The sequence below is a fragment of the Macaca fascicularis genome, chromosome 8, assembly GCF_037993035.2.
Source record: "Macaca fascicularis isolate 582-1 chromosome 8, T2T-MFA8v1.1".
Taxonomy (NCBI): Eukaryota; Metazoa; Chordata; class Mammalia; order Primates; family Cercopithecidae; genus Macaca; species Macaca fascicularis.
In genome coordinates this window covers 103,582,698-103,726,876 of record NC_088382.1, presented here as the reverse complement: position 1 = coordinate 103,726,876, position 144,179 = coordinate 103,582,698, and the positions used below count along the sequence as shown (strand labels likewise).

The 144,179-nt window shown below is 43.5% G+C and overlaps 1 long non-coding RNA gene and 2 pseudogenes across 1 annotated transcript; 2 read left to right on the top strand and 1 right to left on the bottom strand.

The window, feature by feature from the left end:
* Positions 1 to 70,964: 70,964 nt before the first annotated feature.
* On the bottom strand, positions 70,965 to 130,601 carry LOC141407435 (uncharacterized). The gene is made up of 2 exons (XR_012416512.1): positions 130,535 to 130,601; positions 70,965 to 71,712 (listed from the first exon to the last, which is right to left on the bottom strand). It is a non-coding gene; the product is annotated as an uncharacterized lncRNA (long non-coding RNA).
* Positions 111,453 to 112,332, top strand: LOC107130707 (large ribosomal subunit protein eL34-like; annotated as a pseudogene).
* LOC123575241 (proteasome subunit alpha type-2-like) lies at positions 126,326 to 129,995 on the top strand (annotated as a pseudogene).
* Positions 130,602 to 144,179: the final 13,578 nt, after the last annotated feature.

Below are 144,179 nucleotides of genomic sequence, written 5' to 3'. Positions count from 1 at the left end.
GGAGGGTAGGAGCCTGACTTTGATAAGCCTATTAGCAGACACAGCTGGCCTGATTGCATTTATGTTGACCAATTCTCTACCCTTTTTTGGGTTTTTTGTTTGTTTGTTTTTGGTAAATTTTTCACCTCCCTCAAGGTGCTGAGCCCCTACTTGCTCCTTCTCCCTGCTCCCTCATTCTCCCTTTAAAACACCCAGTCACCCCTCTGCAAATCTGAATGGAGCTGGGTTCTTCCCCCACTGCAGTAGTTTTTAAATAAAATCTCTTGTTACTGCCTTTAACTAATGTCCAGCTCTGTCTGTCGTTGGCAGGCCCCAGCTGTCCCAGAAATCAATTCCTAGCTGAGTGCCCAGAGACCTAAGGGAAGTGATCTTAGACCTTCCAGTTCCAAACCTGCCAGCCAGCCCCGCCCAAAGAACCACTCAACCAGTAATAAATATTTGAGAAATAATAAAACTGTTTGAATCCACTAAATTTTGGGGTAGGCTATTACATAGCAGGAGCTAATAGGATTTCGAAATTATGTTTTTTTTTTTCCTGTAAAGTCAGGTTATAGAGCAAGCTAAATTTGAGACTCCATTCCACTCGTTACGATTCTAATAACCCAACTAAAAGCGTGCAAATTAAATTGACTAGGGGAGTTGGATTGCCTAGCAAAATGCAGGGCAGATGGATTTTTTAAATCGTTAAGCTACACTCTGGGTTAAAACAGTCAAGCTTACCAGGGAAAATAAACATCTACCCTCCAGACGAAACAGCCTGGTAGCAGGCTGAGCACTCCAGGTGGCTTAGTCCATTTGGGCTGCTATAACAAAATGCCACAAGCAGGTAGCTTATAAACAACAGAAATTTTTTTCTCACAGTTCTGAAGGCTGGGAAGTCCAAGATGAAGGCTCCAGTAGACTCAGCGTCTGGTGAGAGCTTGCCTCCTGGTACATAGTCGGCACCTTCTCACCGTGTCCTCACACGGTGAGAGAGTGAGAAAGCAACCTGGGGCCTGTTATAAGGGCACCAATCCCATTCACGGGGCTCTACCCTGGTGGCCTAATTACCTCTCAAAAGGCCCCACCTCCTAGTTACCATCGCCTTGGGCATTAGGATTCCCACATATAAATTTGGGAGGGACACAAATATTCAGACCATAGTAGTGCCTATCTATTCTATTCAACTATCTTAACATTTCTGGACGATTCTTAGAGTTATAACACACTAATGTGTTGCAATCAGTCGCAAGATGGAAAGATGGTCTATAGTAATTATAACTAATTACTATCAGCTTGTTACCAGTGTGTGCTAGTATTGCCAATAAGTAACTTAAAAATTAGCGTGGTCTCCAGGTTCTCCCAGGTGAATGGCTATCTAGCTCCCTTTCATTTGAAAGTGCTTTCAGGAGTGGGTAAGAAGAACGGAGCTGCAGAGAAGGCAACAGGACTTGCGTGTTGCTGCATAGGAGTAATTTGTTTCACATGACATAGAAAAAGATTCAGAACTTTGGTACGATTTGATTGATTGCCATGTCTGCCAACAATGAGTCAAAAAGCATTGCCTTGCTACTCCCTAGCTTTGTGCTAATCAATACCTGAGCATGTTTGTCATTTTCTACTAGGCTGCGTATCAGTCTTATTCCTTCACAATGTCCACATTTTACTGTAGCTGAGAGGGCCTTAATTATTTCATTTTTAAGCAAAATTTACAAATACAGTAAATTAGCTCCATTTTAAGTTTCATAAAGATTCTTGAAATGTTTGCTCATATCTGGCTCAGCTAAAAAGATGTCATGGGACTGGATGACCAGTTGGAAGTGAGAGAAGGTGATGGGTGATGGATGGAAATGTCTGAACTGCTCTGAAGTTCTAAGTAGGCTTTTGTGAGGGAAATACCTTTACTTATGACCTGGAAGATCAGTATACTGATGTAATTTATGAAATAAACCAAATTAGAAACTGTTTAAATAAAACTAAAGAAGTAAGAATCTTGGACAAAAGCCAAAAATGATTTCCACTTCAGGAAAGATGTGAACCGCAATCTATAAGGCACACTGATCTGAAATGCTGACTCTGTAGATGGGAAATCCCCCAGAAATTGGCAAGGACAGGAGAATATTAATACATTTATGCATTGGCATTAAATGCACAGTTTGTAAACTTGCTTTCTGTTTAGAAAGATTCTTTATGGCATTACTAGAATGTTCACTGCCTTCAAAATGGATAGTTACCTTTGTATAGTGTCATTTTTCATGATTATGCTACTCTCTATGTATTACAAAGGCTATTAATGTGTCATACATTTATTGAGCACCTGCTGTTTTCCAGCAACTGTGCTGAGTGGGAGAACAATTGAAAGGTAATTGTCATGCAGTATAACAAGCGCTAAAATAGAGATAGGTAAAAACTTCCATGGGAGGGAAAAATGCTTTGTATTCATTTTATCCTAATTTCTTACAAATATGTGATCCTATAAAGCAATTGTTATTCCATTTTATAGTGAAGGAAATTGAGGCACAAAAAAGCTGATATTACATCACTAACATTAGAGTCCCACCATCATCATCATTTACACTTACTGAGCACTTACTAAATGCTTGGGCTTGATACTCATTTTCTCATTTAATGTTCACAGTTACACCCAAGGTTGAAAGAGGTTCATTCATTCAGCATTGAGCACCTATTGTTTCCTAGGTAGGGGGATACAAGGATGAATAAGCTTTAGTCCCTGCCTTTAAAGAATGTTTAACCTAATTTATAAATTACTTGTACAAGACACTGGCACTAGTAAAGGCTGAGCTGGGATTTAAATACAGGTCTATCTGGCTTTAGTACTAGTGGTCCATCCCACAGTCACTGACACTCATTCACTCACTTGCTGTGTGAGGTTCCAGGCCAGATAGCCAGGTGACATAGCCAGGAAGTCACCAGGGGATCAAACAGCTGGGAAGTGACCCCAGATCTCCTATATTAGTCCAGTGTCCTTCCTATACCACTGCAGCCTTTATGACCCCAAATTGGGCTAACCTCATGGAAAACACTGGGTGGGGTTGGGATGTGGTCTTATCTGGCTCTGAGGCCCCACTCAAAAATGGCAACCATTTGCCAGTCGCATTCCCTCCTCACTGCTGGAGACAGGCATCCACTGCATCCCTCATCCTTTGCTTCTTTTTCCTGGGCTGCCTGCACAACGCCAGGGATTTAGTGTAGGCTTTTCTTATTTATTCTTGTCTCCTTGAGGTTTTGCTTATGTGTACTTTTTAGTTTCCAAAGTGCTGAAAGATATACTGTCTTTTTTTTAAAATTCCGGGCAGCTCACTGCAGAGCTACTCACACAAACAACACATTTTATTAAAAAAAGAGATTGCTACAGATGTAGCAACATGCACTCTAATTTAGAGTTGTCCTTGTCACACTGTTGAAGCCACTGGTCTTGACCTCCGGGATTTGTCTTGCTTAATGAAGGTTGCAGCAAACATTATTTTTGCCTGGATTTTTACATTTTTAGAAGAAGGTTCAGGATTGTTTAAATACAGTTTCAATCTATTTAATTGAGTAAGCATTTTAAAATTTGTTGAAGTGTAACCATCAATAATGGAATCTCCTAGGTTAGAGGCTGAGAGGATGGCAGGAATAAATTAGGCAGTCTTTGTCCTCTGGGGTACTCTGATTTAATTGAAAGAGGTTTTTTTTTTTTTTTGGAGTAGTGATTGAGAGCAGGGTTTGGTAAACTTTTTTGCAGAATCAGATAGTAAACACTTTTGGATTTGTGGGCCATGAGGTCTGTCACAACTACCTAAGTCTGCTTTTTTAGCCTAAGAGCAGCCATAGATGATAGCAAAAAAAAAAAAAAAAAAAAAATGGGCATGGTTATATTTCTATAAAACTTTATTTACAAAAACAAGCAGTGGGCCAGATTTGCCCATGGGCCATAGTTGGCTGCCCCCTGTTTACAGCTACCTCTCTACCATCAGACTGCCTATTTTACCACCCTGGCTCTGCCTCTCACTGTGGGACTTTGGGAAATCCACTGAATCCCTTCAAGTCTCAGATTTCACATCTATAAAGTGAGGAAGGAATACTGGTTTCCTTGTGGGGTTGTTCTAAGATTGAATGAGAAAGGGCTTACTTAGGGCAGTGGCTGGCTCCTGGGAAGAACTCAGTAATGTTAACCATTACTCCTAAGCCAAGAGCCCAATCGGAAGCCTCTCTCTGGTGTGGACACATAGTAGGGATGACAGCTATAGAGGCAGAGAAAGATAAACAATAAATTAAACAATAAAGCATTGTAAACAAATTATCTTTCAAGAGGAGGACTTAGGCAAGGCCCAGTTGAAGAGGGCTATCAAGACCAGATAGCCTTTTGAGGCTTTCTCCCGCCCACCAGACAAATGTGGTGAGCTTTTGCTCTGTTCCCATCATGTCTTGCACAAGCCTCAGTTAGGATGTTTGGAGGTCCCCCTAAGGTGACTAATGGTTAACATCTGTCCCTACTCCATTCGGAACCCCAGTGGCATTCTTTTCTTCTGGGATCCCAGGACCCACAGAGCTGGGCCATGTCAGGTGATTTGTAAGTGTTTAGGATTTGGTATAGATAAAGAAACAGCTCTGCTGTCGCAACCCTAAGCTCTACAAAGCCAGTCCAGTTTAGAGGAAGTTTCGGAAGGACTTCCAGAAATGTTGCTAACATCATCCTCCTCCTTTTCACTGCAGTTCCTGATTTAAGTCTTCAACATTCTCTGAACGTCTGTTGCTTTTCTTTCTGAGAGTCAAGGACTAATCCCTGTAATGTGTACAAGATGTTCTTGAATAACCAATTGTCCTCTGATTATTAAATGCATAATCTTTTACTCACAGAAATAAAAAAGTTATAACTCCAGAGTTGGACAATCTATGCTTGGCAATTCTATGGTGGATGGAGTCCACGCCTCTGTGCAGAGACCCAGACAAACAAAGCTTCGGCCAGCCAGACAGCAAGCCCCACTCCATCACACTCGCACTAGGCACCCTCCAATGCCTTTCTGGCAGAGTGTGGATTGGGAATGCCAAATCGGGACACAGCTGACAACCACCTCAGTTCTAAACAGGCACCGATCAATGGATCCTGGCACCTGGTTCATCTCCTATTTGAATTGCTTTTGAATGCCCAGGGTAGGGAAAGCCAATAAACCCTGCAACATAATGTGCTATTGGCCTTGGCCAAATGCACTTCAGCTGTCTGCCTCTTTGTTATGGTGAGTCATTCCAGACGGAGGGAGGAGGGAGAAGGGAAAGTGGCCTCCTAACAAAGAGGGCAGAGGAACTGGGGCCCTCACATCTTAGTTCTTTGTGCAACCTGGGCATATTTGTTTACTTCTGACTGTGCCACAGAATCAGAAATGTAGCAGAAGGGAAGAATGAAGGTCTGGAAGAGGAAGAACAAAACTTTTATGTACCAGTCCATGGGACAGCATAGTGCTACATGCTGATATCCATGAGCACACTCAATCCTCACGAGAAGCCTGAGGCTTTCCCATTAGGGCACTTTATTGCAAATCCTAGATGGATGGCAAGGATGGCAATTACCAAGCGTTAACCTCCAAAACCTCCCAAAGGTTCTGTTACTGGTTCACGCTGGCCCCCAGAGCAGCCAGCACTTGCTAGAGTGGCTTTTATTAAACTCAGCATTTTCTCTTTTGCCACAGGAACTTGACACATACTAGTTTCTGTACCTGGAACTCTTCTTTCCCTGACTCCTCTTCCCCCAGACTTTTCTCTAGAAAACTCAATTATCTTAGTTACAAGCTGTATTCCTTCTCTTCAGACTTCTTATCTCAGCTCATAATTACATGTTTATTAGTAGTAACCTGTTCATGTAATGAGCATGTTATCCCCGTCCTTGGCACAGTTCCTACCTCCAGAGCCAGAATACTAGGATTTACATCCTATCACCAATACCTACCAGCAGTATGGCTTTGAGCAAATCACTAGATCTCTCTAAGCCTCTATAAAATGTGGCTTAGAATAGTGTCAACTTCGTACAATTGTTGGGAGGATTAAATGAATGAACACATATTCTAAATCCCTTAGCACAGTGCCTGGCCCTTAACTGATGTTCCATATATGCTAGTTATCATTATTATGGAAGATACTCCATAAACATCTTCTGAGGTACTCATGTTGCTGCTTCTCCTTGGTTTTGACACTTGCTTGGATTTCTGCCTTCACAGATATAGTTGAGACCTTGATTTTAATTGCTCCTGACTTAGTGATTTTGACGAACTGGTTTTGCTGTCAGATTGATTCATGTCTGTCTGATTTTTCTCTTCAATCCTGGACCCTGTTGACAGCCCCAAAGCTAACTTGGAGATCACTAGCCCTGGGTCTAGTCCAGCCTATGACCACTGCTCCAGAAGGGAGAGAAAGGTGACAGTGATGAGGCAGAGTTGGACCCATCCAGCTCTGATCTGGTGACATCGCCAGCTGCAGGCTGCAAGTGAGCTTTTTAGTTCTGCTCCAACTTACAAATAATTGCATAGCCCATCCCCCTCTGAAATGTCCCCACACTATATTGTGTGTCCTTCTAGAAAAACTTTTGCCAAATATGCAACTTACATAAAAATGTACATCATACATCCCTTTGTACACTAATGATATACACATTGTCTCGCACAAGGACATGACTCTTAATAAAGCTGTATCTTTGTCTCATTTTTAAAAGATGAATCAAGACTGAAGGAGAAACAAAGACATTCTAAATACCACTTGTCAACCTGTGCTGATTCCTCTAATATTATTGATAGATGACTCATTTTTCCCAAGATAATACAATCCTGTTATTTCAGAAAAGGTCATCATTTTTAAACCAAACGAAATCTTTGGTCTTAAACAGGGATTGAATAGCACATGTACATAGTAGGCACCAAATGTTAGCCACTGTAACTGCCATTATCATTATTAGTGTATTTTAGAAGGGAAGGCTTCCCAGGAAGAGCTGATAACTTCTTCTGTGCCACCACTGTTTCTGTTTCCTCTCTCTGTCCATGAGATGGTTTGCTCTTCTGTCATAGGATAACACAGAACAAAGTCCTCACCAGATGCTGGTGCCATGTTCCTGGGCTTTCCACCCTCTAGAACTGGGAGCCAAATAAACTTCTATTCCAGGCAGGCATGGTGGCTCATGCCTGTAATCCCAGCACTTTGGGAGGCCAAGGCGGGCAGATCACTTAAGGTCAGGAGTTCAAGACCAGCCTGGCCAACATGGTGAACCCCATCTCTACTAAAAATACAAAAATTAGCCAGTTGTGGTGGTGGGCACCTGTAATCCCAGATACTCAGAAGGATGATGCAGGAGAATCGCTTGAACCTGGGAGGCAGAGGTTGCAATGAGCTGAGATGGTGCCACTTCACTATAGCCTGGGCAACAGAGTAAGAATCTGTCTCAAAACAAACAAACCATTTCTATTCCTTATAAATTATTCAATCTGTGGTATTCTGCTGGAGTAGCAGAAAATGGACTAAGACAACTCTCAATCCCCTTGTAAACATACAGCTTCCATTCTTAAATATAAACAGGCAGTCAAGGATCACCAGACTTGAGGAAAGCAAAGGCATAGAACCCAGAAAATAGGGAACCCAACACTGGAAAGAGATGAACCAAATAACCAGGATAATGGAAATAAGTTCTAAGACAACAGCTCTGCAGCAGACCAAGAAAGAAACCAGAGGATATGGAGCTGGAGGACAGAGGATGTCTTCAAGGAAAAAGTGCAACTAACAGGTTACCTGAAGTATTTGACTACACTGAGGGGAACTTTATAGTTTTGTAAATGAAGCTCTTATAAATTAATGATAAGTACATACAAAACTAAGGAAATAAAAAATAGTGCAATCATTAACTCCAGGAAAAAACAAAAATGTATACAGGAAAGGAGATAAAAGAAATAATGCTTGTATAGTCATAAAAATGTAAGCACAAACTAGTATTAGCCAAAACTTGGGATATAAATATAATTGAAAGACAACAGATAGGGGAAATTGAGATGGCAGAGAAGTGTAATAAAAGTTATCTTCCAGAGTATGAAGCTAATAGATAATGTCTATACAACTGAGACAAAAGAGAGCAAGAAATATCTGTAAAAACATATTACTTAGACTATACCAAAGTTTCTCAAAAAATTAAAAATTGAATGAGCATGTGATTAAGCAATTCCACTTCTGGGTACATATCCAAAAAAAATTAGGAAAAGGATTTTGAAGAGATATTTTCACACACATGTTCATTGCAGCATTATCTACAATAACAAAAAGGTAGAAGTGGCCAGGTGTGGTGGCTCATGCCTGTAATCCCAGCACTTTGGGAGGCCAAGGCAGGCGGATCACTTGAGGTCAGGAGTTCAAGACCAGCCTGGCCAACATGGCAAAACCCCATCTCTACCAAAAAATGCAAATACTCTGGGCATAGGGGTGTATGCCTGTAATCCCAGTTACTCAGGAGGCTGAGGTGGAGAATCTAAGGTGAGCTTGAACCTGGGAGGCAGAGGTTGCAGTGAGCCGAGATCACGCCACTGCACTCCAGCACGGGCAACAGAGCAAGACCCTGTCATAAAAAAAAATAAAAAATAAAAAGTAAAAAACCAGAAGCAACCAAAATGTCCATCAATGAATGAATGGATAAAGAAAATGTGTGTGTGGGTAAATATACATATATACAGAGAAAGTGTGTATGTGGTGTGGTGTGTGTGTGTAAATATACATATACATATATAGAGTGTGTGTGTGGTGGGGTGTGTGTGTGTGTGTATAATGCAGTCTTGAAAAAGAAGGAAATCGGCCAGGCACCGTGGCTCATGCCTATAATCCCAGCAATTTGGGAGTCCGAGGCAGGCGGATCATGAGGTCAGGAGATCAAGACCATTCTGGTTAACATGGTGAAACCCCATCTCTACTAAAAATACAAAACAAAAAAAAAACAAAAAAAAAAATTAGCCGGGCATGGTGGCGGGCACCTGTGGTCCCAGCTACTCAGGAGGCTGAGGCAGGAGAATGGCGTAAACCCGGAGGCAGAGCTTGCAGTGAGCCGAGATGGTGCCACTGCACTCCAGCCTGGGCAGACTCCATCTCAAAAAAAAAAAAAAAAAAAAAGAAAGAAGGAAATCCTGCCACATGCTACAACGTGGATGAAAGTGGAGGACAAGTTCACATATGCTAAGTGATATAAGCCAGTCACAAAAAGAGAAAGAGAAATACTACTTGGTTTGTGGTTGCCAGGGGTTGAGGGAGGGGAAACGGAGAGTTGTTGTTCAATGGTTATAGAGTCTCAGTTCTGCAAGTTGAAAAAGTTCTAGAGGTCTATTGCACAACAGTGTAAATATAGTTAACACTACTAAACTGTACACTTATAAATGTACACTTATATGTACACTTATATGTACACTTATGGTTAAGAGGGTAATTTTTATGTGTTTTTACATTTTAAAAATGTATTAAACTGTACAGTTAAAATATGAGACATTTATTGTATGTAAGTGATATCTTCATAAATTTGAAAAGGGCAAAAAGAAAGCATATTGTTTAGAGAAAACACTAGAAAAAAACACTTCCTTAAAGAGTTCATCTCTGGTGATGTGGGGGGTGAAACAAGAGCTACTCTTTCACATTACAAATCTTTGAATATTAAATCATATTCATGTGCTACTCAGAAAAAATAAACATCAAATGAAAACAATCCATTCAAGGACATGAGAAAACACCAAAGTTTCCATAGAAAAATGGGTCAAGATTATGATTGCAAGAAAGAAACACAAAGAGCTAATGAAAATGAGAAAAAAGTGGTCAAATAAATTAGTAACTAAAGCAATCCAACATAGCATTTTTCCTGTCAACTAGCAAATGTGGATAGAAATCAGTATCATTCAATGATGGCATGGATGGAATGAGATGAACAGTCCCACACGTTGATGTAAACCTTCAAGAGAGTAATTTGGGAATGTGTATTAGGAACCTTCAAGATATTCATACCTATTTCACCCAATGGTTCTATGTCAGGAAAAAGATTACATTTTTAAAATGACGTACAAAAGCATCCATCACTGTACTATCATTTCCAATGTTTTATTATGAAAACTTTCAAACATACAAAGAAGTTGAAAGAAAAGTACCATGAACTCCCATATACCATCCACCTATATTCAATTATTGATAACATTCTGCTATATTTGAAAGTAAGTTGTTGGTCGGACGTGGTGGCTCATGCCTGTAATCCCAGCACTTTGGGAGGTGAAGGCAGGCAGATCATGAGGTCAGGAGATTGACACCATCCTGGTTAACACGGTGAAACCCCGTCTCTACTAAAAAATACAAAAACGTAGCCAGGCGTGGTGGCGGGAGCCTGTGGTCCCAGTACTTGGGAGGCTGAGGCAGGAGAATGGCGTGAACCCAGGAACTGGAGCTTGCAGTGAGCCGAGATCGCACCACTATACTCCAGCCTGGGTGACAGAGCGAGACTCTGTCTCAAAAAAAAAAAAAAAGAAAGTAAGTAAGTTGTCAGCATCATGACACTTCATCCCCAATATCTTCCATGCCGGCACTATTTATCATAGCAAATTTTTAGAAAGAAGCTAACGTGTAACAGCAAAGGTGTGTTATATATATAGGTCACAGCATAATTATGCAGACATTAAAATAATGTCCATGATGCATTTTAATTACCTTGGAAATGCTCATAGTATATTGTTAAATAAATAATGCAAAAGTCAAGTTGTACAACTTCGACAACACCAATAGTTAAGAGTAGTTATGTCAGCGCGGCGTGGTGGCTCACGCCTGTAATCCCAACACTTTGGGAGGCCAAGACGGGCAGATCACAAGGTCAGGAGATCGAGACCATCCTGGCTAACACGGTGAAACCCCGTCTCTACTAAAATAAATACAAGAAAAATAGCCGGGCATGGTGGTGGGCACCTGTAGTCACAGCTACTCGGGAAGCTGAGGCAGGAGAATGGCGTGAACCCGGGAGGTGGAGCTTGCAGTGGGCCGAGATGGCACCACAACACTCCAGCCTGGGCGACAGAGCGAGACTCTGTCTCAAAATAAATAAATAAATAAATAAATAAATAAATAAATAAATAAGAGTGGTTATGTCTGGGTATTGAGATTATAGGTTATTTTACTTTTTTTTTCAGTACAGAGTATGGAGTGCAAATTTTTACTTTTAATATTACAATTTTTTAGTTTTTAGCCAAAACAAATACCAAAAATTCCCAATTAACATTTTAAGTTCCCAATTAACATTTTTTAAAAAGTTTTCCTGAGAAGTGATTTGTTCATTCAACAAATATTACCTAGTGGGTTCTTTCCCATGAGATGCAATGCCATTCTTTAACCCCATTACTAATACCATTTCTAAGAGTATAGAGTTTCAGTTTTGCAAGCTGAAAAAGTTCTAGAGAGCTGTTGCACAACAACGTGAACATCATTAACACTGTGGAACAGTATTGTTGGAGTGTTTCCTGCAGAGCCTGATGCAATATTCTGCACACACAACTGCTTAAGAATAAGGTTCAGGCACCTGGTGTTCTGTTTGCTGCAAGTTCTTGCTCTCTCACTTTTGTCCTGGAGCTGCTCTAACTTGTGAGGCTGCTCAGTACCTAATATAACATAAGGCTTGTTCTACCTCAGTGGCAGGCCAGTTTGGTGCTTTGGGATAACTCTATTTTTTTCTTTTTGGAGACCGGGTCTCACTGTGTCACCGAGGCTGCTGGAGTGCAATGGCATGATCACAGCTCACTCCTGGCAAGAGAACCTCCTGCCTCAGCCTCCCAGTAGATGAAACTACAGGTGTGAGCCACTGTGCCTGACCTGAGATCACTTTCAAAAGCAGAAAATGGACATAGGATTGCAACCCTCACACATCCTCTATGGTTCAGCCTCCTTCGCAGCATCTTCATGAAGGAGCAGACATAAAATCAGGCTGGAAGATCAGACACTATTTAGAAGAGAGCAGATTTATGTAAAGGTTTCTCATAATTAACCTATTTTGAAACATTGACGTCAGGTTGGAATAAGTACTTCTTGTGACAAAATTGGAGAAATAATTACCCTGCAGCTCCCCAGTCAATAGCACTATGGAAACCAAACCAGTAACCTGCTCTGGTAGCCCGTGACTACTGTGAACTTATTTTAAAAAGGCATAATTTTACACACACACACACACACACACACACACACATACACACACACACACACACAAATCTTGTTTAAGGCAGGACAATAATAAAATAAAATTTATTAATGTTTTCATATGACTTTTCTCCCCAAGTGCTTAATATAATTTTTTTTCCTGAAATCCAGGGTACAGAGACCAGATCCCAACTATTCAGAATTAAATACCTCCAACTTTGAATATTACCTCTTTGTGATGAAATAGAGAAAAGAGCAAAAGTAGAACTTCGACCTTCATACAGTCATGAAAAGCAAAACAAAAACCATTAATAGAGTGTTCTTACTAGTGCCTTTTATTATAGCCTACCTGCCTGCCTGCTCCCAGATACAAACTGGCCCCCAGCCCCTAGAAAGCTTGAGTGCCCCAGAAGTGGTCAGCCCTGCACTGTGGACTAGATGTAGGTCCCTAGTTGGTGCCTTCAAACTGTCTTCCACTCCGATTGCCTTTTACCTCTAGAGTAATTTAGAAATAGATGATGTTTTGCTATGGAAAGTTCTGCTTCTGGAGACAGGCCCAAACTTTGGATTTGGAGAAATTTTACATCTGTTGCTTAATAATTCCCAACACACATCACAAAACCCCCAAAATCTGGGCACTTTAGTTCACCCCACCAAAAATAAATAAATAAATTTTAAAAAAAATTAAAAAGGCAGTTATTTCCCACAGTAAGCCGAAAGGGAGAACTGTAGTCCCTGCGGGGGCAGGATAGACATTTTTCTCCTCTTCTTACCCAGAAGGAAGCCTTTCCTCTCACTCTAGTCCTTCCTTACTCCGCAGGAGCTGCTGACCTGGCTGCTCAGATTCTAGGGCATTCATTTGGGGTCCTGTTCACCAGGGGGCAAGGCTACTAGGAGTTAGTGGCTCTCTCATCTTCTGCATGTGGCAGTGAACAGATTCGGGGCAGATGTGCCAGCTTCTTTTCTCCCCTGAGGACTCCCCTGTAAACCTCTGGCCTCAGCCACTCACCCCAGTCCTCTTCACTGTCATTTTGCACACAGCAGCAGTCCTCCAAATTTAATGAACGTGCAAACCACAAGAAGGGCTTGTTAAAGCACAGACCACGGCACCCTAGCCAGACTGTCTGATTCAGCAGGTCAGGGTGGGAGCTAAGAATCTGCATTTCCAACAAGTTCCCAGGTGATGCTGTAGCTCATGGTCCAGGGGCCGCCTTTTGAGAACCACTGGCCTAGAGTTTCAGACCCCATCCCAGTTTATGATAAAGCAGTACATTGCTTTCTTATACAAATTGGGTGTCCCTGGCTGGGCGCGGTGGCTCACGCCTATAATCCCAACACTTTGGGAGGCTGGGGCAGGTGGATCACCTGAGGTCAGGAGTTCGAGACAAGCCTGGCCAACTTGGTGAAACCCATCTCTACTAAAAATACAAAAATTATCTGGACGTAGTAGCGGGTGCCTGTAATCCCAGCTACTCGGGAGACTGAGGCAGGAGAATTGCTTGAACCCGGGAGGCGGTGAGCTGAGATCACGCCATTGCACTCCTGTCTGGGAGACAAGAGCGAAACTCCATCTCAGGAAAAAAAAAAAAAAAAAAAAAAAAGGGTGTCCCTGGGACTGTAGATGAATACTTTCAAAACTTCACTCTGACGCCTAAGAAGAGTAATAAAATTATTAATTATCCTAGAAATAGATCATGGGTTTTACGAGGTAATAAGAAGAAACTCAAAAGAGTTTTAGCCTGGAGAGGAAGAGGCCTGAGAATCTCAAGGAGGACTCACCACGTGTCCTCCATGAGGCCTCAGAGGCAGGGAGAGAAGGCTCGGCAGACACCAGGAAGTATCTTTGAGCTGCGATGGCAATGAAATAAACCCTCTAAGGAAGGCTGTGGAAATCCTGTCCCCAAAGGCCTTTAAATGTAGGATCAATGATCATTTCACTTGGTTGGCTTGAATCTGGGTTAAAAAACACATAACTGGAACAATCATGATTGATTTGACCCTCACTCTCTTCCAGAAACTATGCTAAATGCTATATATTATTTTACTTTATTCTCACAACAACTCCACGAAGTTGCTGCTAATATTATCCTCATTGTACAAATGAGACTAAGACCACAAAGGCCTCTTGCTCATGTACCTGGGAAGTAGCAGAACTTAAATCCAAATCCATATCTGTATGATTCCCCATCCCAATTTCAAGTAATGCATGAAGCTATAATTAGGTATGGGCATTATGTATTTTCAGATTAAAGAGTCATACTTGGCCCGGTGGGGCTCATGCCTGTAATCCCAGCACTTTGGGAGCCAAGGCGGGGAGATCACTTGAGGTCAAGAGTTCGAGACCAGCCTGGCCAACATGGTAAAACCACATCTCTATTAAAAATACAAAAATTAGCTGCACATGGTGGCACGTGCCTGTAATCCCAGATACTCGGGAGGCTGAGGCAGGAGAATCATTTGAACCTGAAAGGCAGAGGTTGCAGTGGGCTGGGGTCATGCCACTGCACTCCAGCCTAGGTGACAGAGTGAAACTCCATCTCAAAAATAAATAAATAAATAAATAAATGTCATTCTTGTCCCAGGAGGTTGAGAGGAAGAAAGATCCTTGTAATTGAATGAAAGACACATGATCAATATGTTTTGGCAGGTTGTGGGGGAGGGAGGTGGGGCAAGGAGCATCAGGAGCATGAAGGCACTGGCCAGCCAGTGGGGAGCTGGGGGACCTGAGGAGGATGACCCCAAAGAGGGTGGAGAGAATGGAAACAGAGTGTATAGCATTTACAAAAATCCTATACTCACAGCATGCATTTCAAAACCTGTTTCTTCTTTATTCTCCATCACAACAAATGGCACCACTAGCTACCAGTCTCCTGAGCAGAGAACCTGGGAGTCACCTTCCTGTTCTTCTTGCCCACACTCTAATAGAAAACAAGTTCCATGGAGGTAGGGATGGCCCATGTTATATTCCCAGGGCGGGGGTCAGTCCCTGCTTAAACCCTGTCAAGTCCTTATGGCTCTCAGAATAAAGTTAGTGCTCCTTGGGCAGTTCACAGGTCCTCGTGGCCCTCCTCCTGTCCAGCCTTCTCTTCCTTCTCTCTATAGCCTTCTGCTCCACCCCCTGAAACCATTCCTTTCTGCTCTCAATGCCCCACATGTGGGCTGGAGCCTGTTACTGCCTGGAATATCACAGTTACCTGACCCAAACCCATTCCTCAACCAACCATCACTTATTATTCTTCAGGACGCAACTTAGATGTCACCTTCTCCAGAAAATTTTCTTAGCTCCTACTCTAATTGGAAACCTCCAGGCCCCTCTTCTGTGTTTCTGTATCTGCCTACGCCCTTCTCATTAGAGCACTCATCATTTTTCATAGCTTCTTCTTGAGGCTGACTTTGTCTCTATCCTCAGAACATAATACCTGGAGAGAAAGAGGCCTGAGAATCTCAAGGAAGATGCCTAGGTATTTGTTGAGCTGACTTAAAATGTCAGGTATCAAACTGTTCTCAACATTTCCATGTCACGTAGCTCATAAACCAGGGCTGAGTGGCATGCAGACAGGACAAGGCCGGCTTCATTTCACGAGCATGTGTTGAGCATCTGCTTCAAGAGTGGGCATGAGTTAGGTACAGAAGGATCCTTTCCAACAGGGAGCTCCTGTTCCAGTGGGGAGGATGGGGAGGACAAGCCACACACACAGCTGGAAATCCTCACAGGACAGATCAGCTCTGAAGGGCCTATTCCCTCCTGCAGGGAATTCCTCCTCCTGGGGCCAGGAAGTGGAGCTTGTGCCACCCTAATGCCTGCATTCCACCAGGGCATGGGGAGGGAAGAAGGTGGGCTGTGAAACTTGGCCTCAGAGAACACGGAGGACTCTTCACTTTCACCACCACAGCATTTCACACTCTCACCCTCACCTTGAGCTGAGCTGTGAGTTCTGCCTCTGGCTCAGTACCTTCAAGACATCTCAGGGCCTTTCTTTCAGTCCCTTAACAATGGCCATTAAAGGCGAGCAAGGAAAAGCTCTGTCCAGCCATCTGCAACTAAAGAAAATGCCCTGAGGCCCTTTAGCTTCAAGTCTGACCTAATAGAGATCTTAGTATTTCTCAGGCTCAGAAAGAACAGGCGTCTCAAATCTGGCAAGAGATCCGAATTGGTGTACAAACACATCTGAATTTAAAGAAAAAGGTCACCCTATTTGTTTATTGATATTTGTATAGCGCAGGGTCTAGGCATTCAGCTTCCGGCTGCCTTTCCTGGGATGGGGGCAGAGCTCGGAGGAGAGAAACACCTCCTATGAAGGAGACTGAATCTGAGGTCTGAGGCAGCTGCTCTTTCAAATGCACGGCGGGCACTGAGCTCTGCCTTCCAGCCAGGTTCTGTGTTGGGCACTCAAGGACAAGGATCCATTCTGATGTGCTTTCACCAGACAGTGTGCAATGATGTGTGTCGCAGCATGGTTTTTTGTAACAAAAGTCTGTAGAAAATTTAAATTTAAATGTCCATGGCTAACAGGCCACTTAGATAAATTATGGAACCCCCATAATATGGCATATCAGGCAGCTGTTTAAAAGAATGTGCTCGGCCGGACACAGTGACTCATGCCTGTCATCCCAGCACTTTGGGAGGCGGAGGTGGACGGATCACTTGAGGTCAGGGGTTCAAGACCAGCCTGGCCAACATAGTGAAACCCTGTCTCTACTAAAAATACAAAACGTTAGCCAGGCGTGGTGCATGCACCTGTCATCCCAGCTACTCGGGAGGCTGAGGCAGGAGAACCGCTTGAACCTGGGAGGCAGAGGTTGCGGTGAGCTGAGGTCACCCCACTGCACTCCAGCCTGGGTGACAGAGCGAGACTCCGTCTCAAAAAAAAAAAAAAAATGTGCTAATATGAAATGATCTCTAAGATATGTTGTGAGAAAAAGAAGATATAGAACAGTGTTTATAGCTTCTATTAGCATTAGAAAAAGGGGGATTGCTGGGTGCGGTGGCTCATGCCTGTAATCCCAACACTTTGGGAGGTTGAGGCAGGCGGATCACTTAAGGCCAGGAGTTTGAGACCAGCCTGGCCAACATGGTGAAACCTTGTCTCTACTAAAAATGCAAAAATTAGCTGGGCATGGTGGCATACACTTGTAATCCCAGCTACTTGGGAGGCTGAGGCAGAAGAATCTCTCAAACTTGGGAGGCAGAGGTTGCAGTGAGCCAAGATCACGCCACTGCACTCCAGCCTGGGTAACGTAGCCTCCAAAAGAAAAAGGGGGTGGGGGGATCTATTTGTCTGTCTATTGTTGACAGAAAAACCAAACTCTGCAAAAATAGTTTTAAGAGGTTTATTCTGAGCCAATCAATGTTCATGGCTGGGGAAAAAAACTCAAGAAGCCCTGAGTAAGTGGTCTCCAGGAGGCTGGATTACAGTTTAGTTTTATACATTTCAGAGAGGCAGGAGTTACAGGCAAAGACAGAAAGCAATACGTGGAAGGTATACACTGGTGTGACCTGAAAAGGTGGGGTGTCTTGAAGCATGGGCTTGTAGGTTAAAGGTGGATTCGGAGATTTTTAATTTGCAATTGGTTAGAGGAGTAAGGCTGTGTCTAAAACTTGGAGTCACGAGAAAGGAATGCTTGAGTTAAGATAAGGATGCAGTGTCAGTGGCAGCCACAATAAAATGACATATTTAGCAAGATGGATGGCCTGCAGGCCTGACTCAGCCCTTGCCTTGAATAGTCCTAGGTCTTGTTTATGATTTGGTAGCTCATTGCCACAAGAGTCTGTTTTGTCAGTCTTATTATCTCTCTTTTAACATGAATGCTGGTCAGTTGTGTCTAAACCCTAAAGCGGACGGGGCATGATGAGGTTCATCCGACCTCTCTTCCCATCATGGCCGGGAACTCAACCTTTAAGGTTTCTCCCTGGGGTCCCCTTGGCCAAGAGGGGGTCCGTTCAGTCAGTTGCAGGGGCCGTAAAATTTTATTTTTATTTTACACTATCTATCCATCCACATACACACACAAACAAAAGTGGCCTTTTTTTTTTTTTTTTTTTTTTTGAGACAGAGTCTCGCTCTGTTGCCAGGCTGGAGTGCAGTGGTGCAATCTCGGCTCACTGCAATCTTCACCTCCCGTGCTCAAGTGATTCTCCTGCCTCAGGCTCCCAAGTAGCTGGGATTACAGGCGTGCACCACCACACCCAGCTAATTTTTGTATTTTTAGTAGAGACGGGGTCTCACCATGTTGGCCAGGATGGTCTCCATCTCTTGACCTTGTGATCTGCCCGCCTCAGCCTCCCAAAGTGCTAGGATTACAGGTGTGAGCCACTGTGCCCAGCACAAAAGTGGTATTAAATGCTTATTGGCTTAGTGTTGATGCTCTGGGCAGGAAACTGGAGAATCTAAGTGAGAAGAAGACTTAACCTTTATTGCATATATTCTAATTATGCCTGACTTTAAAAAAAAATCTTTAAAATAATGTTCCGTTTTGAATTAAAAGGCATAACATAAGAAGGGTTTGGGACTCATAATTACTGTTGCACACCCTGCTAGGCACTTGGTGGGCATTATCTCATTACCCTGCACAGCAACCAAATAACGGGTGAAGGAAGACACGAACAGAGCTGTGAGAGCCAACTCGGGCCAAGTTAGTGTCAGGCCCAGGGTGTTCAGATCTGAGTGAGCTCCAGTTTTTTGAGCAAGACAGGAAAGTAAGGACAGGAATGCGGTGCTTGGTGAAGCATGCCATGATCTGAAGACGAGGGCGTGGCTGTTCAGGGAGCACATCACAGGGCACCGAGGATATTTCCTCCGACATCCTGAGCCTGGAAAGTCGAGGAGCATCAGCAGGGGAAGTGGGGGGAAGTGCAGGGGGAGCAGGAACTACTGGGACAGAGCAGCAAAGGCCAAGGAATAGAGGCCAGGGAAAATGGCTCCCCAGAGGGGCAAGTGCAGGTGTGATGGAGGGTGGAGGAGGCTGTGGACAAGCCTGTTCCACACGACAGCATCCTGCAAGTCCAGCTAAGGACCCAGCTCCGCGCCAAGGCTTCGAGGAGCCACCGCAGGATCTGAACAGAGGAGGAGGGTGTGTGCTCACTCCTCAACATCATCACTGTGTTTTCTTCCTTTAGCACTTGCTACTGTCTAAAACATTGTTTGTAGTTTCTTTGTTTATTGTCTTCCTCAACTACTACACAATCTCTTAGAAAGGAAGGACCACCCTGATCTTGTCTGCTACACCATCCCTGTGCCTAGAGCAATGGCTGGCATTTGCAGGCTCTCAGTGTTAAATCAATAAGTGGATATTGATTGAAGATTTGACATGGGCCCTGCCTTCCAGGATGGGAAGAAGACAGCATGCTGGTAGCTTCCGCCTGCCTCTCTGGATCCATTTTCCCATCTCCCGCGATATGCCACTGGAAGATGGACTTGTAGGAGCTGCGCCCAGCGGCTCCCTTGTGCTCTGGCTTCTGGGAGGGTCTGGCCAATGGGCAGCACTGGCAGGAGATGGGAGGAGATGGGAGAGGTCTTTTTGCGTTCTGTATTCCGGTATCTTGCCATCTGGGATGCTGGGGTTCCTTTCTTATGCAAACCAACCAATCCAGAGTCCATCCTCCCGACTGCCTTCAGTGCTGCCCATTGGCCGGACCCTCCCAGAAGCCAGAGCACAAGAGAGCCACTGGGCGCAGCTCCTACAAGCCCATCTTCCAGCAGGACATCAGTGGAGACGGGGGAGTGGATCCAGAGAGGCAAGGGGAAGACATTCCCTGCTGTCTTCTTTCCATCCTGGGAGGCAGGGCCCGGGTCTGGTGTTTGATGCTCTGGGTCACCTCTCTCTGCCCTCATCACCCCAAAGCCAGGTACCTAGGGATAGCCCTGCACTCCAAAGCCCTCTGAAATTATAAACGAGCCAGTCCTAAGTCTGCTTCCCCTGCCTTGCCTGTTGCTTCCTGAGGAAACCAAAATAAAGGCTCTTGCCCAGACCATGTTTTCTTCTTGCTAATTTTGCCTCCTGACCAACCAGGTGCTTCCCCAGGTGGCCCCGTAGGTGGCCTCCCTGTGGCATGCCATGTTTCCTGTTGCTAGAGAATTGTGGATGTCAAAACTACTTCCTTCATGACAGTTGTTTCACGTCTTCCTGTCTTACCCTGATTTAAACAATTTCTGGTAACCTTAAGACAGGGCACTGTGAGGTCGGGGCATCTATTCCCTGGATGCCCCATCCAGGCAGCTTCCTTCACTACTACTTCCTGTGTTTGCCTTACACCTCACCCACTTCTGGGTAAAGAGTTCCTTTATTAAACCTCTCAAATGATCCTACTAGTGTGTGCCATCTGCTTCCTGCCAGGACCCCAATTGGTACAGACAGAAATATAAATCATTGTAACGCGGTGCCCAGTGCGTACCTAACAGTTACTGAATGAAGATAGAATGAAATGCATCCAATAAGAGGAGCAAAAGAGCTGAGAAAACAAAGGGGGCAGAAACCAGTTGTGTTGGGATTGGGGAAGCTTTGAGGCAGGATTTGGCGTTTGCATTGGGCCAGGAGGGATGAAGAAAGTTTCAGCAGACAAGGATTGGAGATGGAGAAGTATATTCCAGACAGAGAAACCAACTCAGAGTACTGATGGCAGGAAAAGGCAGGGTTTGTGTGCAGAACAGTAAGAAGTCCAGTTTGGCAGAAGGAGAGCATTTGAAAAAGACAACACTTGATGAAGAAGCTTGAAAGACGGCTTGGGAGCAAACCATTCACTGGGGGAGGTCAAGCCAAGCCAAGGAATTTGACTTTGTTGCCATTTTGCAAATGTATGGCAATTGGTGGGGGCACCCAAGGGGTTTTAAGCAGAGGTAACATAGTTGGATCTGGCGTTTCGATGACAAATTGAGCAGGGAGCAGGGGCAGTTGGAGGGAATTCTGCAGGTGGGGAGACCAGCCAGGAGGAAGAATAATGGCATTAATCCACCCAAAAGTACCCCAGCTGGCCAGTAAGCACAGATTGGTAAAGCGTTTGGGTTTAGGAGTCAGGCAGACCAGGTTTGAATTTTGGCTCTGCCACTTACTGTGTAACCTTGGATATATTAATTTACCTTTTTTATTTCTGTTTCTTTGGGTCAAAATGAGGGTAATAATAGGCTACCCTCAAAGCTGTTGTGAGGATTAAACAAGATGCACACGGAAACTGTTTACCACATTGTCACATACTGAGTATGCTGAAGGTGTTAGCTCTTATTGTTGTGTATATTCCAGCCACATCTTTAATAGCATTCTACCATATACCACCAACGTGTCTATGAAGCAAGTTCTTCTCTGTGGGCGTATGTTGTCCTGCTGTTAGCACACTGAGCACATCACATATCCCTGACAAGTCCTTAGAACTGCCTCCCCGAATCACTGCCTATGGGCAACAAGAAACATAAACATTAGGTCAGAGCTAAACACCAAATACTTCACATGGGTTTAGGGAATGAATGAATTAACTGAAATAGCTGAGAAGAGATTAAATACAGAACTCTTGAGGGGGGAAAAAACGTGCTGCAAGAACAGGCAGAGTTGTATTGCTGTGTTGCTGCTTTTTTGTGATCTTGGTGGTAAGTCAAGTCCCAGAGGAAAGGAAGAAAAAGGCTCAAATTCTTAGACAGATAATCTTGTCTTCATTACCCTCAGCAAAACAGATATTACTGAGACTGAAGTGATACAGCATTGCTGTAGAATCTGTGACTGAGACATTACATTGAAATAACACCCTAAAGGACAGCAAAAGAGAAAGCTAGTATCCTCCTTTGGACTCCTGTCCCCCAGCCACCCGAGTCCTCTTCCTAGAAGCAAGCAGTGTTAGCAATTGCCTATGAATCTTTTTAAAGACATCCTGTACATAATCCAACAAAAAAACTTTGACCCCTTTTTTATACAAACAGTAGTATACCAAGTACATTGTTTTGAGTTTTATTATTTAACGGTGTATCCTGACAATCATTATAAAATGAATACATGAAAGCTTCCTTATTCCTTGTACAGTTGCACAGTGTTCTGCCATATGCCTGTACCATGATTTAATGAATCTCCTATTGATGGACATTTAGGTTGTTCCTAGACTTTTGTTATCACAGCATGCTATAATAAGTATCTTTATACCCATAACATCTCCCACCTGTAGAGACAGCATTTTTACTGTGTATTAGCATTAGTCTTTTGGGAGTGCGGGTCATAGACACTGAGAATCTGTGGAAGTGATGCCCCTACAGCAGATGCTGTTGGTGCCCTCCCAGATCCCCTTTACCAGGCAAATGCATACAACCCCCAGCTGCTGGGAGTGTGGGCTGCCCATGACTCACAGCTGCCCCCTTCCAGAGCACCACTGTGATAGTGTGATATCATAAGAAATATATATTTGGTTTCTGTCCCTGATACCTGGCACACAGCTCCTGAAACCCTTGTATGTGATAGGGGCACTATGAGAATCTTTTGTTCTAATATTTGGTCTTTGACCCCGGTTTCTGACATAGAGCTTCTAAGACCTTTGTAATTTCCTGAGTGATAGAGGAATCTAACCAAGGGCTCCTAAATCCCTTGGAATTTTCTGGGTGATGGTACATCTTTTGTTCTAACTAGGCGACTTGGATGGGCTCCTGGATAGTGTCAGCATGGGGCCGGTTACTGGGGAACCAACTGTGAAATTACAGGGTTGGAACTTGCTGGGAAGGAGAAAGGGGGTAAAGATTGAGCTGGTCATCAATGGACAGTGATTTCATCAATCATGCCTGTGTACTGAAGCCTCCATAAAAACACAAATGGACTGGGTTTGGGGAGCTTCTGGGTAGCTGAACACGTACGTGGAGGTTCCTGGAGGGTGGTGCACCAGGAGAGGGCATGGAAGTTCAGCGCCCCTCCCCCATACCCTGCCCTGTGCATCTCTTCATCCGGCTGGTCATCTGTGCCCTTTGTAATATCCTTTATAATAAATGGGCAAACATAAATTCAGTGTTTCCCTGTTTTATGAGCTTCTCTAGCAAAATAATTGAACCCGAGGAGGGGGTCGTGGGAACCCTGATTCACAGCAGTTCAGTTAGAAGCACAGATCATAGCCTGGGACTTGTGATTGGCATCTGAAACTGGGGACATCTTCCGGGACTTGTAGGACTGAGCCCTCACCCTGTGGGATCTGATGCTTCCTCTAGGTAAACACCATCAGAATTGAAGTGAATTAAAAAGATACCCAGTTGATGTCTGCTGGAGAATTGGTTGGTCTGTCTGTATGAGTGGGAGGGTGTCGTTGGGGGAGGAAGATCCCCTCCCATATTTTGGTGACCAGAGGTGAAGTGCATGGACTGTGTAAGAGAAGAAAAAGTGTCTCTCTTACAGCCACTTTACAAGAAGTTGGTCAACAGCCCCCACTGACACAGGAGTATAAAAGCCGGGCCAGTGCTCAAGTCAATCCCTACTGCAGAAACCGTGGAGCTGGAGCTGGGTCTCCGCTGAGACCGGACATCTGCTGAGACCACACATCTGCTGAGACCACATCCTCTTTTGGTTCATTCCCCTGCTTGCTCCTGCTCTCCCGAATCCCTGTTTCCTGAGATCACTCTCCACTGCACATAAATTCTCATTTTATGCTCCACCTCAAGGGTATTTGACCAAAGAAAGTCTTTGTTTTCAAGAAACAAAAATTTAAAAATACACACAGGTACCCAGGAAAACTTTACAGATAATTTCAGAGAGTTCAACAGCCTTCTGAGCTCCAGATTGAGGAACTTCATATAGAATAACATGTGGTTCTACTATTAAACATCCTGAAGTATCCCTAGTCTCACAAACAGAAATGCCACCTCATGTGTGGGATTACATTATATTCAACCATTTCTTCTCTACTTCAATTTCTCTATTTCCTTTTCCATGAAAGATGTCAACCTGATTAATTTCCTTTAGAGCTTCATATATCTAAATCAATAGCTGGACTGTCCACAATCCATGAGTAAGAAGTGGAAATTTTTACTCCTAAAGAGACTCTAGTTCCCAAATGCACTTGCCCAGAATAAAGAATTTTAACTCTTGGGAAACGGTGGAAATGAGAAATCTTTCTATGTTGCTCAAATGTCCTGATATCCTTTTGGGGAGAAATACGAGGAATATATTCTCAATATTTTGAGGTTAAATGCTCCCGATTTCCTTAGAGGTTTATAGAATTCTGGGGACACATTCTGCTGGAGTTTGCCAATTTCTGTTAACCAGTTTTTAAAAGTTAAAGGAAGACCTCTTTCTTAATAATTGGTAAACACAAATGCTGCAGATGCTGCCAGTCGAGTTTAATGAATCAAATAAATAGATCATTAAGAATGCCTTTACTTTTACTAACTGTGGCATAATAAATATATATTTGGCCTTTATCCCTGGTTCCTGTCACAGAGCTCCTGTAACCCTTGGGATTTCTTGAGTAATAGGAGTATCTTTTGTTATTTATAATGAACCCCTTTCAACCTGAATTTATGCCAATAAAGTGACTCTCAGTGAGCCTCTAGATATGGGGGCTAGTCACCAGAGGAACCAGCCCTGTAATTAGAGGGTTGGAACATTCAGTCCTATCTCCCGACCCCTGGGAGGGCTGCAGACTGAGTTCAGTCACCAATGGCCAATAATTGAATCAATCATGTCTATAACGAAGTCTTCACTAAAACTCCTAAACCACTGGGTTTGGAGAGATTCCTGGTTGGTGAACATATGAAGGTGCTGGAAGGAAGTTTCTGGAGAGGGCAAGGAAGTTTCCTCCCCCAGGCCCAACACCTTGTCCTATGCATCACCTCAATTTGGCTGTTCTGAGTTGTATCCTTCGTAATAAATCAGTAATAGTAAGGAAAGTGCTTTCTTGAGTTCCATGAGTCATTCTAGCAAATTACCTGTCCTGAGGTGGGGTCGTGGCAACCCCTGAATTTGTAGTCAGTCAGGCAGCAAGGTGGGTAGCTTGGGCACCACCTTTGTGGCTGTGTCTCAAGAAAGGGCAGACTTGTGGGACTGAACTCTTAACCTGTGGGGCCAGACACTAACTTCAGGAGACAGTGTCAGAATTGAACTGAATTGTTGGGCATCCAGTTGGTGTTTGAGAAATGGGGAATTGATGTAGAAAAGACACCCCATATATGGTGTCAGAAAGAATCTGAAATTAATCCCAAATGGTATCTAAATACAGCAGCCCACATTTCCAAAGGCGATTATCAGGTCCTTATTTTTCAGTGCTATCACATGTGGGGAGAAGTGACGGATAAGAGGTGGAATAATAAGAACAGCATTAGTAGCAGAGGTTATTTACTGAGCACCTGATATTGGCATTGTGCTAATCAGTTTTCATGAATTATCTGATTTAAATCCTCAAAACAACATCATTAGGTGGGGCTTACATATGAGGAAAATGAGGTACCAGAAGGTGTTCTTTCAACTTCAGTGATAAATATGTTTATCCTATCAGGAATCTCCAAACGTTTCCTGATGAAAAGCACACGGAAGTCTTATGATTGCCCACAGTAGAGATGGGCAGAGGGAAAGAGAAGTCAGAAGTAAAGGGAGATGGGGTAGGAAAGACCTGCTGAAAATTTAAGCTACCCATAAATAAGCTGTTGGTGATGCTTCCATCACCCTGACCACGAAGAGGGCTTCAGGGTGGCGATGGCTGACTAGAGGGTCCTCCAGGCCTGTTGAATGGTGCTTGTGGGATTTCTTTCCTTCTTCCTCTTTTTTTTTTTCCCTTTAAGACAGAGTCTTGCTGTGTTGTCCAGGCTGGAGTGCAGAGGTGAGATCTCAGCTCATTGCAACCTCCGCCTCCCAGGTTCAAGCAGTTCTCCTGCCTCAGCCTCCCCAGTAGCTGGGATTACAGGTGCTCGCCACCACACCTGGCTAATTTTTGTATTTTTGGTAGAAACAGGGTTTCACCATGTTGGCCAGGCTGGTCTCGAATTCCTGACCTCAGGTGATCCGCCTGTCTTGGCCTCCCAAAGTGCTGGGATTACAAGCAAGAGCCACCATGCCCGGCCTCTTATGGGATTTCTGAGATATGAATTAACCACAGTTCTCTCCCTTCTGGCCTCCATATTCTCTATCCATTGAGAAATAATTTCCACTTTTTTGATAGCAAAGCTGAATTGGAGAGCATAATTTGGAACCTCAGACAAAATATTGGTCCTCCCCAATTCCCCCAACTTGCATGGGAAGTAAGATGGGAAATCAGGCCTGGCCCCACAACTTGTGAGTAAAAGAGATTGAGACATAGGTAGGGGCAGAAAGAGAGCAACTTGCATGCATGCAAGGGCATTTTACTCATTATCCTTGCCCAACAGAGAACGTGAGCATGCAGGGACCAGTAAATGTCAAACTACAGTCATCTCAGCAATCAGATAAATCACTCTCCCCATAGGAGAAGGGATTGAGAGGTTGGGAGAGGGACTAAAAATGTTATTCTAGAACTGTTTCCTCTGGGAGTAGAATGGATGTTCCCTCCTCGCTATAAAGATGTGAGAAGACAGGTTCTTTCTCAACCTCCACGTCACCTCGACCTCCTACAGGAACCTCTGCCATAAAGCCCCACTTACTCCATTTTAATTTGCTTCCCTCTAAGGGATGCTACATATCACAGAAATAGCAAGATCCAGACTCAGATAGAAATAGGTAAAACAAAAACAGAAGTATAAAGAAACAAAATGCTTCAGGCACATTCTCTACCACTGATGAAAGAATAAACACTCCCAGCATGATATGACACTAGATGGGATTCTTGCCTACTTTACTTTTTCTCTGGATTTTAAACATTTCAACCTTAAAAAGCATTTTCATAATGCTCTACTCTCACTATCATGGATCCTGTAGGAAAGGGGTCTAAATGGCAAAATATATATATATATATATATTTGGGTTATGCCTGGAACACAGTTGTTCTACTCAAATTTGGTAAAACTCCCCAATCCATGCTGAGATTTTCCTAGGCAGAAATTGAGAGGCAATTTGCATGATCTTTCACATGTTTGTAAAAAGCATATAAAACAAAGCAAAGAAGTGCATTACTTCCTGAAACTAAAATTTAACCCATTGGGGGCGAGTTTGGGGGAAATCTGAATGTTATTCCTCAAATGGGGACATATGAAAATTGAATGTAAAAAACCCATAGAACATATAGCCCTTTGGGGATGGTGAAAATATTTTACATAGAAGAAAATCTAGATGACCTTGGGTATGGAGATGACCTTTTAAGATACAACACCAAATGTATGATCCATGAAAAAAAATGGACAAGATGAAATGTATTAAAATTAAAAACTATCTTCTCTGTGAAAGACACCATAAAGAGAATGAGGAGGCAAGCTACAGACTGGTAGAAAATATCTGCAAAAGACATATCTCATGAGGGACTGTGTACAACATATACAAAGAAGTTTTAAAACGTAATAATATTAATAAATCACCCCATTAAAACATGGGCAAAAGACCTGAACAGACACCTCATCAAAGAAGATATATTAAAATATACTCAACATGATATGTCATTAGGAAAATGCAAATTAAAGCAGCAATCAGATACCACTATACCATTAGGATGGCCAAAATTCCAGAATACTGACAGCACCAAAAGGACATGAAACAACAGGAACTCTCATTCACTGCTGGTGAGAATGCAAAATGGTATGGCTATGCTGGAAGTTAGTTTGACAGTTTCTTACAAAATGAAACATCCTCTTACCAGGTAATCTAGCAACTGTGCTCCTTCCTATTTACACAAGTGAACTAAAAACGTATGTCCACACAAAAACCTACACAAGGATGTTTATAGCAGGTTTATTCATTACCATTAAAACTTGGAAGCAACCAAGATGGCCTTTAGTATGTGAATGATGTGGAAACAGGAAACCAACCAAATGAGAAAAGCAAAGGCTATTGTATTAGTCAGAATTCTCCAGAAAAACTGAACCAATAGGATATACATACATAAAAAGAGAGAGAGAGAGATACATAAAAAGAGATTTTATTATGAGGGATTGGCTCATGCAATTGTGGAGGCTGAGAAGCCCCATCATCTGCCATGTGCAAGCTGGAGGCCTAGGAAAGTCAGTGGTGTAGTTTCAGTCCAAACTCGAAGGCCTGAGAACCAGGGGAGCCAATGGCGTAAGCCCCAATCTGAGTCCTAACGCCTGGGAACCCTAGAGGTCATGGTAGAAGTCTTGGTCCAAGTATGAAGGTCTGGAACCAGGAGCATTGATGTCCCAGGGGAGGAGAATATGGATGCTCCAGATCAGAGAGAGCAAATTCGCCCTTCCGCCACCTTTTGTTCTATTTAGGCCCTCAATGGTTTGGATGATGAACACCTGCATTGGGGAGGATGATCTTCTTCGCTCAGTCGCCAGTTCAAATGCTTATTTCTTCCAGAAGCACCCTCTCAGGTTACCCAGAAATAATGTTTTTCCAGCAATCTGGATGTCTCTTAGCCCAGTCAAGTTGACATATACAATCAACCACCATAGCTATTTATTCTGAACTTGCTATAGCAAGGGAATCCACCACTGCTGCTTGAATTTTGGAAGAGACTCAAAGGCAGAAAGAAGAGTGGGGAAGCTTGGTAGTGGAGAAAAGGGAAGGCTTCGGGTGTGCCCTGATGGGAGGCTGTTGGAGTTAGGAAGCTACAGGTAGGCTAGCTAGAAGCAGGACATCATATGTGATGGTTAGGGGTGAATATTTGGCTTTCTCTAGTTGAAGTTGGAAGAGGGGACAAAAGTTAGGGAAGCCGTCAGTTATTAATCAAGTTCTGGCCATTTGGGGCTGATTGTTACAGAGATTATTATTTAGCTTCCTGAATTGTCACTAGAGATAACAATCTCACTTCCTGCAAGTTGGACTTCTGTCAGGCTGGCTTTCTGGGTTGCTTATTACAAATAAGAGGTTAGTCTCCCAGGCAGATTGCTGCAGATTGTGGGTTAAAGTTCTAGTTTTATATATGGTCTGGCCATTGTCCATTTGCATATTCAGTCTCTCAACAAATAAACGATGTGACATCGAAACAATGGTATATAATTCGGTGCTAGAAAGAAATGTGCTATCAAGCCATAAAAAAAAGAAGGCAACTTAAATGCATATTACTCAGTGAAAGATGCTAATCTGAAAAGGCTGCATAATGCATGCTTCCAACTATATGACATTCTGGAAAAGTGAAAGCTATGGAGACAGTAAAAAGATCAGTGGCTGCCAGAGGTTAGGGAGGAAGAAGGGATGAATAGGCAGAGGTCTGGAGGATTTTTAGGGCAGTGAAACTATTCTGTATGCTAGTGTAATAGATACACGTCATCACTTATGCAAACCCATGGGGTGTATAACACCAACAGTGAACCCTAATGTGAATGCTGGACTCTGGGTGATCATGATGTGTCAATGTCAGTTCATTGATTCTAACAAGTGTGCCATGGTGATGGGGATGTGTGATGGAGGCAGGGTGTATATGGGAATTCTTTGTACTTCCTGCTCAATTTTACTGAGAACCTGAAACTACTCTAAAAGTAGTCAATTTAAAAGGAAAAACAGTTTTAGAACTAGATAGTGTGCATGGTTGCATAACATTGCAAATATACTAAATGCTAACATAACAAATTACATATTTTAAAATGGTTAATATCATGTGACTTCTGCTCCCATTTTTAAGAAAATGGGCATATACTAAAGAAAAAAAAAAAAAAAAGAAAAAACCACATAGTGATCATGCTAGCTTCTGACCGACCACCCTGGTTCATTATTGCTGGGACTCAGATGAGACCAGGCCTTCTTAGAAAGTGTGACCTGGCCTGCCAGGAAAGGTGAGGCCCCACCTGGGAAGGGATCCATGCCTAAGTGGGGAGAAGGAAGGCAGATTTGGTCCAGTGGTCATGAGGAGGGTGATTGAAAGAATGAATCAGTTTCTGATGCCCATATCTCCCAGGTGTAACTGAGTGTCTCTTTGTCTTCTTGGCCTAACTCTTGGCCTTTGTCGCCCCGGCCTTGAGTCACTGTGCCCTGACAGCAGGATGTCCTGTATGCTCCCAGATAGTGCCAGAGTCCAAGAGACGGGGCTGCTTGCACAGCATGGTGGGTGCCTCTCACTACTTACACCAAACCCTGCCCTGGCTTGTCCTCCCTATACGTCCTGCCAGTCCACTACCCAAGGCAGTCCACTACCCACTACCCTGCCAGTTCACTTCCCAGGGCAGGTTCACAAAGCTTTGCCAAAGGCTTTGGTAAGAATGGAATGACACCACTCAACAAGCAATGCAGCTGGGCACCAGGCCTCACCTTCCTGAAGTCCCGGGGCAAATCTACCCAAGTCAGGTTCCCAGCGGAGGCCTCCCTCTGAACCTAGTCCATCACTATGCTGTTGGTTCTCTTCCTTCAGAACATATGGCAGTGCTTCTCAAAGGGAGGTCCCCAAACCATCAGCATCAGAAATTTCTTTAAATGTGGATGTGCAGATCCTTCCCCAGGGCTACTGAATCAGAATCTCTGAGGTGGGAGCATTTTAACGGGCATTTTCATTAATTTCTCAGGTGACAGATGTTTCCCCACCGTCAGGGGCTGCAGGGGCTGCACTGTGAGGACCACTTGGGCTCTATCTCCAGCCCTCCTCTTCACAGCCTTCTCACTGCAGGGTAGGTGGGTAGCACCAGGCATCAAAGGGGCCCAAGAATTGTTTTCCAGGCACATTTCAGTGTCAAAACACAAGCTCCTTGTGTCAAAATCCCTTTTAAGAAGCTTTGCGTTGTAGAATGTCTTTTGAGCAGGTCGTCAAGGAAGACGTTTGTATCCCTAAGGAGTTGTCATCCTCATTTTTGCTTTAATTGCAATTTTGTGAAACATGACATTTTGGGTACATCTTAACATAACTTAGTCCATTGCATCCCAGGAGATACTCTTGTGAATTTGTCCTCTCAAAAATGTATCATAGGAAGGAAGGAAGAGGCAGGGGAGGCAGGCTGCAGAGCTGCAGGCTCCCCCACTCCCTGGCCCACTCCTTAGATGCAGCTCTGTTAGACTTGGGCTCAAGGTCAACTTGGCTTTCAAGGTTTACGGTGTTACCTGAACTTTTTCCATGGTCACTCTCTGTATCTCCTTCCCTCATGTTCCTTCCCCAGGTTTTACTATAGAGTAAAATGGTAATAACACAAAAGGTAATAACACAAAAGAGAGACCAAAAAGAGGATTTTATACATTGGCTTGAGCTCATGTTACCCATGGTTTGGAATTGTTACCTAGTTACCAAAAGATTCTGGCTCAGATGCCAAGAAAATTCGTTTGACACTAAAAACTTAAAAATGCCAGATGCAATCCAGTGTTTAGACAGGCCTGGCAGATGAAACATCCCAGAGTTGGGAAATGGTACAAGAACAAAACCCACTCAAAATCCACAGGCCTCTGCATTTATGCTTTTTCCCCAACCCTACTTTTTTTCCATCATCACTTAATGGCCTATAGATTGGCAACCCATCTGTGTTCTGCCAAACATTCCTTCATCTGTCATTAACGATTAATTGTGTCTTTACCGGCGGCAGCTTTACAGTTCTATAAAACCAAAAAATAAAAATCTCTGGGCCCTGCTTTAATAAAGGAGGAAGGGGGAATCAAGATCTAGTCTCTCTGCTTTTCTACGTATAGAAAAGCCTAGATAGGAAAACATGGCCGTTTGTGAATACATATTTATTTATATGTCTCCCCTGCTGAACCTGTGTTAACCACAGAGCAAAGTCTGACCCAGAAAGTCTGGGGTGAGTCCGAGAATGTGCATTTCCAACAAGTTCCCGGGTGATGCTGCTGGCCTGGAAACTCCACTTGGAGAACCACTGGTCAAAGCCATGATTCTCTCAACCCTAGCTGCACATGAGAAGCACTGGTGGTGCTTTTGAAAACTTAACGTCTGGGCCCATCTCAGAAGAATAGGTCATTTCGAAGTCACGTGAGCACTTTTGACTCTCTCTAGGTCTGTGCTTGTCAATTTTGGCTGCACATTTGATTACCTGGGGGAGATTTTAAAATCCTGATAGCGGCAGGGCGCGGTGGCTCAAGCCTGTAATCCCAGCACTTTGGGAGGCCGAGACGGGCAGATCACGAGGTCAGCAGATCGAGACCATCCTGGCTAACCCGGTGAAACCCCGTCTCTACTAAAAAATACAAAAAACTAGCCAGGCGAGGTGGCGGGCGCCTGTAGTCCCAGCTACTCGGGAGGCTGAGGCAGGAGAATGGCGTAAACCCGGGAGGCGGAGCTTGCAGTGAGCTGAGATCCGGCCACTGCACTCCAGCCTGGGCGACAGAGCGAGACTCCGTCTCAAAACAAAATAATAATAAAATAAAATAAAATAAAATCCTGATAGCCAGGCTTCCCCACCTCAATCGTATTCTCAGACATCAGTAGTTTTCAAAGCTCCCCAGGTGATGCAAATAGGCAGCTGGCCGCATGGAGAACTGGAATTCCGGACCTTTATCCCTGAGCAGCTGCCACAGCTCAGTGTGTGGGCTTCAGAGTCACCCGAGCAACCTCAGGAACAGTTTCCTTTCTGTTAAGTGGGTTTTGAAATAGGGGCTCTAAACCCACTTATGTTGAAGCTGGACAGTTTGGGTGGCATTTTAACATTCACACCAGCACAGAGGATCATTACCAACTCATTGGAGATCAGGCAAGCAACCGCTGTGCAGCCTGCCTCTTGCTCCTCCCTTCCTCTAGAGGTGGGAGCAGAGGGTGACATTTTAAATAGAGTCGACTGTAAAGCCTCACTGGGAGGGTGACATTTGAGGGACACGGGACAAGATGTGGAGAAGCATGTTGGTAATGATTAATACAAGGTTAATCTGGCCCCACCTGGCGTGACTGCAAGCTGAGAGAGGAGGAGCAGACCCCTAAATGTCCCAAGAAGAACCTAGGGAGAAAGGTCTGGGAAGGCCTGCTGGGATGCTCAGGAGAGCTGGGGCATTCGGGGGCCTGGGGTGCTTCAGGACAAGTCAGGAGGGGACTCATTAGGGATCCAGGGAAGCTTGGAAAACACTACTTGGCTGAGGTCTGGTTGCTAAGTGTGGCTTTTTTGATGAATGACCCAAAAGGACACACTTTCGGCCAGGCGCGGTGGCTCACGCCTATAATCCCAGCACTTTGGGAGGCCAAGGCGGATGGATCACCTGGGGTCAGGAGTTCGAGACCAGCCTGGCCAACATGATGAAACCCTGTCTCTACTAAAAATACAAAAATTAGCCAGGCGTGGTGGCGGGTACCTGTAATCCCAGCTACTTTGGGGGCTGAGGAAGGAGAATCATTTAAACCTGGGACGCAGAGGTTGCAGTGAGCCAAGATCGCACCATTGCACTCCAGCCTGGGCAACAGGAGCAAAACTCCGTCAAAAAAAAAAAAAAAAAAAAAAAAGACACACCTCTTCAAAATGGGTGGTTCAGACTATGCCACTTTAGGGAAGAATTCTTGACCACATGGCCTTTAAACCTGAAAGAGACATGAAAGATCATCTGGTGTTCTTTTCAAACTGTTTCACAGAGCTCTGGGGCTCCCACAGTTTCTTTAGGGGATCCGGTAGGAGACAAAGTGGGAGGCAAGAACTGTGGTGGAGCCCAGGAGTGGCTTGGGGGGACTTTAACACCCCATGGCAGAAAGTCTGGTGAGCAGTGTACTTGCTTTGCAGCACTGAGGCAATAGACAGCACAGGGTGCCTGCTCACTCTGGCCAGGTACTCTTCTAAGCACTTTGCATGTTTGAGTCCATGTAATACTCAGCAACTCTTTGAGATAATTCTATGGCTTATTACTATTAATAATAAGGAAAGACGCCAAGAGAGGCCAAAAACTAGTCTCAGACCACAGAGCTGTAAGTGGCTCTGCTGGGACTCACACTCTGGCAGCCTGGTTCCAGACGCCATGCTCCACCACCACGCTGTGCCCGATCTGTACTGCTGTGCCTACTGTACCGTCCCAGTAGCAGTCTGTAAGCCTTCTAGCATCCTCTTGGCCACACAAGAAAGGCTCAAGGCTTCCCCACCTACAGTTCAACCAGAGTTCGTCCAAGTTTACCCCAGCATGGCACAGCCCCTTCTTTTTTATCTCCAAGTGTCTGCCACCGTCTGTGCCATGACAGCTGAGTGGTGTGTCTCCTGATTCCATATGGTGGGGCAGGCAGAGCAATGCAATTCCTTCTCCTCTGGAGCTCTTCCAAACAGTAACTGGTACCAGCAGCCTGTGCCTTTCCCAGGCAGGCAGCCAGCCTCACAAGTTTCCCCTAGGCCAATCAGGCAGAACCACAGTCTAGGGACTCTCTGCCAAAATGCCAAAGGGCCAGGTAAGTCGCAGAGTGGATAAGAGGCAGGACAAAACCTGGCCGTCTCTCTAGCTCAGGTGTTCTCCTGGACTTGGCCACAGAAGGCCCTTCCAACTCCTCTGTCTGCAAAGAGAAGGCCCCAGCCCCCAGGGTGTCCACCTCCCTCCCCACCTCAGTTTCTCTCCAGAAGAGAACTGCCCCCTCTTCACCCTCTTCAAATCTTACTCTGGGCCTTACTGCCCCACTTCCCTGACTTTCCATCTTCTGTAAATGGGGAGGATGAGGTTCTAACCCTTGGTTCTACTCACTGGCCCTCAGCCTGCTTTGGATGCTCTGAGGTTCTTCTGGGAGTTTGCAGGGAGAGCTGTGGGGGCACTAAGCCCACTCAGCTGCACTGGGCACCCCTGTTGCAGTTCAGCCTCCTAGTAGAAAGAGACATTTTGAGGAGGAGGCTGGGGAGTAACCTCGGCAAAAACACTTTGCTAGTTTCTATTGGAAACCATGCAGCTTTGTATCTAAGGATGCCATTTCTCCTCTTAGCAGACCTTGCACCATTTGGAATAACCTTTATCTCTAAGTCTGACTGAGGGCCTTGCCCCTTGGAACCCACTGGGCCCCACAATTACGGTGCTTCTCTGCCTACCCTGAGGCTGTCTGCCTTGCAGGTCTTCACCTGCACTCACTGTAAATGGACCTTCATTTCTATCCGGGAGGAGTGGCGCTAGATTCTGTACTTAAACTTTTAAAAAATATTCCAATATTCTTGATTTAGGTGGGGATGGCACACGTTTTTCATATAGACATACATTTATAGGCATTCCAGGTAAATTTTGGATTTAAAAAAGAAACTCATGCTTGGTGGTAGGGCAGGAGAGTGGGGGTGGGCGAAATTCTGAAAACAGATATTGAGTCTTTGTACTTCGTTTTATATTTGAGGAAACTCAGCCCAAGGAGATGAGATGTCTCTAACAGGGTTACTGAGCTCTCCTTTCACAAAAGAAGAATAAGCCTCACGTTTCCCGTGAAGCAGTTTTTACAAAGAATGGAGCTGCAGCTCCTTCTAGAATAATGTGTAGAGTAACGCGTGGGGTCCCAGCCTGTATTTTGTCCCCCTTGAGCACCTCTCTCACTGGCCCTTTATTTTGCAATAACTTAGATGGAAAGTGTGGCAATGTATGATTGAATGTTATTATTTCAAGGCTAGAACACGTCTGTGCTCAATCCTTCTCCTTGCTGGGCTGTTTCAAGGCCTGCGCCCCGGGTGTCTGCATTCCTCAAGGCTAAATCTGATCCCCGGGAATGTAGCTGTTTTTCTTCCTAGGTTCTGGGCAGTTTGCTTAAGATAAGGAGATGGCAAATAGGCTGAATTTGGAGTTATTAAAGGAAAGATTGGAAACACAATTGCACAGTCTATACCTGTACTGGCACAGATGACGTCATCCCTGGAGAGGGGACTTCAGGCATAGGGAGGAGACTGTCTCCAGACAGCACCTGGTTACTACCATTATAAAGAGAAATTCAGCCAGGCACAGTGGCTCACACCACTTTGGGAGGCCAAAGCAGGAGGTTTGCTTGAGACCAGGAGTCTGAGACCAGCCTGGGCAATGTAGCAAGATCCCATCTCTACAAAAACATTTTAAAAAATTAGCCGGGCATGGTAGTTTGCACCCGTTGTCCCCAGTACTGAGGAGGTTGAGGTGGGAGGATCACTTGAACCCAGGAGTTTGAGGCTGCAGTGAGCCATGTTAATGGCACTGTACTCCAGCCTGGGTGACAGAGGGAGACCCTGTCTCAAATACACAAATAAATAAATAATAAGAGAAATCACCCTTCATTTGTTTTCTTTCCTCCTCTGGGAATGTCCCTATATGACTAATTCTTACCCCAGGGCTGCTGTGAGATTGGAGTGGAGCAGAGTGAGAAGCAAGAAACGATAGTGGCTAAGAGGTCAAATTCTGAGTCAAAAACCACCTCCAATCCTGACTGACCTTGTGCTGTCAGATCTCCATTTTCTCATCTTTATATGGGGTGAGAACAGCATCTCCCTCATATCATGATTATGACAATTCAGTCAGATAATGCGACACTTTTGGAAGAAGTTGTCTGTAGTCTGTTTCATTTCCTTGTCTTGTTGTGTCTCCTTGGCCCTCATCAGCTGGTCACTAATGATCTGCACATGGCAAACCCTCCATGACAATGATTCTATGTGGCCTGTCTGCAATGCTCAACACAGCCACGGGCCCTCTCCTCTCCCGGCCTCTGCGACAGCACCTTGCCTTCCTCCCCCTTCCTCCTTGGCCTTTGATGGCTCCTCATGCTCTCTCTCAGGGCTGCGCGCTTCCTTCCCTCCCTCGCATCCTCCCCCAGGGTGATTCTGTCCAGTCCCAGGGCTTCAGGTGCCATCTGGAAGCCAATGATGCCCAAATCTGTATCACCAGCCTTGACCTTCTCCAGGAATTTCACACTGAGGTATCCAACTTCCTATTGGACATTGCCACTTAGGTGCCTAATGGTCATTCCATACTTCATAAGGCCAGAAAAATACCCTGAATTCTTACTCCCCACCCCTCACTCAAAAGAACCTGCTTCTTGGTCTTGCTTCTAGGAGTTATCTTCAGTTGTTCTTTCCTTTGCAGCCTCCTTCCGCTCACCTCCTGCCACTTTCATCTAATCCATGAGCCTGTCCTGCCAACCACATCTTAAACACTTGCCTTGGATCCACCCATCTCTCTCCATCTCCACTGGGACCACCCCAATCTACGCCCCTTTATCTTGTTCCTGGGCTGCACTAACCTCCCTGCTTCTCTTCCTGCCCCCCCTGCAATCATGTTCCTTACCCTGGCAGGATCGTGTCCTTCCATTGTCTCCCTCATCCATTCCACTGCAGCCATACTGACCCTCTTACTCTTCCTCACACTTGCTAAACTCATTCTCGCTTTAGAGCCTTTGCTTGAGAGATCTGCTACACTCTTTGCTCTGACAGGTTGGCTGCTTCTTATCAAGGTCTCAGCTTGTGTCAATTTCTCAGAGAGGCTGTCTCAAACCATCCAAAGTCACCATTGGGCTGTTTGCTGTTTCATCATGTTTGCCAGTTCTCATCTACTGCGTAGCATTTATCAAAATAAGATGGTTTTCTCATTTTTTTTAAGTTGTGTATTTATCACCACTAGAGCATGAGCTTCTTAAGAATAGGTGCCAAGGAAACAATGGGGGCTGATAGCCATGTATTTATTCATTTACTGTAGACATATTTATTGAGCACCTACTAGATGCCAGGTACTGAGTGCACCTCTGAGGATGCAGAGGTAAATGAGCTGGAGCTGCATCCTGAAGGTCCTCACAGCGTGGTAGGAGAGGCAGCCCATGAACAGACGTCTTAATCAGCTTGGGGTGCTGTAGCAAAAATACCATAGACTGGGTGGTTTAAACAACAGAAATTAGTTTTCTTGGGGTTCTCGAGGCTGGAAGTCCAAGGTCAGAGTGCCTATATCGTCAGGTTCTGGTGAGGGTCCTCTTCCTGTCTTGCAGACAGCTGCCTTCTTGCTATGTCCTCATAAGGCAGAGAGAGAGAGTGAGCTCACTAGCGTCTCTTCTTATAAGGACTAATCCCCTAGGACCAGGGGTCCACCCTCAACTTCATCTAAACCTCATCACCTTCCAAAGGCCCCATCTCCAAAGACCATCACAATGGGGGTTAAGGCTTCACATATGAATATGTGGGTATACAAATCAATCCATAGTAACAGACTAATAGGTAAATGGATGAGAAGTGGATGGTCTTAACTCTGGGGAGCGAATCAGCAACTCCAGGTGACCTAACAGAGAGGATGGTACCTGAACAAGAGGTCTTGAAGCATGCATAGGAGCTTACCAGGTAGTCAGAGATGAGATAGGAGAAGAATATTCCTGGTGGATGGAATATGTGAGGGGAAATAGAGGTTGGAAATAGCATAATCTTCCTCAAAATGCCAGGTCCCACCATCACCAAAACATGGGTGTGAACTTCCTATGCCTGTGTCATGCCTACTCACCCCCTCTGCCATGCCAGCATCCCACACTTTGGTGAAATATTTTCTGCTACAAGACTAAAGTCACTAGGATTTGAAGCAAGAGGAACTTTTAGTGTACCTTATTTACTTTACAGATAAGCAAAATTCAACTCAGAGAATCAACAGTGAGTTTCCCGAAGCTGTACTGTTTCCTTATAGCAGAACCAGGCTCAGGCCCCAGACGTCTGACTCTCAGGCAAGTGTTCCTTCCAACATATCATAATGGGTGTTCAGCACATCTCATGTTTATTCCAATATTGCAACTACAGAGAAATGGTGATAGCGGAGATAAGCAGTGTTTAATTTTCCCCAGTCCCTGCAATCTCTAAGGCAGTTTTCTTATAAGACATATTTAGTTGAAGTTACCTCTTATTCAAGAGGAACAAACTATTCACTTATCAAAAACATCCTAGTTATCTGTTTGTAATCTGCTTTCTATACTCACTTTCTAGAACAGATTCAAGGAGCAAGAAAATAAGAGTTGACTGTGATTTGTAAGCTATGTAAATGCTATTTCATAATAATGATGACTTTGATATTTATATTATGTCATTGGTACCTGTGATAGTCACGGTGTGGAGCAGCTCAGCCTAGCCCACAGCAGTGGGCAGTTGTTGCTGACCTAGAAAAAACTGAAGAGTAGAAGCACAAAATTCTCTCTCCCTAAATGCCCTCCATTAATGGATAAGCCAAGAGTGATGGAAATAGAGGAGGGTACAGGGAAGGTGACAGAGGCTTTGGAGGAAGGGACACTTAGAAAGTACTTTTTTTTTTTTTTTTTTTGAGATGGAGTCTCCCTCTGTCACCCAGGCTGGAGTGCAGTGGTGCAATCTCAGCTTGCTGCAACCTCTGCCTCCTGGGTTCAAGCAATTCTCCTGCCTCAGCCACCTGAGTAGCTGGGACTACAAGCATGCATCACCACGCCTAGCTAATTTTGTATTTTTAGTAGAGATGGGGTTTCACCATGTTGGCCAGGCTGGTCTCGAACTCCTGGCCTAAGGTGATCCACCCGCCTCAGCCTCCCAAAGTGCTAGAATTACAGTTGTGAGCCACCACGCCCAACAGGATAGTACTTATAAATCTCCCCACCACAGACAGGAAGCTCAGAAGTGTGACATGTTGCCAGGACCCTTGGTCAAGTGACAGAAACCCAAAGCAAGCTAGTTAAAGAAAAAGGGGAGAACTTATTGGTCTACATCACTGTAAAAATCCAAAAGGATTTCCAACTTCAGCCACACGTGGATAGAGACCCAGGTGAAGTGGTTGGGGTTCCAGCTCTCCTCTCAGGTAGGCGGCTTCCAGGAGCCCAGGAGCCACACTTCACCGGATTAGCTACACACCAGCAGAAAACTCCCTAGGATAACCCTGTTTGGTCTGGCTGGGGTCAGTCCCCAACCCTGAGCTGATCACGTGACAGGTGGGACAGGGACAGTAGTAGGCCCAGAGCTCCATGAAATGGGTCTTCTGCGGGGAAGAGGGGCTCTGCTAATTTAAGAAGAAGGAAAGGATGGTGGGCAGGCTAAAACGAAAGACATCCACCCCCATTAGTGAAAGACTGAGTTGTATCTACTTTGGAGGTTTCCAGCAGAAGTGACTCCACACTGCACCAGCCTCCAGGGCGTTCTCAAATTCTCCTTCCCTGGGGTCACTAGGATTGCATTGAAAGTGCATACTAACATATTTTTAATATTGGAAAGGAAAATGTGTAATTTAGAAACTCTTAACCCTACTCCCCTCCCCTCCCCCAACACACTCAAAGTTAGAAAGCAAAGGGCACACACAGTTTTAAATTATTTGCCACTTTAGATCATCCACACCATGGCTGCATTTCTTTAGCTGGGATGATGGGGAGCTGGATGTAATCTCTGTCGAGGGAGAAACACAGACACCCAGGCAAAATACCTTTCCTGTTAATAAGGTGATGGGCTCCAAAGCAGAGGAATTCTATGAAGTGACATGGTCCATGACTCCCAGTGACTCACAGTCCTCCCTGCATACAAATTCCTTCCTGATGCCAGTGGGAGGTTTCTGTGGGTGATTGAATTAATTGGTGTGCGTTACCATGTTATGCCACATCACTTCTTGCTAAGATTTACTTTTTTTTTTTTTTTAAGTCTCAGTGCAGGCTCCTAAACTTTTTTTTTTTTTTTTTTTTTTGAGACAGAGTCTCGCACTGTCACTAGGCTGGAGTGCAGTGGTGCGATATCGGCTCACTGCAAACTCCACCTCCTGGGTTCAAGTGATTCTCCTGCCTCAGTCTCCCAAGTAGCTGGGACTACAGGTGCCTGCTACCACGCCTGGCTAATTTTTTGTATTTTTAGTGGAGATGGGGTTTCACCGTGTTAGCCAGGATGGTCTCGATCTCCTGACCTCATGCTCCACCTGCCTCGGTCTCCCAAAGTGCTGGGATTACAGGCCTGAGCCACCGTGCCTGGCAGGCTCCTAAACTTTTAAATTGACAACAGGCAACACCTTTAATACAGACATGGTAAGAAAAAGAAAATATGAAGGTTACGAAGGCTGAATGCCATTCTCTTCTCTAAAATGAGACACAGAGGGTACGGCAGGAAGGAACCACTTCTCCCTGGTATGACAGGCCCGCTCGTTCTGTCCAAAGGGCCTCCACCCACACTCCTTCCTCTCAGAGGTGATGGGTGAAGATGCCTTAGACATGTTTGCCATCTGCCAGCGCCGTTCGAGGCTCCCTCTCCTTGGACCCTAGAGTACAAGGTTGCACTCCAGGCTGTCACCAGCAGCTGGGAGCATGCTCACCAAATCGGGCATTTTCAGATATCTGTGTGTCTGCCCTAGGAAATAAGAGATTGTGGCAAAGATCATTCACCCACTCCCAGCAGGCTGTGTGGTCAGCTCATTGTCTCACCCAGGGGGAGGTCAGAGACCAACAAAGAGCACAGACACTTTGAAAGAGGACACGTGACTCCCTGTAGCCAAGGCATTCTGAAAACGTTCATTCCTTTCATCTCCAGCTGTTTTTTATTCACCAGACCACATTACCTTAGCTCTACTTTGCTGACCAAGGAGTCGGAGGCAAAGACCATGCTATTGGTGGTTAACAGCACACTGCTCCACAGCAGGATCTTCTGAGAATCAGCTCAAGTGCTGAAACAGCCACGGGAACGACTCAAATTTCAGCAAAACACACAGGCACATGCTGTCCTCAGCAGAGTGGATTTGCATCTACTGTGTGAAGCCCCAGATGTGAATTCCTACATTTTATTTTGAATTTTTCTAAAGAACAGAAGCAATATGGAAAAACAGATTAAGACACTAATTCCTGCAAGGTTTTTATTCTTCTACTTTGTCACTCTTTTCCCAGCACCACGGGATCAATGACTGATCACATAGCAGCAAGTTAGATTTGGGGATGAGACTGGGAGGAGAGGCTACTCAAGGTCGCCAGCCTCCCTTGCATCACATCGGTCCTTCCCTTGCTCCTGTCCTACTCGCGGAAAACTTGTTCCCCATCTTTCCTAGTAAGAGCCTCTAACCGGCTCTCGACATTCCTTTCCATATCCTGAGGACCTTGTCCCATCTATTGTCAACAGCAACGGCTACAGCTTATTCATGGTCTGCTATAGGTTTGCCACACTGCTAACCATGTTATTACAGGTTTTCTCTTCTAAATGCTAATGCTCAAACTATCCCACTGTGACGGTGTTATTACTCCCATTTCATTGATGCAAAAACAGGCACAGGAAGGCAAGGTACCTCTCTCTAGGTCTCTCAACTAGTATATGGCAGCGGGTGTTGTGGGGGGTGGGGTTCTGCCTGACCCCCAGTTCTCTGCTCTGCATTTATTCACATATTCACTGGCACTGGTGGCAGGAAAGCCCATCTTTTGACCGCTGGCAGACATGTTTCTCCTAGGTGAATGGGGAATCCCAAAGCCAGGAAAGGCTCATGGTGGTCACGTGTGAGATGGTGACCAAGTGTGATGGAAAAGGCCTGGGTCTTTGTGCCCAGGGTTCTACCTCAGAGGGCTAACAGGCCATCTGCACTGACCTCGAAGGCCCCCTGTGGGATCTATCCCAATGTCATCCATCTCCCTGCCCAGCCTCTCCCTTGCATGGCAGCTGCACTCACAAGCTCACTTGCATTCCACTCACAGCACTCAGAGATGCTCTGGCTGCACATTCTCATGCATACTCGTTTATTTACTTTCTGATTTTCTTTCTTTAATTTTTGAGGCAGAGTCTTGATCTGTCACCCAGGCTGGAGTGCAGTGGTGCAATCTGCAACCCCCATCTCCCAGGTTCAAGTGCTTCTCCTGCCTCAGCCTTCTGAGTAGCTGGGATTACAGGTGTGTGCCACCAAGCCCAGCTAATTTTGTATTTTTAGTAGAGACAGGATTTCACCATATTGGCCAGGCTGGTCTCAAACTCTTGACCTCAATTGATCTGCCCGCCTTGGCCTCTCATAGTGCTAGGATTACAGGTGTGAGCCACTGCGCCTGGCTAACCTTTTGATTTTCATTGCTTAAAACTGTAACAACAGAACATTTCACATAGGGTGGAAAATAACAGTATCCAACCAGAGGCAGTTGTGGTGTGATGAAAGAGCACTAGGCTGTGGTCAGACCACTTGTATTCCTATCCTAGCCCCACCACTTACTGGCTGTGCTGTGTGACCTTGGACAGGTCACTAAACTTCTCTGAGCCTTGGTGTCCTTTTCTATAAAGTGTGGCATTAATATGATGATGAAGGTGATATTAGTAACACGTTTAGTACTATGCTGAATAAATGGTGCCTCATGATCAATAGTGTCATTGTTATTTCCCACTTAGTAAAGGAATAGAATTGTTGGAGGTGGGCAGCAGGACGAAGTGGCCCTTTCCACTGATTGGTCTTGAGAGCAAACATGTTGGTCCTGATAGAAACAAATTAGCTGCAACAAGCTACTACAAACTTCTTTCTAATTATTCAAAAAATAATTTTGGTATTTTTTGAATTAATTTTGCTGGGAGCAATGCTTTACGACTGTAATCCCAATAATTTGGGAAGCCAAGGTGGGAGGATTGCTTGAGTCCAGGAGTTCGAGACAAACCTGGGCAACATAAGGAGAGCCTGTCTCTACAAAACGTAAACGAAATTAGCTGGGAATGGTGGCGCATGCCTGTGGTCCTAGTTACTCATGAATCTGAGGTGGGAGAATCACTTGAACCCAAGAGTTCGAGGCTGCAGTGAGCCACGATGGCACTACTGCACTCCAGCTTGGGTAACAGAGTGAGACCCTGTCTCAAAAAGAAAAAAGGAAAGGAAAGGAGAGGAGAGGGGAGGGGAGGATCCTGACCACGAGCCTCACCACTCCGCATTCCTCTGCAAGTGAAACTGCTGGGTCCGTCTCACCTTGTCCCCCTGCTCTGGCCTGTCAGCCTCCTCCTTGCCTTCCCCACTGCTCTCTGGTGCCAGGAGAGCCTGAGAAGCAGCAGGTGAAAGCCTAGTCTCCCATGCAGCCTCTTCCATTTGCTCCCACCGCCCCTCACTTTTGCTACTTACTAAATTGCAGGCTGGTGAACCCCTCACCTGTGGCAGGCGTGCTGTGGGAAAAACTCAGGCCAGTTGCTGCCCTGGGGGAGCCCAGCCGCAGGAGAAGGGGAAAATGCTGATGGCACAACTACTTTAATTTGCAAGAGGAAAGTCAAGCGCTTCTTGAATTCTCCTGGTGACCCTGAGGTGGGGGGTGAGAAGAGCAGTCCTGGGTGGACTGTGGCCTGGCAGCTACCATCATTGCCCTCTTCACCCACAGGGTCATCAAGGCTACCACGGAGTGGCTGCTTCATCAGTGAAGACCACACAGGGAGAAGATCTCATCAGAGGGGACCTGGCTCTTTCAGTGATCAAAACATGCTCCTAAACATGGATAACATCATGAAAAGATGCCACCTTCCTGATTCGGGCCATATCTGCATTCCTTATCGCCATGGTTTGAAAGTGTCCCTCCAAAATTCAGGTGTTGCGATAGGATTAAGAGGTGGGGCCTTTAAGAGGTGATTAGGGCATGAGGCCTACTCCCTCCTTGATGGGATTAAGGCCCTTTTAAAAGAGGCTTCTTGCAGCATTTAGGCAGCTTGCCTTCTGCCTTCTGTGAAGGTATTGTGTAGCTGAGGAAGCTTGGGCATGTTAGCTAACTTCTGTATAACCTCTCTGTGCCCGAGCTTTCTTATTTATTTTTTTTAGATGGGGTCTCACTCTGTTGCCGAGGCTGGAGTGCAGTGGTGCGATCATGGCTTACTGCGACCTCCACCTCCCTGGCTCAAGTGATCCTCCCACTCAGCCTCTCCAGTAGCTGGGACCCCAGGTGTGTGCCACCATGTCTGGCTATTTCTTTATAGTTTTGTAGAGATGGGGTGTCACCATGTTGCCCAGGCTGGTCTCGAACTCCTGAGCTCAAGTGATCCTCCTGCCTCAGCCTCCCAAAGTGCTGGACCACCACACCCGGCACATATTTAAATGGGAATTGGCTAGGAAGGGTGGCTCACACCGGTAATCCCAGCGCTTTGAGAGGTTGAGGTAGGGAAGGATGACTTGAGGCCAGGAGTTTAAGGCCAGCCTGGGCAACAATGCAAGACCCCATCTCTACAAAACATAAACAATTAGCCAGGTGTGGTGGCTAATTTTTAGTCTGAGCTACTCAGGAGGCTGAAGCAGGAGGATCACTAGAGCTCAGGAGTTCGAGGCTGCAGTGAGGTATAATGACACCACTGCACTCCAGCCTTGGCAAGAGACTGAGACCCCATCTCTAAATAAATTTTTTTTCAAGTGGGAATTATAATAGTGCCTCCCTCAAAGGCCAGATATTTTCTAATATTCATTTTAAAATGTATACTATTAATATATAAAGTGTTTATCCAAATGTCACCTAAAATGATCTTATAAAATACCAGTTGTCTTCATGCTATATTTGAGATACACTGATACTACATAAAATAAAGAGAAGGAAGGAAGTGTGCTCAGCACAAGCCCCGCTGCCCTGACCCCCGCATCACACACATACCCACCCAACCCACAGAGGAAGGTAGCATTATAATCATGTGACCCGCCAACATGTTGAGGTCGAGTGGCCTGACACAAGGTGGGGAACAGAGGAGAAACCTGTGCTGTGCCAAAGCCCCAGGGGTTTTCCAAGGTGTATGCAGACCTCTGTCTATCCCAGGCCATCAGGCCCTTTGTGAATGAATTCACAATGACCCTGCCAGAAGTTTAGGCCAAGGATTCCCCTTTGGATAAAATAGATTCTGAGAAATCATTGTATTTCCCTAAATACAAGTCTGTGTTTTTACCCAAAGTCCCATCAAATCTTAAAAACCCTTGGTCAAGCTTTTAAAGCCTTGCCAATATTATAAAGATGAGACTTTTATCAGGCTTCTATTAATAAAACCCTAAGCATGAAGAATAAAGGGAAATCTGGACTCCTGGTCACAGGGGAAAAATACATTGTAGCTTCCAAATACTAAAGGTATCAAATGTCATATTGCTACAAGTCAGAATTTAATATTTTTTCACCTTCCTACCACTTTTTTCACCTTCCTACATGTCCATATGTGTAAATTAAGATATATATTTTTGAGAGCTATTGAAAATACTTTTGAGAAGTTTTGTGCTATTTTTGAAAAACGTCTGAAGCAAAGTAATGCGGGGACATTTGGATAAAAGAATGACAAGAGCATCCCTGAAAACTGAGGAAGGTGGAGCACGACTCCCCTCAGCCCTCTGAGCACTCCCACAGGTCCAGCGAGTTCTTTAGTAGAATGTTAAGTTCAGATGATTAAGCAGGGATGGGATCTGAGCTAAATCAGAGACTGAAGGCCAAGGTCTGCACTTTCTAATTCTGTCTCTGCTGGTAACTCCGTGCAGGGCGCTGTGTGCTACCTCATAGGAAAACGGAAATAAAGATTTTACTGAGCTCATTATAAAGTGGCTTTAAATAATAAAAATATTTATTACAGAGAGATGATACATATATAGCTATACACATGGAGAGATTTTAAACACGTGATTTTAGCATTAAAAGAGACTTTAGTTTGATCATGTTGCTTTGAACAGACGAAGAAACTGGGGAACTGAAAGGCCAAGTGATTTGCCTAAGGTCACACAGTAAATTAGTGCTGGATTGGGGATCAGGAAATAGGCCTCCTGATATGATTCCAGGTGCTTGCGTGCTAGTACATGGGTGACAATGTAATGGCATAGTGAAGACAGTAGTTGAGTCTGCAGACAGAAAATAAGTAGATGTGGTTGAAGAGTTCTTATAAATTCTTCTTATAGAAAGTAGGGACAGATAATTTTTTCTTTTCTTTATTTGATAAGGATAGAATGGAAAGGAAATTGGTATAGTTTTGAAAGTTCAGGTGATAGTAAAAATAATAATTGATATTAAATATTATATTAGTAATAATAATAGCAGTTAATAAGATGCATTAAATATCATGTGCCAGGCCGGGCGCGGTGGCTCAAGCCTGTAATCCCAGCACTTTGGGAGGCCGAGGCGGGCGGATCACAAGGTCAGGAGATCGAGACCACAGTGAAACCCCGTCTCTACTAAAAATACAAAAAATTAGCCGGGCGCGGTGGCGGGCGCCTGTAGTCCCAGCTACTCAGGAGGCTGAGGCAGGAGAATGGCGGGAACCCGGGAGGCGGAGCTTGCAGTGAGCCGAGATCGCGCCACTGCACTCCAGCCTGGGCAACAGCGTGAGACTCCGTCTCAAAAAAAAAAAAAAAAAAAAAAAAATCATGTGCCAGGCACTATGCTTATTAGCCTCATGTTATCCTCATCACATCTCTACGATATTGAGAATATTCTTAGCATCATTTTAGCAAAGAGAAAACTGAGTTTGATGAAAAATTTCCAATTAGATGGCCTCCATGTGGTTGGTTGCATGAGCCAATTCTGCTGCCTCACTTTGGGCATTAACAGATGGAGCCCACCCTAAGAGTTGAAGGCCAGGCGACTTAAAACCTTAAAACTCATGGGAGAGAGATCTGAAGGAATCCTTGTGAATCTTTCTTACTAAGTTAACATATATATAAACTCACTTAATTCTTTCGGCAACCATAAGACCTAATTACTAAAGTTTCATTAGTTCCATTTTATAGATGTGGAAACTGAGCAAACAGAGATCAAGTAATCTGACGGAGGTGGAGCCAGGATTCAATCCTAGTTTTCTTTACTTCGGAGTTCATGCTGTAAACCACCATGCTCAGCTTTCTCCCGATCCTCCATTTTGTCATCTGTAAGACGTGGATTATAACACAAATAATGTTTGGAAGAGGATGATACCTCATGATGCCAGGTAGATGAAGGCACTTTACAGACTGTTAGCTACTAAAAGGACACTATTTTTGTGAAGATGAGAAGAGAAGCTTTGTTTGAAACCATAGAATTTAGAACTTAAGAGTTTTCCTAGTAACGTTTACTAATTTTTCTTTTTTAATTCTGGAAGCTAAAATTCTAGATGCCTCCTTGCCGTCTTCCTTCTGCATACATTACTAAAATATGCATGAAACCTCAAGATGCAAATTGAGCTTTCTAATGAAAACCATCACCAGTTAAAACACTTGGTAAGACTGATGAGGAGAGTTAAAAATCCAAATAGCAAGCTGGCTCCCAAAGGAGTATTCCTGTTGACTTGGGATTCTGAAAGAAAATAATTAAAGCAAGGCCCTTGTAAGGTTCCCACCAAGATTTATGGACAGAAACTTAAATATCTCAGCTATTCTGCCTCTGTTTAATTGCTCCACTGTCAGTGACCTCCACAGTGGAAAATCTGAGTCGCGGGCAGCCAGGGAGGGATGTGAGCACTCACAGCAGCCAGGAGATGCAGCAGAGGAAGTGGGAGACCTTCCCCCCGCAGAGGCGCTGCTGCACTCACAGTAATAGCTCAGGAGCTGAAGTAAGAGGTCAAGGTGGGAAGGAAGGAGATCCAACTGCCCATAAATATTCTTAATACGTTGTATGTCCCTATGCACATTGCTTTAAATTAGTATTTCTTGTCTCCATCTTGACCACAGGTTGTTCCCCACAAACAGATTATGTACTCAGACACACATGGTCAACTTTCCAAAACAGAACAGCTTGCCGAAAAAAAACTCTGGGATGTTTGTTGCTTAAAACAGCATTTATTTCTTAGGACAAGTTCTAATCAAAGCCAGCCGCGACTTGATGTCTTATAACCACCAGAGTGAAACATTTCCAAATCTAGTCTAGAGGACATTCCAACAGTAGAAAACAGAAAGGCTTCCACTCCAACCCAGACTGTCACAGCACAAGTAGTATGTTTTAATTTAGAGAACTGGCCTTAAGCTTGGCTAGTGTCAAGTGCTTTCTATTTTTTCCAAAATTCTGTTTTTCCATTAAAAAAAAATTTGTTCTAGATAGTGCTTACATGGTAATGAATATAAAAAACCAATTGTATGCTGACTTTCCACAAGGGGATATGAAAACAAGGGCACAGGGACACCGCTCACTACCCTTTGGAAATTATTTATCGATGTACTGAAATCTATGTATTTATGACATCAACATACTGAAATCTATGCATCTGGGACCATGCGGACATACACACCAGTGCTCACTCACAGCTGAATGCATCCAAGGCTGAGATCTTTATTGTGTGGGAAAAGAAGACAAATGGAACACTTAGGTCAACTCCTCACAGTCTTCTTCCAGAAGTCAGCCTCTTCAGCTGTGGCCAAGTGGTACGTATTTATTAGTCGGTACAAAAGTATTTGCGGTTTTTCCATTACTTTTAATGGCAAAAACCGCAATTTAATTGCACCAACCTAGTAAGTGGTAGCCCTCATTCCATTCATGGAGCTGTAGTTCAAAAAGGTCATTGACTTTCTTTGTGAGTCAGTTGGCAGAGAGTCACGGGGGTGCAAACAAGCACATTGGTAAAAGGAGCACACATAAAAAAATGGATAGTGAACAATTATACTCCTAGATACATACTCAAAAGAATTGAAAGCCAGGACTCAAATACAAACTTGCACACAAATGTTCACAGCAGCACTATTCACAATAGCCAAAAGGTGGAAACAAGTCAAATTTCTGCCAACTAATGAATAGGTAAACAAAATGTGGTATGTCTATACAGTGGAATATTACTCAGCCTTCAAAAGGAATGACATTGGGTTGGGTGTGGTGGCTCATGCCTGTAATCCCAGCACTTTGGGAGGCCAAGGTGGGTGGATCACCTGAGGTCAGGAGTTCGAGACCAGCCTGGCCAACATGGTGAAATCTTGTCTCCACTAAAAATACAAAAAATTAGCCAGGTGTGGTGGTGGATGCCTGTAATCTCAGCTACTCAGGAGGCTGTGGCAGGAGAATCACTTGAACCCGGGAGGCAGAGGTTGCAGTGAGCCGAGATCGTGCCATTGCACTCCAGACTAGATGACAGAACAAAACTCCATCTCAAAAAAAGGAATGACATTCTGATACATGCCACAACATGGATGAACCCTGAAAACATTATGCTTTGTGAACGAATCCAGACACATGTTGTATGATTCTATTTATATGAAACACCCAGAATGGGTAAATCCATAGAGACAGAGAGCAGATTAGAGGTTACCAGGGCCTGAGGAAGGGGTAGGGGAATGGCAAGTGATGGCTAAGTGAATACAAGATTTCCTTGCAGGGTAAGCAACATGTTTTGGAACTAGATAGAGGTGGTGGTTACACAATAAAGCAAATGTACTAAATGCCACTGAATTACACACTTTAACTTTAATTAATTTTATGTTATATGAATTTTACCTCAATAAAAAGGGAAGAAGCAAATAGCCAGGGAAGGAGATGCAGACCTTAACAGAGAGGAGGAAACTTGGCTGATTACTCTCTCTCCTCTGTCTCTAGCCCCAGCGCCTTCTTTGCTTCCTCTCACCAAAGATTCTGCTGATTTGGGTAGCTAAGGGTATGGAGCACTGTCTGGAAGTTGAGAAATCTCCATGTGACCCACTCATTCAGCCTAGCAGTTACCTTCTAGCCCCTGGCCCATACGCCACCTAGGGCCAACATCCAATGACAGCTTGTTCTCTGTGTCCCGGATTTCTTCACAATCTTTGCCCTGAACCATTCCACGTCAGGCTACCTTGCACCCCACTCCCCGCTGTGACAGTGACCTCAGAGCTTTGCCTCGTGGCCTCTTACCTCAACCTGCACCCCAGCCTTGCACTCACCCTTCATACCTGATCATTGAATCGGCTCCTGGGCTCCTCAGCTCCTGCCCATCTCAGGTGGGGTTTGCCATTACCCATTAGATGGGAGCTGGGAAAACCCCTAAGATACTGCTTTTACCTGAGAGCCTCATGTCCAGACCCACTCATCCAGTGTGCCTCATTCAACAACTTCCAAGGGACCAGTGATTTAAAGGGCATGGTAGGATTTAAAGCCTTCTTCTTGGAGCCAGAAGATTTTGACCTGTATATAGATGGGTTTTCTAAAACAAGAAAGCATTTTTAGATTCAAGATAATGAAATTAGGTTGCTGTCTTAGCCTGGGTTCTTGGGGAAGCAGAGCCTGAGACAAATGCCTACATGTAGTGGTTTATTTGGGAAATGAAGCCAGGGAGGGGTGAGGAAGAGCCAAGTGGAACTAGGAACTGGGCAAGAGGGAAAGCCAATGCCAGGATGCATTCTCAGGCTGGCCCCTGCTACAGGGGAGTGGCGTCTGATCTGATCAGAACTCTCTGAGGAGCATCGTACAGTGAGTCTCAAGCTGGCCCCTGCCACAGGGGAGTGGTGCCTGATCTGATGAGAACTCTCTGAGGAGCATCACACAGTGAGTCTCAGATCTTCCAGACCCCATTTCTAAAGAGAGAAGCATTTGTCCATTGACTCCTGTGCCCTTTTCATCAAGAGTGTTGTCCCCATAGTCCCTATTTCTGGGCTTTACATGCAAAAGTGCCCAGCAGGCTCCTGTGGGCAGCTCACCTCCCCTGACATCAGAGGAGCCCCAGTCAGGACAAGAGAGGTGCTCTTGCAGTGGCAATCTACATCAAACCCTGTCTGGAATCTGTTTCAGCAGCAGCAGCGGGAGCAAGAAGTGAGGTCAGGGGCCCTGTGTCACCACATACCAGGTGTGTCTGCCACAAGGGTATTATGAAAGTGTTGAGCTTAAGGAAATGAACACGTAAAATGCTCACCACAACTTCTTCTGTGAATGACTTACATATGCCAGCCACTGTGTCTGCCATTCCTCTTTACCCACTGACCAGTAAACTGTCACCAAATGAGTGGTGCCTTAAACCTCCATTCAATCCTTAATCATGGATTGTGCGGGGCAGTATTCTAGGGGCCGGAGCACATAGCAGTGAATAAGATCACAATGTCCTTGCTCCTAAGAGTTCATATTCCAGTGGATAGAAGCAGACAATATAAAACAGAAGCAGGAAAATATCAGATGGAGGAAGTGCAGGAAACTAAAATAGGGTGATGGGATGGGGACTGAATGGGAACAGCTTATCCTCTTACCTTGAAAGGTTAGACAGGTGGGTGTTTGGCTTCTGGTTCCTGTCTCTAATAGTTCTGTGACTCAGTCACATTTTCTTTAAAATCCATTTCAATTGCTTAGTCAGACACAATTGTACAATTTTAAGGTCTCACATTTTAAAAACCACATCATGATTCATATAATCATATGACACATACTAGTGATTAATGGAGTTTCTTAGGCAAAATAGGATTTAGTTATTGAGTCATTCTCAATTCATTGCTCCCCCTTATATCTCTCTCTTTTGCTCTCTTACACACACACACTCACACACACACACACACACACACTCATATGCAATCCAGGTTAATTCTACTTCCTACTATTTCTCAAATCCACTCTCCCCTCAAGAAGGTCTGCTCCATCCCCACAGTGTGTGTGGTCCAGGCCTCTTGTTCAGCCTGTCAGCAGCTTCCTGATGAACTGTCCCAGTTCTGCTTTGCTCCAAAGCCTCATCTTCCGGTGTTTAGAAAAACCTTCCTCTTCATCATTTTCACCCACTCGTCCTAATTCTGTCCTCTAGAGATTCAACTAATAAGTCTAGACCTGTTACCACACAACTACCCTCCCAGTGATTGAATAGACTCTTCTTGGTCTCCCCTGCAGCCTGCACTGCCCCAGTTCCTTGCCTTTTTCATGTATCGTGGTCTCCAGACCCTTCTTCATCCTGGTAACCTTAATCTGAATATAGTTAGATTTATTGTTTTTAAAAATATATTCAAAACTAACCACAGGGCCTGGCACAGTGACTCATGCCTGTAATCCCAGCATTTTGAGAGGCCCAGGTGGGTGGGTGGCTTGAACTCAGGAGTTCAAGACCAGCCTGGGCAATATGGTGAAAGCCCATCTCGACAAAAAATACAAAAAAAAAAAAAAAAAAAAGTGTAGCTGGGCATGGTGGCATGCATCTGTAGTCCCAGCTATTCAGGAGGTTGAGGTGAAAGGATTGCTAAAGCCCAGGAGGCAGAGGTTGCAGTGAGCTGAGATCGTGTTACTGCCCTGCAGCCTGGGTGACAGAGCAAGACTCTGTCTAAAAAAAAACGAACAAATAAAACAAAACAAAAACCCTAAACGCAGTATTTCAAGTGTGATCTGAACAAAGCACAGTGACGCTATTTCTTTCTTTGAAATAACTTTTTAAAAATACATTTTAAGGCCGGGCCTGGCAGCTCACGCCTGTAATCCCAGCACTTTGGGAGGTTGAGGCAGGCGGATCACAAGGTCAGGAGTTCGAGACCAGCCTGCCAACATAGTGAAACCTCGTCTCTACTAAAAATACAAAAATTAGTAGGGCATGGTGGCACACACCTATAGTCCCAGCTACTCAGGAGGCTGAGGTAGGAGAATAACTTGAAGCTGGGAGGCAGAGGTTGTGGTGAGCTAGGATCACACCACTGTACTTCAGCCTGGGCAACAGAGCGAGATTCTGTCATAAAAAAAAAAAAATTAAGACTGCAATTCTATGAGTTTTTAAAATAAATACACCTGTATAACCACCAACCCAATCAAGAGACAGAATATTTCCATCACCCCAGAAAGTTTCCTTATGCCCTTTCCAGTCTGAACCCACACCAACAGCAATCACTCTTCTGATTTCTCTTTCCATAGTTTAGTCTTGCTTATTCCAGAATATCATCTAGGTAGAGTCATAAAGCACTCAGTCTTTTGTGACTGGCTTCTTTCACTCAATGTGTTTTTAAGATTCATCTGTGTTGTTGCGTGTATCAGTAGGCTGTTTCTTTCTATGGCTGAATGAGATTCCATTGCATGTATACCACAGTTTGTTTTCAGTTTGGGGCTATTGTGAATAAAGCTAGTATAAATAAGTTGTTTTATAAACTTTTGTTATCATTAATCTTTTTAAAATAATTTTTGATTTTTAATTATTGTGGGTACCTATTAATAGTAACTGTGTGTGTGTGTGTGTGTGTATATATATATTTGGGGTACATGAGATGTTTTTATACAGGCGTGCAATGCATAATAGTCACAGCATGGAAAATGGGATATCCACCCCCTCAAGCATGTATCTTTTGTGTTAGAAACAATCCAATTATACTCCTTTAGATATTTTTAAATGTACAATTGAATTATTATTGACTATAGGCTCCCTGTTGTGCTATCAAATACTAGGCCTTATTCATTCATTATAACTTTTTTTTTTTGTACCAATTACAATCCCCAACTTCTTCCGCTCCAACTACACCCACGACCCCTCCCAGCCTCTGGTTACCATCCTTCTACTCTCTATTGTTAATCTTGAATAAATATTTTGAAGTGGAATTTCTGTATCATAACAGAAAAAAAATGTTTAACATTTACAAGAAATTGACAAATAATTTTCCAAAATGGCTGTGCCAGTAACATAGGAGAGTTCCAGTTGCCTCACGTCTTTGCCAAACTTTAGTATTATCGAATCCTAGACATTTTCTTAATCTTATTCATTTTCATGGGCATGAAGTGGTGTTTCATTGTAGTTTTAATTTGTCTTGTCTTCATTCAGTGAAGCTGAGTCTCTCATGTGCTTATTAGCCTTTTATATATCTTCTTTCGTAAAATTCCTGTTAAGTCTCTTGCCATTTATTTCATTGGGTTGCTTGCCCTTTTTGAATTTTATTTTTATTTTTTGAGACAGTCTTGCTCTGTCACCCAAGCTGGAGTGCAGTGGTGCGATCTTGGCTCACTGCAACCTCCACCTCCCAGGTTCCAGCGATTCTCCTGCCTCAGCCTCCCTAGTAGCTGGGATTACAGGCACGTGTCACCATACCCGACTAATTTTGTATTTTTAGTAGAGATGGGGTTTCACCATGTTGGCCAGGTTGGCCTCCAGCTAATGACCTCGTGATCCACCTGCCTCAGCCTCCCAAAGTGCTGGAATTACAGGCGTGAGCCACTGCGCCCGGCCTGCCTGTCTTTTTATTATTGAATTATAGGAGTTCTCTGTATTACCTCAATAAAAGTTTTTTTTTTTTTATCAGATATATATATTGTGAAGAGCTCATTCAGGTGTGGTTCGCTTTTTATTTTCCTAATAGTGTCTTTTGATGAGCACAAATGCTTGATCTTGATTAAGTCCAATTTTTTCTTTTATGCTTAGTGCTTTTTTTTTTGGCCCTAAGATTTGTCTAAGCAATCTTTGCCTAAAATAGAATCACAAAAGTTTTTCTAGTCCTAAGTTTTCTTCTAGAAGCTTATGTTTGTAGCTTTTATATTCAGGGCTATGACAGATCTTAGTTTTTGTATGTGGCGTAAAATAAAGGTTGAGATTTGTTGAAGTTTTTCTCCCATTAGTTATTTTAGCACCCTTTGCATAAAAGGCTTTCTTTTCCCCATTAACTTACCTTGCTTGTTAATATTTTTCTATTTCCCACTATGTGGGGAGCTTCTCCAGACACATGTCTCTCACCATCACCATTTAAAAATGTTTCATAGGCCGGGCGCGGTGGCTCATGCCTGTAATCCCAGCACTTTGGGAGGCCAAGGAGGGCAGATCACCTGAGGTCAGGAGTTTGAGGCCAGCCTGGCCAACATGGTGAAACCCTGTCTCTACTAAAAATACAAAAATTAGGTGGGTGTGGTGGTGCACACCTGTAATCCCAGCTACTCAGGAGGCTGAGGCAGGAGTATCACTTGAACCTGGGAAGCACTAGAATCTGGGAAGCGGAGGCTGCAGTGAGTTGAGATTACCCCACTGCGCTCCAGCCTGGGCAACAGAGTGAGACTCCGTCTCAAAACAAACAAACAAAAAAAAGTTTCATACACATTCAGTTTATATGCCCTTTAGCCTTTACTGACTGAATACTCTGTGTTGAGTACTGACTAAGAGTATTAGTGGGTACCTAGAACTCTTGTCCCGGAATAGTTTTCATCTGTTAGTGGAAGCCAACATATAAGCTAATGATTTCTATATACAAAATGATTTCACATGATGGGACAGGACTTTAAAAGGGTTTGTGGAACTATAGGAGAAGGCATGTGACAAGGAGGCAGCGTGTGATAGTGACTAGAGACCATTGGCTTTGGACTTAGGCAGACCTAGTTTAAAATCCAGGCTTAAACATAACCTAGCTGCTAAGGCAGACCTTGAGCAAGCTACTCAAGCTTTCAGAGGCTCTATTTCCTCAGGGTTGTTAAAGTGCTGCATGACACAAAGTACGGAATTATTACATTTGCCTGAACTCAGTTAAGTGCTCAATAAATGGTTGCTATTTTTATCCCATGGGACTCAGGGAGGACACCCTGAAGGAGGTGGCTCTTCAGCTGAGCTCTGAAGAATGTTGAAAGTTGGCCAGATGAAGAAATGATGGAAGAGCGTTTCAGGCTGGAGTACTAGAAAGAACAGAGCTACAGCAGCATCAATCAGCACAGTACAGATGGGAATATTGCTAAAGTTTAAAGTATAAAGAGGTGACTGGCCAAAGAGATGAGGTGGCGCCAGGTCATAGAGAGCTTTATAAGCCATGCTAAGGTGCTTGAGTAGTATTTTCGTTCAATCCACCTGTGAGCAGTTAGGGGCAGTGTCAGCTCCCTCATCTTTCCTCTAGGCTCTAAGTCAGCTGCAGTCAACAATAGACTCACCTGTAGGCTCAAATATGAAGCCACCTGTAGGCTCAGATATGAAGCTCCCCCAGTCAACAGATGAACCTGGGATGATACACTCCATTGCAAAGCCTTGGGCACCCTGTAATGTAGGATGAGAGCCATGAGTCCTCCCAGGAGTCCCAGTTGAAGCCTGACACCCACTCCTAATTCAACAGCATAGCCCCCCTTAAGAGCAGAGCCCACCTTGTGCTTTGTGCTGTAGCTGTATTTAGATGGCTCTTCCCAGTACTCTTCCCAGATGGAGAGCCTGCCCCCTCCCCATCTGTCCTCTTATTGAAGAATTCCTACCAGATAGGGACAGATGTCCTTCAACTCTGCTGCCTTTCAGCTGCTTGTTTGCATTTTAAGCATTTGCTACATATTAGGCCTCTTGCTAAATGCCTGACATCTGTTATCTCAATTACTTTAAGCCTCCCAGCAACCTCACAAATAGATGTTATTGTTTCAATTCACAGATGAGAAAAATGACTGTCAAAAATATTAAATAACTTGTCTAGAGTTGCATAGACAATAAATTGCAGGTCTAAATTGAGTCATCATCTTAACACTTATCATTGCCTCCTGGTTCCTAAGTAGCCACTGAGGAAGGGCTCGCCCTGCATCCCTGCTCCACTGGCCTGATGGGACCTCTCAGTCCTGGTCACTCTGTACTCCTCAGGCACACCTTAGGCTGCCCTTCTGGGACTGCCTTCTCTGCTAAGTCACTTAGCAGGTGCTGGGCCTGGGCAGCACCCCTGGTTCATCCTACTCTGTGTTGACTCCATGGCATTGCTATCCTAGCCTACCTTCAGCCTGAACTGAATGTTTTATTAGCCCCATTTCACAAACTAATAACCAAGGTTCAGAGAGGGCAAGAATATATAACAGCAAATCACAGCATAAAGCCTCAAACCTAGATCCCCTGTCTCTGAGACCAGCAACATCTCATATACTATATTGCTTTTCTGGATAGTAACTTGCCTGTCCAGGAGGCATTCCAACAGAAGTGGGAGAACAATCTGATAGAAAAGTTATACGAGCCCCTCCAAACTCTGAGTTTATAATTCTCCCTAGTAACTAAGAATATAAGACCAAACTATATAAAAAAAAAGAAAACAATGTTGAAAGAACCATATTACTAACAACATAACTCATAGCTTGTCTACTTTTAAAAATACTTTTTAACGCCTGGTCTATATTTGTTTCTAAGTTTGTCCACTTTTCATTATTGTCTTATCAAGAAAAGAAAGAACAGTAGAAGGATGAGTGGACAAGGCATGGACTCAGCATTAAATAACCCAAAACAAAAATAAATGTAAAGAAAACATGGAACCCTGATTCCTATTTGCACAGGCAAGGATTGTGCGGCCGAGTCAACATCTATTCCCCTTATATGATCAGGATGAAAGCCCATCTCCAAAATGAGATCATTTTGGAAAAGTAGTATAACCATGTGAGGCATTACAGAACCACAAAACATGGGTTTGCCAGGAGTGAACCAGAGATAGAACCTGACATTTGCTGTTTTGCCCACTTTGCTGAGTTTATAAAGCAAAAATCAAAATCAAGCCTTTCTTCCACATCTTGTCATCTGTTTCTGTGAGTGTGTCAGCAGAGTTCCAGAGTTCCAGGGCATCGTTCTGTTTTGACAGCTTTTCAGCTGTGCCCCATGTATAGGAAAGCTAAAGTGGTGTGCAGTGGTGTTCAGTGTAGTGAGGTATTTAGAAGCTGAAAGTGCTGCTAGGCTCCAGTGCCTCCTGGAATGATGTGTATAACTCAGCAGCTCTTAATGGGGTATGTCATAGATTTCAGCTGCTCCAGCCTTTGACTGGGATCACATGAGCTCTTATGAGTTTAACCATGAGTCATGAGCATGAGACTGTTAAACGGCCAAACTGAGACCTTCATCCAAACTGATAAATTCTATAAAACTGTCTCTGCCATAGTTGCAGAAGGTTGTTTTGTACAAGGCATTCATGGGCATTTTGCAAAAGTCATCGGCAGTGACATGGTAGAAGAGACATATCCCCAGTACTTCCTGCATTACTCATGTTTATATAATAACAAAAACAAGTGGAAATAACCAGAAACATAGAAACACAGTTGATGAAAGAGAAAGCAATTAGCCTTTATTTATCTACTCCCCAATCATTTCTTGATCACTTGCTATGTGCCATGTACTTCTACTTGCTGAAGATACAGAAATGATACACATACAGAAATGATACACATACAGAAATGATACACATACAGAAATGATACACATACAGAAATCATACACATACAGAAATGATACACATACAGAAATGATACACATACAGAAATCATACACATACAGAAATCATACACATACAGAAATGATACACATACAGAAATGATAAACACACTCCCTTCCTTCAAGGGAGCTCATATTTAATGGCAGAAATAGACATAACTGCAAATACTTGGGATCCTGTTGTGATTATGCAGAAGGCACTTTGGGAGTGGAGAGGAAGAATGGATTCGCTGGAGACTGAGGGTGGGCATCACAGATGAGGCTCCATTTGAACTGGGTCTTGAAGGGAATATCGGAGGTTGTTAGACAGAAGGGTTAGGGTGGGATTCCAGATAGAGAAATTCCACATGCAAAGACTGAGAAGAATGGAGAGTTTGGAAAATGGCAAGTCAATTAATACACTCAAGTACCTAAGTGTTGAACCACTGCAGTGAGAACAACAAAAAACCCTTTGCAAATCATATACATATATTCTAATGCTAAAGCTATCAGTCCAAACTGTATCCAGGTGGAGCAGCAGGAATCATGGAAATGGGGACAGACTATAGCATGACACACGATTCTAGTAACTCTGGACTAAAGGTTTGTCTTAAATCTTAGTGGGAAATGACCAGGTGTCAATATTAGAATCACAGTATATACCATCCTACACCCCATGACCTACCATGTGTAAATAGGTAAACAGTTATGCTGCATATATTAATTCCAAAGTGCAGGTTCAGTTGTTCTCAGCAAACCCTTTTCTTATGCCTATAATGGCCTGAAGTAAACAATGCCTTTCAAATAGTGGTAAGGACAGGTACAAGAAATGGGTGGAGCCTACTGATATTTGCCCAGTGGGTAGAGGGGTCTTTATAGAATGGTGTCTGCCAAAGATCTGGCACACAGTAAGTACTCGATAAATGGTACCTCAATAGGGACAAAGGGTCATAAAACATAACAAGTGGAAACTCACAGAGTAGCCCAGAGAGGCAGTTGGTTTGAACTTGTTTTGAGTAAGCAAAAGTCAATTAAGAAACACTGAAAATACAGATCTGAACATGCACATTAGAGGCCAAAATTATACTATCTGTTGGGCGGCAGACCCCTCAGCTGAGAAATTAAATAAAAATTAGCACAGGGACATCGAAAACCCTAGAAATAACAGAACGGCCTGAAAATAACAAGGGATTCAAAGGCAGTGCAAACAAATACTTCTATAACTTCTACCCCCCTAAACATTTAATTGAAGAAAACTTTAAGAAAAATAAGGTGGCTCCACCTGCAAATTCTTAATGGCTTCTTTAATGCTTAAATCTCGGTTTTTGAACTGACTCACCTGTCAAATTGAAATATAATTTGGGCTGGGCGTGGTGGCTCACGCCTGTAATCCCAGCATTTTGGGAGGCCGAGACGGGTGGATCACGAGGTCAGGAGATCGAGACCATCCTGGCTAACATGGTGAAACCCCATCTCTACTAAAAATACAAAAATTAGCCAGGCGTGGTGGTGGGTGCCTGTAGTCCCAGCTACTCAGGAGGCTGAGGCAGGAGAATGGTGTGAACCCGGGAGGCGGAGCTTGCAGTGAGTGGAGATTGTGCCACTGCACTCCAGCCTGGGCGACAGAGCAAGACTCTGTCTCAAAAAAAAAAAAAAGAAAAAAGAAAAAAGAAATATAATTTGAGACTTGGTGCAGTGGCTCATGCTTGTAATCCCAGCACTTTGGGAGGCCAAGGCAGGTGGATCATCTGAGCTCAGGAGTTCGAGACCAGTCTGGGCAGCATGGCAAAACCCCATCTCTACCAAAAATACAAAAAGTGAGCCAGGTGTGGTGGCACGTGCCTATGGCCCCAACTACATGGAAAGCTGAGGTGGGAGGATTGCTTGAGCCTGGGAGGTGGAGGTTGCAGTAAGCCAAAATCATGGCATGGTACTGTACTCCAGCCTGGGCAAGAGAGTGAGAGCCCGTCTCAAAAACAGAAATATAATTTTATACCAATCTCATTAAAATCTACTCAATCTAGTCAAAACTAGTCCTTTAAAAGTTATCTTGGAAAAGGCAAAGAGGTGGAAAATGACAAAGTAGTTGAGTTAAAACAGACATCCCATTTTACTCTGTTCATTAAAGCAACTCTGAAATTGTTATAAACAATTTCATTTATTCATATTTCAACTGGTGCTTTCATTTTGTTTAGGAGTAGACTTCATATCCATTTACTCTGTTGGTAAGATATGTCAAAACTCCAGCAAAAACTAAAAAAAAAAAAAATTCTTGGTCTCTCACTGTTTCATTAGAACAACACCCCAAAAGGGGTTTATATAGTTTATTTTTGCCTATAGAATGTTGAACTCTTTAGAAATGACTGCCAAACTCTAGCAGATTGAAGGATCGGACAATGATGCTGAAGCAGGAACCCCAAATTTCTGTATGTCCATCTGGAACTCTTTTAGGATAGTAGTTCCTGAACTTGAGGGTTTAGGGATAAATAAAATTAAAAACATATTGAAAGAGTTATATATGGTTGCCATCTTCTTATTTGCTAGATAAGGAGATTGAAAATAGATATCTACCATTAACATAATCTCATTTTTAAAAGGACACTTTGAAATCAAAATACTAATAAATAACATAATATCAGAAAAAAAGGATTGTCCTAGATTTTGTGTATAAGTATCTTTATGAAAAAATACATTACAGCACCCTTCTTTTCCCCATTTTGCCATTAACCAGTAAAGTACTGATGATGGTTTCAGATTTAGTGCTCTCCAGCTTGGGGATGCGGGGCATGTGTCCTCTTAACTCTAATTTGGAAGCAGAGGCTGCAGAACTCTAAAATCCACACTCATTTAGATACACTTTCAGCCTTAACACGGCCAGACTACACCCCATGACCTATCGTTATAACTAGGCTGACCATGAAACTATTGGAATTTTGAGGGTTCCTTGTGGTTTTCATAGTGCTTACATATGTATTCTCTCATTCAATCTAAAAATCAGAAACTAGAACAAAACCCCTTCTTCAGGGAGAAGGTGTTATGTCGATTCTTATCTCATAGATGAAGAAACTAAAATTCAGAGCAGTCATTCATTTATTTGGTCATATATTCAACAAATATTTATGCAATGTCTTCAGGCCCTGCAGCACTGTGCTAACTCCACTGATGTCAAGATGAATAAAAAGCTGTCCGTATTCTTGACTTACTCAGATTACATGCATAGTTAGTGGCAGAGCTGGGACTCGAGCCCAGGTATTTTGATTGCAGATATTGTGCTTCTCTACCAAGCCTGAGCTGCCTGGGATATCTGTCCCTTCACTGTGAGCCGCACTGTCTGCCACAGACAGTCTTCCTGATTCCCAGCCTTAGACAGATTGAACTCCACATTTGTTCAACATGCATTGAGGGTGGCTAAGCCCTGGAATAGCACAGAGGGTGTGGATGGGAAAAGGGGAAGAAGGCCACTAGAGGCAGTATCCCAGCCAGCAAAACAAAAACCCTGTAGCCAAACTGGGAAGTTCAAAGATGAGGTGTTATGATTTGAATATGAATATGCTACATGCCCTTAACCCCAACATGCCAAGCGGCTTATCAAAATACTCATTCCAAACATACGATGCTCTCCCCTGGAGAGATCTGATACGTAACATTTTCTCTAACCTCTTATATTCCAGTAATACCTAAAATTAGCATCCTGGCTGGGTGTGGTGGCTCACGCCTGTAATCCCAGCACTCTGGGAGACTGAAGTGGGAGGCTTGCTTGAGACCAGGAGTTCAAGACCAACCTGAGCAATAAAGCAAGGCCCTGTCTCTATAAAAAATGTTTAAAATATTAGCCAGGTGCAGTGGGCATGCCTGTAGTTCCAGCTACTGGGGAGGCTGAGGTGGGAGGATCGCTTGAGCCCAGGAGTTTGAGGCTACAGTGAGACATGATTGCACCACTGCACTCCTCTGGGTGACAGAGCAAGACTCTGTCTCAAAAAAAATAAAAGAGAGAGAGAGAGAAACGAGTAAGTTTAGCATCCTGGTTGCCCTCACCTTACTCTTCTGCTGCGCTTGCTTCTTGTTTGAAACAGCCTTTGTTCAGTCCTTTGCCAAAACATATTCTCATCATGCACCACCCAAGTCAAAGCCTGTTCTCTCCAAGGAGACTGCATTGATGCATCCAGAACATTTCACCTTCCCAGCTCAATCTCAGCGAGTCTCAGCATCTGGAATTCATGTAATTCAAGGATTATACCTAGCCTGCCACATACTGATCACTAGTATGTGATCAGACCTATGGGTGTCCTGGTCACATGGTTGTTATAATTTTGAATATCACCCTTACATATATTGGTATGCAGTTATTTGCATTTGTAAAATATTTGTAGATACTCATGTTTCATATGTCTGCCAGACTGAGACATGTTAGAAGTCAGAGGCTATTTACAAATAGATACAGATATCTGTAATGTGTCTGGTGCAATGCCAATGATGGATCATTTTGTGTGGTGTATTTGTTTATGAGTTATGGAGTTAAGAGGAAAAGATAAACATTAGCCTTTACTCTTCACTTTATTCTGTAATATACTTGGTTTAATGGGATGTTTAAACTCTTTTATTCTTTCTGAAAACAGAAAATAATTGGTGTCATATACGAATATATTAATGAGAAGCTATTGAGTCCACCTTGAAAAGTACCAGTTCAACAGAAAACATTTGAAAAATCTGTTGCCATCTTCATGCCGTGTGGCCTTTCTATGCATGTAAGTGCTTGTTGAAAAACACCTGGAAGGTGAGAGCTGCTCTAAGATGCACTGGACCTTCTTTCAGTAACGGTACAAGCCTCTCTGTGAGGAAACAGTAAAATACTTTTATAACTCATCGCATTGTGGCCTCCACAACTTTATCAGGGGCAATGAGAGAAAATACTTGCTCCTGATCCATCACAAGGCATAGGAGTACCATTGAAAGTCTTGCAGAATGCCAATCATATTGACTTGGTAATCAAGAACATGTGACTCAAGGCGATGTGAGCTCCCACGTAAGTTCCTAGACTTCACCTTAATGGATACTGAATAGGTACACTCTCAAGATAGCTCTAACTCATGTGAAATCTGCAGCTGTCATCTTCAAAAATGCTTTGCACAGGCCAGGCATGGTGGCTTATGTCTGGAATCCCAGCACTTTGGGAAGCCAAGATGAGAGGATCACTGGAGGCCAGGAGTTTGAAACCAGCCTGGCCAAGACAGTGAAACCCCATCTCTACTAAAAATAGAAAAAATTAGCTGGGCATGGTGGTGCACATCTGTAATCTCAGCTACTCAGATGGCTGAGGCATGAGAATCATCTGAACCCAGGAGGCAGAGGTTGCAGTGAGCCAAGATCACACCATTGCACTCCAGCCTGGGCAACAGAGTGAGACTCTGTCTCAAAAAAAAAAAAAAAAAATGCGGCCGGGCACAGTGGCTCATGCCTGTAATCCCAGCACTTTGGGAGGTAGAGGCAGGTGGATCTCAAGGTCAGGACTTCGAGACCAGTCCGGCCAACATAGTGAAACCCCATCTCTACTAAAAATACAAAAAATTAGCCAGGTGTAATCCCAGCTACTCAGGAGGCTGAGGCAGGAGAATTGCATGAATTCGGGAGGCAGAGGTTACAGTGAGCTGAGATCATGCCGCTGCACTCCAGCCTGGGCAACAGAATGAGAACGAGACTCTGTCTCAAAAAACAAACAAACAACAACAACAACAACAAAATGCTTTGCGCAATCAACAAATATTTGTTGAATAAAATTGAAGAAATTAATGAATTAATTAAACTCTTTGCAGCCCAGGAGTTGCTACCGTTCTCATTTACATACATCAAATTTAAATGACAATTAGATTGATCTAATCTTAGCACTGGTTCTTGGGAGAGAGACCTATGGTGTGTGCTTGGGTCCTGCAGATTGTCAGTAACCTGTGCTTCTCTTTAAGCCTTTTCACTTTGCATATTTCAAAACGGAATAAAAGTCCATGAGTATATGAATTCCAGGAAGCAATTTAATTTGAAGAAACATATTCTCTGAAACAACCATTCTGAAAAGAGCACCAACTCAGATTCTTGGGTGACAGTCATATTCAATTGCTTATTCAGTCCTTCCATCCTCTGTTAATTCCTTTACTCTTTCCCAGTTGAATAATAGTAAGTAGAAGGTGAGATATCAAAATCCTCTCTCCTCCCCACCAAAATAACAGGAATCCAAAATAATGGCACTCCAAGGGCCACATAATAAACTTGGTTCCTTGTCTACCTTCCAAAGAAGGAAGTAAATGCTCCTTGCAGGGAGAGAGGTTGGAAGAGACGTGGGATCCTGGCTGAAACCCTATGTCTCCTAGGGAATCTTCCAGGGATGGCTGAAATTAGGCATAGAGGCAGCTGGTGTCAGGCAGCTCCGTTCAACACTTTGAGAACTACATTTTTGCAGCTTGCGAGGACAGGAGAGAGATACCAGATGTGGGAGATAGGTGCAGAGAGTGAGTGAAAGGGCATTGCAACTGAACCTGACCTTCCCACTTGTTCCAAAAGATGAGAAAGCCCCATTGCTGCAGAGATTTGTTTACACTAACAAGCTCTTATTTCAAAATGTAATTACCCACGGGATAATTACACTTACAGGACTAGACATACACATTAAACTCAATTAAGTCTCCTGCCATCAGAGGCATTATTTTGGGGCAAGGGGGAAAAAAGACACACCTTCCAGTTAAAGAGGGATGAAAAAGAAAATGATCTTGGACAGTATTTCCCAAATCTGCTGCATAAGGATCATCAGCAAAGCTTGTGAAAAGCAGATTCCCTATCCCTTTTCCCCACCTCCCCACTCCCTATCCCTTCTCTCCATTCTGATTCAGAAAAGGCTGGAGTAAGGGCCAGGAATGAATAATTTTAAGTGTCCTGTGTCATACAATGCTGCCAGACCAGGGGTGAGCTTTGAGGGAGCACCTAAGAGGCTGGTTTGTTGACCTGACTGAGCTTCACAGTCTGACTCTCAGCTTGATGAATACTGAACTTGATGTTGCACCAGAACTAATCAGGGCTGATTCACTTACAAAGTTTGCAAGAAATGTATACATAAATCAGAATGCCAGTTTACTAATTACAGAATGAGGTAGTCCTTCCCAGAGATCAAAATGCTCATGTCTGCCATGCAGAAAACCTAGACAACCAAATTTTTAGTTAGATAGTTGCCTGCTGCTGATCTGTGAAATCAGATCAAAGCGATGCTCCCAAAGGCATTTTCATTCAGACTGCAGAGAAGTGCAGTGAGTAATCTTTGTACAGTATGCCCTAGAATAGATAGCCTTAACCTTGGCCAGACCTGGAGAAACATTGCCAAATTCCTCCCCTCAGATTTTTTTCCAGAGTCTATAAAGACAACCACTCTTTTTGTTGAGTTTATTTTCCTTTCAAATAGAATACAATACGTTTTACTGAATTTCACTTTCTTAGTTGAAATCACATTCCATTCGTGCATCCTGGTCACCTATATGACACTTAATTTGTCCATATCCTCACCAATATCTTAGTGACTCCTTCGATGGTAAAACTTATTCTCTATCCCTCTGCTCTGATTTGATGCTCAACCTGATGGATATGTACAATAAAAATATCTTAAGTATCAAAGAAATAATAAAGTGTGAGTGCTTCGAAGAAATTAAATTAGAATAAGGGTGACTTGAGATGGGAGTTGTTCAAGGAAGCCTTCTCTGAAGATGTGACATTTGAGCCAAGAGCTAGAATCTTATAATTGTATTCTCAAAGCATATTTATTTCCAAGGTCATACAGTGCCTGTATCTCCATTATGAATACTAATGTTGCTTAACTAAAGAATTCAGTATATGGTTTTGTAAGTTTTGTTATGAACAATTAATGGGAAAAAAATACTCACCTAGATAATTTGAAAACTTTTCCATTACTAAACACAAAAAATATTGGATAAAATGAGAAATATTTATAAACTTATCATTTTTGAAAAAGATATATTTTTAATAAAAAAAAAAGGAACTCACAATAAAGTCAGAGAAATCCCCAGGTAGCAAAAAATAATGAGGGAAATGAAAACCAGTGAGGTCAACATGAGAGCTGAAACTTTAGCTGCTGCAGGAAAGAGGCTTAGACACTAATCCTTGCGTGGGAATAGGAAATAAAGCCTTAGGCCCTAGAGACAGGAAATTAGAACTAAAACCACAACATGAAGGCAAGATGAGGCAGAGTGGAATTTAAAACAAACAAACAAGCAAACATGCCCACCATCTTTAGGAGTTTAAATATATATATATATATTTCTGTGAAGATTTACAGCCATGAAACTATCTGGTATTCAAATTCATGGCATGGGCATAGTCTAGGAAACTTCAGGTTGAGAGGATGGTATAAATGTGGTGCTTAGCTGCTAATGTTTCTGGAGTAGCAAATACAAAGCCTCTCTTGAAGAACATCCCCTTAACATGGTCTCTGTAGGGATTTCCAAAGATTAAGTTCTAATGAAGGCAAGTTCACAATCTAAAATTATAAAACATACAAAGAAATAATATGATGAAAAAGGGTCAGCAAACAGTTCCTGTACAGAAGGCAGAATTTGAATGTTAAACACTAAAATTTTCGAATAAAAATGATTTTAAAAGCATCTAAAGGATTAAATACATAAAATAAGGACTTAAGAAAAAAAATCACAAGAGTCTCTTAAAAAAGATCAGACATGCTTTGAAAATAGAAACTTTTAGAAAATAGAACTTTTAGAAAATAGAACTTTTAGAAATAAAAAATACAGTGATAAAAGCTAAAACTCAATGAAGGGGAATATATTTGTAAATAATATCTGATTTACAGACTTATATGCAGAATATATAAAGAACTCTCTAACTCAACAGTAAGAAAGCAATCTGATTAGAAAATAGAGAAAAGATGTAATCAGACACTTCTCCAAAGAAGATAAAGGGATGTTTATCTTCTGTGAGTATATGAAAAGCGATGTTTAGGTGAAATGTGAAAAAGTGTTCAATATCACTAGCCATTAGGGAAAAATTCAAATTAAAACCACTATAAGATACACTACACAGCTATTACAACAGCTAAAAAAAAAAAAAAAAAAGCAACAATAACAAAAACAAAACAGAACAACAACAACAAAACACTGACACCAGTTGAGCATTCCTGATCCAAAATTCCAAAGTCTGAAATGCTCCAAAATTCAAAATTTTTTGAGTGCCAACATGATGCTCAAATAAAATGCTCATTGGAGTATTTCATACTTTGGATTTTCGGATTAGGGATGTTGAACCAGTAAGTATAATGCAAATGCTCTAAAATGTGAAAAAAAAAAAAAAACCCCACAATCTGAAACAGTTCTGATTTCCAACATTTCAGATAAGGGATACTCAGCTTGTAATGCTAACTGTTGACAAGGATCCAGAGATACTAGATCTCTCATACATTGTTGTTAAGAATGTAAAATGGTAAAATCATTCTGGAATCATTCTGGAAATCAGCCTTCCTGGAAGTTTCTTTAAAAAATAAATGTACAATTACTATATGGCCCAGCAATCACACTCCTGGGAATTAGAAGTAACAACTTTTGTTCACACAAAACCCTGAACATGAATGTTTATAGCAGCTTTATTTGTAATAGCCAAAAACTAGAAACAACGTACATGTCCTTCAATAGGTGAATGATTAAGAAGCTTCTGAAACACTCAAACAATGGAACACTGCTCAGCAATACAAAGAAATAAACCATTGATATACACTGCAATTTGAAAGGTCTTAAGGGCATTATGCTGAGTGAAAAAAGCCAGTCTCAAAGGGCTACATGCACTGTACAGTTTCATTTACATAAAACTCTTGAAGTTATAAAATTGTAGACAGGGAGTGGTTTTCAGGATAAGTGGTTTTCAGGGATAAGGGAAGGGGAAGGAGGGTGTGATTATAAAAGGCAGCATGAAAGACTTCTTTTGTGATGATGGAGCAATTCTGTATGTTAATTTTGGTGATGGTGGTTACATGAATCTGTTGTGATAAAACTTAATCACAAGTATATACAAAGACATTAAAAATGCGAGTATATGAAAATACTGTGAAATCTGAGTGAAATCTGTAATGTAGTTAGTGGTATTGTTCCAATCAATTTCCTGGCTTCAATAATTCAATAATGCACTATAATTGATAGGTTACCAATGGGGGAAGCTAGATGATATGATATGGGAGGTCTATGAAATACTTTTGCAATTTATTGTGATTCTATAAAAGTGATTTCAAAATTTAAAAACATATATAATACACACACATGCATGTACACACACAGAGATATAATATATATACATATATATAGCAGATACATGTGTGTGTGTATGTGTGTGTATATATATATATCTGCTGTTAACCTGTCCATTGAGATATATAGGTATATATCTCAATGTCCAATCCTTCTCAAACAAAAAAAGAAAAAAGAAAAAAATTACAAAATTAATAAAAGACATGAATCTGCAGATTCAAGAAGCATAACCATTTGCAAACAGGATAAATAAAAATATATCCACTCATAGACCTATTATAATGAAACTGCAGAATATTAAGAAAAGAGTGATCTGGCTGGACGCAGTGGCTCACATGTTTAATCCCAGTGCTTTGGGAGGCCAAGGTGGGAGAAGCATTTCAGGCCAGGAGCTTGATATCAGCCTGAGCAACAGAATGAGGCCCCATCTCCACATTTGTTTTTTAATTAGCCAGGCATGGAGACACAGGAAAATTGTTTGAGCCCAGGGGTTCAAGGTTATAGTGAGCTATGATTGCACCACTGCACTCCAGCCTGGGTGATAGAGCAAGAACCTATCTCTTAAAAACAGAGAAAGAGAGAGATCTTAAAAGTAACTGGTATGGCTAGTTTTATCTGTTGCTAACCACAATTCACAATTTTCTTTTCACTGAAAAACCAATTGCCTGGTGTTTCTCTGATACTTACATTTGAAATCTGCCATCCAAATACACTGCTACCTAAGAATGTCTAGAGTTTATTACTTTGAGAAAAAACTTTAAACACCCTGCATTGTCTAAATTTTTGTGCAATCTTGGTAAAAAGAGCTGACTAAATATGACAGGTGCATGATTCTGGCTGGCCAAGAATTTAGTAAACAAACTGTAAGTCTGCCTTAGTTTCACTCAATTTGTTTTTGCTGCTATAAACTGTGAGTAAATCAAACCTACCATTTCTCCCAACCTAGTCTGTGTTAGTGGTTCTTCCTTGGCATGATAACAGCTCAGTGCAAACACCCTTCAGTTAGTTTGTTGAGTGCCAGAGGGTACAGGGTTAGCCCCATGCATCTCTTCCACCTGGGCTACCAGCAATTGAACTGGAAAAACCAAACTGAGACAGTGAAGGATAATTCAGCCCTTCTTCTTCCCTGTGCCCCCACCCCCCACCCTTCCTTCCTTTTCCTTTTCCTTTTTTTTCCTTTCTTTATCTCCTACACCTAGTGGGCATGACTTTTCAGGGTATCAGGCAATTTCAGTTAAAATAACCCTGTAATGATTTACAATATACAGTAATGGGATAAGAATGAAAAGTTCTGTTTTGGACACTTCTGGAAATCTTAAATCTCTGAGCCTTGTTTGTACCTATCTCTAAAATGATGTAGAACTAAAAACCTATCACATTGCTTATCTCAGAAGAAATAGAGTGTTATAGCCCTACACTTCACAAATGTATGTCAATCTAAGCTGTAAGGAGAAGGAATTTTTCCATTCATTTATGTATTTTTCTGTAAATGCTTTGTCAAAAAATTAAAAGACAATCCTTGAGGACTAATTGGGGTGATGTGGAAGGATTATCCAACTCTTCCTGCTTGAATTCTTGGATTCATCACGTCAAGTGGTATTTCCTCCAGAGTTGTACAAAAGTGGCACACATATGCAGCAGGTTCCTAAAGAAAAGGAGTGTGAAACAAATCTACTTCCAAGCACATTTACTCACACTTGGGATTTCTACAACTGTCTCCCATTGGATACCCTCTCATTCTGTGTCCAGAGTTGATTCCTTCCAGTGGGTTCGTGGTCTCACTGACTTCAAGAATGGAGCTGCGGACCTCCGCTGTGAGTGTTACAGCTCTTAAAGACAGCACGGACCCAAAGAGTGAGCAGCAGCAAGATTTACTGTTAAGAGCAAAAACACAAACCTTCCACAGCACAGAAGGGGACCCAATCGGGTTACCACTGTTGGCTGGGGTGGCCAGCTTTTATTCCCTTGTTCGTCCCCACCCATGTCCTGCTGATTGGTCCATTTTACAGAGTGCTGATTGGTCCATTTTACAGAGCACTGATTGGTCCATTTTACAAACCTCTAGCTAGCTACAGAGCACTGACTGGTGCGTTTTTACAGAGCACTCCATTTTACAAACTTCTAGCTAGCTACAGAGCACTGATTGGTGTACTTTTACAGAACACTGATTGGTGCATTTTACAAACCTCTTGTAAGACGAGTAAGTTCTCCAAGTCCCCACTGGACCCAGGAAGTCCAGCTGGCTTCACTTCTCAATTCCTCACATTGCCCATGGATCTGACTGACTTTGGCAAATATATTTCTATAAGCAGCAGTTAGAAAGAAGCAGATTATAAACTTCATGGTTCTAGGTGTGTGGATAACCAGAATGAATTATTCAAGGAGGAAGACTGTGTCTTGGTTTTGCATGTCAAGATCCTTATATGCACATGGATGGAAAGGGTTCCCAGGCTGTCATCTTAGATCTGGAATAGAGCTTCTGCTCTGCTCCCCGAGGGCCTGCAGAAGCAGGTCGTGTTGATGTCATGCAAAGATGACTCAGTCTCTGGCCAGAGGTCATCTTGATGCCTCTTGGGTGAATTTTCAATAAGGAAAGATTTGACCTGAAATTCACAATAGAGGCAAACAGAAGATTTTCATTTCATCTTTACACTTAGGGGCACTCGGCTGTAGTATTTTCTTCTCTCTACCCACTCATGTATGTCACATGCTCTCTCCCTCTCTAGTTCTTTGTTTCCTCACCATTTACTTGAAGTGCTAAAATCCTTTCGAAAATTACTGTTAAATAAAAACAATGAGAAAATGGAAAATCACTACCATACTCTATCCAGGAAGCGACTGGCAATTCTGACAATATCAGATAAATATACATAGGTTTTATCATCATTGTATATCACACCAGTAAACCACAGCTAGCTAACGTCACACCTACTTTTGAAATGTAAACTTTATAGTAATAAGTGTTCCACGATGACGTGGAAATATTTTCATTCCCTAAATTTCCTATACAGATGATGCTCATACAGTTGATATTTCAGTTGTCCCAGATAATAAATTACTCCACCAGGTTACATCCTTCATGTACACAAACCTCCAGGCTGTTTGTCTCAATACTCCCTGCAGCTGTTACTTAGGTTTTTGCTACATAATTACTGTTTATTCAAAATCTCTCACTTGTGAGGGGATTTGCCCACAGAGCTCTCACATTCAGCTTTCAAAACGTGATGACTCTTATGTTTGGTTCTTTTTGCTAAATATTGAAGGCAGCTTTTAGTCCTGACCAAAATATTTGCATGACGCTAATTACATTTCTGTGGACCATCAAATTAAAGTCTGTGGAAGAATAAATGAAACATGTGCCTCAAACTTCATCATTGCAATTTCCAATTGTTGAGAACAAAGGATCTTGAAATTGGAGGAAGTACAAATACGAGCACCCTCCTGCTTAGCAGCAGTAATAATAAAACCAGCTGACAAATGCTGAGTGCTCACCACAGCCCAGGCCTGCTGTGAGTGCATCCACATTTAATCTCCAAACAGCCATATGGCAAAGGTAGTAGCATCAATCCGTTTTCAAGATGAGAACATTGAGGCACAGAGAAGTTAAGTCATTTGCCTAAGGCCCCTCAGCTAATAGGAAATCAGCCCAAATTCAAACCCAGGCATTGCATCTCAAGAGTTCATGCTCTTATGAAAGCGATTTCTTCACCTTGGTATATTTTTAGAAGTTCAACATCCTAGGTACTAGACAAAGGAAAGAAAAAGGAAGACAGAGCCTCTTTCCCCACCCTGTTCCTAGTTCCCCTTTCATTCACTGACCCCTCATCTCCCATTCTTTACCATCCCCTACACTAACGGGGAGAAGTTCCCACAGGGCATGCAGCACCATAACAGCTGCTTCTCCTGCTATGGGTAATTGGAAAGATCTGGTCTCTGTCTTCTAGGAGTTTATAATCCAAGACAGAAAACAATATAAAGAGGTATAAAAAGAACATATGCAGCCTAGGCAACATAGTGAGACCCCATCTCTATAAAAAAAGTTTAAAATTTAGTTGGGTATGGTGGCAAGAACCTGTAGTCCCAGCTACTCGGGAGGCTGAGTTAGGAGGATTGCCTGAGCCCAGGAGTTTGAGGTTATAGTGAGCTATGACTGTGCAACTGCACTCCAGCCTGGGTGGCAGAGTGAGACCCTGTCTCTAAGAAAAAGTGATAAAATAAAAGGAACATATAGGCATGATGAGGGGAACATGGGAAAAATAGGCAGTTTATATCAAATTTGACAGTAAAGCCATGAGATCTGAGGTGTGTAACTGATAAACAGTTGCTGAAGACAATTCCAAAGCCAAGTTCCAATAGGGTTTCTGCCACTTGTGATAGCTGTGAAATGGCAACCCACATTTAGATGATTTGTGTAAAAGTATCTCATTATTTTATACATGCACCTTGAATATTAAATGGCTTCCCCCTGTCTCCTGTCCATTTCCCTGGCTTTCCTGATCTCCTGCCCTTCATCTCCTCTTCTTCCTTCTTACCTGCTTTTATTCCTTTTGTCTAGGCACTTTAATTGTTCCTCATGGAGTGCTTGTCTTAGAAGACTCTGTTTCAGGCACTTGGAGAGCTACCAGGAATGAAAAGCAGAGACTCCCCTTCTCAGGGAGCTTACCTGCTGTGTAACCATCTTTTAAAGATGTAAATCTAATCTTGCCCATCAGGTTTAGAACCCTCCAATGGCCTTCCATTGTTCTTGGGATACAGATCAAAATCTATCAGGCACCCTCTCTAAGGCCCTGCCACCTCTCCTCTGAGTTGCATGCACGCCCCCACTGTTTGCATCCCTCCAACCTTTCATCAGCTCCTTGAATGGGCCAGACCAGGCTCTCAGTTTTATGTTCTGACAGCATATTCTTCTTTTCATTCAGAGCCCTTATTGTAATTCACAGATGCATGCTCGTGTGGTGATGGATTAGTTTTGATCCCCCCACTGGACCATCAATTGCAAGAGTGTTGGGAGAGGGTTAGAGATAAGACAGAAATGTCAGCTGAAGTCAGATTGGAAAGAATTGCTAATGTGCCAGACTGAAGCTTGGAGGGCTCATGAACGAACGGTTTTGAGCAAGGAAGTAAGTTGATCAGAACTGCGCTTTAGGAACAGAGTTGAGCCTAACAGCAGTAAGTGAGGTGGGATGGAGAAAGAGCAGGGTTCCTTTAGGGGGCCATTGCTGTAGTCTGAATAAGAAGTATGAGAGGTTGCGCAAGGGTGATGGGAAAGAGAAGGGGAAGAGAGATTCAGAAGATTAGACCAAGTCAACAAATTGCTTAAATGTGGAAACTGTGGGATAAGCAGGGTCCAAAAAGATTCCAAGTTTTCTAATCAGGGTGTCTAAGAGCTTAAGTAACTTACTGATTCAAAGTAAGAGGAAGGAGGCCCTTTGAGGAGAGGATGGAATCAGTTCTGTAAGCATTCAGCTAGAGGTATGAAGGGACACAGTGGAGATGCCTGCTGAATGCTGGATATACGGGAAGGGAGGACAGAAGAAAGGTCCTGGCTAGTAAAGAAGATGTGGGTGCCATGTGCATTGACAAGGTACTCATTAAGGGGATGAGGGGAAGGAACAGAGGGCAAGACAAAAAGGAGCGAAAGAAGCTGGAAAATAAAGAGCACACCAAAAGAATAGAATTGGGGAAGCCAGGGAGGTAGGGTTTCAAGCAGGAATCCATGATTGTCCTGTGAAGAGCTCAGCCAAGAGCTGGAAGAGGATGAAGCCTGGGCAAAGCTGACCAAGGTCACCAGCTATGGGAAAACTGTGGCAGCAGATTTAGGAAGGAGGGTTTGCAGGGTAAAAGCCAAATTGCAGGGATTTTATTAAGACTCGAGGTCATCAGGGATGCTACTGCCCTCTGCTGCTGGACTTGATGTAATTAAACAGGGTAAATCAGTATTTACTGAGTCCTTGCCATGAACCAGATGCTTTGTGCTATTTTAGTCATTTTTCATCAGTCTTGTGAAGAAAATACCTCATTTTAGTATTGATTTCTATATAATTTACAGTTAAAATGTAGCTCAGGAAGTACTGTAACTTGCCTGAGGACATACAGTGAGTAAAGTCACGAGAGTGGAAGTTCCACAAAGGCAGGAAGCACAAGTTTTGTTCACCATCATCTATGCCTCACTCGCAATGCCTGGCACACAGAATAGGGTTTTTTTTTTTTTTAATAAATGAAGAAATGAATGGAGTCCAGTGTCATAATCAGGTCTGTGATTTCAAAGCCCATAAGCCTTCCAGGCATACGATGCTGCTTCTCACCCACACTTATTCCAATAGAAGACATTGTCCTGGTGCCAATTTCGTCAGAAACAAGATTTAAGATGCTGACTTTGTGAGACGGTTGTTTCTAAATTAAAATATGTGATTATAACTTAGCTTTGCCAATTACCCTGTTGATAAATCAATCAAACAATCAAGTCAGTCAAGGGTAAATTCATCTTTAAGGCAGTTTTGCTTTCTAGATCATGTTTATATCAAAACTCACAAGCAACTAAATATGCATAAAATTTAAGAAACACATTTTAGGAATCAAGCACCCCTCACTCATCCCAAGAGTCAATTATGAGCTAAATCTTTTCAAATTATAGGAGACAACTTCATATATTTTTCTAGAGAAAATTAATTCCCTAAGGTGACATTCCTTCATACATATTTCAGAAGACAAACTCAGGAAATAGTGGTCACATATTTGAAGAGGATTATTGGAATTTGAAGGGAAAAAGACTCAAATTTAACTTCTATAGGGGAGACATTTTTAGTCTTTTAAATGAAAACATTTGGAAGAGGCATTTTCTTAATAAAGCAGACTTAAGCTACAAAAATCTATTTCTTTCTGTTATGGGAGTCTGGTATCATATTGATTTTCAGCTTCTTCCATTTACTCCAAATTAAGCTGTGAACTGAGAGGCTGGATGGTCCACTAAAAAGCACTGTAGATGGAAGCAAATTTCACATCTGCCTCTAATTAAATGCAAGGTTGAATAAAAACTAGACCTTCCAAATATCAGTTTTCCCATCTGTAAAATGGAACTAAAAGTGTGTGATTATCTAATTTACAGAATTGTTTTAAAGATGAAAGCAGGCAATATAAATATAAACTTGTTAGGTAAGAAATGTGAAAGCACCTTACAAATGCAAAATATCATCACTGTCTGTTCCCTAAAAGATACATCTAATCCATTCCCAAGGAGAAAGAGAAAGTATCTTCAAGCAGTAATAGTTGCTGTTGAGCTTTCTTTGTCTCATTATCTTACTGAAACACAGAATTGAGTGGCTCCTCAAGAATTCCACAGGCAACACTGCCCTTAAGCACCCTGGAAAGAAAATTGTCTTTGGTCATCTTACAAAGCCCTAGAGTTGCAAATGTCTGCCTTCTAGAGCTTCTAGATGGTCCTGAGGTTGTAAAACTCCCCATGAAGCATTTGGAATCATTTATCTTCTGTAGATTTGGGTGTTGATTCCCCCAGTTGTATCTTTCCCAAAGTAAAATTCAAGGAAAACATGGTCAGAATTAGCTTCAGGCATAACTTTCAGACCAGGAAGCCCCTGAATCTTGGCATTTGGTCTGTGGCTCTTTTCAGGATGGGTTTCAATGGCAGTGTTCTCCTTCTTGGTTCCACCCTGGGCTAAGAAGATGGTGAGAAACAGGCCTGCCTCCCAGACAGTTGATTGCCTTCTTCCTGGTTCCAGCACTGAGGCTACCATCTCTCCTATTGCTAGGAGCCAATCTCCAACCTTGGGCTGAAGTGGACAATTAGCTCTTATCAGGGTCTCTCAATGAGGACACCCCTGGAATGGTTCTGAGTGCAAACTTAGATGTTTAGAGGGTCCGCAGGCAAGGACAGGCAGGGCACAAACAGCCACTACGAAGTCCTTGGAAAAGCTCATGGTGTTAGGTCCCAGGTTCACATCTGAGGATTTCCTGGAGGAAGGGAACAGAGGGCAGGGGCAATGTTTTCCAACACAAATAAATAGAATAAACCAACTATTTATTCGGTGATTCTCATGTGCCAGGAACTTACATGCTTTATCTCATTACCCTTCATAACGGTTAACCCTACTAGGTAAATATTATGGTACCTCTTTACAGATGAACAAATGGAGGCATAAAATCTAATTTATATAAAATGTTTTATTGAGCACCTGTTATTTTTCAGACATTGAGAACTGAGTGATGAGTGTGGCACAGTCATTGTTGTTGAAGAATTTCTGGCCAAGAGGAGGTCAAATAATTTGCCCAATACACTGTCACTGATAGGAATTAAGGGCCAGATTTTAAATATAAGTCTGTTTGGCCTGAAGACTTCACCTTTATTCATTTATTTGTTCATTTACTCAGCCCACACTAAAGTATTGAGCACCTACTATGTGCTGGGTACTTTGCCAAGGGCTGAGGTTAATAAGATGAATCAAACCGGCCACAGTTGGTTACTGCCCTCATGGAACTTAACCTCTCTGTGCTGCCATGTGGACCCCTCGCCAGGGAAGGGCAGCTATCCTTCCTCTGCCAGGGAGTTATAGCCCTACTGCCAGTTTTAGGCTGGTTCTCTAAGGCCCTAGTTCCTTCCTACTGTTACCACAGTGGGACATTTCTAGCTTATTTTTCTTTCCATTTAAGGACAAGAACATTTTCTTTGTTAGAGAAAACGCCGATTCTGGAGAGATGAGATCACTTATAAAGGGGATGAATATAATTGAATAAAATAAGGAAAATAAAAGGGACGGATTTCCTGTGTCTTCCCAAGCAGGTCCCGCCTTTTTCTCCACGACGGGCGTCAAGCTGGATTGAAAGTAAAAACAGGGTTGGTTTCGCCCTGGGGCTGCGTCAGAGTCCCCACCAGATCTGCACACATCACTGTGGCGTCAGCTGCCCACGCTTCACCTGCGCTGAGGTCATGTTTCTCAGACCACGTTAGCAGGATCGTGTGTAGCGCCCGTGCACATCTGACGAGCATGTAACTGACGGCGTTAACTCCTGCCCCCGCCGCGGAGAGCCAGGAGCTGCGTACAGACAGCCAGTCCCTGCTGAAATCAAAGGGGTTAGCAGCCTCCCAGCTCCCTCTGTTGACGACTTCAGCTGACTGTCATCTCCTCTCCAGGAGCCCTCTTCTGCTGCCCTGAGCCTCGGATTCTTTTTTGTTCCACTTTCCTTTAGCTTTTTGACTTCAGGATTAATTTGGGGACTAAATTACGTCTGACTAAGCCTTGCATTACAGGCAGTGTAATTTCGTTTTTGTCCTTAGTATTCAGAAAGGGAACTGTTGGTGCCATTATTTCCTATTCTATCAAAGAGGTGGGCTGATGTTTGTGTGACTCACGCTCCTGATAGGAAAACTATAGTCTGTATCATGCCTATTACTTTTGTCACCTCTCTGGCTCCTTCTTGTAAGGTCTGTTGCTGTCCTTCCTCCTGGCTTTACCCACCTTCCTGGTGTCCCTAAAAAGCCCATTCATCTCCCATCCTCCGTGGCGGCTGGCTATCCCCTTGTTTTCTGGGGTTTGCCTGGGCATGTCTCACTGCAGCACTAAAGTGATCACTTTGCTGTTTACTTGGCCCTTTTCTGTAATTCTCCCAGAGCAATGTCCTGCTTTTTGCTCTGCATGTCACATCTCAAGCCAGTCAAGTGTTTTGCTGCATGGATGAATGGATCTCTACGCACCTCACCCACTGCTACTCCACAACAGCAACCAGTGATAAAGATGGGATTTGTCTTGTTATTTCAGGTCAAAGTTAGCCTTGATAGTCTAGGTTGCCAGATTTAAGTTTAACAACATAAGGGGAAATTCTTAGCCCACTGCCTGACGCATAATGAAATTTAATAAACATCTATTTCCTTCCTTCCTTGGAAGAAGTCACTCAGCCTGAATTGTCTTAAAAGGAGTCCATTCTTAGACATGAATAAGCCTGTACCCAAGATTAGAGGAATCAGAGCTCCACTCAGAAACATTTCCAACTTTCCAAAGAACAGCTCTAAAATCCAATATGGCAGAATTTGTGAGATAATAGAAACCTGGAACTAAAGGGCCCTTGGAAATCATCTCTATTGACTCTTAGGCCAATTTGACAGGCTTTAAATAGATGAAAAAAATTAAAATATGCAGGTGAGATCACAGCAGCTGCCAAAGATTCCCTCTTGGCTTTTTCTTGAGCACAGTCTCCAGTAAGCTGGCTACAGTCATTGTACTACTCCTCCCAAGGAACAGTTCACCTTCCCTGGGCTCATCTGCTTTGATATATTTGTTGCTTTGAAAACATAGCTGTCTGCGCACGGTGGCTCATGCCTGTAATCCCAGCATTTTGGGAGGCCAAGGTGGACAGACTGCTTGAGCTCAGGAGTTTAAGACCAGCCTGAGCAACACAACAAAACTGCATCTCCACCAAAAGTACAAAAAATGAGCCAGACACAGTGGTGTGCACCTGTGATCTCAGCTACTTGGGAGGCTGAGGTGGGAGGATTGCTTGAGCCTGGGAGTTGGAGGCTGCAGTGAGCCAAGATCACACCACTGTACTCCAGCCTGAGTGACAGAGTGAGACCCCATCTCAATTAAAAAAAAAAAAATAGCCACTGACTTATGGTGGTCCTTAAGGAGACACACTGCAGGCCCTTTGTGAGATCCCGTAAGTTGAAGCTGGGATGACTTCCTTCAGAAGTGACAGCACGTCTAAACACAGGTCTGCTTGGAAGGAGGTAGCTTGGCCTAGGGAAAAGAGCACAGGCTTTGATGTCAGGTGCACCTGGATTTGAATTCTGAGGCACTTTCTGGCTGTGGGGCCTAGTGCCAGGGAAGTCAGTAACTTCTCTGACCCTTGCTCTGCTCATCTGCAAATGGGCAAAATTAAAGAGAAAAATGAGGAAATTATGAAAAATGAGAAAATTAATACCTATCGCTGGAGATTGCTGGGGAAGTTAGACAACTTTAGGTCAAGTACATAGTAAGCACCAGACTAAGTCCCTTGTTGCACATTTGAACATCACTGGATCAAAGAGACTCAAAAGATGTGCTCTCGACATATCATGCCATTGAGAACAGGAAAGGATTCAGGAGAAGGCTTTGCTAACCACACTTCAACTATAATTTTTTAAGGATAGTCCATATCTGCTGGTAGAAATAGGTTTCCTAATAAATATAATAAAGAAGGCAAAATAATAGCACTTTTTCTGTTGTCTTAATTGATTGAATTCCATTTCTGCTATGTAAAAAGATATGCCCGGCCTTGGTCTGTCCTATATCCATACAATATTTTCTCTTTTAATTTGCTGTCACTTTTTGAGTACCTATCATGTATTTCATTAGGTGCTTTACATAGACTTTTCTCATTTAAGACTCCCAATAATCCTATGGAGGGAGTGTTATTATTCCAGTGTTACAGATGAAGCTCAGTGAAATTCAGTGACTTTCCCAAGGCTGCAAACATTTGCCTGACTCTAAGTCCCCTCCTGATTTTAGAGGGCATGTGTATGTGTAGACCACTGAAACATGGCATTTTTATGTGCATGACACTGGCTCATATTTATCAGAAATGTACTGTGAGTTCTTTCTCCCATGAGGACAGTACTGGTACTCAAGAGATATTTGTTGGATAAATGAACCTTCTACCTCTCATCAGACCTTACTTGTAATCAGCCATGTCTTTGCGTTAATAGCCAGAAACATCCATGGCATGGAATTTCCTCCCTCTGAACAAAGGTCTTACTTTTGTTTTTGCTAAGCTAACCATGTCAGATGAAGGTCTGGACATCCACTTGACACTCAATAAGTATCAGCTATATTCTTTTCTTACTTACAAGCCTTGTCTACCTCCCCAGCCTCCATGCTCACTACTTCTCTACATTCTGGTCATATTGGCTTGCTTCTAGGTCTTGAAGGTGCCATGTTCCTCCAGCCTTCGGGGTCTTCCCAGGCTGCTCCATGTGCCTGGAATACTAACCCTTTCCTGAAGAGTCAAATTCTGCCCAGTCTTCAAGACTTAGCTTAAATAGAACTTCCTCCAGAAAACCTCCCTAACTCGGTTTCAGTTATCAATTGCTGGGTAACACACCTCTTCAAAAGGTAATGGCTTAAAATAACCACCATTCATTTGCTCATGAATCTGTAGTGTAGTTCAGCTTGATTGGGGACAGCTAATTTCTGCTCTATGTGGCACTGGACGAGTTTAACTGAGACTGGAGGGTCCAAGGTGGCTTCACACACACGAGGTTTGGCACCTTGGCTGGGATGGCAGACTGGGTCCTATTCTCTCTCCATGAGATTTCTCCACCTGGACTTCTTTATATGGGCTTGGCTTCCAAGGGGAGAAAACAGAAGCTACAAGGCATCTTAATAACTATGCTTGGAAGTCACATGGTATCTTTTCTGCCACATTCTATTGATCAAAGCAAATCACAGGGCAGTTCAGGTTCAAGGGGAGGGGAAATAGACCTCATCTCTTGGAGTGGCAGGTGCTTAGAGGGTTGGGAGAAAAGACTGGTGGCCTTCTCTGCAGCAATCTTTCACATGCTCCTAGACTAGGTTAGTTCTGTTACGTAGAGAACTGTTTCCTTCTCTGTAAAACTAAGTGCACTTGTAAATACTTATTCAATGTCTATCTACATTCTCCTATTGCCTCCCACATCAGCCTGAAAAATCTATTAGAACAGGAATCCTGTTTATGTTAATTGCTGATTAGAAATATGGGATGAATGAATGAATGAGTAGGTGAACATTCATAATATAGTCCGGGCATACGGTGCAGCTACCACTCATGTAATGCACGTAGTTTTCCTTTGTTGGTAATCATAAGCTTGATACTTAAAGTTATGTGGCACTTCCTCTCCTCTGGAAATATTGACCAGTATCTAATGAGGATTAGAGTTTGATGATTTCTAAGGGCACAGAAAAGCTTACAGTCCTTAAGAATGCTTGGAAAATTCTTATTTCTCTAGGAGGAAAAGACAATGATTATGTTGTCAGCAATTTGTCTTAAAGTTATTGCAACATGCCTTCTTTTTTGGTGCCTGGAAAGTCGTTACTGCAATATTAGAATAACTGGCCTTGCTGATGTTTGACTATAAGTGGTTGTTTTGAAAACACATTGGAAAATCCCTTCCCTGGTCCCCGTCTATCTTTGTTTGTGTGTGTGTGTGTGTTTAATGTTAACAAAAACCAGAAGGGGAGTTTAAGAGAAAAGCAAAACCAAACATAGTTATGCAGCATTCATGGGAGTTTGTTTCAGAAGCTCACATTTCAAATGCTGAATTAATTGCAGGCTTATAAGAGTAAGAGTGAAAAAGAAAATTTTCAGAACCAGGAAATAAAAAAAGAGCAAGTCTGGGAAATCAATCAATGTACTTTTCTTTTGATTTTTTTCTTTCCATGAAAACAGAACAGGATGTGAGGCACAGGGAAATTGGGACTTTTTTAGCCAGAGCAGGGTTTGAAAAATCTGGTGTTGACCTATGAGTCGTCTGATGCACAGATGCCAACCCTGGAGCCTTTCTGGTTGCTGCCCATCTCCTCGGCCTTCATCTGCATGACCAGCTGAGCTGAGCCAAGGCCTGTGACAGGACCTGGATTATCAGCCACCCTTGCATTGTGTCTCATATGTTCCTCTCTATATTAATCATGCTTAGGTGCCAGGAGTATTTGCTAGCATTCCTAAGATGAAATGGGTGCCTGTTGGCAATAAGTAATTGTTCATTTAAAAGACAGCTTAAAATGTTTAAAATACGTGTGTGTGTGTTTGGGAAGAGTATGTATATGTGTGTGTATACATACGTAAAACTTCATCAGCAGATTAAAAAGAGTCTTAAACTAAAAGAATTCAGGCAAGCATGGCCTTTTATCCTCATAGAGCAAACACTCCACATCTCAAAGCTGAGAATGACATGTTTTTCATTTGGATTTCTAGGCCTAAGTTCAGCATTTATTTCTTTATAAATACATATAAACAAAGTCTCCAGGCAACCATCATGAAATAAAAGCAACTAGTTCTGAAAAGCAGAATAATGGCTTTCATTTTAGTCTTCTTTTTTGCTACTTGGAAAATCTCTCCCACTCTACACCACTCCCACCAATTGCCCATACACATTCCCCAGTAAAAACAATAGTAGTGTATGGGTTTTTTCACCACCAAAGAGGGAAAAATGTCTTGAGCCTCAACATATTAAATATCAGAGTTAAATGCGTTCACAAAATTCCATTGGTTAGCACCCTAAGTTGGCTGCTCTTAGCTAAAACACACATCAAAGAATGCGCGAGTTCTCACTGGCTTCTAGGATCATCTGCCTCATGCAGGTTGCTTTTCTTGCTGTGTGGCTGCCTAGCAACCTGCCAACAGCCAGTCTCACTCCTTCCTGCTCATTTCCTTACACTGGTCCCCAAAGGCTTTCCTACTTGTGTGTCCTACAGTAGCATGATCTAAACACCCAACAGCTGCAAGGGTGGCTTGGAAGTTGTTTGGGATAAGATCGTGGCAGTCCTTGAATGCCAAGCCTTGGAGTCTCCCACTAATTTGAGAGATAATGGAGAGCCACTGTCATTTGAAAGCAGGGGACAAATGTGATCAGAGATGCCCCTGTTTAGGAGGCTGTGAGGTAACCAACCACAGTGACAGCTGCAGGGATGAAAGAAGATGCAGAAAAAGAGCTGTGTGCCTGCGGTAGAAGACATGTCGGCTGTGGGAGCCCTGGAGATACCAAAGGCGCTGCCATGTTTCAGGCCTGGGGTGGGGCCATCTGCAGATCAGTGAGTCAGGAAGCTACACGGAGAGAACTGTAACCGCCACACTGAACATAATGAGTCTGAAGGGTCAGAGGAACAGAGAGGCAGAGGTGCCAACATTCTCCCCAAAGCTTCCCCTAGGAGGACAATCACCACAGAGACTGTTCAAGGAGGTACGTGACTGTGTGGCTTCCTTCAAATCACAAAAGTGTTGTGAGGAAGTGGACAGGTTGGGACGACTCATAGTGAGTTCCCCAAAGCCTCACTATGCCACTACTGGCCCATAGGGCTGTCCCATGAGGCAGGCTGAGCCACGTGTAGTATCTCCTCCCACTGGCCTGTGATTGGCCTAAACTGGGCAAGAGTCCACGGCTAAGGAATCAGAGTAATTTCCTGGAAATATCTACAAAGGTCTCTATCTGCAAAGATTTGAGCCTAGAACGTGTTCCTCGCCAGTGAATGCAGCCCATCTTCAGAAGGAGAGAATAAAACCACTTTTATTATTACCACTTTCATTATTATTTGTTATGAAAATTACCTTTCCAGAGGTAAGCAAAGACAAGAACTTTACTTGGTAGGGATTCAGTCCCTGAGTCCAGCCAACTCTGAGGCCAGGCTTTTTCTTGGCTGGGTTACCTGAGCTAATAGATTCCCTTTTTTATGGATTAAGCAAGTTCAAGTTGAGTTTCAACCACTTGCAACTTAAGAAACCCTGCATAATATGGCACTGCCATCTTGATTTTACAGACAAGGGAACTGAGGCTCAGAGGTCAACTAAATCATCATAGAAACCCATGTTAAGGCACAAGGTTTTGAAGCTGGATTTGTCTGGACTCCAAAGCCAGTGTTCTTTTCTTATACCATTTTGCCTCCCAACTGATCCCACAATTGTTGTTCTCAAGAGAAGGGGTAAATAAACAGACATGTTTGGATATCTGCACATTGTCCAGAATCCTCTAGTGAAGCCATCTGTGACATTGTTTAATGCCAAATGCCATGGAAAACAGGAGATTTGTTCATTTTGCAGATGTTCTCCATTCTCTCCAGGTAGTAACTCTTCCCTCTGCTCCAGCTTTACAAGCAAAAACCTACTTCCAGCTTGGGAAGAAATACAAGACAGGTATTTGCCACCTACCACTTAAAGGGAGTAGTAGAGAACGCTGTGCTTTGAGGCACAAATCATCATTAAGGACCAAGGGTAGAGAAGGGGAAAGGTGCACTGAATGGGGCAAGCATCCACCCTCCAGCTCTCTAAGAAACAGGAGCTGACTCAAAAGTTGGAGAGAGCATGGTTGGAGATGTGGCCATTGCATAAGCTCACAAAAACTTCTCCAGCTAGAGTCAACTTCTCAGTCTGTCTGTTCCAGGTTGCAGACTCACAGGGGACCCATACAGCTTGGCACAGCACAAATCAAGGGCAACTCCGAAATTAACTTCTCATGGTGAGGATTAGGGTCACATAGATCAGTTAGGACCACAGGAGCCAGAAGAGGGAGGGTGGAGGTGAGTCAACCAGTCACCCCAAGAGATGTCAAACATGATGGTGGGCCCTAAAAGCAGTGAAGAGGTCCATTACCTACTCTATAGGCAGGGCCACAGGAGATCAGGGAACCGAGAGATCATGGCAGATGCCACTTGTTTGTGAGCAAATAGGAGACACATCCTGGGGACCCAGGAGGACGTGGTAAACATGAGTATGGTAGTAATAATGATCAGTTACTCAGTCTGCATGGGCACAGCCCTGTCTTATGCTCTTTACTTGCACTCACTATTTAATCCTCACCATCAGCCTATACATCAGGCGTCATTACATTGCCCAAACGAATAAACCAAGCCCAGGGAGATTGAGCAATTTACCTGAGGTTCCACACAGGGGAGAGCTGGGTCTCAGCTTTGAACCCACAGTCTATGACCCAGATGTCCTGTGTTTACCAGCATTTTACTCAGCAGCTGGGGTAATGAAATGTGGGTTATTGCTCTTATGTGTGGCCCCATTTGCAGCCATAGATTATAGTCAGGGCCGATGCGAACATTTGGTTTGTATTTTGTTGCTGTTGTTTCAGATCAGCCTTATTCGCCACTTGACAAAACACATCCAATGATTAGTTTCAACAGAATGACTTAGAAAGCCTTAACTCTTCAGGTTCCATGTACGTCCTTCTCTTCAGGCTCCACGTACATCCTTACATATGAACCTGTCCATGCTCTTGCAGCTATAACATTCTTTCCCTATTACAACCCCATCCTGACAATACCCATCCCTGACAATCCCATAACATGCAATCAAATAATCTGTTCCATGTACGGATGCTCAGCTGCAACACTAGGCATGGGGCTTGTCCGACGGGCACCGGAGAATGGACATGCGTGTTCACATTACCACCTTGTCCTTTCTAGAAGATGGCATGGTGTACACTTGCTGGGGTTTCATGGTTATTTGGAAGTTGCTGCCATTGTTGCTCTGCATTCTTCCTCTGACATTCTTCCTGTCAGTCCAGATGGCATTTACTTTTGAGCTGGACCTTAGGCCATGCCCATATATATCTGCCAGGGGCATTTCTAAGCCAACAGGTACGGATTTTTATACATTTATCCAGAATGGGGAATGGAGCTGGGGGTGAGGGAGCAGCGTGTACAGGCGGATTTTTAAAACAGATCAGCCACTGGAGCGAGCGATAGAGGACGGTCTTCAGGGAATGGAGCAATTCACTGTGGGAACCATCCCACCTGAGTCAGTGAATAATGTCTTTCTCCGAGAAGGAATATGGTCTGGGGCTACATTTCTGTCATGAAGAAGATTTGCCATCTCCTTCCTGCATGTTTGGCTAATTACATTTTCTCAGCTCCCCTTAATTATACAGACCAGATGCTTTATGACTAGAAATAGCATCAAAGACAAATCGTCTGTGACAAAGAGTCATAAATTGGAAGAAAACAACAAATTAAGTAGTCTAGTCATCGTCACACTTCAGTCACCGCAGTCCATCTTCTCTATTCAATTAGTTTTGCATTCAATAAGTGCAGCGGTAAGCATCTTTGAAAATTGGAGCAAAAGTATATTGGTTGTTTTCACGCTTTCCTTTTTTTGCTTTTTCTTTTGTTTCTTTTTTCCTTTCTTTTTGGAATAAGCAGTAAAAAAAAAAAAAGGAATTCAAATCCTTTAATGTAAAAATTCATCAGCTGAAGAATGCAGTACAGAAAAATCCCTTGGCAGTGCTCATTTTTTAAATTAATTTTTAATTATTCAAATAATACTTGAATATATTCTCCTCATTTAAAAAAAAAAAGAAATTCAGATATGTTCCAGTCCCCTACTCCCAGTCCCCCTAATTCAGAAGTTGAAGAGAGCATGGTTGGAGACGTGGCCATTGCATAAGCTCACAAAAACTCCCTAAGAGCACTCACCATCTCCCAGAAATAATCATGATTTCTTCCTTGTGTGGTTTCTCCCAGACATTACTCTAATTATTTATTTAGGTTCCCCTTAAGCCCTTTGAATAGCCAGGCTTACGTCAGGCCTCATAAGATACTAGAAAGAGCACCAGACGTGGATTTGGTAAGCCTGGTTTTGAGTCCCAACTCTGCTCCCTGTTACGCACCTGACTATGGGCAAGCCATGTAAGAGCTCTACAAAAGGGGTTAGCAAAACCTCCATTTGTTCAGACATTAGTTCATTCATTTATTCTACAAATATTTATCAAATTCCTCCTAAGGACTAAGCACCTGGGCAAAGCCCTGGCCTAAGGAGGCTTGCAAAGAAGTGAAGAGATCATTATGGTATGGTATGATAAGGGGCATGTCATGGAAGTCTCAGGACGTGGAAGTCCTCCTCTGGGAAAGGCTTCCAGGAGGACGTTGTGGCTAAGCTGCAATCTGAGGAATAGAAAAGAATTAGGCAAAGAGGAATTGGGGTGTAGGTCAATGCAGGAGTGCAGGAGATGGGCAGAGAAAACGTTATGTTCAAAGATTCACTGGTAAAAGAAAATAAGTACACTTCAGGCATTTTTTTTAAGTCAAAGAGCTAAAATATGATTGAAGCAGAGAATTTGAAGGGGGCATAACTAGAGAGGAGATGGAAGAGCTTGGCATGGACCATCATAACCACGTAAGGAGTAGGGGCTGGAGCCAGCGGAGAGCAGGGAGCCATTAACTTTAACCAGGTCCGTGTATGTTCAGATTTGCCCCATAAATGGCAAGTGCTAATGATATTAGCTATGATGAATACATTACACTCCTTTAGGCAATACAACCAGTGTTGTCATTAACAGTGGTCGCTATCTAAGAAGCAATTTCCAAGGGAAAAAGAAGAAAGAAGAGGCTGGCTGGGGTGGATGGTGTGACCATGGGCAGTGGTCCTTTGGAATCAACACTCCTTCACCCCAAACCCTCCATCCCAGTTGTATCTTTGTAGTCTACTGTAACTTTCATCTTTTTTCTTCCCTAAACCAGAGATCTGAGAAACAGGTAAAATAAAAAAGACAGGGAAATTTCAGGAACACAGAATCCAGGGACCCGGGAGTTGCAGGTCATCGGCGTTCCTGTCCTGTTGCCTGTTGTGTGAACTCATGCTATTCAGCTGAGCCCCCTGGCCGGCCGCATGAGTGGGAGCATCTAGCTAGGGGAGCCAGGCTCCATCAGGCTCACACCATGGGGTGCCTGGAGCTGTGCTGCTCTCGCTGGATATGTTTCAGCCCAGGCACAGGCAATTGGAGGGGGAGCAAATGGCCCACAAATTAGACTGTGTGCTCTTGACCAGGCCGCTCCTCATTTCTCCTCATTACTCTCCCCACGTCTTGTCTCCATTGTTAAACCAAGTCGGGGACAAGGGGCTCAGTGAAAAAGATGCTAGGTACGATCATCTTTTCCAGCTCAAACATTCAGTGATTCTTGCATTTGGTGAATCTCACCAAAACCAACTCAGTAGGAGCCAAGGTCTCTGCTTCCCTTGGGGAATATCGCTCCACTTGCAGGGGCTGGAGAGTGCACTGCCGCAGGCCTGACCAGGCATCTGCCTGGAGATACAGCCACAGAGATCACCAGCAGAAAATCAGAAGGAAAGCATCACGGGACCTTTTGAAATAGTCATTGATGCCCTTTCCCTTCTTATTAAAACCAAACCAGACTTGCTGTGCTAGGAAACGGAAGACACAAATGAATCCCATGAGGACAGCTGGCTTTGAGTTCCTAAAGAGTCTTGAAGTCACCACGGCTTTCCGTCACAAAACCAAGGAGCAGGGTGGGAGCTAGGGAGAAGCAGATTTCTTTGGATTCAAAAATCTTGGCTGTAAATATCTAGTGTCAAAACTAGAGGATTCGGAGCCTGGAGCAGAGGTGGGCAAACTTTTTCTGTAAAGCATTTTACAAATAGTAAATATTTTTGGTTTTGCAGACCCTATAGGCCTTATCTCAATTACTCAGTTCTGTAGCAGGCAGCTCATAGACAGTAAGTAAACAAGTGGGTGTGACTGTTTTCCAATAAAACTTCATTTACAAAAACAGGCTGTAGCCAGATTTGGCACACAAATCATAGTTTTCCAACCCTGCCTAGAGTGATTTCCAGAAACCAGAGAGCAAGGAAGAATACAATCCTTTTGTGGGCTGAGGAAAAAAAAAAAGTCTCAGATGAAATTGGAAAAGGAAAGCAAGAAAGTTTAAATGCTAGTGTGGCAATTACCCTTTGCCTTCACCTAGGTGTTGAAACTGGGTGGAAGATAAAGATGGTAATAAAATCCTGGATATGCTTGGAGATTTATGCTTGGAATAGAGGGTCTTTGTGCCCATTGCAAGCTGTCTGCAACTGTAGGAGGAGACAGACACAAAGAACACCCCACATCCACACAGGATAGTCAGGGGAGGTCAGAAAAGGCAGTGTGGTGGGTTTAGCAAAGGAGGATCTGAGCCAGCCCTGCCACAGCTCCAGGCCTTCCTTGGCTCCCATAGGGCAGAGGAAACCTGGACTTTCCACACACCCAAGTAAGAGGCATAGAAGGTGGCTTTGGAGAGTTCGGGGTTGGCCAAGAGGATGGTGAAGGACGAGGAATGCAGACCCCATAGCAGAGCCAGGTGGTGGGCAGCACAGTGGTAAATCACTGTGGCTGGAGCCAAGTGGATGTGTGGTCAGTAGAGAAGCCCAGCTCCCATAGCAATAGCCAAAACTGTCCTCACAAACAGAAAGGACACATGGCATCCATTGTGGGTGCCTGGGGACAAGAGCCCGTGAAGAACCAACACCTTTTCCCTGACACCACAGATAATGATGTTTGGTGATGCCCAAACCCCTTGGAGCTTAGATGACTGCTGGGCAGGAGGGGAAAAGAAGAATGCAGAGATTGTCTGAGTATTGGACCCAAAGACACATACAGTCTAAACTAGAACTGATGGAATGACCTTGAATTGGCAAGATTAGCTTTTCTTCCACAGGCTAGGAAGACGGGAGTCTCTGAGAGCTAAGCTGGGTTCAAGAGCAAAGAAATAAAGTTATATCTGGGAGCTCCAGACTTTCTGTCTGTGAATTTGAACACAAGTATGCAGGAAAAGAAGGGGGAAATCAAAGCAAGACTATGAAAAGGTGGGCTGACTCCTCAGATGGACAATGTCTGAACCTCCGAGATACATACTCAAGTCTGTCCTGGGCTTCAGGTTACACAAACAGTCACCCCAAACCCATCATTGAGGCTCAATAGAGTTTGAAAACAGCAGAGTTGGAAAACAGCACGGTTTGAGGGGGAGGATTGCAAAGCCTCAGAGACTAATGCATGCCATTACCGTCTCCTGCTGGTTCAGTTACATGTTCATCTCATCATTGTCCCATAGCAATGATCATGCTGCATGACAATTATTTCTTGAGCTGCTTGTCTCCCCTGATGAATGCAAGAGCAAAAGCAAGGACTGTGCCTTCTGTTTTCATAGCTCCAAGTTTATGTAAATAGATAAAATGTAAAATAAATTTCGAAATAGTCAATCCCCATTTCCTGAAAGAGCAGCAGGAGCACAGGGAGATGAAGGGGTTGCCTGTCTTCTACCTGCCATGTCATGCCGCCTTTTCCTAGCACTGTCAAAAGCCTGTTTTAAATGCCTATGCCATAATCTAAAACACTGAAGGCATCTTTAATGGAATATTTGAAATAGCTGGAATATTTATTGCATTTTACTTTTTTTGAGAGAGACAGAGGGTCTCATTCTGCTGTCTAGGCTAGAGTGCAATGGTGTAATCATGGCTCACTTCAGCCTTGACCTCCCAGGCTCAGGTGACCCTCTCACCTCAGCCTCCCAAGTGGCTGGGACTACAGGTACATCCCACCACACCTGACTAATTTATTTACTTATTTATTTGTAGGGGCAGTGTTTCCCCATGTTGCCCAGGCTGGGCTTGAACTTCTGGGCTCAAACCATCCTCCTGCCTCAGCCTCCCAAAGTGCTGGGATTACAGGCATGAGCCATTACGCCCGGCCTTTCTATTTCATTTTATTTCCCCATGGGGACTTTCAAAATTTGGGCGTGATTAACACTGGACTTTACACAGAAAATGCACAACTGGCATGAACTGGATGGGGGTAAACAACCTGCCTCATCACTGTGAAAAGGAAGTGACTCTTTTCTGCTCAGAAAGAAGATATCAGAAATCCAGGGCAGTTTCCACATTGTGATAAGATGCCTATGTGAAATCAAATAAGGAACACACAAAAGGAAGAAGTAGCAGCATAAAAGGCACAGAAAAAGACAAAACTCAACCTCACCCAAAAGTCATGATGGGTTTTGTTGAGCAAACCATTGACCTGTTTCTACAATCTGAGAATCATTTTCTCTAACTACAGTAGTTGTAAAACTGGATGATAGATCAATGGCCTGCCTGTATTCATTTTCTATTGCTGCTGTAACAAAGTACTACAAACTTTGTGGTTTAAAAGGAGACAAATTTATCTTACAGTCCTAGATGTCAGATATCCTAAAATCAAGGTGTCAGCAGGGTTGCATTCCTTCTGGAGTTCCAGGGAAGAATCCGTGTCCTCGCCTTTTCCAGCTTCTAGAGGCCACCTGCAATCTTGCCTCAGAGTCCCTCCCATCATCCCAGCCTCTACTTGTCATCACACCTTCCTCTCTGACTCTGACACCCTACCTCCCTCTCCTAAGGACCCTCATGTTTACATTGGGACCACCTGAATAATGTAGAATATGCTCTTCATTTCAACATCATTAACTTGTTTTGCTTCTTTTTCATTTATTTCTTATGTCTTTCTCATTCTGTCACCCAGGCTGGAATGCAGGGGCATGATCACAGCTCACTGCAGCCTCTACTTCCCAGGCTCAAATGATCCTCCCACTTCAGCCTTCTGAAGTAGCTGGGACCACAGGCATGCACTGCCACACCTGGCTAATTTCTCTGTTTTCTTGTAGGGATGGGTTTTTGCCATGTTGTGCTGGCTGGTCTTGAACTCCTGAGTTCAAGCGAGCCTCCCATCAACATCATTAACTTAATCAGAGCAGCAAGTGTCACATACGGTAACATAGTCGCAATTCCCAGGATTAAGATGTGGACAGTGGACCTCTTTGGGGGGGCATTATTCAGCCTGACCCTGACTCAAGGTCTGGGTCCTTTCCTCTCCTTTTATCCCACCGTTTTCTACATTCAGTCAGAGATTGTCAGAACACAATTAAAAAAGAAGTGAGATTGGGGCTGGGGACTGACAGAGGTGCATTGCATGCTGGGAAATGTGGTTTCTAAAATCAAGGGCTGTGGGTAGGGCCAGTGACCAGAAGAACCCTAGTAGAAGTGCATTCTGGGAGTTGCAGATTGTCATGCCCTAGCTCTGTTACAGTACCTGAGAGCCAAGTAGTGGAGATGGGGACACAGCCTGCCTTAGTGCAAGAGAAGTGCTCCAAACAAATGACCGCCAGAGAGGGTACTGTGCACATACCCTGCCATCCATCTAAGGAGCTGAAAAGGGGCTTTGGTTTCTCCTTCTGGCTTGGCCTCTTTCAGCCTCAGAGTCCACATATACAGTCCAGAGAGATCTTTTCATATCTGAACTGCAACCCAGAGCTAAATTCAAATTTTATCCCTTGGCATTCCTAGAGCCAAGGAAAACAGGAAATAGGTATTTCCACCTCTGGCATGGAAAGTAAGGTGATTAGGATCAATCCAGCTTCCTAAGATAACTAAAAAATCTGGATTGCTTTTTAAAGCATCAAACATCAAAAAACACTAGTGAGAAATTATTGAGTTCAAATCTAAGAGAGGTTAAGAACCCAGAGAGGTGAACCCAGAGAGGTAAGCCCAGTGCTCAGAGGTAAGCCCACTGCCTTTATTCTGAGTGTATTTGATTTGTTGACCCAAAGATATAGTTGAAAACTTAACCTGGCAAATTCCCAAACCCAAGAAGACAAAGTCAAAACGCAGAGCCCACCAAAAATAGGTACAGTGGTAGGACATCCCCTCTCCAGGAACCCAGAAGGACATAGCCTCAGAACAAAGTGAATTGGAAGAAAAATCCCATAGTGACCTGCAGCCTGGTTTTACCATGCCTCGGTGGCCAAGGGAAGCTCAAGAATTGAACTTAGATTAAGGAAGGCCCAGGCTAGTAGTACCTCTAAGCACCTAGCAGAAATAAATGAAAATGCTCTCAGGATGAACATGTCCTCATCTTAGGCTTCATATACTACTACAAACAACTTTTCAAACACTACAATGAATACGGAGTGAAAGATAACCAGGCACACTTAGAAACCAAATACTATATGTAAAAAAGAGCAGAAAGACCAAACAACAGAAATAGATACACAAAGACCTAACTACTAAGATTATCATATGCAAACTATACAACAACTATGCAATGTTTATAGAAATAAGACACAGAGGCTTAAAAGTTTTAATAGAGACCTGGAATATATATTTAAACGTAGCATGATGGAGCTGAAAAAGAACCAAATAGAAATTCTAAAATTTAAAAATGCAATAACCAAAATCAATAGCTCGCTACAGGACGATTTGATAGTACATTATACATGGCTGGAGAGAGAATTGGCAAACTGGAAAAAGGGAGAGAAGAAACTATTAGAATGCAACACGGAGAAACAAAGAGATAGAAATACAAGACAGAATCAGAGACCCTGAGGATCCAGGGAGGAGGTCTAACAGGTTTTTTGAAATCCTAGAATAATCAAGGGGAGAGTGGATGCGGCAGAGGCAACATTTGAAGAGATCATTGGGATATGGTTGGCATCAGGATCCCTAAATATCCATCAGTTGCGTTCTGCAAGCTTTCCAGGAAATAGCCAGCTGGTTGGCTCAGAGCATGCAGAGCTCCTCAAGGGGGCGGTGTTGCCTAGCGCCAGACACCAGTCTCAGCCTCTCAGCTCTGACAAAGTCCAGATGCTCTTCACTGATGGAAGAGAAGGCGGTTAGCTAGAGGAAGAAAGTGCATGTTCCAACCTCAAGAACTCGTGTATGCAGAGATCAGAAGGCAGAGAGGGGAAGAGACAGAGACCAACAGAGAATATGAGTAACTTCTAAAAACAGAAATAAGTTCAGTATGCCTGGGGCATAGAGGCAGGTGATGAGATGATAGAGAAGACCCCAAAGGAACAGGTAGAACTGGGACGTGAAGAACCTCATGAACCGTAAAGACACTGAGGCCTCATTCTATGGGTTATAGAAGCTATTAAAAGATTTCAAGCAGGGAATGAATCCGATTCACAAGTTAGAAGAAACACTCTGGGTAGAGCATGAAGAGTTCATTGAAGTGAGGAGTGTGTTGACTGGGGCACCATTAAGAGGCTGTTAGATGTCATCCAGGTCAGAGCTGACAGTGTCGTGCTTTATATAATGGCATTTAAGAAATGACAATACCTAAAATCAAACAAAAAAAACATCTATTTGCTGCCAAGTGGTCGAATCAACATGTGTGGCTTAACCACGCAAAATCTAGATTATGTGGCCACCTCCAACCGTGAAGCAGTAACCAAAATCCAGTGAAGAAACATCACCCATCCAGTACCACCAAAGCAGTTCTGTCATGTGTGTTCCCTGCCTGCACAAACCTACATGTACATATCACGGGATAGAGACTCCTGAAGGACTGAAAGGCTGCTCTGGTGAGGCAGCCTCTGTTTAAACCAGCCCCACGTGAAGAGAACATCCCTTGAGACGAATTTGGAGGCCAAGATTAAAGCCTTTTGGAGGCCAGAGCAAATTAAGATTTTTACATAAGAACTAAAAAGTATTTTGATCATGAGACATTGGGTAGCTTGTCCCCCTCACTAAGGAGCAGGAGTGTTGTGCGTGGGGCCCACGTGCTTCTACATGGTGTTTGACTCTGTATAAAGTCTAGTCCCAAAGTTCAAGGTGCCTGAAGAAGCCCAAGTACGAATATGTGAATATTGGCTATGCCAATAAACTCATCATCTCAACCAAGAAAAAAAAAAAAAAAAATGACAATACTGGATGTTGGCAAGGTGCCAAAAACAGCCACTCTCAATCACTGCTGCTGAGATAGTGAGATAGTTAATTGATGCAACTTTTTGGAAAGTAATTTAGGAATATATAACAAACGTTTAAAGATGGATATACCTTTTGACTCAGTTATTCCATTACTAGGATTTATCTTAAATAAATAATTAAGAATGTGCAGTCCATCTCAATATTAGTCATAACAAGAAAATATTGGCTGGGTGCAGTGGCTCATGCCTGTAATCCAAGCACTTAGGGAGGCCGAGGTGGGTAGATCACCTGAGGTCAGGAGTTTGAGACCAGCCTGACCAACATGGTGAAACCCCACCTCTACTAAAAATACAAAAATTAGGTGGCTCACGCCTGTAATCCCAGCACTTTGGGAAGCTGAGGCTGGCAGATCACAAGGTCAGGAGATTGAGACCATCCTGGCTAATACAGGGAAACCCAGTCTCTACTAAAAATACAAAAAATTAGCCGGGCGTGGTGGCAGGAGCCTGTAGTGCCAGCTACTGGGGAGGCTAAGGCAGGATAATGGCATGAACCCAGGAGGCGGAGCTTGCAGTGAGCCGACATCGAGCCACTGCACTCCAGTCTGGGGAACAGAGCAAGACTCTGTCTCAAGAAACAAACAAACAAACAAAATAATTAGCCGGGCGTGGTAGCGCATGCCTGTAATCCCAGCTACTTGGGAGGCTGAGGCAGGAGAATTGCTTGAACCTGGGAGGCAGAGGTTGCAGTGAGCTGAGATCGCACCATTGCACTCCAGCATAGGCAACAAGAGCAAAACTCCATCTCGAAAAAAAAGAAGAAAATATTGAAAACAGCCTAAAATGTCCAACATTGGGAAACAATCAAATATATATGCACAAATAATATTTATGGTTATTAAAAATTGTATCATAAAAGATTCATTTTCTTCTTTGTACTTTTATCTTTTAAACTTTTCTATAATTTACAGGGATGACGTCTGGAATTAGGGGAAAAAATCAACTTCACAAAATAACACAAGGAATAAGTATCAAAAATAAAAATTATGCAAGGCATATGCTTTGGCCATTACATAACACAATTAAAAATATAGTACTGTGTGTATAAACTGCTCCAGCCAGGAGGGATGCAAATAATATCACATTTTATTTATTTCTCAAATTAATTAGAACTGGTTTGAGACCCCACATTGCACACTGGCAGGAGTCATGGACTTCCTTCTTGGGGCTTCCCCTTTTCCACTGTGGGTCTCTTTTAGTCATCAAGGAGTTTACCAAAAAGGAAAATCAACAGGCTTTTATCTTCAAGTGCAGAATAATCTGGATTTACTCAGTTGCCGCTGCCTTTGCCATAGTTGTTCCTTGCTACACAAGGCACCATTTCCAGCCCAGGTTTTCTTCTATCTATCCCGCACTTCTGGTCCCTGTTGTCCCAGAGTTGCCCTATCAGTCACAGTCCTTCAAAGGGCCACAGGGTCATGAGCAAACCCATTTCTTTGAGGTGAAACTTCCTTCTCCTTGCATGGGCCCCAGGATCACAGCTCTTGGTATGTGGACCTGTCTGTCACTCACAGCTACTTTTCTCCAAGGTCCCACCGCTCTAGAGATGTTTTGCAAAAGGGGGTGCCATCCTCCTCTCTTCCTAAAATCTGTCTCTATTCTAGGACCTGGGGACCACACCAAAGGCTGGGGAGCTTTTGTTTTTTTATCTCCACTCTTGTCACCCAGGCTGGAGTGCAGTGGCACTATCTCAGCTCACCGCAACCTCTGCCTCTCAAGTTCAAGCGATTCTCCTGCCTCAGCCTCCTGAGTAGCTGGGATTACACGTGCCCACCACCATGCCTGGCTAATTTTTGTATTTTTAGTAGAGACGGGTTTGCATCATGTTGGCCAGGCTGGTCTCGAACTCCTGACCTCAGGTAATCTGCCCGCCTCGGCCTCCCAAAGTGCTGGGATCACAGGCGTGAGCCACCACACCCAGCCGGGAGCTTTATTTTTCATCCACCATCACATACTCCCACATCCTCCTCCTGAATTAAACTGTCATCACATTCCTTTCTTTTATAGTGCTCCTTGCTCCTATCACAAAATGTCAAACTTTAGAAATGCACACAAAAACATGGGCGACCAAATTTTAAAAAGTGAGCCAAAATTTTCAACTAACATGTCACAAAAAAATATTCAAATGCTCAATGAACATATGAGAAGATGCTTGCTTTTCTTAGCCATTAAAGAAATGGACTTTAAAACCACATCCATCAGAATGGCAAAAATGAAAATGAAAGTACTAACTATTAGAGAGGATGTGGGGCAGCCATAACTCTCCCAGACTATTGTTGAAAGTATAAATTAGTTACAGCCGGGTGCAGTAGGCCAAGGTGAGTGGATCATTTGAGGTCAGGAGTTCAAAACCAGCCTGACCAACATGATGAAACCCCATCTCCACTAAAAATACAAAAATTAGCCAGGCGTGGTGGTAGACACCTGTAATCGCAGCTACTTGGGAGGCTGAGGCAAGAGAATCACTTGAGCTCAGGAGGCGGAGGCTGCAGTGAGCCAAGATCACACCACTGCACTCCAGCCTGGGAGACAGAGCAAGCCTCTGTTTCAAAAAACAAAACAAACAACAACAACAACAACAACAAACAAATTAGTTACTAACTGCTTTGGAAAACTGGCAATTTCTTTTTTTGAGATGGAGTCTCGCTTTGTCACCCAGGCTGGAGTACAGTGGCGCAATCTCAGCTCACTGCAACCTCCACCTCGTGGGTTCACATTATTCTCCTGCCTCAGCCTCCCGAGTAGCTGGGTCTACAGGCGCCTGCCACCACGCCCGGTTAACTTTTTATATTTTTAGTAGAGACGGGGTTACACCGCGTTAGCCAGGACGGTCTCAATCTCCTAACCTTGTGATCCGTCCACCGTGGCCTCCCAAAGTGCTGGGATTACAGGCGTGAGCCACCGCGCCCAGCCTAAAACTGGCAGCTTCTACCACACATTAATATATGACCCACTAATTACATTTCTAGGTGTATACTTAACAGAAATCCAAGAATATATTCACCAAAAGATGGGTACTAAAATTTTCATAATTATACTATTCTCTTTTTTTAATTAAAAACTTTGTTATAATAGAGACAAGGTCTCGCTTAAGTTGCCCATGCTGGTCTCAAACTCCTGGACTCAAGTGATCTGCCCGCCTCGGTCTCCCAAAGTGCTGAGATTACAGGCATGAGCCACCACACCCAGCCATGTACTATTCTTAAAAGCAAAAATGGAAAATTATCCAAATGCCCATTAATCAAGACTGGATAAATAAATGGTAGGATAATCACCCAATGGAATACTATGTGGCAATGAAAATAAATGATCTGCTTTAACAAAGTTGACAAGCAATGGGGAAAGGCCTTTCTATTCAATAAATGGTGCTGGCATAACTGGCTAGCCAAATATTGAGGAATAAAACTGGACCCCTACCTCTCACCATATACAAAAATTAACCCAAGATGGATTAAAGACTTAAATGTAAGACATAAAACTAGAGATCCATTCCAAGATGGCCAAATAGGAACAGCTCTGGTCTGCAGCTCCCAGCGTGATCAATGCAGAAGACGGGTGATATCTGCATTTCCAACTGAGGTACCTGGTTCATCTCACAGGGACTCATTGGACAGTAGGAGCAGCCCATGGAGGGTGAGCTGAAGCAAGGCAGGGTGTCGCCTCACCCGGGAAGCACAAGGGATCAGGGGATTTCCCTTTCCTAGCCAAGGGAAGCCATGACAGACTGTACCTGGAAAAATGGGAGACTCCCATCCAAATACTGTGCTTTTCCCAAGGTCTTAACAACTGGCAGACAAGGAGATTCTCTCCCATGCCTGGATCAGAGGGTCCCATGCCCACGGAGCCTTGCTCATTGCTAGCGCAGCAGTCTAAGATCCACCTGCAAGGCAGGAGCCTGGCCGGAGAAGGGGCATACACCATTGCTGAGGCTTGAGTATGTAAACAAAGCAGCCAGGAAGCTCTAATGGGGCGGAGCCCACCACAGCTCAGCAAGACCTACTGCATCTAGACTCCACCTCAGTGGGCAGGGCTTAGCTGAACAAAAGGCAGGAGACAACTTCTATAGACTTAAACGTCCATGTCTGACAGCTCTGAAGAGAGCAGTGGTTCTCCCAACAAGGCATTTGGTTCTGAGAATGGACAGACTGCCTCCTCAAGTGGGTCCCTGACCCCTGTGTAGCCTAACTGGGAGACACCTCCCAGGGGGTCAACAGACACCTCATATAGGCAGGTGCCCCTCTGGGACAAAGCTTCCAGAAGAAGGATCAGGCAGGAATATTTGCTGTTCTGCAATATTTGCTGTTCTGCAGCCTCTGCTGGTGATACCCAGGCAAACAGGGTCTGGAGTGAACCTCCAGCAAACTCCAACAGACCTGCAGCTGAGGGACCTGACTGTTAGAAGGAAAACTAATGAACAAAAGGAATAGCATCAACATTAACAAAAAGGACATCCACACCAAAACCCCATCTGTAGGTCATCAACATCAAAGACCAAAGGTAGATAAAACCAAAAAGACGGGGAGAAACCACAGCAGAAAAGCTGAAAATTCTAAAAATCAGAGCACCTCTTCTTCTCCAAAGGATTGCAGTTCCTTGCCAGCAATGGAACAAAGCTGGACAGAGAATGACTTTGATGAGTGGACAGAAGTAGGCTTCAGAAGGTTGGTAATAACAAACTTCTCCAAGCTAAATGAGCATGTTTGAACCCATAGCAAGGAAGCTAAAAACCTTGAAAAAAGGTTAGATGAATGGCTAACTAGAATAAACAGTGTAGAGAAGACCTTAAATGACCTGATGGAGCTGAAAACCATGGCACAAGAATTTTGTGACGCATGCACAAGCTTCAATAGCTGATTCAGTCAAGTGGAAGAAAGGGTATCAGTGACTGAAGATCAAATTAATGAAATAAAGTGAAAAAACAAGGTTAGAGAAAAAAGAGTAAAAAGAAATGAACAAAGCCTCCAAGAAACATGGGACTATGTGAAAAGACAAAATCTACATTTGATTGGTGTACTTGAAAGTGATGGGGAAAATGGAACCAAGTTGGAAAACACTCTTTAGGATATTATCCAGGAGAAGTTCCCCAACCTAGCAAGGCAAGCCAACATTCAAATTCAGAAATACAGAGAACACCACAAAGATACTCCTCGAGAAATTGTCAGATTCACCAAGGTTGAAATGAAGGAAAAAATGTTAAGGGCAGCCAGAGAAAAAGGCCGCGTTACCTACAAAGGGAAGGCCATCAGACTAACAGCGGATCTCTCTACAGAAACCTTACGAGCCAGAAGACAGTGGGAGCCAACATTCAACATTCTTAAAAGAATTTTCAACCCAGAATTTCCTATCCAGCCAAACTCAGCTTCATAAGTGAAGGAGAAATAAAATTCTTTACAGACAAGCAAATGCTGAGAGATTGTGTCACCACCAGGCCTGCCTTAGAAGAACTCCTGAAGTAAGCAATAAATATGGAAAGAAACAACCGGTACCAGCCACTGCAAAAACATGCCAAATTCTAAAGACCATCGATGCTATAAAGAAACTACATCAATTAATGGGAAAAATAATCAGCTAACATCAATAATGACAGAATCAAATTCACACATAACAATATTAACCTTAAATGTAAATGGGCTAAATGCCCCAATTAAAAGAGACAGACTGGCAAATTGGATTAAGAGTCAAGACCTGTCAGTGTGCTGTATTCAGGAGACCCATCTCACATGCAATGACACACATAGGATCAAAATAAAGGGATGGAGGAAGATCTACCAAGCAAATGGAAAACAAAAAAAAGCAGGGGTTGCAATGCTAGTCTCTCACAAAACAGACTTTAAACCATCAAAGATCAAAAGGGGCGAAGAAGGGCACTACATAATGGCAAAGGGATCAATTCAACAAAAACAACTAACTATCCTAAATATATATACACCCAATACAGGAGCATCCAGATTCATAAAGCAAGTCCTTAGAGACGGACTAAGAGACTTAGACTACCACACAATAATAATGGGAGACTTTAACACCCCACTGTCAATATTAGACAGATCATGAGATAGAAGGGTAACAAGGATATTCAGGACTTGAACTCAGCTCTGCACCAATCAGACCTAATCGACATCTACAGAACTCTCCACTCCAAATCAACACAATATACATTCTTCTCAGCACCACATCACACTTATTCTAAAATTGACCACATAATTGGAAGTAAAGCAGTCCTCAGCAAATGTAAAAGAACAGGAATCACAACAAACTGTCTCTCAGACCACAGTACAATTGAATTAGAACACGGAATTAAGAAACTCACTCAAAACCGCTCAACTACATGAAAACTGACAACCTGCTCCTGAATGACTACTGGGTAAATAATGAAATAAAGGCAGAAATAAAGATTTCTTTGAAACCAATGAGAACAAAGACACAACATACCAGAATCTCTGGGACACATTTAAAGCAGTGTGTAGAGGGAAATTTATAGCACTAAATGCCCACAAGAGAAAGCAGAAAAGATCTAAAATCGACACCCTAACATCACAACTAAAAGAACTAGAGAAGCAAGGGCAACAAAATTCAAAAGCCAGCAGAGGGCAAGAAATAACTATGATCAGAGCAGAACTGAAGGAGATAGAGACACAAAAAACCCTTCAAAAACTCAATGAATCCAAGAGCTGGTTTTTTGAAAAGATCAACAAAATAGACAGACCACTAGTCAGACTAATAAAAAAGAAAAGAGAGAAGAATCAAATAGATGCAATAAAAATTGATAAAGGGGATATCATCACCGATCCCACAGAAATACAAACTACCATTAGAGAATACTATGAACACCTCTACACAAATAAACCAGAAAATCCAGAAGAAATGGATAAATTCCTGGACACACAACACCCTCCCAAGACTGAACCAGGAAGAATTTGAATCTCTGAATAGACCAATAACAGGCTCTGAAATTGAGACAATAATTAATAGCCTACCAACCAAAAATAGTCCAGGAACAGATGGATTCACAGCTGAATTCTACCAGAGGTACAAAGAAGAGCTGGTACCAATCTTTCTGAAACTATTCCAATCAATAGAAAAAGATGGAATCCTCCCTAACTCATTTTATGAGGCCAACATCATCCTGATACCAAAGCTTGTCAGAGACACAACAAAAAGAAAGAGAATTTTAGACCAATATCCTTGATGAACATCTATGTGAAAATCTTCAATAAAATACTAGCAAACTGAATCCAGCAGCACATCAAAAAGCTTATCCACCACAATCAGGTCAGTTTCATCCCTGGGATGCAAGGCTGGTTCAACATATGCAAATCAATAAACATAATCCATCACATAAACAGAACCAACAACAAAAAACACATGATTATTTCAATAGATGCAGAAAAGGCCTTCGACAAAATTCGACAGCCCTTCACGCTAAAAACTTTCAATAAATAGGTATTGATGGAATGTATCTCAAAATAATAAGAGCTATTTATGACAAACCCACAGCCAATATAATACTGAATGGCCAAAAACTGGAAGCACTCCCTTTGAAAACTGGCACAAGACAAAGATGCCCTCTCTTACCACTCCTATTCAACATAGTGTTGGAAGTTTTGGCCAGGGCAATCAGGCAAAAGAAAGAAATAAAGGGTATTCGATTAGGAAAAGAGGAAGTAAAATTGTCCCGGTTTGTAGAGGACATGATTGTACATTTAGAAAACCCCATTGTCTCAGCCCAAAAATCTCCTTAAGCTGGTAAGCAACTTCAGCAAAGTCTCAGGATACAAGATCAATGTGCAAAAATCACAAGCATTCCTATACACCAATAACAGACAAACAGAAAGCCAAATCATGAGTGAACTACCATTCACAATTGCTGCAAAGAGAATATAATACATAGGAATCCAACTTACAAGGGGTATGAAGGACCTCTTCAAAGAGAACCACAAACCTGTACAAAATACAAGAGGACACAAACAAATGGAAGAACATTCCATGCTCATGGATAGGAAGAATCAATGTCATGAAAATGGCCATACTGCCCAAGGTAACTTATAGATTCAATGCCATCCCCATTAAGCTACCAATGACTTTCTTCATAGAATTGGAAAAAGCTACTTTAAAGTTCATTTGGAATCAAAAAAGAGCCCGTATTGCCAAGACAATCTTAAGCAAAAAGAACAAAGCTGGAGGTATCACGCTACCTGACTTCAAACTATAATACAAGTCTACAGTAACCAAAACAGCATGGTACTGGTACCAAAACAGATACATAGACCAATGGAACAGAACAGAGGTCTCAGAAATAACACCACACATCTACAACCATCTAATCTTTGACAAACCTGACAAAAACAAGAAATGGGGAAAGGATTCCCTATTTAATAAATGGTGTTGGGAAAATTGGCCAACCATACGCAGAAAACTGAAGCTGGACCCCTTCGTTACACCTTATACAAAAATTAACTCCAGATGGATTAAAGACTTAAACATAAGACCTAAAACCATAAAAACCCTAGAAGAAAACCTGGGCAATACCATTCAGGACATAGGCATGGGCAAGGACTTCATGACTAAAACACCAAAAGCAATGGCAGCAAAAGTCAAAATTGACAAATGGGATCTAATTAAACTAAAGAGCTTCTGCACAGCAAAAGAAACTACCAGCAGAGTGAACAAACTACAGAATGGGAGAAAATTTTTGCAATCTACCCATCTGAGAAAAGGCTAATATCCAGAATCTACAAAGAACTCAAACAAATTTACAAGAAAAAAAAAACAATCCCATCAAAAAGTGGGCAAAGGATATCAACAGACACTTCTCAAAAGAAGACATCTATGCAGCCAACAGACACATGTAGAAAAGTCCATCATCGCTGGTCATTAGGGAAACGCAAATCAAAACCACAATGAGATACCATCTCGTGCCAGTTAGAATGGCAATCGTTAAAAAGTCAGGAAACAACAGATGCTGGAGAGGATGTAGAGAAACAGGAATACTTTTACACTGTTAGTGGGACTGTAAACTAGTTCAACCATTGTGGAAGACAGTGTGGCGATTCCTCAAGGATCTAGAACTAGAAATACCATTTGACCCAGCCATCCCATTACTGGGTATATACCCAAAGGATTATAAATCATGCTACTATAAAGACACGTGCACACGTATGTTTATTGCGGCACTATTCACAATAGCAAAGACTTGGAACCAACCAAAATGTCTATCAATGATAGACTTGATTAAGAAAATGTGGCACATATACACCATGGAATACTACACAGCCATAAAAAAAGACGAGTTCACGTCCTTTGCAGGGACATGGATGAAGCTGGAAACCATCATTCTCAGCAAACCATCACAAGGACAGAAAACCAAACACCACATGTTCTCACTCCTAGGCGGGAACTGAACAATGAGATCACTTGGACACAGGGCACGGAACATCACACACTGGGGCCTGTGGGGTGTGGGGGCATGGGGGAGGGATAGCATTAGGAGAAATACCTAATGTAAATGATGAGTTGATGTGTGCAGCAAACCTACATGGCACATGTATACCTATGTATCAAACCTGCTCGTTGTGCACATGTACCCTAGTACTTAAAGTATAATTTTTTTAAAAAAGAAAAAGAAAGATATAAAACTATAAAAAGTTCTAGAATAAAACCTAGGAAATATCATTCTAGACATCAACCTTGGCAAAGAATTTATGACTAAGTCCTCAAAAGCAATTTCAACAAAAAAATTAACAGGTGGGACCTAATTAAGCTAAAGAGCTTCTGCATAGCAAAAGAAACTATCAACAGAATAAACAAGCAACCTAGAGAATGGGAGGAAATATTCACAAACTAATACGCAGAACCTAAAAGGAATTTAAATAATTCAACAAACAAAACACAAATAACCCGCTTGAAAAGTGGGCGAAGGACACAAACAGATACTTCTCAGAAGACATACATGTGGCTAAGAAACATACGAAAAAATGCTCAACATCACTAAAGAAATGTTAATCTTAAAACATAGTGTGATACCATCTCATACTAGTCAGAATGGCTGTTATTAAAAAGTCAAAAAATAACAGATGTGGACAAGGTTGTAGAGAAAAGAGAATGCTTATACATTCTTGGTGGGAATGTAAATCCACTCAGCCACTATGAAAAGCAGTTTTGAGATTTCTCAAGTAACTTAAAACAGAACTACCATTCAATCCAGCAATCCCATTACTGGGTACGTACCCAGTGGCAAATAAATCATTCTACCAAAAAGACACATGCACTTGTATGTTCATCACAGCATTATTCACAATGGCAATGACATGGAATCAACCTTGATGCCCATCAACAGTGGACTAGATAAAGAAAATGTGGTACATATACATCATGGAATATTACACAGCCATAAAAAGGAACAAAATCATGTCCCTTGCAGCAACATGGATGCACCTGGAGGCCATCATCCAAAGTGAATTGATGCAGGAACAGAAAACCCAGTATCACATGTTCTCACTTATAAGTGGTAGCTAAACACTGAGTACACATGGATATAAGGATGGGAAAAATAGACACTGGGGACTACCAGAGAGGGGAAAGAGGAAGGGAAACAAGGGTTGAAAAACTATTAATACCTATTAGGTATTATGCTCACTAGCAGGGTGACAGGATCATTCACACCCCAAAACTCAGTATCACACAGTTTACCCATGTAACAAACTTGCACATGTATCCCCTGGACCTAAAAGCTGAAATTTTTAAAAAATTAAAGTTGCTCCTGCTTTGCCTTCCACCATAAGTAAAACCTCCCTGAGGCCTCGCCACAAGCAGATGCCACCACGCTTCCTGTACAGCCTGCAGAGTCATGAGCCCATTAAACTGCTTTTCTTATAAATTAAAATCATAATAGGCAGGACGTGGTGGCTCACGCCTGTAATCCCAACACTTTGGGAGGCCAAGGCAGGTAGATCACGAGGTCAGGAGTTCAAGCCAGCCTAACCAAGATGGTGAAACCCCATCTGTACTAAAAATACAAAAATTAGCCTGGCATGGTGGCAGGCACCTGTAATCCCAGCTACTCGGGAGGCTGAGGCAGGAAAATTGCTTGAACCCAAGAGACAGATGTTGCAGTGAGCTGAAATAGCACCACTGCACTCCAGCCTGGGTGATAAAGTGAGACTCTATCTCAAAAAAAAAAAAAAAAAAAAAGAAATGCTGGTATTATCTATTTCTTGACCTGGGTGCTGGTGACATGAATGTGTTCACTTTGTTAAAATTCACTGAGCTGCACATTTTTGATATGTGCACTTTTCGGTATATTATACTCCAGTAAATTTTTAAAAATAATATATGTTACCTCATTTTGTGGTCACAATCATATGATAGAGGTATTATGTCTACTATACAGATGAATATGTTGAGGCTCAAAGAAATTGAATAATTTACTCAAGGTCATACTGAAAGTATGTGGTAGAGCCCGAATTGGAACTAAAGTCTGTTGAAATCTAACGTCATGCTGAAAGATTACTCTGGCCTTTCTTAAGGTTCGATTTGATCCTTCCCAAAAATCTTCATAACTGTGTCTTTTCTCTACTTGTCTGCTTTCCTAGAGGTTCCATACCTTTTTATTTTACTGGGAAATTTCCTCTCAGTTTTCAAGGACCAGCTTAATTCCTCTCCTCTGTAAAGTCTGTCCTGATACCTCTCCCCATCCCCAGCTGTTTGCAACAGGGATCCAAAACTCACATGCCGGCAGAGGCACAGCAGATATTAAATGGGGGAAGCAGCTGGATGTGTCACAGGGGGGAGTGAAGTCTGCGACAAAATTGCAGAGGGCAAACCCCACCTGGAGGAAACAACAGCTACTCGGTTTCAGCCAACTGCTGCAACTCAGGAATGCAATGTTAAGATGGCAGAAGTCTGGGTTTGTATACAAAATCTTCCTTTTAAATGCTGCCTTTAAAGAATTAAAACAAAAAGTACCGTCCGTGTCAGCCAAGCATAGCATGTCTGAGGCTGGATTTAGCCTATGGATCCAAAATTTGCAATCTCTGCTTAGAGCTTGGCAAGATTAGATGAGACCCAGCTGATTAAAAACTGACCAACCTCTTCCCTTGAGGTTTGCCTTCTCCCTGCTAGAAGCATTCTTTAGATACGGCAGATGAGAGTAGTCTATTAAAATTCAAAGCTTTCATTCTTCCCTTCACTTACAGCCCCCAAAACCTGGGAGGAAGAACTGATAGAAGCATTGTGGGTCTCCCTAACGCCACCACCATCCCTTAATGTCCTATGATGTACTCACTCAAAGAAGCATGAGAGAAAAAATAAAGCAGCATTTGAAACAGAATGAAAACTGCCACATTGGGGCAGTATAACTACATCCTGCTGGCAATTGCCAACCACCTGGGCTTCCTCAGGCCCAGCCCCAAATCCCTGGAGGAGCCCTGCCTGATAAATAAAGCAGGCCAAGAGGGGGAGGCTTATAGAGGGTGAAGTATCAATTTAGGACACTATGTTCTCTGGTTTAGAGCAAAAATTGAACTTGAAAATAGCTAGATCCATTTGGTGAGAAAGGATCAGGAAGGGGATTAGAGGAAAACACATTATTAAAGATTCTTATTGGTGTTTTTCCCTTGGGGATTCCTTGCCACTGGCTCTTGTGCTTTGGAAACAACCCAAGTAGAATTTGCTTTTATTAGCAACAAAAAGCCAATTTCTTTTTCCTATTCAATGGAAGGGGAAAATGAATAAACAGACCTGTGCCTACAAAAAGGTCAAAAATTTCCAAAAGTGTACTGTTAGGCCAATCGTTTGAAAGTTGGAATGCATTTTGGTACAGAACCAAAGTGTTGTCTAAGAATTAGATTTTCATAAACGTGTCAAAAGAACCTAGTTGGCCCATAATAAAACTAAAATATTAATTTTGCAATTGAGAAGAAAGTAATACTGTCTTAAGAAAGAATAAGAGCCAGGCGCGGTGGCTCACGCTTGTAATCCCAGCACTTTGGGAGGCCGAGGCAGGTGGATCACCTGAGGTCGGGAGTTCAAGACCAGCCTGACCAACATGGAGAAACCCCGTCTCTACTAAAAATACAAAATTAGCCGGGGTGGTGGCACATGCCTGTAATCCCAGCTACTCGGGAGGCTGAGGCAGGAGAATCGCTTGAACCCGGGAGGCAGAGGTTGTGGTGAGCCGAGATCGTGCCATTGCACTCCAGCCTAGGCAAAAAGAGCGAAACTCTGTCTCAAAAAAAAAAAAAAAAAAAGAAAGAATAAGAAAACAGAGCAAATATATTGAATAATTCAGTAATCATTTATTAAATCTTTGGTTTGTGCAAGATGCAGTTGATTTGAGTGTGATGTTTAGGAGATCAGCTGCGGCCTAGCAGAGAAAGTTTAGTGGATGAGAGGAAGAGAAACCTGCTTAAAGTGGGTGAAGAAGGAGGAGGAGGTGAGAGAGCAGAGCCAAGTGAGATTGTTCTTTATAGGACCTCCATTGAGGAAAAAGAATGTTGTCCTGATAGCTGGAGGAGGATTCAGGTCCAAGGTGTTAAAGCTGTTGGTATTCTCTGATGTGCTTTTAGGCTGCTAGAAAGAAGTAAACATAGAGGGAAAGGCAGAAATACAGGTAAAAGAGGCAAAATCAACTGATACATGTCCCTGTGCAAAGACTATTAGTTATTCCCTGCTGTCTGATCTCTGCCTCCCTTCCTTAGGAAGAGAGCCCTTATTTTAATGCACCTAGCTAAAGACTACTTCCCCAGCCTCCTTTGTAGCTATGGGTAGCCTTGTGACTAAGTTCTGGCCAATAAGTTACAAGCAGACATTTTAGGTAGACATTTAGGGAAATTACTGACTTGAAGAAAGCCCCTTTGTCCTTCCTACTATCAAAACATACAAATATTAAAAATATCATTTCCACACATTATCTGAGCATATCCTAAAGTATAATTAATCATTGATGAGGGAAGTCAGTAAGATGACAAAGCAGGTTCAGTAGAAATAAACAAACAAACAAAAAACACCAAAAACTCTGAAATAACAATGCTAAGTTAGATGTAAAAGTGACAAATGTTCTGCAAGGTTAGAAAACCATCTCTGCTGGTTCTCATCTGCATCTAATCAGTTCTTCTAAGTTAACATCTAACTCTCCAGTCTGAACTCTAATCAATAGTACCAAAAGAGTAGTTCATTTCCCAAGAGTGAGATGACCATTAGGGGAACTAGACAATGCTTTAGTATGACACTGGCAGGATATGAAGTCATCCTTTTGCATTATTTCCAAGTTTGGGGTAATTTTCTTGAACACTACCTTCCTTCCTCCTGCTGACTGGAATGTGGATACAGTGGCTGGAGCTGCAGTAGCCACGAGGATGGAAGCCACAAACCAGGATGGCAGGACAGAAAAGGAGAAGGAGACCGTGTCCCTGGTGACCATGGAGCCACCAAAACAGCTCTGCACCACCTAATTCTGGATTTGTTTTATAAAATAAAATTAAAGTTATCTCTTACATAAGCCACTGCTATTTTGGATTTCTCTTAGACATAGCCAAGTCTTATCATCTAATGGAGCAGGAGGGAGATAGAGAGAAAGAGAGAAAGAACTATGTAAATAATGCTGGAAATTCAATGGGCAATTGCCCTCAATGGGTTGTCTACAGGCAGACAGAGAGGACTTTTAGTGAAACCTACTGAAGAAGGTATGGATGATTTAGCAGTTTCCCAACCACAGACAAATAAGAGAAATGCATTGTTTATACTAGTGGGTATTTACTACAATCTTGTAAAAGAAACTGAAGAACTAACTAACGACTACAGAGAAACTGACAAAGTTGTCCACAAAAACTTAGGTGATGACACCAAATGGGAAATAAGAATATTCTCAGCCTAGACAACATGTTGAAACCCCATCTCTGCCAAAAAATCCAAAAAGTAGCTGAGCGTGGTGGTGCGCGCCTGTAGTCCCAGCTACTCGGGAGCCTGAGGCACGAGAATCACTTGAACCCACCAGGAGGCAGAGGTTGTAGTGAGCTGAGATGGTGCCTCTGCACTCCAGCCTGGGTAACAGAGTGAGACTCCATCTCAAAAAAAAAAAAAAAAAAGGAATATTTATAAATTTGCTCAAGTGTTACAAAAAGCTAGCTTGATTTATTTTATCAATATAATCCCTCCTTGGAATTGTATGCTATATATTATAGTACACATTATATAGTATATGTACCTTATACTTATAAATACTGTCTACTTGATATACTCACACCTGCATGTTACTTTACAGTATTGTATTCCCAAAGCTATGTTTGACCTACTGCTATGGGTGACTTAAGAAAACTTCTGAGTAATTCTAACTATATGTGACTCTTGCCTATGGGCTGACTAAAGAATCTAATCTCCGTCTTAAGATGTGATGCCACTCCAGAGAAGCTGAAAGGTGATCTCATCAGTAAGACTGGTAGAGAGATGAGCCTTAAAACTGCTGAGAAGGAGGGAGGTTGAAAGCAGGTCAATCTGTTGGCTGGGAAGGAGGAAAGTAAAGAAGTTCTCAGCTGATAGCCTCAATATTCTCAGTATGCGACAAGCCATCTGTTGAGAACAGGTGGGCAATGGGAGAGGAAGACTTTCAAGATGCTTGGGAATGTGATGTAGCTTTGGAATCACTGAATAGGGAATGGGTTTGGGAACTGACCAGAAACTTATAAGATGATAAGCAAAAGCACACGCCTAAGCATTGTACACGACTCAGCTCTAAATTGGCATCCTCTTCCTTTCCCCCTATTTCCAGTCCCTGCCAGGGAACCTGGGGGATAGGGAAGGGAAAAGATCAAGCTGTTTTCTATTAAGCCTCATCCACTACTCAAAGTAAATATGGTCCAATCAGTAAATCAGATAACATGTAGCAAGTTGTGCAATTTTGTTATATTTGTCTAGGAACTGAAGTTTTAGTCATGTGTTTCAAGCTTATTTTAGAATTAAACTCTGTTCCTTGTACAATGTGGACACTTAATAAATGTTGAATGATTGGCTAAACACAAGCAATTGAGACTTTTATAGCCGTCCAAGTTCTGCAGAAGCCATTGTTTAGAAGAAAATTTGTTGGGGGCCATTGTCTGCAGGCACTCAGAATGGTCCAGCGTTTGACATAGCGACATAGGCTTTCCTACAATACAGCTTCTAACAAAACTAGGCTGTCCTGAACCCCTGGTAATAGAATTGTTTACCTTTATGCCAAGAAGGTTGGGAAAGCACCAAATTCTGCATGTGGCATGTGCCCAGGCAGACTTCGAGGGATTCGTGCTGTAAGACCTAAAGTTCTTATGAGATTGTCCAAAACAAAGAAACATGTCTGCAGGGCCTATGGTGGTTTCATGTGTGCTAAATGTGTTCGTGACAGTATCAAGCGTGCTTTCCTTAACAAGGAGCAGAAAATCGTTGTGAAAGTATTGAAGGCACAAGCACAGAATCAGAAAGCTAAATAAATATGAAACTTTTTTGAGTAATAAAAATGAAAAAAAAGAAAATTTGTCAAGAAATGAGTCCTTCAAATGGCAACAAATTCACCTGCACCCACTTGTGAAGACCTCTAGGATCTGAGGTCCCTGTTGTTGCTGTTTCTTCTCTCTTCTGAGGTCATACCTTCCTCTTTCTTAAACAGTGCTTCCCTTTGAAGCGAAAAAGAACTGGGAAAGGAGTCCTGAGAGAAAAGGGCTGAGCATGAACATTACAACCTTACATAACAGACATTTTTATCTCACGATTTAAACCTAATACTGTTTTCCCTTTAGTGGCTATATTTACTTTTGAGAGCACAGTATTTAAAAATGGCGTGCTGTGCTGAATTGCTCTCCACTGTCCCGTCCGCCCTGGGACTTTGTGATATCATCGGAGTGGTTGGCTATGTTTGTGTTTGATGGCCATGATGCTAATGAAGCAGTGCAGTGTCTTTTGTGGATAGACAGTGGGAAGCGCTCTTCGTGTCCTTCTGGGTTTTAACACAACCAAATTTTTAAAATGCAGGAGGCAGAATCTGGCAGAGACCTTCTAGCATTGGCCACCTCTTCTCATGGGCTCAATGTCTTAGTATTTAAGTGAAGAGTGAGCTCAGTTAGCCATGAAAGGAAAGAAACCATTGCTTTCTGCAGAAGGCAAACTTCTCCAGCACCTAAAGAAACTTAGTTGAGCCAAGAGGGTGGCAGACTTCCTCTTTGAGACAGAGGCAACTGTGACCCTGAATGGAGAATAGACTGGGTTTGGAACAAAGTTAGCAGACTCAGAGAACTTGGTTTGAACTCCCTCCCAAAGTGACCAAATAGGAATTTTGTACCCAACTTGTGTGACAGTAAGCAGCTTTCATCTTCCTTACTTTCCTGGCCATTGTAAGAGAGCTGCTGATACAACAAAGAAAAGGATGGCAATTTTGCCTCTGGGCTACAAATGCAGAGCCAGATCATCTTTACTGTGTTCCTACTCCGTGCCAGATAGAAACCAAAATATAAAGAAAGGACGCCCCATGTTCAAAGTCAGTGACCTCAGCCAGGCGCGGTGGCTCACACCTGAAATCCCAGCACTTTGGGAGGCCGAGGCGGGTGGATCACCTGAGGTTAGGAGTTTGAGACCAGCCTAGCCAATATGGTGAAACCCCATCTCTACTAAAAATACAAAAATTATCTGGGCGTGGTCATGCACACCTGTAATACCAGCTACCCGGAAGCCTGAGGCAGGAGAATCACTGGAACCCGGGGAGTGGAGGTTGCAGTGAGCTGAGACAACACCACTACACTCCAGCCTAGGCGACAAAGCGGGACTCCGTCTCAAAAAAAGAAAAAGAATACAAAAATTAGCCGGGCGTGGTTGCGCGTGCCTGTAATCCTAGCTACTTGGGAAGCTGAGTCTCGAGAATTGCTTGAACCTGGGAGGCGGAGATTGCAGTGAGCCAGGATCACACTACTGCACTCCAGCCTGGGTGACTGAGATTCTGAGATTCCGTCTCAAAAGAAACAAACAGAAAACCACAAATTCAGTGACCTCAGAACAAGCCCTGCAGCATCCACAACAAAGTCAGGAAGCAGTTGTCACCGGGCCTTCATGAGGGTCTGTGTGTTGCTGCCAGTAGACCAGGCTGGGGAGCTGGACATGGGAGGTGAGTGGCTGGCCTCTTTCTCAAAAAGGGATGCATTACCAATAAACGCGCTAGAGAAAACCATAATGCGCAATGATCAAACTCACATGCGGAGGAGGAACAGAGCGAGGGGGCATTGGCGAGGAAAATACAACCACTGTCCATAGAAAGAAGATAACTTGCTAGGAAAATAGCACACTTTCACAAGAATTCTTTTACAAACCCTAATTTTTAAACACACACACTACAAACAAACAGTAAGATAAAATCTGAAACCTCATAAATTTAATGTGACTGAAATACATCTGAACAAAAATCACTTGGGTGTTGTGCTCTTCCTCCACTACCTATACTGCCAACTGCAGAAACGTGGAAGAGAAGGGAGGGAAGGGGTGTGCATGTCAGATCAGATGCACTAGAGAGGGCATAGCCGAAGGAGAAGCAGAAGTGAGAGGGTGGGAGAGGGCAAGGCCCTGGCATTTACAAGGTGCTGCAGAAGTGTTTCCAGCAGAGGATTTTCTTTTTTTTTTTTTTTTCTTTTTTTTGTTTTTTGAGACGAGTCTCACTCTGTCATCTGGGCTGGAATGCAATGGCACGATCTCGGCTTACTGCAACTTCCACCTTCTGGGTTCAAGCGATTTTCCCGCCTCAGCCTCCCAAGTAGCTGGGATTACAGGTGTGCACCACCATGCCTGGCTAATTTTTGTATTTTTAGTACAAACGGGGTTTCACCGTGTTGGCGAGGCTGGTCTTGAACCCCCAACCTCAGGTGATCTGCCTACCTCGGCCTCCTAAAGTGCTGGGATTACAAGCGTGAGCCACCACACCCAGCCAAGGCAGAGGATTTAAATATTAACCGTGAATTATGACTGACAGCCTTTCAAATGTTTAGAGCTCTGAGTAAAACTGAAATGCCTGTTTGAGCAGTGCTTCTTCCAATATGAGCCATCCTGAGACTGGACCATGCAGGCTGTGACTCCACAGGTCCTGTACAAATGAGATAATGAGGCTCTTATTGCCCTTCTGTGAGCAGGTTAAATTGAGAAAAATGAAATCTTTCCCTTTGATTATTTCAAGTACTTTCTTTACCACCCCAGCCCAATCATGTGCCAACCTCTTCATAATCTACATATTACGGCAGCAGAATACATCCTACTTATTATCACCCATTTAAAATTAAGCATTTGTATGCAAAGCAATTTTCTAATAATACAGTAATAAGTAACATAAAGCTGTACCATAAGGGTTTAATTCAAAAAGAGTTTTAAAGTAGCAGTCAAAAGAGAGATACAGATCACATAGCAAATAAACCAGATGTGCATGTGTATCCCATATCTTAAAAATGCTGCAGTTAGGCCGGTTGCAGTGGCTCATGCCTGTAATCCCAACACTTTGGGAGGCTGAGGTGAGTGGATCATTTGAGGTCAGGAGTTTGAGACCAGCCTGGCAAACATGGTGAAACCCTGTGTAAAAGGGTTATTTTGTAAAAATATAAAAATTAGCTGGGTGTGGTGGTTCACGCCTGTAACACCAGCACTTTGGGAGGCCGAGGCGGGCAATGACAAGGTCAGGAGATCGAGACCATCCTGGCTAACACAGTGAAACCCTGTCTCTACTAGAAATACAAAACATTAGCTGGGCATGGTGGCACATGCCTTTAGTCCTATATATTCAGGAGGCTGAGACAGGAGAATTGCTTGAACCCGGGAGGCAGAGGTTGCAGTGAGCCAAGATCATGCCACTGCACTCTAGCCTGGGCGACAGAGTGAGACTGTTCCAAAAAAAAAAAAACTAGCCAGGTGTGGTGGTGGGCACCTTTAGTCCCAGCAACTCAAGAGGCTAAGGCAGGAAAATCATTTGAACTCAGGAGGTGGAGGTTGCAGCCGAGATGGCACCACTGCACTCTAGCCTGGGTGACAGAGTGAGACTCTGTCTCAAAAAAAAAAAAAAAATGTTGGTGGGGGGTGCTGGCAAGATGAGCAAATAAGAACAGTTCCAGTCTGCTACTCCCAGTGAGACCAATGCAGAAGGTGAGTGATTTCTGCATTTCCAACTGAGGTACCCGGCTCATCCCACTGGGACTGGTTAGACAGTGGGTGCAGCCCACGGAGGGCAAGCAGAAGCAGGGTGGGGCATTGCCTCACCCGGGAAGTGCAAGGGGTTGGGGAACTCCCTCCCCTAGCCAAGGGAAGCCTTGAGGGACTGTGCCATGAGGGACGGTGCTATCTGGCCCAGATACTATGCTTTTCCCATGGTTTTCACAACCCGCAGACCAGGAGATTCCCTCAGGTGCTTACACCACCAGGGCCCTGGGTTTTAAGCACAAACCTGGGGGGCCATTTGGGCAGACACTGAGCTAGCTGCAGGAGGTTTTTTTTTGTACCCCAGTGGCGCTTGAAACCCAAGAGAGACAGAACCATTCACTCCCCTGGAAAGGGGGCTGAAGCCAGGGAACCAAGTGGTCTTGATCAGTGGATCCCAACCCCATGCAGCCCAACAAGCTAAGATCCACTGGCTTGAAATTCTAGCTGCCAGCACCGCAGTCTGAAGTCCACCTGGGAAGCTGGAGCTTTGTTGGGGAGGGGCATCTGCCATTACTGAGGCTTCAGGAGGCAGTTTTCCCCTCACTGTGTAAACAAAGCTGCTGGGAAGTTCGAACTGGAACCCACCACAGTGCATCAAAGCTGCTGCAGCCAGACTGCCTCTCTACATTCCTCCCCTCTAGACCAGACATCTCTGAGACAGGCAGCAGCCCCAGTCAGGGGCCTATAGATAAAAATCCCATATCCTTGGAACAGAGCACCTGGGGGAAGGGGTGACTGTGGGCACAGCTTCAGCAAACTTAAATGTTCCTGTCTGCCAGCTCTGAAGAAAGCAGCGGATCTCCTAGCATGGCGCTTGAGCTCTGCTAAGGGACAGACTGCATCCTCAAGTGGGTCCCTGACCCCTGCACCTCCTGACTGGGAGACATCTCCCAGCAGAGGTTGACAGATGCCTCATAGAGGAGAAATCTGGCTAGCATCTGGTGGGTGCCCCTCTAGGACAAAGCTTCCAGAGGAAGGAGCAGGTAGCAATCTTTGCTGTTCTGCAGCCTCTGCTGGTGATACCCAGGCAAACAGGGTCTGGAGTGGACCTCCAGCAGACCTGCAGAAGACAGGCCTGACTGTTAAAAGAAAAACTAACAAACAGAAAGCAATAACATCAACATCAACAAAAAAGACACCAACGCACAAACCCCATCCGAAGGTCATCAGCATCAAAGATCAAAGGTAGATAAATCCATGAAGACAGGCCAGGCGCGGTGGCTCACGCCTGTAATCCCAACAGTTTGGGAGGCCAAGGCAGGTGGATCACCTGAGGTCAGGAGTTCAAGACCAGCCTCACCAACAACCAACATGGAGAAACCCCATCTCTACTAAAAATACAACAAAATTAGATGGGTGTGGTGGTGGGCACGTGTAATGCCAGCTACTCGGGAGGCTGAGGCAGGAGAATCACTTGAATCTGGGAGGCAGAGGTTGTAGCAAGCCGAGATCACGTCATTGCACTCCAGCCTGGGCAACAAGAGCAAAATTCCATCCCAAAAAAAAAAAAAAAAATCCACAAACATGAGGAAAAACCAGCACAAAAATGCTGAAAATTCCAAAAATCAGAATACCTCTTCTCCAAAGGATCCCAACTCCTCGCCAGCAAAGGAACAAAACTGGATGGAGAATGAGTTTGACAAACTGACAGAAATAAGCTTCAGAAAGTGGGTAACAACAAACTTCTCCAAGCTAAAGGAGCATATTCTACCCCAATGCAAGGAAGCTAAGAATCTTGATAGAAGGTTACAGGAACTGCTAACTAGAATAACCAGTTTAGAGAAAAACATAAATAACCTGAAGGAGCTGAAAAACACAATGCAAGAACTTTGTGAAGCATATACAAATATCAATAGCCGAATCAATCAAGTGGAAGAAAAGATAACAGAGCTTGAAATCAACTTGATGAAATAAAGCATGAAGACAACATTAGAGAAAAAAGAATGAAAAGGAATGAACTTCTCCAAGAAATATGGGACTATGTGAAAAGCCCAAACGTACGTTTGATTGGTGTACCTGAAAGTGGCAGGGAGAATGGAACCAAGTTGGAAAACACACTTCAGGATATTATCCAGGAGAACTTCCCCAACCTAGCAAGACAGGCCAACATTCAAATTCAGGAAATACAGAGAACACCACTAAGATATTCCTCAATAAGGTCAACCCCAAGACACATAATCATCAGATTCACCAAGGTTGAAATGAAGGAAAAAAATGTTAAGAGCAGCCAGAGAGAAAGTTCAGGTTACCCACAAAGGGAAGCTCATCAGACTAACAGCAGATCTCTCCGCAGAAACCCACAAGCCAGAAGACAGTGGGGGCCAATATTCAACATTCTTAAAGAAAAGAATTTTCAACCCAGAATTTTACATCCGGTCAAACTAAGCTTCATAAGTGAAGGATAAATAAAATCCTTTACAGACAAGCAAATGCTGAGGGATTTTGTCATCATCAAGCCTGCCTTACAAGAGCTCCTGAAGGAAGTACCAAATACAGAAAGGAAAAACTCATAGCAGCCACTGTCAAAACATACCAAAATGTAAAGACCATCGACACTATGAAGAAACTGCATCAACTAAAATGCAAAGTAACCAGCTAGCATCATAATGACAGAATCAAATTCACACATAACAATATTAACCTTAAATGTAAATAGGCTAAATGCCCCAATTAAAGGACACAGACTGGCAAATTGGATTAAGAGTAAACACCCATCAGTGTGCTTTACTCAGGAGACCCACCTCACGTGCAAAGACACGCATAGGCTCAAAATAAAGGTATGGAGGAAGATTTACCAAGTAAATGGAAAGCGAAAAAAGAAAAAAAAAGCAGGGGTTGCAATCCTCTTCTCTGATAAAACAGAATTAAACCAACAAAGATGAAAAGAGACAAAGAAGGCCATTACATAAGGGTAAAGGGATCGATGCAACAAGAAGAACTAACTATCCTAAATATACATGCACCCAATACAGGAGCACCCAGATTTGTAAAGCAAGTTCTTACAGACCTACAAAGAGACTTAGACTCCCACACAATAATAGTGGGAGACTTTAACACCCCACTGTCAATAGTAAACAGATCAACGAGACAGAAAATTAACACAGATATTCAGGACTTCAACTCAGCTCTGGACCAAGCAGACCTAACAGACATCTACAGAACTCGCCACCCCAAATCAACAGAATATACATTCTTCTCAGCACCACATTGCACTTATTCTAAAACTGACCACATAATTGGAAGTAAAACACTCCTCAGCAAATGGAAAAGAACGGAAATCTTAACAAACAGTCTCTCTGACCACAGTGCAATCAAATTAGAACTCAGAATTAGGAAATTCACTCAAAACTGCACAACTACATGGAAACTGAACAACCCGCTCCTAAATAACTACTGGGTAAATAATGAAATGAAGGCAGGAATAAAGAAGTTCTTTGAAACCAGTGAGAACAAAGAGACAATGTACCAGAATCTCTGGAACACAGCTAAAACAGTGTTAAGAGGGAAATTTATAGCACTAAATGCCCACATGAGAAAGCGGGAAAGATCTAAAATCGACACCCTAACATCACAATTAAAAGAACTAGAGAAGCAAGAGCAAATAAATTCAAAAGCTAGCAGAAGACAAGACACAACTAAGATCAGAGCAGAACTGAAGGAGATAGAGACATGAAAAGCCCTTCAAAAAAAATCCGTGAATCCAGGAGCTGGTTTTTTGAAAAGATTAACAAAATAGACCACTAGCCAGACTAATGAAGAAGAAAAGAAAGAAGAATCAAATAGACACAATAAAAAATAATAAAGGGGATATCACCACTGATCCCACAGAAATACAAACTACCATCAGAGAATACTATAAACACCTCTATGCAAATAAACTAGAAAATCTAGAAGAATGGATAAATTCCTGGCCACATACACCCTCCCAAGACTAAACCAGGAAGAAGTCAAATTCGTGAATAGACCAATAAAATGTTCTGAAATCGAGGTAGTATTTAATAGCCTACCAACCAAAAAAAGCCCAGGATCAGACAGATTTACAGCCGAAATTTACAGATTTATACCAGAGGTACAAATAGGAGCTGGTACCATTCCTTCTGAAACTATTCCAAACAATAGAAAAAGAGGGACTCCTCCCTAACTCATTTTACGAGGCCAGCATCATCCTAATACCGAAACCTGCCAGAGACACAACAAAAGAAGAAATTTTCAGGCCAAAATCCCTGATGAACATTGATGCAAAAATTCTCAATAAAATACTGGCAAACTGAATCCAATAGCACATCAAAAAGTTTATCCACTACGATCAAGTCAGCTTCATCCCTGGGATGCAAGGCTCGCTCAACATATGCAAATCAGTATGTGTAATCCATCACATAAACAGAACCAATGACAAAAACCTCATGATTATCTCAATAGATGTAGAAAAGGCCTTCAACAAAATTCAACATCCTTTCATGCTAAAAACACTCTATAAACTAGGTATTGATGGAATGTATCTCAAAATAATAAGAGCTATTTGTGACAAACTCACAACCAATATCACACTGAATGGGCAAAAGCTGGAAGCATTCCCTTTGAAAACCGGCATAAGACAATGATGCCCTCTCTCACCACTCCAGTTCAAAATAGTGTTGGAAGTTCTGTCCAGGGCAATCAGGCAATAGAAATAAATAAAGGGTATTCAAATAGGAAGACAGGAAGTCAAATTGTCTGTGTTTGTAGACGACATGATTGTATAGTTAGAAAACCCCATCGTCTTAACCCCAAATCTCCTTAAGCTGATAAGCAATTTCAGTAAAGTCTCAGGATACAAAATCAATGTGCAAAAATCACAAACATTCCTATACACCAACAATAGACAAACACAGAGCCAAATCCTGAGTGAACTCCCATTCACAATTGCTATAAAGAGAATAAATTACCTAGGAATACAACTTATAAGGGACATGAAGGACCTCTTCAAGGAGAATTACAAACCACTGCTCAAGGAAATAAGAGAGGACACAAATAAATGGGGATAGAAAGAATCAATATTGTGAAAATGGCCATACTGCCCAAAGTAATTTTTTTTTTTTTTTGAGATGGAGTTTTGCTCTTGTTACCCAGGCTGGAGTGCAATGGCGCAATCTCGGCTCACTGCAACCTCTGCCTCCTAGGTTCAAGCAATTCTCCTGCCTCAGCCTCCTGAGTAGTTGGGATTACAGGCATGCACCACCACACCTGACTAATTTTGTATTTTTAATAGAGACAGGGTTTCTCCCTGTTGGTCAGTCTGGTCTCGAACTTCGGATCTCAGGTGATCTGCCCACCTTGGCTTCCCAAAGTGCTGGGATTACAGGCATAAGCCACGGTGCCTGGCCCTGTCCAAAGTAATTTGTAGATGCATTGCTATTTTCATCAAGCTGCCATTGACTTTCTTCACAGAATTAGAAAAAAATACTGTAAATTTCATATGAAACCAAAAAAGAGCCCACATTGCCAAGACAATCCTAAGCCAAAAAACCAAAGCTGGAGGCATCACGCTACCTGACTTCAAACTATAATACAAGGCTATAGTAACCAAAACAGCATGGTACTGGTACCAAAACAGATATATAGACCAATGGAACAGAACAGAGGCCTCAGAAATAACACCACACATCTACAACCATCTAATCTTTGACAAACCTGACAAAAACAAGAAAGGGGGAAGGATCCCCCATTTAATAAATGGTGTTGGGAAAATTGGCTAACCATATGCAGAAAACTGAAGCTGGACCCCTTCGTTACACCTTATACAAAAATTATCTCCAGATGGATTAAAGATTTAAACATAAGACTTAAAACCATAAAAACCCTAGAAGAAAACCTGGGCAATACCATTCAGGACATAGGCATGGGCAAAGACTTTATGACTAAAACACCAAAGCAATTGCAGCAAAACCCAAAATTGACAAGTGGGATCAAATTAAACTAAAGAGCTTCTGCACAGCAAAGAAACTATCATCAGAGTAAACAGTCAACCTACAGAATGGGAGAAAATTTTTGCCATCTACCCATCTGACAAAGGGCTAATATCCAGAATCTACAAGGAACTTAAATTTACCAGAAAAAAAAAAATTCCATCAAAAAGTGGGTGAAAGATCTGAACAGACACGTCTCAAAAGAAGACACTCATGGCCAGGCGTAGTGGCTCAAGCCTGTAATCTCAGCACTTTGGGAGGCCGAGACAGGCGGATCATGAGGTCAGGAGATAGAGACCATCCTGGCTAACATGGTGAAACCCCGTCTCTACTAAAAAATACAAAAAAAAAAAACTAGCCGGGCGAGGTGGCGGGCGCCTGTAGTTCCAGCTACTCGGGAGGCTGAGGCAGGTGAATGGCGTAAACCCGGGAGGCGGAGCTTGCAGTGAGCTGAGATCCGGCCACTGCACTCTAGCCTGGGCAACAGAGCGAGACTCCATCTCAAAAAAAAAAAAGAAGACATTTATGCAGCCAACAAACATGTGAAAAAAAGCTTCATCACCACTCATCATTAGAGAAATGCAAATCAAAACCACAATGAGATACCATCTCACACCTGTTAGAATGGCGATCATTAAAAAAATCAGGAAACAACAGATGCTGGAGAGGATGTGGAGGAATAGGAACGCTTTTACACTGTTGGTGGGAGTGTAAATTAGTTCAACCATTGTGGAAGACAGTGTGGCGATTTCTCAAGGATCTAGAACCAGAAATATCATTTGACCCAGCAATCCCATTCCTGGGTATATATCCAAAGGATTATAAATCATTCTACTATAAAGACACATGTACATGTGTATTTATTGCAGCACTATTCACAATAGCAAAGACTTGGAACCAACCCAAATGCCCATCAATGATAGACTTGATTAAGAAAATGTGGCACGTATATACCATGAAATATTACGCAGCCATAAAAAACAACGAGTTCATGTCCTTTGCAGGGACATGGATGAAGCTGGAAACCATCATTCTCATCAAACTAACACAGAAACAGAAAACCAAACACTGCATGCTGTCACTCATAAGTGGGAGTTAAACAATGAGAACACATGGACACAGGGAGGGGAACATCACACACCGGGGCCTATCAGAAGGTCGGGAGCTAGGGGAAGGATAGCATTAGGAGAAATACCTAATGTAGATGACAGGTTAATGGGTACAGCAAACCACCATGGTATATGTGTATCTATGTAACAAACCTGAACGTTCTACACATGTATCCCAGAACTTAAAGTATAATAATAATAATAAAAAGTTCTATAATTGATATGCAGACATTAATATCATCAAATTCAATACGTACAAAGTATCAAACAACAATACAGGATCTTGTAACCTCTCTGCAGGAAGATAGTCTAATGTAATATAGAATTGCTTGAAAAGAAAAAAAAACTTCATGAGATAGATGAGTCCTTAAGTGTGTCAAGAAGGGAGTACAAGGAAACTAATTAATGTTGCTCCTGTCATATCAGCAGCATTGAGAGAAAGACATAATTCAAAAGAAATCATTGGCCAGGCTCAGTGGCTCATGCCTGTAATCCCAGTGTTTTGGGAGGTTGAGGCAGAAAGATCACTTGAGAACAGGAGTTCAAGACCAGCCTGGGCAACACAGGGAGACCCTCTCTGTACAAATTTTTTGTTTTAATTAGCTAGTCATGGTGGTGTGTGCCTGTAGTCCCAGCTACTCAGGAGGCTGGGCAAGAGGATCACTTGAACCCAGGAGTAGAGGCTGCAGTGAGCTATGATCGTGCTACTGCACTCCAGCCTAGGTGACCAAGAGAGACTCTGTCAATATCTAATAAACACAAGTCATTTATCAGATATATGACTTATAAATATCAATTCTGTGGATGTCAATTTAAAAATATTTTATCCAATCTAATGATGTCCATTGAAGCTCAAAATTTTAATACTGATGAAGTCCAATTTTTCATTTACTTTGTCACTTGTACTTCTGGCATCAATCTAAGAAGGCTTAGCATAATGCAAGGTCACAAAGATTTACTCCTATATTTTCTTCTAAGAATTTTATAGTTTTATCTTTCACATTTAGCTCCATGATTCATACTGAGTCCATTTCTGTTTATGAAGTAAGGAAGGATCCAACTTCATTGTATTGCATGAGGCTTTACAGTTGTACCAGCACGATTTGTTGAAAAGACTGCCTTTCCCCCCAACTGAACTGTTTTGGCACCCTTGCTAAAAATCAACTGACTATACATATGAGAGTTTATTTCTGGACTCTCATTTAAATTCCATTGATCTGTATGTCTATCCCTACCCCAGTATCACACAGTCTTGCTTACTACAGCTTTGTATTAAGTTTTGAAATAGGGGTGTGAGTCCTCCAAACGTGTTATTCTCTTGCCGGGTTGTTTTTCAAGATTAATGTTTTACATCAAATTTGGGATCTTTTAAGCCATAAGTTTTTAAATGTGTTTTTTCTATTGCTTTCTCTCTCTCTCTCCTGTTATTCTGGTACTCCAATTATGCATATTTTGGTGCATTTAATGATGTCCAATATTTCTCTAATAATCTGTTCATTTTCATTTTTTTTCCTATCCATTTTTCAGGCTCCCTTATCTCTATTGATCTATCTTCAAGTTTGTTGATTCTTTGTTCTGCCAAATCTACTCCTGAGGCCCTCTGATAAATTTTTTCACCCTGGGGTTTTATATTGCAACTCTAGAATTTTCATTTGGTTCATTATTTACATACAAACATACATACATATATGTATATGTACATATATACACATTTATGTAAATATATAAACTGATATTACATATATACATCTTTACATATGCTATACATGTGTAATATAAATTTATGTATTTAAATATAAGTGTGTGTGTATATATGTATACACATATGCATGTAAAGAACCAAATGAAAATTCTTGAATTAAAATGTATAACAACCAAATTATTGGTTGATATATATCTCTTTATTGATAGTCTCTATTTGGTGAGATTGTCATCATATTATTCTTTACTTCTTTAAGCACAGTTTCCTTTAGTTCTTTGACCATATTTATAATAACTAGTGTGAAGTCTTTGTCAAGTCTGACATATGGGCCTTCTCAGAGGCAGTGTTGGTTGTCTGCTTTTTTTCCCCCTCTGTGTGTGAGTCACAGTTTCCTGATTCTTTGTATATCTTGCAATTTTTTGTTGAAAACTAGACAATTGAATAATATATTTTAAGAATGCTATATACTGATTCTTCCCTATAAACCTATAGAGGTACTTTTTGTTGTTTGCTTACTTTTTAGTGACATATCAGGGCTATTTCAGGAAAGTCTATTTTCTCCACAGTGAAGCCTCTGAAGTTGATCTTCAGAGGACATGGTCTTGAACATTTGCACAGTCAACCCAGAAGTGACAGTGATTTTAGCAGGGCTTTCTTTGTGTCTTTCCCTCATCTCTCTGTTAAGCTGTCTGCCTCCGTTGTATCACATCCAGCTGTTAGGCTCCACTAATTGCATCTTGATTGCTCTATTGTTTTTGATAATATCCTGGATGTCCTGCAGCATAAATTACTCTACAGTTGGATCCAATTAAATCTGGGCCCATTTGCAGGAGTAGTTTTTGAGGCTAGTCTTTGAGGTTTGTTCCAACCCCAGGAAGGATCTTCTTAGCTTTCTCCCCCATCCCTCACTTGTGTCTTTGGTAAATCAGCTGACCTGTGTTAGCTCATAGCTCACCTGGGGCTACCAACCTCCTCTTAATTGCTTATCACCTTAACTTCCATTGTTTTCCAGAGAGCCCTCAGGCATCAACGTCCTCACATTTTGCTTAAGATAAAGTCAATTTATTTAGAGATAGCTCAGAGCTCATGCTCTCTTATTTATTTATTTAGAGTCCAGGTCTTACTTTGTCACCTAGGATGCAGTGCAGTGGTGTGATTTCAGCTCACTGCAGCTTTGACCTCCTGGGCTCAAGCAATCCTCCCACCTCAGCCCCTCAAGTAGCTGGGACTACAGGCACCACCACACCCGGCTAAATTTTTTTCTATTTTTTGTAGAGGCAGGGTTTTGCCATGTTGCCCAGGCTGGGCTTGAACTCCTAAGCTCAAGTGATCTGCCTGCTTCAGCCTCCCAAAGTGCTAGGAGTGCTGGCATAAGCCATTATTCCCAGCCAGAGCTCTCTCTTCTTATGGCCTGCTCTCCCTGGGCCCCTAAAAGCAAGCCAGGGCAAAAGCAATTGTGGCCTAGTGTTTTCAACCTGTCATGTCTAGGGTAGCAGTAGAGAGCTGAGTGAAGGACAGGAGTCCCCAGCTCTTTGGCTGTACTCACTGAGAATTTAGCCTCTGCCACACGGAGAAGGGGACGAGAGAAATGCTGGCAGCCTGAAGTCTGGAAGAGAGACTGGGAGCTGAGGTGATAGGAGGTGACTCCATATTCTTGGCCACCCAACCTGCAGTTTATCTTCCATCACATGGAGTTTGAGGGTAGCGGAAGGCAGGGAGCAGATCAAGTGTCGCAGATTCTCACTGTCCAAAATTTAGGAGATTTACTTGAATAAATATTTATTCATTTGCTGTATGTCCTCTGGACAATCTCCAGGGACTCTAAGTGTTGGGGTTTTTTTCCTAATAATTTTCACCAATTACTGATGTTTCATTGGGAAGCAGGTCCGAGAAACTTCTCACATTGTCACTCTGGAATTGGATCTCCAGTACTTGTGTTTGGTATTTTGCACAGAGGCACAGAAGGAAAACACAGTTAAAGTCAGGTTAGGAGCCAGAGAAGAAAAGTGAGGGGATGTGCTTTGGCTCTCCAGGTAAAGATGGCAGAGCACAGGTACAGCTTCTCGCTGACTACACTCAGCCCATCTTGTACACTTGTCCAGACTGAATATGCTTTAGCTGCTGTAGTGGGAGGAGCCCCTTCAGTGGGAATTAAAGCTGCAAATGGTGTGGTATTAGCACTGAGAAGAAACAGAAATCCATTCTGTATGATGAGCAAAGTGCACACAAAGTAGAACCCATTACCAAGCTTAGCGGGTTGGTGTACAGTGGCATGGATCCAGATCAGAGTGCTTGTGCATAGAATTCAAAAACTAGCTCAGCAATACTATAATATCTGTGTACCAATGATAACGACAGGAAGCAGCCAAATGCCTAGGCAGATAGGGGCAGGTCCCCAGTGAAACCCCATCTTCAAGCCAAAAACAGCCTGAAGGTTGACAGACCAGACTGCTGGTCCCAGATGAAACCCACAACTCAGAGTAAAAACTTCTGTTCTTGCTTGCTTGCCCTTTCCCAATTGATTCTTTCTGAATAATGTCTTTTAACCAATCGAATGTTGCCTTTTCCAATACTACCTATGGCCTGCCCCACCCCTATTCTGAACTCAGAAAAAGCCTTGGACCTGGCCATGTGGGGAGGACAGAACCACCTGACTGCAGGGTTGGGGGACCACCTACCGCATCTCCTCTCCACTGAGAGCTGTTCAGTTGCTCAATATAATGATTCTCCCCTCTCCTTGGGCACATTACAAAAGCTCAGGAACTGCCAAATGCAGGTACAAGCTATAACACAGGCAAGCTGGGGCATGCCAGCGTGGCTGAGCAAGGCCCGGGTGGGGCATCACCAGCCAGGGGTTCCTGGCTTGCAAAGTGACTGAAAAGAAAAATCCTACATCATTTTGGGGAATCACCCAGGATACCTGAAGGGTGAGTAAATGCGGATGTAGACACTTCACTTTTTTCCGAGGCTTCTTGTATTAAGACTCTTTTCTGAAGGCAGACGAAGCACCAAACCTCTAGTGAGCCAATTAAGAGCAATGGCACAGCTAAGAGGACAGGATGCTGGAGAGGACCCCAACACCCCCATCTCCATCATCTCTGGGGTTGGGAATGTCTGCCTTGTTCCAATCCAGTCTTTCCTACAGCATTTTCCTTCTTTTTTCACAGTTGTCATGGCACTATCTGCCTTACAATGTTAAGGGTGTTGTTGCAAACTACAGAGATATTACTGGGTGGAAAGAGCATTTGGCCCAGCCATCAGATATGCAATTGAGAACAATGCAGTTTCTGTCTATTCTTAGAGGCAAAGAGGAAGCACAGATTAAGAGTTTCTCTCCCTTTTGGAGGAACCCAATTGCATAGATCAAGAGGCTTTTTACCCCAGGCACCTTCCCCACCCTGCGCTTTTTCTTTTCTCCACCATGTCAGGAGTTAACACAGTCCTGCAAATACAGGGAGCTTTTTCTATGCTAGAGGATTTTTTTCCTTTTGAAAGGCATCTTACTAGGCCAGGACCCCAATTCTCCCTTTCACTCCCTTGTTTGAGGAGGACCCAGTTCCAGGTTTCACCTTAGCATTGGGCTTACGATCAGGAAGCAGTGAAGGAGCAGCCCTGCTGGCTGCTGGCTGCAGTCTGGCGAAGGCCACCTAGGACTTAACTTAATGCGTCCATGAACCCTCCTGAGGCGAACTTGCCCCAAACTCAATTTGGAGCTTCAGGTTGAATTCCTAGAAAGGAAAACTACATCAGAGGGATCCAAAGGCAGGCAATAACAGAAGTCGAGGGGCACAGCGCAGGTGAGCATGACTAATTCCTGCTGGTTAGCTGCCCCCACCCATTTCATGGATAAAGGTCATGCTAGCATCCATGGAATAGATGAGGTTACCAAGAGGAGGGAGGACAGGACAGGGTATAGGTGAATGCAGATAATTCCTACCCTCTAGGCCTCCCTGTTAACATGGGTGAAAGCCACATTGGCACCCATGGGTGGCACCCTGCTGAGGTCACCAGGGCCTGGGGATACAAACCCCAGTAAAACCCCATCTTCAAGCCAAAAACAGCCTGAAGGCTGAAAGCACAGACTGCTGGCCCTGGATTAAACCTGAGACTGAGTGACAACTTCTGTTCCTGTTTGCCTGCCCTTTCCCAATTGATTCTTTCTGAATAATGCTTTTTAACCAATTGAATGTTGCCTTTTCCAATACTACCTATAGTATGCCCCACCCCTATTCCGAGCCCACAAAAAGCCCTGGACCCAGCCACGCAGGGAGGAGAGAACCACCTGACTGTGAGGTGGGAGACCAACCCCCAGCATCCCCTCTCCACTGGGAGCTGTTCCACCACTCAATAAAATTTTTTTCCACCCTCCTCACCCTTCAATATCAGCATCTCCTCATTCTTCTTGGGAGCAGTACAAGAGCTCGAGAACTGCTGAACACAGGTACAAGCTGTAACACAGGCAAGCTGGGACGCACCAGTGTGGCCGAGTGAGGGCCGGGAGGGGTGTCACCAGCTGGGGATCCCCTGGCCTGCAAAGTGACCAAGAAGAAAAATCCTACATCACCAAGAACCCATTCCCATAGCTTGGCTGGTACAGAGTGTAATCTCTGTAACCCAAGAATACACTCAGTCAAGTGGTGTTTGTCCATTTGGAATTGATTTATCTGTAGTTGAAGGAGGGATGACCATGTTTATTTCAGTCAGATCCATCCAGAGCTTACTTTGCTGGAAAACAACAGCAAAGAACTATGTGAAGGGGAAAATGCTGAGAAAAGATACAATGAAGATCTGGAGCTTGAAGATGCATTCATACAGCTGTAAACCAAAAATCAAAATTTGAGGCCTCCCCAACCATCTGATTGGACTTCTTCCTCTGTCAGGGCACTCCTAACCTGAAAGATTGCTTCAGGCCATGATGGAAAGTCAGTTGGACAGGCCTCATTACACCTCTGTGGCATTAACATCAACACAGACCCTAAGTTTGATAAGAAGCATTTAGAGTCTATTCTTTTTTTTTTTTTTTTTTTTTTTTTTTGAGACGGAGTCTTGCTCTGTCACCCAGGCTGGAGTGCAGTGGCCGGATCTCAGCTCACTGCAAGCTCCGCCTCCCGGGTTTACGCCGTTCTCCTGCCTCAGCCTCCCGAGTAGCTGGGACTACAGGCGCCCGCGAAGCCTACTGCCTGGAGGCTTCATCTGCATGATATAACTTTGGTCTCCACAACCTCTTCTACAACCCAGACACTTCGTTTCTATTGATCCCAGGTCTTTAGATAAACTCAACCAATTGTCAACCAGAAAATTTTAAATCTACCTATAACTGGAAGCCCATCACCCCAACCTTCAAGTTGTCCTGCCTTTCTGGACCAAACCAAAGTATTTCTTAAAGGTATTTGACTGAAGTCTCATGTCTCCCTAAAATGTATAAAACCAAGCTGCACCCTGGGTACATATTCTCAGGACCTCCTAGGGCTGTGTCATGGGTCCTGGTCACTCAGAATAAATCTCAGACTAAATCTCAGAACAAATCTCTTCAAATATTTTACTATTTTACAGTTTGATTCTTTTTGTCAACACAGCCATCTTAACCCTCAAGGAAAGCTCTGAAGGGCAAATGACAGAGGATAACATAGAAGTTGGAATCGGCAATGAAGCTGATTTGGGAGGATTACTCCAACTGAAGTTAAGGATTACCTGGCTGCCACAGCATAATAATGAAATGACTGAACAATCTGGAATTTCAGATAATCTATCTACTTAAACATGTTTATGGCCAGACGCAGTGGCTCATGCCTGTAATCCCAGCACTTTTGGAGGCCAAGGCGGGTGGATCACCTGAGGTCAAGAGTTTGAGACCAGCCTGACCAGCATGGTGAAACCCTGTCTCTACTAAAAATACAAAAATTAGCTGGGCTTGGTGGCAGACGCTTGTAATCCCAGCTACTTTGGAGGCTGAGGCAGGAGAATTGCTTGAACCCAGGAGGCAGAGGTTGCAGTGAGCCAAGATCACGCCATTGTACTGCAGTCTGGGCGACAGTGAGACTCCATCTCAAAAAAAAACAAAAACAAAAAACATGTTTAAAATATGTTTTGTTTTTCAGACTTTTTGGAAACTTATTTCTACGTGGTTTAAATGGACTAATGTTTTTAAAATGACACTTGTAAGTCATAATAAACTATAAATCCCTCCCCAACAAAAAACAAAGAAGAACCTGGCAGCCCAAATGAATCTGTTGGTCATGGTTACTTACCTCTGCGGGACTTTGTGGTTCAACTCGCTCTGGAATTAGATCACTTCTTGGCTGAACTTGCACTGACAAAGCTGTGAGCAGTGATGCATGACAGCCTAGACCCATTGGGAAGCATGTGACGACATAACCAGCTCCTTCTTCAGACCAGAGATAAGAAAGGCAGTGGGTTAGCGAGTGACAGCAAAAATGGGGTGGGAGGGAGCTGGGAGAGAGTCTTGGCAGGGCAGGACGCTCAGCAATAGATGAACTAGGAAGGGTCAGGGGTTAGGTCTCAGGCTGGTAGTTTTTGTTTGTAAAGTATTAATCTGCCTACTTAAAGACTCTATAAAGCGGAAGTATCATATGGTCATATTTTGTAAACTTCCACTAAAAAATGGAAATTCTCTCTGCTACTAAGAAAAAGAGCACAAGCATTAAAAAAAATCAAAATCCAATCACTTAAATTCTTACTATTTTTTTAAATATTAAAACTAATTCAGTATAAAAGAAACCCAACAACTAAATATTAACATAAAAACATTGAAAAAATAAGACATGGCTGGGCACAGTGGCTCACGCCTGTAATCCCAGCACTTTGGGAGGTTGAGGTGGGCAGATCACAAGGTCAGGAGTTCAAGACCAGCCTGGCCAGCATGGTGAAAACCCATCTCTACTAAAAATACAAAAAATTAGCCAGGCATGGTGGTGCACACCTGTAGTCTCAGCTACTTGGGAGGTTGAGGCAGGAAAACTGCTTAAACCCAGCAGGCGGAGGTTGCTGTGAGCCGAGATTGCACCACTGCACTCCAGCCTGGGCAACAGAGTGAGACTCCATCTCAAAAAAAAAATAAATATTGGTTAAATGTATTTTGGCATGTCCAAAAAATAGATTACTATGTGATTGTTTTTAAAAGATATTTGTTATACATTAGTAAGTGGAAAACAGGTTGCATATCAATATACATGGTACAATCCGATTTTATTTTAAATGTGTACATGCATAGCAAAAAATATGGAAGGATAGGCCAGGTGCAGTGGCTCACACCTGTAATCCCAGCACTTTGGGAGGCTGAGGCGGGTGGATCACGAGGTCAGGCGATTGAGACCATCCTGGCTTACATGGTGAAACCCTGTCTCTACTAAAAATACAACGGGCACCTGTAGTCCCAGCTACTCAGGAGGCTGAGGCAGGAAAATGGCGTGAACGCGGGAGGCGGAGCTTGCAGTGAGCCAAGATTGTGCCACTGCACTCCAGCCTGGGCAACACAGAGCAAAACTCTGTCTCAAAAAAAAAAAAAAAAAGCTTCCAGAGCGTTTTGGTCTGTTGCCAAGCCCTTCATATATACATTATTCCATGTAATCCTCACAAAAAGCCCATGAAGAAAGTACCACTGTTAGCCCCATTTTATAGATGAGGAATATGAGGCAACAAAGGGTAAAAATGTTTCCAGAAAGTGGTCAACTTGAGACACAAATCCAGGTAAACTTGTTTAATTAATAGTGGGTAAGCCACTATTAATTCCACTCTCCTACACTGTCTCCTGATCTACATGGAATTGTAAACAATTGTTATCACTGGATAGCAAGATAATTGTTGACTCTGATTATCTATTAATTATGTTTGCTTACGTGTATTTTCTAATTTTCTACAATCAACACTTAGGGTCTGTCTAAATGATAGAAATAAAGCCTAAAATTTTTAAACACGCTGAGAATAATCAATCACATTCCACCTAGAAATTAAAATACATTCATGCCCAAATCTAGACTTTATTTTTAGCAATCAAAAAGACAGACTCTTATGCCTATCTTTTTAACATAAAAATCTCCATTGCTGGAAATGTTGACAATTTAAACTTATTTATTTAAATTTAAAGTGAGAGAAGAGACTTTACGTCCAGGAAAAGTAAAGTCATTGTTTACTTCTCCTGGAAAGAAAGAACAATTAATACTAAAACTATTTTAAAAATTAGATAATTGCTGGGTCATACCTTTAAGAAATTGTAGGGAGGGAATATCCATTAGGAAAAATGTTAATAAAACTGAAGTCTTTCAATTTGGTAGGCATGTTCTGCAGCCCAATTAGAGCTCAGTGTATAGAGCACCTTGGACATAATTATGTAACTCCTACTTAGAAAAAGACTCAATTTGCTATTTCCTTTTTGTTGTTTGTTTGTTTGTTTGTTTTGAGATGGAGTCTCGCTCTGTCATCCAGGCTGGAGTGCAATGCCACGATCTCAGCTCACTGCAACCTCTGCCTTCTGGGTTCAAGCGATTCTCCTGCCTCAGTCTCCCGAGTAGCTGGGATTACAGGTGTGCATCACCAGGCCTGGCTAATTTTTGTATTTTTAATAAAGACGGGGTTTCACTATGTTGGCCAGGCTAGTCTCGAACTCCTGACCTCAGGTGATCTGCCCACCTTGGCCTTCCAAAGTGCTGGAATTACAGATGTGAGCCACTGCGCCTGGCCTCAATTTTCTGTTTCATAGGGGACTATGTCAACAAGGATAAGGTGTTTTGTTTAATAAACAGAAAATAAAAATAAAAACTACATTCAACCAGATAAGGACATAACCGAGCATACTCTTCCACTATCAGTCCTCACCAGAGGACTCTGGTCATAAAAAGAGCAGGCCTTCAACAGCTCCAAACGGCCGTCTTAACTGACACTGTCTTACTGTCACTCATGATAAGAATTCAGAATCCGGCCGGGCACGGTGGCTCACGCCTGTAATCCCAGCACTTTGGGAGGCCGAGGCGGGTGGATCACAAGGTCAGGAGATCGAGACCATCCTGGCTAACACAGTGAAACCCCGTCTCTACTAAAAATACAAAAAAAAAAAAAAAAAAAAAAAATCCACTAGCCAGGCGTGCTGGCGGGAGCCTGTAGTCCCAGCTACTCGGGAGGCTGAGGCAGGAGAATGGCGTGAACCCAAGAGGCGGAGCTTGCAGTGAGCCGAGATCAGGCTTCTGCACTCGTCTGGGGGACAGCGAGGCTCCGTTTAAAAAAAAAAAGATTTCAGAATCCGCCACTGAAGCCTCTGCCACATGAAAGACTCTTCCTTGAAAGTCCTACCAACCAGACAACCCAAACCAGGAGATTCTTTGCATCTTCCTAGTGCTCCCTGGAGTGGTTTGTTAACCAGACCTACTCTTTTCCAGTCCTAGTTCTCCTATTTCTTTTCTCTTGATGTTAAAAAATACTTTGTGGAATGTTTAATCTATTCATTCATATATTGATTACGTGTACTATTATGTACGGTCTGCAATGCTGACTGACTTGTGAAGTGGCTTGAGCCTGTATGCCCACAGCTCTGACTCATGAGTGAACAGGAAATACTAAGGAGACTCACCTCTTTGGGAACTGCATGCCGCTTGTGGCTTTTGTGATTGAAATAGCATCAATAAAGTCTTACACTGTGGGAAGACACAATTGTGCGTGAACCTGGTTGTTTCTGACCTTGTACTGCTCATGAAACTCAGGCACTGGGCTAAGTGCCAAGAAATAAAGGGAAAAAAAAAAAAAATCTAGCGCCTGACAGGTGCTTCTGATCTGTGACTATTATCTACTGACTACAGAAAGCTGAATTAGTAGATTCAATTCCATTCCCTGTTACCAGATATTTCCAGGACAGGAAGTCGCAGAAAGCTTATTAAATGAGTAATTAAAACTAGATTTAAAAAGATTAAGACTTTTTTTCTTTCATGGAAAACTTTTCTCTCAGTGGAGGCCTTTGAAACTGGATAGATGCCCATATTTCTGGGATGCAATTCATCCTACATAACTTGTTACTTTTAGGTTGTGTCTTCCTAACACTGATTTTAATTTGCCTTTCAAAGAAAGTAAAAGAAAAACTAATGACTCAAACAATTGTCATACATATCATGTGATGAAACAAGTTAAATCGGGGGTGGTGATGATAGGTAACCTAGTAGCTGGGGAAATGAAGAAAGAAAAATGAGGAAGCTCGGAGTCCATTCTGATGCAGTGGAAACTACAGTGTGCTTTAGTTTCCCAAATTACCAGGGAGAGGGAACAGATCCCTGTAACCAGGCAACAGATGATGCACCCACATCCCACCCAACCCCCACTCCCGCCTACCCCACCCCATTTATAGGCACAGAACCCCGCCTACCTCACCCCATTTATAGGCACAGAACCCCGCCTACCTCACCCCACTTATAGGCACAGAACCCATAATGGGAAACATCAAAGAGGACATAAAGAGTCCTGAATGTTAAGGAGCCTGGGGAATAAAGGGAAAGGTTGACTCGCACCCACTGACTGGCTTGTGGGAACCTGTGAGGTATTGCCTGCATCCGGCCGGAAAGAACTGGAAGACACCAGTAGAAAGAGCTAATTTGCAGCACTCAAGTTCAGATCATCACACTTCAGGTATAAAAATGACACATGAGAAAATGTGCTCAACACCTTTGGTTGTCAAGATGAGATACGATATTATACCCACTAGAGTGGCTGAAATAAACAACACGAATACCACCCAATGTGAATGAGGATGTGGAGCAATGGTAAACTCTCATATATTGCCGGTGGTCTTGTAAAACGGCTCACACATTTGGGAGAATTGCAGTTTCTTTAAAATTCCACATACAACTACCCTATGACCCAGCAATTCACTCGTAGGTATTTAGCCAGGAGAAATGAAAACATATGCCCACAAAATGACTTATGCAAGAATATTATAGCAGCCTTGTTCATAATAGCCAACAACTGGACAACCCAAATGTTATCCAGAGGTGAGTGGATAAACAAAGTGTAGTACAGTCCAAAAATAGAATATTACTCAACAACAAAGGGAACAAATTATTAAGATACACAACATGTATAAATCTCAAAAACATGATGCTGATGTGAGATTCCATTGATAAGAAATCTAATTTCTATGGTGATAAAAATCAGCATGTGTTTGCAGTTGCGGGGGAAGTGCAGTGACTGGAAAGGGGCACAAGGAACTTCCTGGGACCATGAAAATGTCCTGAATACTCTGGGCACACTGCCTGTGAGAGAGCCCTGCTCTACAAGGAGCAGTAAATAAAAAAGAAAACAAGAAATTGTCTTATATATTATTTTGATGGTGGTTATATAGGTGTATGACATTGTTGGAACTTATCAATCCTCTAAGATCTGGGCTTTTTATTGCATGTTAATCTTACCTCAATTTAAAAAATTATAATGACATATGACCTTATTTTACAGTCACAGGCCAGTGAGGCCTGATTCGTTTACATTATATATCATTTATTTACTAACCATACTATTTTTTTTTTTTTTTTTTTTGAGACAGAGTCTCGCTCTGTCGCCCAGGCTGGAGTGCAGTGGCCGGATCTCAGCTCACTGCAAGCTCCGCCTCCCGGGTTTACGCCATTCTCCTGCCTCAGCCTCCCGAGTAGCTGGGACTACAGGCGCCCGCCACCTCGCCCGGCTAGTTTTTTATGTATTTTTAGTAGAGATGGGGTTTCACCGTGTTAGCCAGGATGGTCTCGATCTCCTGACCTTGTGATCCGCCCGTCTCGGCCTCCCAAAGTGCTGGGATTACAGGCTTGAGCCACCGCTCCCGGCCTACTAACCATACTATTAATTCCCGTAACAAAACTTTCACCTAAAAATGATTTTGAACAGTGTCAAACAGATGTGTTTTAAAATATTGAATTTTAATGTGTAAATATACTTGCTGAGAATCTCAAGGATTAGTAATAGTAAATTAGCAGAAATTACCCAAAGTGAAAGTGATTTGCAGGGCGTCATGGGTTGGCTTGTCAGCTGCTCCTCCCCCAGTGGAATTACCTTTCATTGACAATCTAGAAAACTGGAGATGCTTTTTGTAAAAACATAAATAAGACCACAGGACCAGGCGCAGTGGCTCATACCTGTAATCTAGCACTTTGTGGGGATGGGAGGATCACTTGAGGTCAGGGGTTCAAGACCAGCCTGGCCAACATGGCGAAACTCTGTCTCTACTAAAAATATAAAAATTAGCCAGGAGTGGCAGTGCACACTGTAATCCCAGCTACTAGGGAGACTGAGGCATGAGAATCGCTTGAACCTGGGAGATGGAGGCCCGAGATTGCACCACTACACTCGAGCCTGGGTGACAGGACTGTCTCAAAAAAGTAAATAAAATAAAAATAAATAAACCATATTATACAATTTGACTTGTTCCACTAAATATGTCTCAGAAGTCTTTTCATGAGAGTACATATAGATCTACCTCCATTTCTTTGAACCCAAGTGACCTTTAAATATGTGACTTAATTTGGTCATTGCACATCTTGTTTACCAGGTAATCCAAGTTGGAGACACAGTCAAATAATCAGTGTCTGTGTGACCAAACTGTAAAATTCTCAAGACTGTAACAAATTAACTCAAATCTTAGCATCTAAAACAACAAAGTTATTTCTCACACAGTTTCTGAATGTTTAGAACCTGAGAACAGCTTTTCTAGCTCAAGGTCATTCATGAGGTCAGTCATGCTGTCGACTAAGGGTGCAGCCATGAAGACGTCACTGGGACTGCAAAATCTGCTTCCAGGTTCACTCATGTGATTGTTGGAAGAAGGATTCAGTCCCTTTCTCTCCATGGGCCTCTCTAGAAGGCTGCGCACAGCATGGCTCTTCCCAGAGTCAGTAATCCAAGAGCAAAGCAGTGTCCAAGACAGAAGGCTGTGAAAGGAATGAGGCACATCTCCCATATATCTCCCAACTTCCTGAGTCCAGCACAAACACATTCCTCCATATTTCTTTCAAACTTCAGAAAAACATCACCTGGGAGATCTCCAATAAGGAATGCTAAATGTATAATGTTAACCAATTGTAATGCTGTAACCGAGAGAATTACCTTGTTCCCTGTAACTTTACATATCCTGTTTACATCGGGCTATAAAAAGCAAGCACTCGCATTGTTCGAGGCCCTCCTGTATGCTGTGGAATGGAGGGACCAAGTTCGAACTTGTAGTAAAGATCCTTGCCTCTTGGCTTTGACTCTGGACTCTGGTGGTCTTCTTTGGGGAACAAACGGTCTGGGCATAACATCTGGGGGCTCGTCCGGGATTCCCCAAGCCCACCAGACCCCTGGTCAAGGGATCTACTAGGATCGATCTACTGATAGGTGAGCCGGCTAGTCTCCGTTTGTCTGTCTGTGTCTGTTCTGAATCTGAATCTGTGACTCGCGAGGTCTGAAACTGGAGCTGGCGCAGTCCTGGCGGACGTGCTATAGGACGGCCAGCGGAGACCAGTGGGAGATGTCCCCTGGCTCTCGTCTGATCTAGATTGCGATCTGAGCTGCCGAGCAGCTAACTCTGACCCGGGCTTCCGGTGCGCGCTTGCGATCTGGGCTGCCGGAGCGCCATCGCGATCCGAGCAGCTAACTCTGACCCGGGCTTCCGGTGCGCGCTTGCGATCTGGGCTGCCGGAGTGCCATCACGATCCGAGCAGCTAACTCTGACCCGGGCTTCCGGTGCGCGCTTGCGATCTGGGCTGCCGGAGCGCCATCGCGATCCGAGCAGCTAACTCTGACCCGGGCTTCCGGTGTGCGCTTGCGATCTGGGCTGCCGGAGCGCCATCGAGATCCGAGCAGCTAACTCTGACCCGGGCTACTGGTGTGGGCTTGCGATCTGGGCTGCCAGAGCGCGATCGCGATCCGAGCAGCTAACTCTGACCCGGGCTTCCGGTGCGCGCTTGCGATCTGGGCTGCCGGAGCGCCATCGCAATCCGAGCAGCTAACTCTGACCCTGGCTACCGGTGCGGGCTTGCGATCTGTGCTTCCGGTGCGTGCTTGCGATCTGTGCTACCGGAGCCGCTTGTGATCCGTGCTTCCGGTACGCGCTTGCGGTCTGTGCTTCCGGTGCGCACTTGCGATCTGGGCTGCCGGAGCGCCATCGCAATCCGAGCAGCTAACTCTGACCCGGGCTACCGGTGCAGGCTTGCGATCTGTGCTACCGGAGCCGCTTGCGATCTGTGCTTCCGGTACGCGCTTGCGATCTGTGCTTCTGGTACGCGCTTGCGGTCTGTGCTACCGGAGCCGCTTGCGGTCTGTGCTTCTGGTGCGCGCTTGCGGTCTGTGCTACCGGAGCCGCTTGCGGTCTGTGCTACCGGAGCCGCTTGCGGTCTGTGCTTCTGGTGTGCGCTTGCGGTCTGTGCTACCGGAGCCGCTTGCGGTCTGTGCTTCCAGTGCGCGCTTGCGGTCTGTGCTACTGGAGCCGCTTGCGGTCTGTGCTTCCGGTGCACGCTTGCGGTCTGTGCTACCGGAGCCGCTTGCGGTCTGTGCTACCGGAGCCGCTTGCGGTCTGTGCTTCTGGTGCGTGCTTGCGGTCTGTGCTACCGGAGTCGCTTGCGGTCTGTGCTTCCGGTGCACGCTTGCGGTCTGTGCTACCGGAGCCGCTTGCGGTCTGTGCTTCTGGTGCGCGCTTGCGGTCTGTGCTACCGGAGCCGCTTGCGGTCTGTGCTTCTGGTGCGCGCTTGCGATCTGTTCTACCGGAGCCGCTTGCAGTCTGTGCTACCGGAGCCGCTTGCGGTCTGTGCTTCCGGTGCGCGCTTGCGGTCTGTGCTTCCGGTGCGCGCTTGCGATCTGTGCTACCGGAGCCGCTTGCAGTCTGTGCTACCAGAGGCGCTTGCGATCTGTGCTACCGGAGCTGCTTGCGATCTGTGCTTCCGGTGCGCGCTTGCGGTCTGTGCTACCGGAGCCGCTTGCAATCTGTGCTACCGGAGAACCTGCCTCCTTGGCTGTCCCCTTTCCAATTAGCCCCTGAACCCTGTAAGGCACTGGTTGCTCGACCACTAAAATCCAAGCAACCAACTGCCCCCCCCATCCTGTTCTACCTGATAGCGGGGACCCACTGTTCACAGAACCCCCTCCGTACCCCTCTGGGCCCCGGGCCCCAGGCCCCAGCCCCCGGGGCTAAGCTGCGGGAGGGAGCAGGCAGACGGGAGGCGGCCGGCACACACGGGCCCGCTGAAAGGGAAAGTAACTTTGAAGGGGCCTGGGGCCCACGCGAGGGCACACTTTGCGGGCTAGCCCCCCCCCCCAGGCGCCTGACTCCACGTGGCTTTACCCCTTCGGGAAATAGGACCCCTAGATGACACAGGAATCCCCAGGCTCCAGTACTGGCCATTCTCCACCAGTGATCTGTATAACTGGAAGACTCAGAGTGCTCGGTTTTCAGACAACCCCAAAGATTTACTGGCTTTACTGGATAATGTCATGTTCACCCAACAGCCCACTTGGGATAATTGTCAGCAGCTCCTCCGAATCTTGTTCACAACGGAGGAGTGAAAGAGAATACAGATAGAAGCTAGAAAGCTGGTCCCGGGGGACGACGGTCAACCGACTGCCAACCCCAACCTCATAAACGCGACCTTTCCTCTGACCAGGCTGGCGTGGGACTACAACACGGCAGAAGGTAGGGGACGGCTACGCCTTTATCGCCAGACTCTAATGGCGGGTCTCCGGGCAGCTGCTCGCAAGCCCACTAATTTGGCTAAAGTATACTCTGTTCTGCAGGGAAAGACAGAGAGCCCAGCTACCTACTTAGAAAGATTAATGGAAGCTTTTAGACAGTACACCCCCATAGACCCAGAGGCTCCAGGAAGTCAGGCAGCTGTTGTAATGTCCCGGAAGCAAACTGTTCTGCAGATCCCCAGGCCACAATCCACCCGACAAGTGAGGGAATTCCTGGGGTCAGCGGGATTTTATAGACTATGGATACCTGGGTTCGCAGAACTGGCTAAACCCTTGTATCAGGCAGCACGGGGGCAGCAGCCATTTAATTGGACAGACGAAGCCGAGTCGGCTATCCAACAGATCAAAACCGCCCTACTCTCTGCGCCTGCACTGGGACTACCTGATGTCACCAAGCCCTTCCACTTATACGTGGACGAGAGTAAGGGTGTCGCCAAGGCGGTAATAACTCAGAACTTAGGCCCCTGGCGGAGGCCGGTTGCCTACCTGTCAAAGAAGTTAGACCCAGTGGCTGCCGGGTGGCCCCCTTGTCTCCGAATGATTGCGGCCATGGCTCTGATGGTACAAGATGCTGATAAACTTGTCATAAGTCAAGAATTGCGGGTCGTTACCCCACATGCCATCGAAGGTGTACTCAAACAGCCACCTAGTCGATGGATAAGTAATGCCTCACCCACTACCAAGGACTATTACTAAATCCTATCAGGATAACCTTCCTGCCCCCAACGACCTTAAACCCTGCCTCACTGCTGCCCAACCCTGACCTGGACGCGCCACTCCATGATTGCACCGAGATACTAGCTCAGGTGCACGGAGTTCGAGAGGACCTGCAGGACCGCCCACTCCCTGACGCTGACCTCGTCTGGTTCACTGATGGGAGCAGCTTCATGCATCAAGGCCGGAGGTACGCTGGAGCGGCAGTGACTTCAGAGACTGAGGTAATCTGGGCGGAACCCCTGCCCCCGGGGACATCGGCCCAGAAGGCCGAGCTAATAGCGCTCACCCAAGCTCTTACCTTAGGGGCAGGGAAGAAGCTGACAGTATATACAGATAGCCAATATGCTTTTTCTACGACGCACATACATGAGGCCATTTACAGGGAGCGAGGGTTACTAACGGCTGAAGAAAAAGAGATAAAAAACAAGCAAGAGATCCTAGCCCTGTTAACAGCGCTATGGAAGCCAAAAAAAGTTAGCCATTGTGCATTGCCCAGGGCATCAGAAACCAACCACTCCAACTGCTCAAGGCAACTTTCTGGCAGACCAAACTGCAAGAAATGTGGCAAAGGCTCCCAGCCAACTCCTTGCACTCCAGCTCCCTGACCCGGGCCCCCGGGACGTGCCATATTTCCCTGATTATTCAGAACAAGATCTCCAGTGGATTGACAAGCTTCCCCTGAAACAGATCCAGAATGGGTGGTGGACTGATACTAATGACCAAACCATCCTACCAGAAAAATTAGGACAACAAGTGTTAGAAAACATCCACTGAACCACCCACCTGGGTGCTCGGCGGATGATAGACCTGATCAGACGCTCTAAGCTCAAATTCAGACATACGGCCGAGACAGCCAGCAGCATCGTGACAAGTTGCAAAGTCTGCCAGCTTAACAACGCCTACCCCCAGTCCCAGGCTGCAGCGGGAACAAGGCTTAGGGGAACCAGGCCCAGTATCTACTGGGAAGTAGATCTTACTGAAATAAAGCCAGGAAAGTACGGGTATCGGTACTTACTTGTCTTTGTAGATACTTTTTCAGGGTGGACTGAAGCATTTCCAACCAAAAGAGAAACTGCTCAGGTTATAGTAAAGAAAATTCTGGAAGATATCCTCCCCAGGTATGGCTTCCCCGTCCAGATAGGGTCAGATAATGGGCCGGCCTTCGTCGCTAAGGTAAGTCAGGATTTGGCTTCCATCCTTGGGGCAAATTGGAAACTACATTGTGCTTACAGGCCCCAGAGTTCAGGACAAGTAGAAAGGATGAATCGGACCTTAAAAGAGACCTTAACTAAATTGACTATAGAGACTGGCGCTAATTGGGTGGTCCTTCTCCCCTACGCTCTGTTCTGGGCCCGTAATACCCCTTACAGACTAGGCCTTACCCCTTACGAAATCATGTATGGCAGACCCCCACCCCTGGTTCCCAGTCTAAAAGATGATCTGCTCAAATCTGAAACAGAAAATGTCTCTGAACTCTTATTTTCCCTACAAGCCTTGCAGAAAATTCATCAAGAGATCTGGCCCAAGCTGAAAGAGCTATATGAGACCGGTCCCCCACCGACACCCCATCCGTACCAGCTGGGAGACTGGGTCCTGGTTAAGCAACACCGACAAGAGACCCTAGAACCCAGGTGGAAAGGACCACTCCAGGTACTCCTGACCACACCCACCACCCTGAAGGTAAAAGGCATCACGTCGTGGATCCACTACACCCACGTCAAGCCAGTGGACCCAACCTCCGACCTTCTGGAACCAATCACGGTAGCAGCTGAAGCACCGGCCACGTGGACTGTGGACAGAGCTAAGAACAACCCCTTAAAACTCACCCTGCGCTGGCAATATAGCTCACTGCAAACATGCAGTTAGGTAGTCTAGCCCTAACGTTAGCCGCCCTAGTGGCCGCTGGGGAAAACACCAATTCCAGCCTCTGCAGCATCACTGCAGTGCCCCCTAATATCACCCTAAGGGCTCCGCCGGGCATATTCTTCTGGTGTAATAGGACATTATCTAAGGACCTATCTAGTCCCTCTGTTGCCAACCTACTGTGTCTTCCTGTCACATTAGTTCCCCGGTTGACTCTACTAACTGCTGGCGAGTTCCTAGGGTACACCGGTAACTGGACTAGTACTGCTATTCACCCAGTCCCTAGACCGAGACCTGCACGAGCCATATTTCTCCCCCTTATTGCAGGAATCTCCCTCACCGCATCCCTCATTGCGGCCGGGATGGCGGGGGAAGCCCTAGGTCACACCCTCATAGAAAGCAACAAGTTGTACCAACAATTTGCCGTTGCTATGGAAGAGTCAGCTGAGTCCCTTGCATCCCTTCAGTGGCAGCTCACGTCCCTAGCTCAGGTAACCTTGCAGAACCGGAGGGCCCTAGACCTACTCACTGCTGAAAAAGGTGGTACATGTATGTTTCTAAAAGAAGACTCTTGTTTCTACATAAATGAATCAGGGCTTGTAGAAGACCGGGTTCAACAGTTACGCAAGTTAAGCACTGAAGTAAAAACACAGCAGTTTGCTTCAGCTGCAGACCAATGGTAGAATTCCTCTATGTTTTCTCTGTTAGCCCCCTTCCTTGGACCCCTGCTAAGTCTACTATTTCTGCTAACCGTAGGACCTTGTGTTGTTAACAGAATTTTGCAGTTTGTCAGAGAAAGCTTTGACACTGTTCAGCTCATGGTCCTCAGAGCCCAATACCAACCTGTAAACGCTGAAACAGAGTCAGACTTATAAGACCCAAGACTGGCTCTAGAGTTACCTGAAAAGAAGGGGGGAATGAAAGGAATGAGGCACATCCCCCATATATCTCCCAACTTCCTGAGCCCAGCACAAACACATTCCTCCATATTTCTTTCAAACTTCAGAAAAACATCACCTGAGAGATCTCCGATAAGGAATGCTAAATGTATAATGTTAACCAATTGTAATGCTGTAACCGAGAGAATTACCTTGTTCCCTGTAACTTTACATATCCTGTTTACATCGGGCTATAAAAAGCAAGCACTCGCATTGTTCGAGGCCCTCCTGTATGCTGTGGAATGGAGGGACCAAGTTCGAACTTGTAGTAAAGATCCTTGCCGCTTGGCTTTGACTCTGGACTCTGGTGGTCTTCTTTGGGGAACAAACGGTCTGGGCATAACAGCTGCAGTGTCTTTTTATAATCTAATATCAGGAGGGTCATCCCATTGCCTCTGCTATACTCTAACCCAATCCTGGGAGTGTATTGACTACACAGAATATAAATACCAGGAGGCAGGGATCACTAAGAGCCATCCTGAAGGCTGGTTACTACGTATCCCTAGTACCTAAAACAGTGAAGCAACCCAATACACACTTGCTAGATTGTGGGGAAAAGAGAGAGAGATCAGCCTGTTACTGTGTCTATATAGAAAGAAGTAGACATAAGAGACTCCATTTTGTTCTGTATTTGAGATGCTGTCAATCTGTGACCCTACCCCCAACCTTGTCC